The sequence below is a fragment of the Gossypium arboreum genome, chromosome 13 (assembly GCF_025698485.1).
Source record: "Gossypium arboreum isolate Shixiya-1 chromosome 13, ASM2569848v2, whole genome shotgun sequence".
Taxonomy (NCBI): Eukaryota; Viridiplantae; Streptophyta; class Magnoliopsida; order Malvales; family Malvaceae; genus Gossypium; species Gossypium arboreum.
The window spans coordinates 48,395,377-48,539,555 of record NC_069082.1 but is presented as its reverse complement, the minus strand read 5'-3'; positions in this window follow the sequence as shown (position 1 = coordinate 48,539,555).

Sequence of the window (144,179 nt, the reverse complement as noted above, 5' to 3'; positions counted from 1 at the left end):
GGCACTCAAAAATTCATTATTAGGTAAAATGACCATTTTGCCCCTAGACTTTCACAAAATGACCATTTTACCCCTATGTTCAAAAATTGATTTTATCATATTTTCTCATTAATCAAGCATAGCTGAATAATTTTCATACTAGGAGTAGCCCACAATTCTCATTATTTCACACATTTATCACCTATTTTACAACTTATGCAAAATGGTCCTTAGTTAGGGTTTTCATGAAAACTACTTCACAAAAATAGTTTATTTCACAACCATGATTCATTTTCTTCCATAAAATTTTAGTAAAAAACATGAACAATCTCATAGAAAAACCCTAGACTTTCCACCATTTTGCAAAATAGTCTACTCATTTGAAAGCTCATGCTACAAGGGGTCCAAAAATACAAAAATCATCAAGAAAAAATATCAAAATCATTTACTTGTGAAGGTAAAGAGTGGCTGCAATTTTTCAAGCTTCCAAACCCCTATTTTTGCTAGTATTTTCGGTGGAATAAGGAAAGGTAAAAAGAGATGACAACTTTTTTCTTTTATTTTATTTCTAGACAACATTAAGTCATCAATTCACCTAACCCTTTGACTAGATTAATTTCCTTGTCTCATGTCCAGCCAAGCATCACCTAGGGTCTATTTTCCCTTTAAAGACCTCCAATTTTGATTTTCTAGCTATTTGACACCCTTAGCTATCAAAATATGACTTTTGCACTTTATGCGATTTAGTCATTTTTCGCAATTAAGCTCTCAAACGTTAAAACTAATTTACCAATTTTTTCATGCACCTTTATAATCATGCCATCACACATAAACTAATATTAAAATAATTTTTATGTCTCCAAAATAGTTGTTTTGTAACCACTGTTTCACTAGCCCCAAAATCGGGCTGTTACACAACTTCTCTGACCGGTAGTAACCCAAGTAACTCCACTGGAAACACATTAGGATACTCGCAAACCACTAGCACTATTTCAAGCTTCGATTTAGGCATTTTAGAATCCAGAACATAAGCAAGGTGAGTCTTACAACCTTTTCTCACATATTTTTGCGCTGACATAGCTGATATAACAACAGGCAACCCCTCGAACTATCTGATTCAATACGAGTGTCTCACCGTTCTAACATTTCAATATAATAAGCTTATGTCTACAATTTACAATCGCATCATGTAGAGTTAACCAACCCATGCCCAAAATCATATCAAATTCATCAAAAGGTAACAACATCAAATCAGTCGACAAACTGTAACCCTGAGTCATCAAAGGACAATTCTTGCAAACCTTATCAATTAGCACTTACCAACCTAGGGGGTTCAATACCTTAACCATGAATTCAATGGACTCAATAGGAAAATTCTTACTAGACACTAAATTTGTGAACACATATGAATAAGTGGATCTCGAATCAATCAAAGAAATAAAATTAGTATCAAAAATAGAAAAAGTACCAGTAATAACATCTGGCGCAGAAGCATCCTCTCCTACATGAATAGCATAAGCCCTAGCTAGTGCTCATGCCTCAGATCTCACAGAAAAATCTTTTGTAACACCACGACTACCACTCACATTTTCAGGATTACAAGGTGGTCTACCTCTCGCAATTATATTGCCCGGCCTCGTAGTCTAAACTTTCTCTTTCTCAAATTTCTCTAGGCAATCTCTAAGATAGTGGTCTAAGGAACCACACCTAAAACATGCTAAGTTCTTTAATCAACACTCGTCATAGTGTGGTTTATTATAGTGCTTGCACTCAGGCCAAACATATCTGACACTACCCACACTTGCTACTGATGTAGCCTGAGGTTTTGGACTCAAACATCAGGTACTTCTGTCTTTACTACAATAATCGATAGAAGTTGTAGAACAGTTGTGATATTCTTTTGATTTCTTTGATACTGACTGATATGAATTCCCAGTCGATCTCTTTCTCAAGTTTCTAGCTTCAAATTAGCAAGTCTTTTCTCTTTACTCAGCTCATCGACTTTATGTGCTCGATCAACCAATACAACGAATTCTTTCAACTCAAAAATTCCAACTAGTAGCTTTATGTCTTCGTTTAACCCTTTTTTGAATCTTTTACACATAGCAGTCTCAGTCGGAATACACTTCCTGGCAAATTTGCTTAGTCTAACAAATTCTTGCTCATACTCTGACACAGTCATACAACCCTATTTGAGCTTCATACATTCTTTAAGTTTCTAATCCAGAAACCTCTGACTAATATATTTCTTTCGAAACTTAATTTGGAAGAATACCGAAGTAATTCGCTCTCTCGGCACAACAAAAATTAACGTGTTCTACCACTAGTAAGTCGAATCTTTCACTAACAATACCGTAGACTTAACACATTCAGCAGGTGAACAGGATAGCTCATCAAAAACCCTGATTGTATTCTTTAACCAAAATTCAGCTCTCTTGGGATTTCAGTAGTAGCTCGGAATTCTTTAACCTGTACTTTGAATCTTATCGACAGGTGGCTTACTAACTCAGATTGGTTTCATACCTTGAGGAATAACAGGAAACGGTTTAGGAGCAGGAAGGGGTAGAGGTTGTTGAGCAGCTGGGTTAGTTTGTAAAAACTCAGTAAACCATTCATTCATCATATGGAATAAGGCTTCTTTAGCCTTTCCTCCCCGACCTTCAGATACGGGCCTCGTACCGCTCGATGCTACTCCATGAACAGAGACCTGAACGTTACTCTCTACTTCATTGGAATCAGCTCGATTGGATGACATTGCTATATGAAAACATGTTTTAGAATGGTTAGGAGATATCACACTATCACAAGTTATATAATGGCATGTATAGCTAGACTCGTACACACTACGTTCAGTCTGAGAATCAACTAAGTCATAGCTCTGTTACCAATAAATGTAACACCTCTAACCTGTATCCGTCATCGGAACAGGGTTGTAACGCATTACCGAAGTTTACAATCCAAATGGATAGAAAAATTCAAACATTTCATAACATATCAATGCGCATGTGAAAACCAAGTCAAATCATACATATTGTCCCTTATACGAGCCTTTGAGGCCCTAAATACGTGTGAGAAACAAGTTGGGCCTAAATCGAAAACTTGGAGAAATTTTCAGAAAATAGTAAAATTTTTCAACACTACAAGGGTTACACGACCGTGTCGGCATTTAAAATAAGGACATACGGTTGTGTTCTAGACCGTGTCCATGCTCGTGTAACTCACTGACTTAGGCCACACGGCCAAGCCACACACCCATGTGAGAAGCCACGTACCCTCCGAAATAACCTCACATGCTCGTGTCCCAGGCCGTGTGCTAGGCCGTGTAACAACCTAACTTGCAACCCTTTGAAAGCAACAGGGGACACACAATCGTGTCACTTGGTCGAGTGTCACACACGGCCAAAACATGCACCCGTGTCTCTGCCTATGTGGATGAAAATAGGCTATTTTACAAGCCATTTTTCTCACCTAAATTGGCATATTTCTACAATCACAAATGCACATATATACAAGCTATAATAAGGCACCAAAACCTTGCATATTCTAGTCTTATACAAATGGTATAATTACATACAACCAATATGCCCTTAGGAACCTCCAATGACAATATATAAACATGTATAACTATGAACACAATTTGATCATTTGATCAATAAAGGCTTGACCAAAACTATACCATGATATGCCACTTAACTTATCCTTTAAAAACATACCAAAATGTACCATATATGACATACAAAAATTTGCTCCAAATAGTCATATAATTCACATATAACTTGTGTACTAAAACACCATATTCACCTACACCATAATGACATTTAACATTTATATATTTGAACTATCATTCCATCATCCAACATTCAAACAAACCAACCAAGTAACAACCACAAAATAGGTCATTAACATACATACCAAACTATGTCATTATATTATCAAAGTATCAAAATTCAACCAATTCAATTCACCATTTCAACATTCAAGCTCATAGGCTATCATTAGCCAAAATACCTATACATGCCATTATAACCAAAATTAAACAATCGAATATGCCAAAAGAGCCGATGGATAGTGTGATATAGCTCCAACAAGCTTCCGACCCGAACGAGCTTCCGATTCACTATAAAACATGGAAAACAACACAGAGTAAGCATTTAAGCTTAGTAAGTTTGTATAACTTAGAATTTAACATACCATTTGATCAAGTAATAGGTAAGTAACAAAGCATATCCCAACACATTTTGGCCAAATGCCTAAGCACATATACACCAACCATATTAGCCATGTAAATACATATATGAACCAATAATCATGGATGAGCTCAACAATTAATCAATTTCCATACACATGTATCACCCATTTCATATATCTATATATCATGTAACATCATTTCCATTTATTTCATGTGTATACCTGTAATACTTCGTATCAAAATAATATTATTTCGTGTTAGAACATTGTCTGTTGAACCGTTTAGAATACTGTTGGATATCCGGGATAGCTCACACATATTGCGCTAGCTCATATAACTGTAACCTATCAATTCATGTACATGTATGCTCATATGAGCTATGAAATAATATGCTCACTCAAGTTGTAGATTAGTATGCTCTCATGAGTTATGGAGTATCTGCAAAACATGTAGGACCTCAGCCAAATTAGTAACCTTAATGAAATGTCATTTGTATCCTACAGATTCAAATGGTTCAAACAGGGCTCGGTAATCCTTGTTGGATATGCACTCGGTAATTATATATGACAAATCACAACATTTATATATTTCAATTAAAAACATATAAACACAATTTAATTACACGAACTTACCCCTATGAGTATACGTAAATACGGAGGCAATTAATCTAAGACTTTCTCTTTGCCTCGATCTAACTCTATAGGAGGTCTAATTGGATCTATATGGATAAATTTAACTTAATTTAACATATAATTCATTCAATTTAATCCAAAACAATTTTTTTCCCTTATATTTTTAAATTCTTTACAATTTGGTCCCTAGCTCGTAAAAATGAAAATTTACACAATTTCACCACAACCCACTATGGCCAAATACCAATTAGGTCCCTAGCATGCCCTATATTCATATTTCACAATTTCACCACGTAATTTTTCTATTTTTCAATATAGTCCCTAATTGACAATTTCATCAAAAATCTCTTTACAAAAGTTGTTTATCTAACAACAACCATTCATTTTATATCATCAAACTTCAAAAATAATGTATATTCAACAATGGTAAAACCCTAATAGTTTAACAGTTTCACAAATTAGTCCTCGAGCTAGTTAGATTAAGCTACAACAATCCCGGAAACATAGAAATATTAAAGATGGATTAAAAAATACCTAATCAAAGATATAAAGATGGCTGAATGAAGCTTCAAAAATGGCTTCTATTCTCTCTAATTTTTTGTTGAAAAATGATAATGGAAGATGATGACTAATTTGGTTTTATTTTAATATATCATTTATTACTTATTTACTTAATTAACCTTTAAAATTAATCAAAATTTCAAAATTTCCAAGCCATAATATTCCACTATCTTATTTATGGTCTAATTACCATATAAGGACTTCCACTTTAAACTTATATAGCTATTTAATATCTTTAGCTATTAGAACTCAACTTTTGCACTTTACGCGATTTAGTCCTTTTTATGAAATTCAACATGTAAACAGAAAAAATTTTTAACGAAATTTTTATACGGTAATACTATCATGATGTAGGAAATAAAATTAATAATAAAGTAAATTTTTTTACTTCAAATTTATGGCCCCGAAACCACTGTTCTGATTTTACTAAAAACAGGCTATTACAGAAGGGCTTATAAATGACTAGGTTGAAATGGTATGTTTTGAGTTATATGCTTAAAGAACATATATGGTATACAAATTGGTATATTTCAAGAAGTTTTGAGATAGGTAAATGTTTGAAATTTTACAAATGGTTTGATTTGTAGATCATGATATTGGAATTATATGTTTAATGGTTAAAATAGGTGGTATAAGTTTATGTGAGGATGGTTATGGTTATTTGCACATGTTTTGCTATGTACTAGAAGTGTTTTGGTACATGTGAGATTAGCCAATTATGTGAAAATTGTTGAATGGTGTGGAAGTTTTGGAATAGGTACTAAATGGCTCAAATTTTACCAAAATAGTATGTCACATTGTGACATCAAGTGATAGTCATCACGACGAGGAACCCCCTCATGTCACGACATCAACTTGAAGTTTTGTAACTTTTACAAATTTTTCTTTGTTTGATCTCAGCTTAATTTTAGAGCATTTGTAGGCTCGTATAAGACCCGAAAAAGGTTGTATAACATATCTACTAATGGTATTGCTAATGCTTGCATGTATAATGTTTCAAATTCAATGCTAAATGATTGTATTTGCGCTGGTATCGACTATAACATCTGATAGCTTAGACCCGACAATCAGGTCGAGCAAGGGTGTTGGAGTATGCCCAAAGACCAATCATGAGATTATTGTAATCACATACTCGTTTTACCTTTTTTGTTTATATAAGACACTACCATTGTTATTTCAATTTCTTTTTCTGTGTATATAAATAAACTAGTTAATAATAAAGTCCTAAGAGCAATCTGATTATTCTTAACAAAGTCCTTAATCGAGTACTAATGTGGGCTTAGACAATGATAATGCATTGAAACCAATGTGCAGTTGATTGATGACAAAGTGTTTTCATTGATATAGGGATGTCAAAATCAATACATGAGTATGTGTTAGAGAACAACATACTGGACTGACCTGCTATGAGTATGTTTCTTAGATTATTATGTAATAGTCACAAATATTACTTATAGTGGTAACTATGTATATAATCCTCAAACTTAAGATCATCATTGTCCCAACATCGTGAGTCATTATTTTGAAATAGTCAAATGTATACCGCAATAGGTTGTGCTATAAAGATTGATGTTGGATATACCACAATCCATACAGTGGGATATGGTTGATCAAGATAAGATTTATCTCTCCTACATAATAGGAGTAATATCTTAGGCCTCTTAATGAAGTGAGACTAGAAATGCATGTCCATGCTGGAATAAGTTGATATGATATATCACACTTATTTGTTTATTATGGTCTACTTAGAAAATCAAGAAATATGATACTGGACTATACAAGCCTGACTATTCCATGACTTGTTTCCAATCTAGATTAAGGATAAAAGGATATAAAAAATGAAAAGATTATCAAGAAAAGGTTATGTCGAATTATGACTTCCAGTAACTTGGGTGGCAACGATGCATTGCTTGATGCGTTACTAGGTGCCACTCATTGATTGTAATGTTAGAAACATTCTAGTATTACTTGAACATTACAAGAGCCTATAGGGTCACACCCTATAGTTGAAGCAAATAGAATCCAAATACATTTGGTATTGTATTTAGCTGTCACATGAGTTAAATTAATTGTTGAATTAATTTAATTTGATAGTTAAATATTAAACACATTATATGCACAAACTTGTAGTACATAAATAGAGAACATATATAAAATTAATATATGAATTTGATTCATGCAAAATATTAATTATATATATTTTACCAAAATTATTAATATAAGCAGTTATAATAATTTAGGTCAAAATATATAAGGATATGGAAAGTGATATTCTTTTGAAAAGAATATAATCTTTTTCCTAACTTTCCATTTGTTTCTCTAATAATAAATGAATAATCCCATTTTTATCTTCTGATATATGATATCAAACTAAATAAAAGGAAATGAATCCCTTAGTATGTTAAGGTTACCAAGAAAACAAAAATAAAAAAAGGTTTAGCAGCCGTTCTTGAAAATTCTCTCTGAAAAGTTCAAAAGAATTTTGTTATTTGTTTTTTGACTAGGTGGATTACATAAAGGCCAAGACGTTATCATTACAGCTTAGAATCGACATCTCTAAAATGGATCCTATTAACAACATCATTCATCATTTTTCAATTTCGAAAGGTTTATTTTTCGACCCTTGTTTCAACCTGATTCAATCCGCATACATGGATCCTTGGCTAACGATCGTCAGCATAATTTTTTCACTGCACCACAAGGCATACAGTGATCCAACAAGCGGTGTTACAATGAATCAACACAAATTCAATAAAAATCGAGTGATGTACTACAAGTTTAATGTGTTAGTTATAATATTTTTAAGTGTTATAATGGAACATTTTCAGTATTCCAAGGATTGAACCTAAGAGAGTGTTCTACCGTAATTTGATATGTCAAATTAGGCTTCACGAGCAATTTTTATGCTTTTTCACAGTTTTCTTTTAATTTTCGTTCTTTAACTTTAATAATGTAACACCCCTAATCCGTATCCGTCGCCGAACTAGGGTTACGAGACGTTACCAAACACAACACAGTTAAATACAATCATTCAAGTCAAAACATGCATAAAAATTATACCAACTTATTTATAATAATTATAAAACTAGATTAGTAACCATCTGTTCAATTATGTAAATCACAATCACATACAAAAGAATTTATTTATTTATTTATTAGATCACTTATTCGATCCAACTAACAAACATCATGTCATATTACATAAATATTATTACTCCAATAGCTAAATCATATGAACAATAATCACATCATTCAAGTTTCTAGATAATAGTCAAACATATTTTATTTTTCCATTTATAAACGTCTATTACATAAGCACATTACTAATCAAACCACATACATATATAAATACATCTAAGCATATACATATATAAATACATCTAAGCATATTAGTATATATATCAATATAACCAAACCAATAAGTTACTCACAAAACCAATTAAATATGATCATGTCAGTGTGACCAAACCGAACATATAAGTATTGAATAAAACTCATATTACCTTTTGTTTTACCAATACAAAGTTCACTATTCATTTCGTCATTTATTTCAATGCATTACCCAAATATAAACATACCTAAAATCATGTTATGTTCAAGGTTACATTTTCTTTATTTTACCCTACCATTTCATATGCGTATAACCTTCCATGGAAATGAATTAATATACATATATACCAACCATAATTTACACATCAAATCAAATCATTATATACTTATACATATACAAATGCCAAATCATGACTAACTTACTTACATAACATTTATATTTTATCACCTAACCAAATACAAATTTATTTATCCAAACACAAAACCTACATACCATGTAATAAATATATCAAAATAAACTCTTATCAAGTTCAGACATAACTGAATTTCCATTTATGCTAAATCACATGTATCACCTTAACCAAACATCTCAACCGATTTCACATGTATATTTTATCTTAGCAAGAATCATGGTCGAATCAACTAACATATTTAGGACAATATGTACCTTGACCGATTCATCATCCACATCCAAATTCATCAACTACTATCAACACATATAACACATATAAACGTAACTAAAGCGTCACATACTTTCATAGAATAATAGCTATTTTCGCATGGCTTTATACACAACCCAAAATTAACATTTCCAAAACATACTTTAGCTTATACATGCCATAATCTTTAATTTAACTTATAAAAGTACCCAAAATAGAGGATAGTGTGATAAGGTTTGTAGACGATCCCGAACTTGTAGCTTGACTTCTAAAAATCTATAAAACAGAAATAAATATTCACATGATAAGCTACTATAGCTTAGTAAGCTATAAGCAAATAAACAACTAATAATATAACTATCTCATAGTAAATTTCAACCAAACTATACTAATATGAGTATACTTAGTCTCAAACTACCACATTCATTCATGACATTTCATTTTATACAAAATCCTCACCTTGGTCGAATACCTATAAAACCAACATAAATAATTCATATTCCATTTACAAACCAAGACATCATTAAACAATCGAATTCACATATATTCATAACTTCTACTCAAGCATCATAATATATATACCATCATATGTACATTATCCAAATGACCGAATATACTTGGTACCATTAATAAACATAGCACATATCATTCAAAGACAAACATAATACATTTATGTTCATCCTTATCGATTTCGATTATTATAATAAAATTTCACCATCTGTACTTATTCAACAAGACATTATAACAAATACTAATTACTTACTTACTTACCTTGACTTGGTAACAAACTAATTCATACCTGGAATTTAGCTAGTTTTACCTTTTTAAACATAGCTTATTATTGCCCAATGAACCATTCGAAATTGGATAGGACACTCGGATAATCAGATAAATCTACAAAGCTAACGTCCCAGACGTGGTCTTACATGTGACCTCAAATGATGCCATTATCCCAGACAGGGTCTTACTTGTAAACACATATCGGAATCACAAATCGATGCCATGGACTTACTCGCACAGATATATCGGTATCCTATGTCATGACATATGTATCCTAGTTATTCCTAAGGTTCATACGGGGCTTTCGAATGTCATATCTCGGTCGAATCGGACTCGAAAGTGTAGTAGCCACATTTATTCACATTCGCCCACAATATATTTAGTTTCTCATATTCCATAACAGCAAGTAATTATAACATTAAACTACCAATAAACACGTCTATTTGCTTATAAACTTACCTTGGACATCGTAAAACGGGACGGGGCTGCTAGTCGACAACTTTCGTTTTTCCCCGATTCAAATCCGATTTCTTTGGTTCTTGATCTGAACATATTCAAATTAAGCTCATTCAAACATATTTTCATTCACTTTTGTCCAAAAACACACAAATGGGAAAATTACCATTTTGCCCTTAACTTTTGCAATTTTTTTCAATTTAGTCCCTATTACATAAAACACAAAATACACAACATTTGGCTACACTCTAGTTAGGCTAAATGCTCCCTATATACATACAAGTCCTTATTTTCCATCAATTTCATAATTTAGTCCCTTAACTTTTTATTTTTGCAATTAAGTCCTAATCACTCAAAATCATCAAAAATTCCAATACAAAATATGTTAACCCAACACCTATCTTTCATATTTCATCATCAAACAATAAAAATCACAAGCTCTCATCAATGGCATAACTTAAAATATTCATCAATATTCAAAATTTAAGCATGGTTTTTGTAGTACTTGAAGCAACGATCTCAAAAACATAAAAATTATCAAAAACCGAGCTAAACACATACCTTAATCAAGACTGAATATAACCGAACCCTAGCTTTTTGTTTTGTTTTCTTTCTTGCTTAAGTTTCGGCAATGGAAGTGTATGAGCACTTAGGATAATTTTATGATATAAAATATAACATGTATTATATAATTTATAACTTGGTTTCCTAAATTACCCCTTTTAAAATTATAACCAAGCTTTATGTTATAAACCCTTTTTCGTCTCTTAAATAAATTAATGGCCATGAGTTGGCTTTCAATTTCATGCATTATAATATAAATATATATATACACATAATATCTTATTATAAAATAAAGCTTAATTTTATATATATGTATAACTTAAATAAAATAATATAAAAACTATTAAATTTTTACCTACCACCGTACTTCTTATAAAGACATGGGCTATTTACAATTTAAGGGCTTCCATTTAAAAAGCCATTACTAATTCAGTCCTTACAATTAAAACTATTAAATTTTCAATTTATGCGATTAAGCCCTTTGTTTAATGGGACACCCAAATGACAAACATAAATCACGAAAATTTCACAAATATAAATTCACACAAAATAAACACAGAAAATAATTTTTAAATATTTTTTTGACTCAGATTCGTGGTCCTAAAACCACCATTCTGGTTAGGGTCTAAATCGGGCTGTTATAACTCCCCTCCCCTTAGGGATTTTTGTCCCCTAAAATCTTACCGGTTAATAGGTTCGGATAACGTTCTCTCATTGTATCCTCTGGCTCCCATGTTGCTTCCTCAACTCCGTGCTTACGCCATAATACTTTAACTAATGGAATCTTCTTATTCCGCAACTCTTTAACCTCACGAGTCAAGATGTGAATCGGTTCTTCTTTATAGGTCATATCGGGTTGAATTTCAATCTCAGACGGACTAATCACATGTGAAGGATCAGATCGATACCTCCGAAGCATTGAAACGTGGAATACATTGTGGATCTTTCTAACTCAGGTGGCAACAATAGTCTGTAAGCAACTGGCCCGATACGCTCCATAACCTCATACAGCCCAATAAACCTCGGACTCAATTTGCCTTTACGACCGAATCTGAGTATTTCCTTCCACGGTGAGACTTTCAAGAAGATTTTTTCTCTAATCTGAAACTCTATATCTTTACGTTTCAATTTCGCATAAGATTTCTGATGATCTGATGCTGCTTTTAAGCTTTCACGGATCACTTTCACTTTCTGTTCAGTTTCTCTGATCAAATCGACTTCGTGTATCTTATTTTCACTGAGCTCAGTCCAGTATAATGGCGTACGACATTTACGATCATACAAGGCCTCATAAGGTGCCATTTTGATACTCGACTGATAACTGTTATTATATGCAAATTCAATCAGAGGCAGGTATCATTCCCACGTACCTTCGAACTCGAGAATGCAACATCTCAACATATCCTCAAGTATCTGAATAATTGCTCAGACTGTCCATCTGTTTGTGGACAGAAAATAGTACTGAAATATAATTTTGTACCTAGTGCATCTTGCAATTTCTTCTAAAACCGCGATGTAAACCTCGGATCTCTATTCGAAACAATGGATATAGGCACACCATGTAATCTCACAATCTGACAGACATACAATTCAACGAACTTATCTAGTGAGTAATCAGTACGTATAAAAAAAAATGAGCCGATTTAGTCAATCTATCAACAACAATCGAGATTGCATCTTTCTTGCTCGGTGTCACCGGTAAACCAGATACAAAATCTATCGTAACTCTATCCTATTTCCACTCAGGTATCATGATAGGCTGAAGTAATCCTAAAGGCACTTGATGTTTAGCTTTTACTTGTTGACAGACTAAACATCTTGCAACAAAGTTAGAAATGTCTCGTTTCATACCATGCCACCAGTAAAGCTGTTTCAGATCATTATACATCTTTGTACTACTTGGGTGAACAGATAACTGACTACTATGTGCTTCATTCAAAATCATCTGAATCAACTCTGAATTCTTCGGAACACATATCCGGTCTTTGAATCTCAAACAATCATCAGCATAAACTCTAAACTCTGAATCAGCATCCGTCTCACACTGAGCTCGTTTTGCAATCAATTCATTATCAACCTTCTGGGCATCACATATTTGTTGAACAAATAACGGTCTAGCTTTCAATTCAGCTACTATCAAACCATTATCAGACATGGCCAAATGTATATTCATTGCACGCAAAGTAAACAGTGACTTTCGGCTTAAAACATCAGCAATAACGTTGCCTTTCCCGGGTGATAATCAATTACAAGCTCGTAGTCTTTAGTAATTCTAACATCGAAGTTGTCTCAAATTCAGATCTTTTTGAGTCATCAAATATTCTAGGCTTTTATGATCAGAATAAACATGACATTTCTCACTGAACAGATAGTGACGCCAAATTTTCAGTCCGAACACAATGGCTGCCAGTTCCAAGTCATGTGTGAGATAGTTCTTTTCATGTGGCTTTAACTGGCTCGAGGCATAAGCTATCACTCTGCCTTCCTGCATCAAAACACAGCCCAAACCATTTAATGATGCATCACTATAAATAACAAATTCTTTACCCGATTCTGGCTGAACTAGCACTAGAGCTTCAGTCAAAAGGGCTTTCAATTGTTTAAAACTTTTCTAACACTTCTCTGACCACTCAAACTTAACGTCTTTCCGCAGTAGTTTTGTCATCAGAGCTACAATCATAGAGAAACCTTTCATGAATCATTTGTAATAATAAGCAAGTCCCATAAAGCTTCGGAATTCAGAAACATTCTTCAGAGTTTTCCAATCCAGTATAGTTGAAATTTTGCTTGGATCAACCCGAATACCTGATGCTGATACCACATGGCCCAGAAAACCGACTTCATTTAACTAGAACTCACATTTACTAAACTTTGCATATAACTGCTTATCTCGTAAAGTCTGCAACACAAGTCTCAGATGTTCAGCATGTTCAGCTTCATCACGAGAGTAGATCAAAATGTCATCTATAAACACAACCACAAACCGGTCCAAATACGGTCTGAGGATTCGATTCATCAAATCCATGAAAACAGCAAGTGCATTAGTGAGTTAGAAAGGCATAACCAGAAACTCATAATGTCCATACCTCTTTCTGAACGCAGTCTTTGGCACATCTAAATCTTTAACTCGTAACTGATAGTAGCCTGATCTCAAATCTATCTTCGAAAATACTGTAGCCCCTTTCAGTTGGTCAAGCAATCATCAATTCGTGGTAATGGATACTTATTCTTTATAGTCACCTTATTAAGCTGTCTGTAATTGATGCACATTCTCATAGTTCTATTTTTCTTTTTCATAAATAGCACAGGTGTACCCCACGGAGAGAAACTCGATCGTGCGAAACCTCTATCTGTCAATACTTGTAACTGAGCTTTTAATTCTTTTAATTCTGTAAGTGCCATTCTGTGTGGAGCTATGGATATCGGAGTCGTCCCAGGAATTAACTCAATACCAAACTCTACTTCCCAAATAGGTGGCAAACCCGGTAATTCTTCTGGAAATACATCCGGATACTTACATACAATAGGTACTGATTCAATGTTTCTTTCAGCTACTTTACTGTCAAGCACATAGGAAAAATAAGCTTCACACCCTTTTTTCACATATTTCAGAGCTAGCATCGAAGATATCACTACTGGTAAACCATACAAATCACTAGATTCAACCCGAATGACTTCATCATTCTGACTCTGTAGATTAATGGTCTTTCTTTTACAGTTCACAACAGTATCATGTAAAGTCAGCCAATCCATACCCAAAATTATATCAAACTCATCAAATGGAAGCAACATCAAATCAGCCGAAAAGCACAGATCTCGAACCATCAAAGGACAATTCTTGCACACTTTATCAACCATAACACACTGGCCCAAGGGGTTTGACACTCTAATCACAAACTTAGTAGACTCAACAGGTAGAGTCTTGCTAAATACTAATGTCTCACATACATAAGAATGAATAGAACCAGGATCAACCAATGCAATTACATTGGTATCATAAAGAGTAAATGTACCAGTAATAACATCCGGAGATGAAGCCTCCTCTCGTGCACGTATAGCATAGGCTCTAGTAGGTGCACGAGCCTCAGATCTAATTGATGTATCTTTAGTCCCTGTCTGACTACCACTCGTTTTACCAGCATTTCTGGGAGGTCTACCTCGGGCTGTAGTGTTACCTGATCTCGTATTCTGCACCGGATTTTCCTCAGCTAACATTGGGCAGTCTCGAATATAATGATCTGTCGATCCGCATTTAAAATAGGCCCACTCGTACAATCTGCAATTGCCAGGATGTCGTTTACCGCAGTGCTTACACTCAGGTTGATTTGATCTAACATTACCCACACTCGCTATGAGGTAGCTCTCGAACTCACCGGTGATATATTTTGATCCCGTCTAGAGTAACCTAAAGTGGCTTTGGAACGGCTAAAATCATCTCAGAACTTCTTTGGTGGCAACTGAACTGACCTGCTGAATAATCTCTTACGCAAGTCTCTTGCTTCAAAATCAGCTTTCTTTTTCTCTTTCCCAAGCTCCTCAGCCTTATAGGCTCACTCAACAAGTACCACAAATTCTTTTATCTCAAGTATGCCAACTAACAGCTTAATGTCTTCATTCAGGCCATCTTTAAATCTTTTACACATTATGGCTTCAGTAGAAACACACTCTCGGGCATACCGGTTGAGTCTCACGAATTTCTGCTCATACTTTGTCATTGTCATCCTACCCTGTTTCAGCTCTAGAAATTCTTTACGCTTCTGGCCGATAAATCTCTAACTGATATATTTCTTACAGAACTCAGTCTGAAAGAATTCCTAGGTCACCTGCTTTCTCAGAACTACATATACTACGGTATTCCACCAGTGGTATGCTGTGTCTCGGAGCAAGGATATAGCACATTTTAAACATTCATCTAGGGTATAGGACAACTTATCAAACACACAGATGGTATTATCAAGCCAGAACTCAGCCCGCTCAGCATCATCATTATCAGTGGCCTTAAACTCTTCAGCTCCATGTTTTCTGATTTTATCAACAGGTGGTCTACTCAATCGCAACGGATCACTTACTTGAGGTACAGCAGGCACGAAAGATGGATTAGTTGGCGGTGGAGGTTGTTGTGCAGCCAGGTTAGTTCGGATATATTGAGTGAACCAGACATTCATCATTTGGTAAAAGGCTTGTTTAGCCTCACTTTCTAGATTACTCGAAGTCGATCGAGAATCAGCCTGCGTTGTCCCTTGTGTGGGAGCATGCGCTACACTCTCGACATCATCAATTATAGCTCTGTGGGGATCCATTTACTATATGAAAACACATGTAAAATGTCAGAAGTCATCACACTATCACAATATATAATTATGGCATGTATAGCTAAACTCACAAGCGCTAGTTAGTCCTAGAACCAACTAAATCGTAGCTCTGATACAAATAAAATGTAACACCCCTAACCCGTATCCGTCGCCGAACTAGGGTTATGAGACTTTACCGAACACAACACAGTTAAATATAATAATTCAAGTCAAAACATGCATAAAAATTATACCAACTTATTTATAATAATTATAAAAATAGATTAGTAATGATCATTCAATTATGTAAATCAAAATCACATACAAAAGAAAAAAAATTATTTATTAAATCACTTATTCGATCCAACTAACAAACATCATGTCATATTACATAAATATTATTACTCCAATAGCTAAATCATATGAACAATAATCACATCATTCAAATTTCTAGATAATAGTCAAACATATTTTATTTTATCCATTTATAAACGTCTATTTGATAAGTACATTACTAATCAAACCACATACATATATAAATACATCTAAGCATATTCGTATATATATCAATATAACCAAACAAATAAGTTACTCACAAAACCAATTAAATATGATCATGTCAATGTGACCAAACCGAACATATAAGCAAAACTCATATGACCTTTTGTTTTACCAATACAAAGTTCACTATTCATTTTGTCATTTATTTCAATGCATTACCCGAATACAAACATACCTAAAATCATGCTATGTTCAAGGTTACATTTTCTTTATTTTACCCTACCATTTCATATGCGTATAACCTTCCATGGAAATGAATTAATATACATATATATCAACCATAATTTACACATCAAATCAAATCATTGTATACTTATACATATACAAATGCCAAATCATGACTAACTTACTTACATAACATTTATATTTTGTCACCTAACCAAATACAAATATATTTATCCAAACACAAAACCTACATACAATGTAATAAATATATCAAAATAAACTTTTATCAAGTTCAGACATAACTGAATTTCCATTTATGCTAAATCACATGTAGCACCGTAACCAAACATCTCAATCGATTTCACATGTATATTTTATCCTAGCAAGAATCATGGTCGAATCAACTAACATATTTAGGACAATATGTACCTTGACCGATTCATCATCCACATCCAAATTCATCAACCACTATTAATACATATAACACATATAAACGTAACTAAAGCGTCACATACTTTCATAGCATATTAGCTATTTTCGCATGGCTTTATACACAACCCAAAATTAACATTTCCAAAACATACTTTAGCTTATACATGCCATAATCTTTAATTTAACTTATAAAAGTACCCAAAATAGAGGATAGTGTGATGACCTTCGTAGACGATCCCAAACTTGTAGCTTGACTTCCAAAAATCTATAAAACAGAAACAAATATTCACATGATAAGCTACTATAGCTTAATAAGCTATAAGCAAATAAACAACTAATAATATAACTATCTCATAGTATATTTCAACCTAACTATACTAATATGAGTATACTTAGTCTCAAACTACCACATTCATTCATGACATTTCATTTTATACAAAATTGTCACCTTGGCCGAATACCTATAAAACCAACATAAATAATTCATATTCCATTTACAAGCCAAGACATCATTAAACAATCGAATTCACATATATTCATAACTTTTACTCAAGCATCATAATATATATACCATCGTATGTACATTATCCAAATGACCGAATATACTTGGTACCATTAATAAACATACCACATATCATTCAAAGACAAACAAAATACATTTATGTTCATCCCTATCGATTTCGATTATTATAATAAAATTTCACCATCTGTACTTATTTAGTAAGACATTATAATAAATACTAATTACTTACTTACTTACCTTGACTTGGTAACAAACTAATTCATACCTGGAATTTAGCTCATTGTACCTTTTTAAACATAGCTTATCATTGCCTGATGAACCATTCGAAATTGGATAGGACACTCGAATAATCACATAAATCGTACAAAGCCAACGTCCTAGACGTGTCTTACATGTAACCTCAAACGATGCCACTGTCCCAGACAGGGTCTTACTCGTAAACACATATCAAAATTACAAATCGATGCCATGGACTTACTCGCACACATATATCCGTATCCTATGTCATGAAATATGTATCCTAGTTATTCCTAAGGTTCATACGGGGCTTTCGAACGTCGTATCTCGGTCGACTCGGACTCGAAAGTGTAGTAGCCACATTTATTCACATTCGGCCACAATATATTTAGTTTCTAATATTCCATAACAGCAAGTAATTATAACATTAAACTACCAATAAACACATATATTTTCTTACAAACTTACCTCGGACGTCGTAAAACGGGACAGGGCTGCTAGTCGACAACTTTCATTTTTCCCCGATCGAAATCTGATTTCTTTGGTTCTTGATCTAAACATTTTCAAATTAAGCTCATTCAAACATATTTTCATTCACTTTTGTCCAAAAACACACAAATGGGTAAATTACCATTTTGCCCCTAATATTTGCAATTTTTTTCAATTTAGGCCCTATTGCATAAAACACAAAATACACAAAATTTGGCTACACTCTAGTTGGGCCGAATGCTCCCTATATACATACAAGTCCATATTTTCCATCAATTTCATAATTTAGTCCCTCAACTTTTTATTTTTGCAATTAAGTCCTAATCACTCAAAATCATTAAAAATTCCAATACAAAATATGTTAACCCAACACCTATCTTTCATATTTCATCATCAAACAATAAAAATCACAAGCTCTCATCAATGGCATAACTTAAAATATTCATCAATATTCAAAATTTAAGCATGGGTTTTGTAGTACTTGAAGCAACGATCTCAAAAACATAAAAATTATCAAAAACCGAGCTAAACACATACCTTAATCAAGCCTGAATATAACCAAACCCTAGCTCTTTGTTTTGTTTTCTTTCTTGCTTAAGTTTCGGTAATGGAAGTATATGAGCACTTAGGATAATTTTATGATATAACATATAACATGTATTATATAATTTATAACTTGGTTTCCTAAATTACCCCTTTTAAAATTATAACCAAGCTTTATGTTATAAACCCTTTTTCGTCTCTTAAATAAATTAATGGACATGAGTTGGCTTTCAATTTCATGCATTATAATATACATATATATATAAACATAATATCTTATTATAAAATAAAGCTTAAATTTACATATATGTATAACTTAAATAAAATAATATAAAACTATTAAATTTTTACCTACCATGTACTTCTTATAAAGACATGGGCTATTTACAACTTAAGGGTTTCCATTTAAAAAGCCATTTCTAATTCAGTCCTTACAATTAAAACTATTAAATTTTCAATTTATGCGATTAAGCCCTTTTGTTTAATTGGACACCCAAATGACAAATTAAATCACGAAACATTCACAAATATAAATTCACACAAAATAAACATAGAAAATAATTTATAAATATTTTTCTAACTCGGATTCATGGCCCCGAAACCACCGTTCCGATTAGTGTCTAAATTCGGCTGTTACAAATAAGCTCTACATGCATTTTATGTTTATTCTATGCTATTTTGAGAACCAAATTATCCAAGGGTGTCATTTGGTCCCTAACAAGTGATTGATTGTTGTAGAAGCATGTTGGTCGCCCAAAATTGAGTCGAAAGCATGCCATAAGAAGAGGTATCACGACATCAGAGCTTGGATATCACAACACCTCTATTAAACCTAGAACGAAAAAGAAAAGGAACAATCTATAGTGGTATCGCAATACCCACCCTTGGGCATTCTAATATCCACCCCCAAAGACATCGCTTGAGTAGACTGATAGGGATATTGCGATACCCTCCCCTAGGTATCGTGATACCTCTACCATATAGGGAAAAAAAATGTTAGTTGAAATATTTATAGTGTTACAATGGAGCACTAGAGTATTCTAAGGATTGAACCCAAGAGAGTCAGCGATTTAGTGATTTCTATCCAAAATTGACATTGTACACTTGCAGTTAAAACCACTTTTCAAAATAATTTTTTGAAAATCTTTAGTTTTAACCCACACGCACATGGATAGTTAGATAATTCAGGGACATGGTGATCAATGTGGAACAAGCATGCAAATAGATAGTCTAGCTAACTACTTACTAAATATCATATTATTGCAAATCATATTCAAGAGGTAATTATGCTAATTAACTATCTAACACTACAAAGGTCTAAATTGTAAAACAGTTGAAATTGCACAACTAACAATTCAATGAACACAATTGGTTGGTTGACTTCCATGTTGCTGATTAGTCTTTGGATTAGGGATCTAAAAAGCTTAAACTTCTAATTGGTTCAATTTTACCTATCGGTCACCATTTTACCAAATTAGACAATTTAGTCTGGTTTATTTCTTGACCTCACCAAACTAACTCGGGACAACCAAATTTGTTCTCAATAGGCTCTCCCCTCGGTCTCACCTACCTAAAAGTTCACCTAAAGTCGTGAATTCTAAGTTTTGAAGTTTATTCAATTCAGTCTAATTTTTATGATTTAATCCGTATACCAAAAATTAACCAAACAACATTTCTATCAACCAACCACTATAGATTTAGTTACCACTCATCATCATGATGCAAATAACAATCAAACACATGCTCAAATAGTTCATTAAAATAAACACAAAAGCAAGGTTAGAGGAAGCCCAGGGATTTATTAATGAATGCTTTGAAAAGGATGATGATAGTAATAACAGAGGTAGAAACTCAAGTAAAGCTAAGATTTTTATTATAATTTCCCTAAATCGGATCTAGTAGTTTCATGTATATTTTCCGAGTTCTGAGTGTGAAACTAGAAATTTATGGGGTTTCTAGTAATTTTAATTTAATTTAGGAGGTTAATTTCATCTAAAATCGATTAAAAATAATCCAAAAAATAAAAATATTTTTGAGAAATTAATTCTAAAGTAATTAAATAATTATTGGTGAAAAATAATTAATTTGGGTCTAAAAAGAATTTTAAAAGAATTTTTAATTAGGGTTAATTTGAATTAAATTTAAATATTAATTAAATTAGATTTAATGGTAAAATAAGAGAAATTTGGAGTACTTATTTAGCAAATAAACCTTAAAATTCGGAATTTTTGGAGGGAAATGATCAATTGGTAAAGTAAGGGAAATGTAGGGTTGGCCATTAGGCAAATTTCTCAATTTTTAAATTTCTGGTGGGTTGTTTACGTTTTAAATACAATGCATCTAGCCTACCTTTCACACCATTTACATCATATTAGAGAGCTATAAATTTCATTTTCTTTGCATGGTTTTAAAGATATATCATCAGATAATAGATCCAACCAATTTTCTTCTCAAAATATTCTGAAATTTCTCAAGATTCTTAATCAAGATTTTCAATCAAAGGATTTAGAACGGATCAAAGGTAATTATTATTTCTAAATTTATTTTTATGATGATTAGAAGCATATTTACATGATTTGAGTGATAATTACATGATTTTTTTTTCAATGTCATCTCCTTCAAAAGCTTAAGGTGCTTAATAAGGAAATCCACAAATCAATGGATGTCCCAACTCAAAATGGATCTATTAAAAGGTTTTTGGTCTTATTTATCAAGATTAAACATGATTTGTGAGGTAATTTGAAGAAATCCGAATTTCATCATCTTCATGAATCGATTTTTTGAATTCTTGTGAAATTAATTTAAATGTGAAATTGATGCTTAGTATATGTGTATTTGGTCTAGTATTGATGTTTGGAAGTGATTAAGAGGGCTGGAGAGATCGATTTTGTGAGGAATCAAGTTTTCGACTTGATGTTACAAATCTAGTAAGGTATCTTTGTGAGAGAATTTCAATTAGTATAGTTAATTAAAATTTGTGTTTATTATAGCATTGGAAATGAAGTAATGTCTACTTTACCTCTGTTAAAGCTCCGGATCTTGAAGAGGATCGAGATAACATAAATTGAAGCTTGAAATTGCTTAGTTGATCACTTGTTATGATATAATAAAATTTCGTGGTGAGTGTTTCTAAGGGTGATTTGGTAAATTGACCCTCAATTATGTTTAATTAGTAGCTTAATTAATGATTTCAATTAATTAATTATGATTGAATGGCTGATTTTGCAAGATTGGTATTAAATGTGCAAAAAAAATTGAATTTGTATTGAAAATTGGTAAGTAAGCTTTGGGTGGTGTTTGTGCTATTTAATTAAATTAATTTTAGGGATGATTTAAAGCATGCATACTGAAATTTGTTTATCATGATATGTTGGTGTTACAATTGGTAATTGAATATGAGAAATTGGTAATTGAATTGCTTGATATAATTGGATGTTAAATGGCTATGTTACAAGTTACACATAAGCATCTTGGCACATTAAATTGAGCACAATAATGACTGATTTATATGCTATGTTTGATTGAATATACTGGCAACATGCATGGTGGGTCCATCGAATATAGTTGGCATGCCATAAGATTTGTGGGTACTAACCTTTATTTGTGACAATGTAAGCATATAGCTCTAGGTGGACTAATTTGTTTGGAGTAGATAAGGGAGTGTTGAGCATGAGTCTCCACTCAATGGGTTATTTGAGGTGCTATAAGGGAGTGTGTGCTTCGGCCCGCTCAACTCGGTGGACTGTATTTGATATTTGTGGGAGTTCGGAGATTTGTTTATCTGATGTATAATCACCCGATTAAGCCATGAGAAATGAATGCCAATATATTTATGTGTGATTGTTGCTATGGAAATTAAATTGACATGTTTAATTATTTTGGCTGATAATTGGTGAATGATTGGTTGTGAATTAAGCATGAATTCGATGTTAATTTACTAGTAGTTTCTATTAACATTCACTGAGCTTTTTAAAGCTCACACCCTCACAATTCATGCAGATAATCGTCGAGCTTGAGAAGCTGAGGAGCAGAGCAAGAGAGTTCTAAGAGATAGAGGCTTGGTAGAGACTTTAATACACATTTTAGAGATTGTAATCGGGCATTGTGAGACTCCTGGGAATTAGTTTGATTTTGGTTGTAATTGGACTTTGGAAATTTATTTTGGATGGCATTATAATAACTTTGAGGCATGTTTGAGTTTAATTATTGAATAGTTTTGAAACAGCCCTTACCCATACTCGAGCCCGGGATAGAGTACAAGGCATTATCGGACATACATACAATTGTTCAAACAAAACCGGGCTATCAATTTTTCTTTTAATTCAAAAGATATTCAAACATATGTGAGACATCCCTCGTATGGACCTACGAGTTCCGAAACATACATCAGAAATAGTTCAGGACTAAATCGAAAACTTTAGAGAAACTTGAGAAATTTTCTTAAATGCAGAGTCACATGTCGTGTCAAAAAGGGACACGCCTGTGTTCTCTTGACACGCCCATGTCCTTAGGCCGTGTAACTCTCTGACTATGACGTCAGCGCCAAAATAAGGTCACACGGTCGTGTCACATGCCCGTGTGGCCAAATAAAATTAAATGATTTTTCATAAAAATGGTGCAGACTTTACACGGCCAGAGTACACGCCCATGTGGTTAGGCCGTGTCTCTCACACAACTGGGCATTTTGACATAAAATTAGGGTGCAGGGGATACACGGTCGAATCACACGCCGGTGGGGCAGACCGTGTGTCACACACAGCCTAGACACACACCCTTTTGTCTACCTGTGTGGACAATTTCAAGGCTATTTTCTAAGCTTTTTTGCCACCCTTTAAAAACTCACTCATTTATACATGTTTTCAGCATGCAACAAATCATATTTGAACTACTCCAATATCTAAATCCATGATTAATTATATCCCTAATACCTCCATGCACTATCTCGATTTTACATGCATTTCCTAATCTTTCCTAACCAATTCATTACCTCTAGTTTTTTATATCCTTCTTTCCAACTTTACACATTTATGACATAGTTGTGGTCATACTCATTGATCATGGACCATTCACCAAATAAACATGCCATACCTTACATCCATCATTCACAAGCAATCACATCAACATGAACACATTGTATGCATACATGATTAATAAAGGTGACAACCCAATAGTAAAATAAGAGCCATATCTCATGGCCATATACAAAATAATTCATCAACCATCATGAGCCATTACACTTTGCTAATTTAAATGACACATATAACCAAAAGATAAGTTACCCTATACATGCCATTATATCAAAATGAATAGTTCTTTTATACCCAAAATGAGATTGTTGATAGTGCGATCAAACTCCCACCGTCCTCCAACCTTCACAAGTCTAAGAGCTCTATAAGACAGGGAAAAGTAAAAAGGGGGCAAGCATTACATGCTTAGTAAGTTCATGTAATGAAAAGTAAACTTACCGGTCATTTTAACACATAATCACAATAATCCATGTTACCTATAAATTATAAATAATTTCGCTAAACACATGCACTCAATGAACAAGTTAGTCACATAAATTTTCAAGATCCATATATGAGCTCATCACATCATATACATATTCAAATTCGTATTTCTCATGTTATTTACAAATATTTTATCTAATGAATCCTTGAATTTTCGATGGGTATTTCATCACTTAGAACGCTCTATTTGTACTATTTTATTAACCTTCAATTTATATCCAATAGTACCCTATCTGATGCCCTCTCGAGCCACATCTCTTACAGCAGAATTACCAGTCCAGGCTAAATTCTAGCTGTTCCATGTACTCTAAGGGCTTTGTTGGATTACCAGTCCAGGCTAAATCCTTTACATGACAAATAATATCCTACAAAGTCTAATCTAGATTACCAGTCTAGGCTAAATCCAGTCAACTAGGATTACTAGTCCAAGCTAAATCCAATTGAAACGTAAGCTCAATAGGCTCATTTCAGGATTACCTGTCCAGGCTAAATCCTTTCCATAATGAGATCAATGGATTACCCTACGGGCTAAATCCTTTCTGCAACACATGCAAGCTCCCATTTCTCATGAGAAGTGACCTATCCATCGGAATTCCATATTCAAACAGATTCTAACCCATTTTTCAATCGATTTTGTAACTATAGGCATTTTCATACAATTCATTATTTATGCATTTCACATTCAATTCAACACGAAAATTAAATTCAACATGCATAAACATCCAATTAGGTTACACGACTCAACATGCATAAGCATCCAATTAGGTTACACGACCTTACCTAGATGATGTCTCGGGTTTAGATTCTGAATATTTCAAAACCTGTTGTTTTCCACGATCTACTTCCGAAATTGGTCTTCCGAGTCTATATAAACAATTTAAATTATTAATTCATCACATTCTCCAAATTCAGCCCGAAAACTCACTCTATGGTAAAATTACCTATTTACCACTAACTTTACATATTTTTACATTTTAGTCCCTAGGCTCGTATAATGAAATACATGCATTCCCTTGATTTTTCCAAGCCTAGCTGAATTATATTCTAGCTTAAAAGAGCCCACATTTTCCTTTATTTCACTTTTCTACTACCCACTTTTACATCTTTTGCAACTTGGTCCTTTTTAGGTGTTTTCATGGAAAACCACTTGACAAAAGATGTTTATTATACATCAAACCTTCATATTCCTCCATTAAACACAAAAATACAAACATGTCACACATGTGTAAGTTTTTGAACATGAACCTTAGCTCAAAATAAGGGTAGAAATGGCTAAAACATGCTTCAAGGATCTCAAAAATATAAAGAACGTCAAAAACGGGGCTAGGGAACGCTTATAATCAAGCTTGAAATGTTGAAAACCCTAGCTATGGACCCCCTTGAATTTTTGGCACACCATGAAGAAAATGGACAACATTTTTGCTTGATTTCCCTCTTTTTATTCTTTAATTAACCAAATGAACAAAATGCCATTAAGGCCTTTCTTTATAATTTTACGCATGCAAGCTCATTTTTGTCCAAATTTTTAGAACTTGTCAAATTACTATTTGAGGACCTTTAATTTATAATCCAACTCAATTTCATGCTAAAAGCTTCTAGAACTCAAGTATTACATATCTTGTAATTTGGTCCTTAATGTCAAATCGAGCATCTTAGGCATAGAATTTCTCCAAGAAATTTTTGCTCAAGCAAACATTCTCATCCTTGAGCTCATAATAATCAAAAAATAATTATTTCTATTTCAGATATGTGGTCTCGAAACCATTGTTCCAACTAGGCCCTCAATCGAGATGTCACAACTCTCCCCCTTTAGGGATTTTCGTCCCTGAAAATCATTCCAGTAAAAAGGTTCGGGTATTGGTGTCTCATAGTCTCTTCAGGCTCCCATGTAGCCTCTTCAACACCATGCCTTTGCCACAGTACTTTCACGAGAGCAATATTCTTATTTCTCAGCTATTTGATCTCTTGAGCTAGTATCTTAATCGATTCCTCTCGTAAGTCATATCCAAGTAAATCTCAACCTCTATTGGTGAAAATACATGTTAGGTATCAGATCGATAACAGCACAACATAGACACATAGAACACATTATGAATTCTTTCCAACTCTGATGGCAAGGCCAACCCATATGCTACAGGTCCAATCCTTTCAGTAATCTCATATTACCCTATAAATCGAGGTCTTAATTTGCCTTTCTTTCCAAAACTCAAGACACTTTTCCACGGAGACACCTTTAAAAATACCTTATCACCAACTTGATACTCAATTTCCTTTTGTTTCAAATCAGCGTAAGATTTCTTCCTGTCAGAAGCAGGTTTCAAACTATTATGAATAATCTTTATCTTTTCCTTGGTCTCCTTAATTAAGTCGACCCCATGAATCTTATTTTCTTTAAGTTCGGTCCCATATAAGGGTGTTCGACATTTATGCCCATATAAAGCCTCGTAGCGTGCCATTTTCAAACTTGATTGATAACTATTGTTGTAGGTAAATTCTATTAACGGTAAGTAGTTTTCCCAACTACCTTGGAATTCAAGAACACAACACCTGATCATATCCTCCAAAATCTAAAATACTCTTTCGGATTGGCCGTCAGTTTGTAGATGGAAAGTAGTTCTAAAATTTAGCTTCATACTCAAGGCTTCTTGTAACTTCTTCCAAAATCGAGAAGTGAATCTTGGATCTCTATTCGAAATAATCTATAGTGGTCCACAGTGACGTCTCACAATTTCTGTAATGTATAGCTTGGTTAACTTATCAAGCAAAAAAATCAGTTCGTATCGGTATAAAATGAGCCAATTTAGTCAACCTGTCAACTACAACCCAGCTGACATCTTTCTTCTTTGGAGTCAAAGGCAATCCTGTCACAAAGTCCATAATAATACGGTCCCATTTCCATTCAGGAATCATGATAGGTTGAAGTAACCCTGATGGCACTTGATGTTCGACCTTTACTTGTTGGCAAACCAGACATTTCGATACAAACTCAAAGATATCCCTTTTCATGCCATTCCACTAATACAATTTCTTCAAATCATTATACATCTTTGTACTACCGAGTGGACTGATAAACTACTGCCATGTGCCTCATGTAATTCCAAATCAACTCGGCATCGTTCGAAACACAGATCCTATCATGGAATCTCAAGAAATCACCGGAGTCAATCTAAAAATTTAGTTCACTACTAGACTCGCATTGAGCTCTTTTAGCTTGTAGCTCTTTATCGACTTTCTAGCCATCACAAATCTGTTAAAGAAAGATCAATCTAACTCTCAACTCTACTAGGACCGGGCCATCTTCGGACAAATCCAGCCACGTACCCATAGCCCTCAAGGCAAACAATGATTTTCTACTCAAAGCGTCAGTGACTACATTCGCCTTACCTGGATGGTAATCAATCATAAGCTAGCAATCTTTGAGTAATTCGAGCCATCTACGTTGCCTTAAGTTCAAATCCTTTTGAGTCATCAAGTATTTTAAACTTTTATGATCAGTGAACACCCAAAACTTCTCACCATACAGATATTGTCTCCAAATCTTTAACTCAAAAACAATGGCAGCCAATTCCAAGTAATGTGTCGGGTAGTTCTTCTCGTGAGGTTTCAATTACCTTGAAGCGTAGGCTACCACCTTACCCTCTTACATAAGTACACATCCCAAACCATGCAAGGATGCATCACTATAAATTACAAATTCTTTACCCGACTCGGGTTGTACCAAAACTAGGGCTTCAGTCAGTAACACCTTTAGTTTCTCAAAACATTGCTGACACTTTTTCGACCACTCCAACTTAACATCTTTTTGAAGCAACCTGGTCATAGGAGTGGCGATCATAGAAAATCCTTTAACAAATCATCTGTAGTATCCATTCGATGATGGCCGCAATCTTACTCGGGTCAACTCTGATGCCATCACTGTGACAGCCCAATTTTTACCCTAGTCGAACGGTGGTTTCGGGACCACAAATCCGAGTAAAAAAAATTTATTATTTATTTATTATTTATCTATGTTTTGAATGCATGAATTTGGTTGGCGTGAAATTTTATTTTAAAATTTGAATCATTTGAATGCCGATTTATTGAATAGGGTCTAAATGCATAATATTAAAACTTAATGAGTTATTTGGTGATGAACAAATTATGAGGACTATTATTAGTGGAGGGATTTCATAGGAAATTTTGCCATTTCCAAGTGTAGTGGACGACACTTATTATTGTTATTAGTTTTATATAATGAATATATGCATTTTACCTATTAGTATTATTATATTATATGAAATGAAAGTAATAAAAATAAAAGAAAAGGAATAAAATAAAACCACTTGCCTTGTTCTTGTTGAAATAAAAAGAAGAAGAAAATAGAAAAGAAACAAGACATTCGGCCTTCCTTGATTCAAAATTTAGGTATGTGTTTAGCTTTAATTTGAAATTGGTTGCATTTTTGAGATGTTAGTTGTCTTTTGATCATAACCCATGAATTTATTTTCCTAATTGTTGAACATTGAATGTTCAGTCATGAGGTTGATATGAAGAAATGCTTTAGTTCTTTGTTGAATGTGTTAGAAAATAAGAGTTGGTGTTTGATTATTGATGTTTAAATTTAGATGTTAGGTGATTTTGTGTTTATGGTATGAAAATGAAATAAATTGTTAAATGGGAAGTTAATTGTAAATGAAGATATGTAAGGATTCATATAGGCATATGGAGCATTTGGTTATGGTACATAGAAATAAAGAATTGATGTATTTTAATTATTAAATACTTTGGACTATTTAGCAAATGTTGAATACCATGAGGAGCGAATAAGTAAACTTATTAATTATGCATTAAGAATTGATTTGTTTATAAATTAAATTGAATGAGTTGAAATTGAAATTTTAATTAGATCAAGAAACGAGGAGATCAGAAACGGATAAGAGAAAAGCGAAATTAATTGAATAGCTGAGAAACTTAATCCGTCGATAATCGAGGTAAGTTTTAAGCAATTGAGTTGATTGAATTTAATTATAATGTAATTCATGAATTCAATGGAAGTACATAATTATATATGTATAGTTTGGTATAATCAAAAGTGAATATATATGAATGGTTTGATATCACCGAAGGTGAATATATATATATACATTTATTTGATCTAGCCGATTGTGGTATAAGTATGTGTATATATATTCAAAATGGTAGTAAGCTTGAGATGAGCACTAAGTGTGCAAAGTGAAATTGGTAATGAGTACTAAGTGTAAAAAAATTGATCATTTGGCACTAAGTGTGCAAACTGAATTTATACCAAGTGCTAAGTGTACGAGATCGGTTAATGAGCACTAAGTGTGTGAGTTTATCTTTACGTATCAAAGATAGATTAAGGTGAATAAATGTTTATTTGTTTGTTTGAATTAAGCTCAAGAGAAAAAGGAGCTAAATTCGGAAAGGGGGAAAGTAAAAGTAATTGATTAATCAATCCGTAATTGTGCAATGACATTCAAGGTAAGTCCTTAAGTAATTAAATTTGATTTGCTGCGCACTTAAGATTATAAAATATGATAAGAAATTATTTGACCTTTACAAGTTTGATTTGCAATAAGTATATTGAATTTAGGCTATAAAGCCGAATATGAAATGGATGATTTATGTATATAATGTGGCCGAATGACTATTAAGTAATGATGTGAAAGTGTGTAATATGTGTGTACAATTTTACTGTACTTGTTTGTATAAAGTCGAATGTGAATTGAATGGTATATATGTGGTGACCGAATAGCTATTATGAAACAAAGTCAAAGAATGGGATATTTGTATAATTGATGAATTGTGACTATTGTTCCTACTTGATCGAGGTTGTGTGTGAAATAATTTGTGAATATGGCATATAGCCGAATGGTTATTAAAAGTGAAACTGGGATAGTGAAAAGATTATGTGTTCTTTATGTATGATTATTGAACCAAAAGTTAAAGGGTAGGTGTACATTTTGTGCTTATATTCGAATGAAGCAATTGAATTACTAATGTGATATGTTATGTGACAGCCTTAAAACGACCCTAGTCGAAATGTGGTTTCGGGACCACAAAACCGAGGCATAAAAAAATAATTTAATATTTATTTTATTGCCTATAATGTGTGTTAACCCATGTGTGACATTTTTTATGCTTTGATTTAGAGTTATAAATGTGAATTTCACTAGAAAGGACCTAGTAGTAAACTTTGAAAGTATGATGGGGAAATGTGTGATGACTAATTAAAGCATGCATGCAAAACAATGGACTTGCATGTCAAATCCCCCCCCAATAGCTAGTGGCCGGCCATAACAAGGAATTATGGGCAAAAATCATGTCATGAAACATGTTTGGTAAGTGGGTTATGTTGGAATAAATAAAATAAGGAGTATGGAAAAAAAAATGTCTGTGTGTGAAGGCTTCTCCCTCCCCATTGCCGTGTAGGTAGGAAAGAAAACAAAAATTTTGTTCATCCATTTTCACTCTCTTTTGGCCAAAATACTAAGGATAAGGAGGAGTTTTGCTTCATACTTGGTTTGGAAGAGGATTAGGAAGAGGTTGGCTATACTTGCATCAAGATTAAGGTATGTTTGAGGTTGTGCCATGAGATTCATGCATGTTTTTAGTTGCTAGCTTGATGTTCTTGTTAGTCCATGGTTCAAATCTTTGTTATGTCATGGGAATGAAATTCGGCCAAAGTGAATATGGTGTTAATGCCATTGCATGCTAAATATCAAGCTTGATAATGATACATGTGATGGAGGATTGAGGATTCTTAGATTTTCTTTTAGCATTTTTTTTGAATGAGATACTAAGTTCTTTGTTTTACCATGACCAAATTGAAATGGTATGGGGTTGTGGTATTCGGCCATGTTATATCCATAAGTATGATTCATGCATGTTGCATGGTAAGTAAGATTTAAGCTTTGGATATGTGTATATATTTGGATATAAGCCACTTGAGAATTCGGCTCTAGCATATATATATGTATATATGTTCATTACGATGTATTGGTATGACATATATGCTATTTCAAGGTGTATATTTGCTTGTGATGATGTCTCGATTATGAAGTAAATGAGAGATGTGCAATGAGTTACGATATGTAATGCGTTAGTAGTAAAATGTATGCTGTTTTTGTGTGGTATTAAGTGTATAATTGGCCTCAAATTGGACATGTATATTCGCCACATGAGGGAAAATTGGTGTGAATGCATTCGGTTAGAGGCAAGCATATTGATGCCTATTCTTGGCTTAGAAAATTCGCTAAGAGGAATATTAACTAATGTGTTGAGTTCGATTCATGATTTCGTACATATGCGACTTTGATGCCTAATGAGTATATATATTGGCTAAGTATCTTGAATTCCTCTTCGATGCTCACATGATAAAACCAATTTATTTGTTAAATTAAGCTCAAGAGCAAAGGGAGCTAAATCCGATAAGGGAAGGAAAAAGTCGTGGAATAGCCGTCGAAATCGTTCGACCACGTCCGAGGTAAGTTCTTGAGCAATAGAGCTGAAATTCGAATTGATTAGATCATGTTTAAAGCAAATTAAAATCATGCTCTTTGTGTGTGGCTATTGAGCCGAAATTACAAATGTGATAAGTGACTTGTGTCGAATTTTGCTAATGAAAATGAAATGTGAATGTGTTATGGTTTATTAATAAATGTACATGGTTATTTGAATGATATCCTGCTAAGTCCCAAGGCTTTGTGCTAAGTGACTAAATTCGACTAAGATCCGATGGCATACGTGCGAAGTTACTAAATCCGGACTAAGATCCAAGGCTTTCGAGCAAGCTACTAAACCGAGTTGAGTCCCGAAGGCATTCGTATGAAGTTATCAGAATCGGGCTATGTCCCAAGGCATTTGAATGTGTAGCCATATCCGTTAAACTCAAGATACGTGATTCAAGAATGAATGAACTCGCTGTAAAATTTCAACTAATACGCTTGAAAATTCCAGCAACGAGGTATGTTCGTATGTGCTTTGGAATAGTTGATTCCCTTCGAATAATATTCGCTCAATCGAGAAATGAGCTTTCGGCATTTGGCTAAGATGAACCCTTATGTATGAATATAGGGGTTGGAATGTGAAATAAGTATGATATTGAGAAATTGTGCATATGAAATTATTCGTTAGCTATATGAATGTTATGCTTTTGTTGTGCTTTGGAATCCCTTGCTCTAACTTACTAAGCATAAATTGCTTACTCCATTTCTCTGTTTCTCTGTCTATAGATTTTGGCTCGTCACCTATCGGACTCGGGATTTCGGAAGTCAAGTCTCCCACACTATCAAATTCCTTTCGTATATATTTTGGTTGGATTTGAAATGGCATGTATAGGACTACCCTTTTGTTGCGTTTTAAGTACTTTTGTGATGTATGTGTGTACGACCATGCTAAAATGGCTCGTAAAAGTGGAGTATGGCATTAGACCATTTGTGCTTATGTATATATGTATGGTTTTATGATGTGACTACGGACTGAATGGAAGTGTGAGCAAATGATCAGCCATTGAATGGCTAAAATGATTATATGTGGACCTATGTATGACAAAACTTTAGCTGGTCCATAGAAACCACGAAATAGGTAAGGTTTACTCGAAAAGCAGATGTTGATAGCAAAAGTGGTGTGGATTTGAAAAATCACTAAAAATTATAGGAATGGAATTAAATAGTGAATAAATTATGTAAATGAACCTTGATGAATCTACTTTCATATGGAAGAAACGAAACGGTCATATGTGTGACAGCCCAAAATTGACCCTAGTCGGAATGTGGTTTCGGGACCACAAAACCGAGGCATAAAAATAATTTTAAAATTTATTTTGATGCCTATAATATGTGTATTCTCATGTATGACATTTTTGATGATTGATTTAGTGTTATAAAGGTGAATTCCACTAGAAAGGACTTAGTAGTGAACTTTGAAAGTACGATAGGGAAATGTGTGATGACTAATTAAAGCATGCATGCAAAACAATGGACTTGCATGTCAAATTCCCCTTTTTATAGGTGGTGGCCGGCCATGACAAAGAAATATGGGCTAAACATGTCATGAAACATGTTTTGTTGGGCATTAGGGAGAAATAATAAACAAATAAGCATGGGTAAGAAAAGAATGAAAAAAAAAATGTGTGTGTGAGTGTGGTATCTCCCCCATTGCCGTGAGTTGTAAAGGAAGAAAGAAAAAAATTTGTTCATCCTTTCTTTGAGCCAAAACTAAGGGGGAAGAGATTTTTGCTTCATTTTATTTGTTTAGAAGAGATCTAGAAGGAGATTTGGCTAAACTTGCACCAAGATTAAGGTATGTATGAGGTTGTGTCATGAGATTCATGCATGTTTTAGTTGCCAACTTGATGTTCATGTTAGCCATGGTTCAAATCCTTGTTATGCCATGGAAGTGGTATTTGGTCAAAGTTGATATTGTGATAAAACCATTGCATGCTAAGTGTGAAGCTTGATGATGATGCATGCAATGATGGATTGTCTACTCTTGAAATTTCTTTGTAGCCATCTTGAGTAAGACATTGAGTTTTCTTTTTGTTTAACCATGATTGAAGTTGAAAGGGGCATGATTGTGATGTATTCGGCCATGATGCATTCATGAGCATGGTTCATGCTTCTTGCATGTTAGTTAAAATTTGTGTTTTGGATGGCTAGGGACACCTTGAAATTCGGCCATGCACATATATGTGTATATATGTTTGCACATGATGTTTTGATTATGAAGAATGTAACACCCCGTACCCGAGACCATTTCCGGAGTCGAACACGAGGTGTTAACGGACTTAATTCATTAATTAAACAGCTCATACAATTCATTTTAAAATTTCCAGACAAGCTAGCTAACTGCATCACAGTCGCTTTAAAAATCATATCTGGAGTTACGAAACTCGAAATCCAATTCCGTAAATTTTTCCTGAAACTAGACTCATATATATATCTACTAATTTTTTTCTAAATTTTTTGGTTGGGCCAATTAGTACAGTTTATTAGTTAAAGTCTCCCCTGTTTCAGGGTTCAACTACTCTGACCTCTGTGTATTACGAATCAGATATCTCCCTATACAGACCTTCAATGACTATGCCGTTTGTCTCTAATAAAACTAGACTAAATAAGGAATCTGTACATATAAAGTGTGACTTCTAATTATCTTTGTAAAATTTATGGTAAATTTCCAAAGTCAGAACAGGGGATCCAGAAATCGCTCTGGCCCTATTTCACAAAAATTTAAACATTTCATAAAATATAGCTCATATACCTGTTTCGCTTATTCCATATGAAAATAGACTCATCAAGCTTCGATTCCATAACTTATTCATTATTTAATTCCATTTATACTATTTTTAGTGATTTTTCAAACTCACGTCACTGCTGCTGTCTGAATCTATTTTATGGTAAATTTTACCTATTTCATGGTTTCCATGGATTAGCTAGCAATTTGACATACATAATACAAATATGATCATGATTAGCCATTCCAATGGCTAATCATTACCAAGCATTTCTATTTCCATACCACTCAATAACCATATCATAAGACCATACATATAAAATGATTATAATGCTATACATGCCATACTCAAAATATACAAGCCATTATGCCAAGATGGTATACGGATAGTGTGAGCGTGCCTCGCACCGCTTCCGATTTCCGAGCTGGCTTGTCAACACTACAAGGAATGAAAAGGAGGAGTAAGCATAAATGCTTAGTAAGCTCACATGCAAATAGCAAGTAACATAACCATATAAGCAAACATAAAACATCATTTGCATAATCATCACCAAGACATTCATATCACCTTTTCATTTATCATCTTACCATATTGTTGTTATATCGAAGTTTTCAACCCGAGGGTTAAGTACATACCTGTTCAAAGTATCCATTTCACAACACTTACCAATACGTCCCTTTCATCTTAAGTATTCCTCCATTTGAGTAGAACTTTACCCGCTGAACACATCGAATATAATTCGGATACATGGATAACTTGCACATAAGTGCCACATATGTAGCCAAGCTACCATGTAACCCGCCCATAAGTGAACTCGGACTCAACTCAACGAGCTCAGGCGTCAGATCCATAAGTGAACTCGGACTCAACTCAACGAGTTCGGATGCCTAGTTACATCTCACGAACTCTGACTCAACTCAACGAGTTCTGACATTCGCATCCATAAGTGAACTCTGACTCAACTCAACGAGTTCGGATGCCCAAATATCCCAGTGACATGTCACTTGTATCCTAATCCATTCCTAAGGTTCAACGGACCTTTTTCCCAATCATGTGTCTCAACCATCTTCTACGGAATGCCGATACGATACTGTAGTATTTCACATTTTCCAAGTATATCACATAATTTGACATATTATCAAACAATTATCACAAGTATAATATTTCATAATAATTATCATATCATTTAAAAACATTAAAACATTTAAAATAATAACTATGTTACCAACATTTACATATGAACTTACCTCGATGCGAAAATGGCTATTTTTACCATTTCGCCCACAACTTGGTATTTTCCCCATTTTAGCCCGAATTTCAGTTTTCCTTGCTCTATCATTTAAAATATAGTCTAATTAGGACTCACATTATTCAAATTGACCCAAAATCATATTTTGGATAAATTACAATTTTGCCCCTAAACTTTTGCATATTTACACTTTTGCCCCAAAGCTCGTGAAATTAAAATTCAGCCTATTTTCTTATGTTTTATGACATGCTGATCATTTTTCCTTCTATGGCAACATCAAATTCTCACTCTAACATGTACTTATGACTATTAGGTATTTTACCGATTAAGCCTTTTGCTCGCTTTTCACTTAAAACCGAGTAGCATAAGTTGTCTAACATAATTTAAAACCTCATATTCTATCATAAAACACTAAAATACACAAATTTCACCTATGGGTATTTTTCCAAATATAAACCCTAGGTTAAATTATTGCTAGCATAAGCTAAATCGAGCTACCGGGACTCCAAAAACGTAAAAATCATTAAAAACGAGGCTAGAACGAACTTACAATCGAGCTTGGAAGCTTGAAAACCCTAGCCATGGTTTCTCCTTGCTATATTCGGCCATGGGGTTGAAGATGAGCAAAATTGGCTTTTAATTTTGTATTTTAATTCATTTTACCCCTAAATGACCAAAATGCCCTTACTACTAAACTTTCCAAAAATTCCATCCATGTCCAATTTTTGTCCATAGACTTAGAAATTGGTAAAATTACTCTTTAAGGACCTCTAATTAATAATCTAATTCAATTTTATGCAAAATACTTCTAGAACACAAGTTTTGCAATTTATTCAATTTAGTCCCAAATTTCAAATTAAGCACTTTATGCATAAAATTTCTTCACGAAATTTTCACACAATCATGCAATCATATCATAGACCTTAAAATAATCATAAAATAATTATTTCTATATCGGATTTTGTGGTCACGAAACCACTATTCCGACTAGGCCCAAAATCAGATATTACAACTCTCCCCCTTCAGGATTTTCGCCCTCAAAATCTTACCGTAAAAGTGGTCTTCACTTTTAATCTCATATTTGGTGTCAAGAACTTGCACTTAGACTGTACTTCCAATACATCTCTTCAATTTCTCATATGATCTAAAAGCTTACGCCTCAACTCTCAACTGTTCTTAAATTTTCAACCCTTCTCAATTTCCCATGATATCATGACATAAAACCCGGATCTCAACTTGATTTAATGGAGACCGGAATTCCAAGAAATCCGACAATCAAAGAGACCTGAAATTCCATGAATCTGATGAGTAGGAATTCATTCAATACAGATGTGATTTATAGATCTCGCCAAACATTTAACAATAGGATACATCACATTTTCCTCTTTCCGCCATAGAAATAATTCTGATATGGCCTCAAGAATAATCCTTCTCATTTCCATCCCAATATCAACATTGACAAGGATAATTTTGATAGATCCCAATGCTCGCTTTAACCCTTTAACAACTCCGATTTTATGTAACATCGGATGCTCTAAACTATCATATTACCTCACTGTCTTGAAACACATCACAATTCATACAACAATACATTACTGAAAGTCAGGAAGTCTTTGCTCAATGTAGACTAGTCTAGTTCAGACGCTTTGTTACCAATATTCTCATCTATCCGAACTCACAACATGTAATAAACTTTTCAGCTTTCACAAGATGGAAACCTTATCATTCAGAGTGACTTAAACTAATATTCAACTCTTTCTATTAAATATACACCTCTCGCTCAAACTATTTACTCTTTGATCCGCATAAAATGAAATTCTATTATCAAACTTGGGAAAATAATCCCGACATAATTGTCACATGAAATCTTTCAAATAAATAATTTACCATACCGATGAAACTCGCGCTTTTATCACCTATGCCTTTACCGATGTCAAATCCTTACACATAAATTAGAAAAATCCCAATACTAAAATCACCACATTACCAAGATCAAATTAGAAGTATAGTCATATTTGACATGATTATCACGAGTGAAGAACGATTTGAACATGAGTCATAATTGACAAATTATGGAACAAAGATAACAAGAAAACTGAATAAAGAAATCCAAGATAGAGAAACCCGAATAAAGAAATCCGAATAAAGAGATCCGGGATAAAGAAACCCAAGATACGATACTATGCCGAGAATCGAAAACCAAATTCATAGAGAAAATACGAATACCCTCGATAATTCTTCAAAGAAAGAAAGTCCAAAAGAAAACATTATTTAATCCCATCGAAATCAAATATAACAAGATCAATATATCTTCCCATACATATATATCGATGAAGCATCAAGTAGAAGAAACAGAATCATAATATCATATGAATTCTCTCATCAATTCTTATCGATTTAAATGAAATAGAATACCGATGAAATAGAGCAATATAAATTATAAACCAATCAGACTACCAATGCTTTCATCCAACACCAAATTAGAAGACATTCCCATATAACAAGAATTTCTTCAAGATCAATAGCCATAGAAATATTTCGAGAACGGGTGAACACATAGAACATCTCAAAAGAGATCGCTAAATCTGTCCGGTCATAACTGTCACACTCAGATAATTCACATTTGAAATATCATTTCCCCAACTAGTTCTCGCCGTCACAAATTTCATATTAAATCATTCACTAAAGAATGTGGGCCTGAATAAATTTCGATTTACCAAAGAGAATTCCTTCTCTAACGGGACAAAGGCATAATTCCAATAATCTTTATATCAATCGATACTTTCGGCTCGACTTTACTTATCAGCTCATTTTCAATCTCGGATCATACTTATAATTATTCTATCAATGAACTCTTTGGGTTTTCAACAGAAACTTATTCAATACAAATCTCATGAAATTCCATTATAAGTACCACTTTGGTAAGGGGGAAGGGTTGTAGGACCTCTGACTCGACTTTCTTATACATACACATATGACACAACTTCCATCATCATAGTAACATCATCAAAATCATGTCATTCATTCATGTTGGCTTACACCAATTTTCCTATTGTCCCATTTAGACAATATACTTATGCATACATTCTATGTTTTCTAGATAGCTTTACTTATCCATTCATTTAATTAAATTAATTCATGCTCATGACATTATATAAGGCCAAACAAACATAAATATTTGCATCACAATCACAACTTTCATTTCGTGCATCATCATGTACATATCATTACAATCATACAATTCAGTCCAACAATTTAACATAGATAAGTTCATTTCATTATAATCCTTTACCTCATAAAAAAATTGTATATCATTAACATTCATCAACATTCAACGTCCAATCAAGACAAGGACATTTTCATTCAGATTATGATATTATGACCTTTATTCATACCTCTACTACTTTTTATTTATTCCGTTCATCTTATCAAGTAAGCCACATACACTACATCATATGAGCATTAAGCAAATATGAATATTTATCACAACATGAACTTTCATCTCACATATTATCACATATGTATCATAAACCTTTATTCATACTTTTCTGAACCGAGACTTATCATAATCATAATTTTACTCAAATACCTTTACTTAACATTGAACATGGTTGGCGCAGCTCGGTTGGAGAGTACCTGCCTAAATAAGACGGTAGATTTTATACGCTCGGAAGACATCACACTATCACAGATCGCTGGCATGTATAGCTAAACTTTTACACATGCTAGGTTAGTCCGAGAACCGACTAAACCTGCTCGATACCACTAAATGTAACACCCGCACTCGAGACCATTTCCGAGTCGAACACGAGGTGTTAACGGACTTAATTCATTAATTAAACAGCTCATACAATTCATTTTAAAATTTCCAGACAAGCTAGCTAACTGCATCACAGTCGCTTTAAAAATCATATCTGGAGTTACAAAACTCGAAATCCAATTCCGTAAATTTTTCCTGAAACTAGACTAATATATATATCTACTAATTTTTTCTAGAATTTTGGTTGGGCCAATTAGTACAGTTTATTAGTTAAAGTCTCCCTGTTTCAGGGTTCAACTACTCTGACCTCTGTGTATTACGAATCAGATATCTCCCTATACAGGCCTTCAATGACTATGCCGTTTGTCTCTAATAAAACTAGACTAAATAAGGAATCTGTACATATAAAGCGTGACTTCTAATTATCTTTGTAAAATTTATGGTAAATTTCAAAGTCAGAACAGGGATCCAGAAATCGCTCTGGCCCTATTTCACAAAAATTTAAACATTTCATAAAATATAGCTCATATACCTGTTTCGCTTATTCCATATGAAAATAGACTCATCAAGCTTCGATTCCATAACTTATTCATTATTTAATTCCATTTATACTATTTTTAGTGATTTTTCAAACTCACGTCACTGCTGCTGTCTGAATCTATTTTATGGTAAATTTTACCTATTTCATGGTTTCAATGGATTAGCTAGCAATTTGACATACATAATACCAAATATGATCATGATTAGCCATTCCAATGGCTAATCATTACCAAGCATTTCTATTTCCATACCACTCAATAACCATATCATAAGACCATACATATAAAATGATTATAATGCTATACATGCCATACTCAAAATATACAAGCCATTATGCCAAGATGGTATACGGATAGTGTGAGCGTGCCTCGCACCGCTTCCGATTTCGAGCTGGCTTGTCAACACTACAAGGAATGAAAAGGAGGAGTAAGCATAAATGCTTAGTAAGCTCACATGCAAATAGCAAGTAACATAACCATATAAGCAAACATAAAACATCATTTGCATAATCATCACCAAGACATTCATATCACCTTTTCATTTATCATCTTACCATATTGTTGTTATATCGAAGTTTTCAACCCGAGGGTTAAGTACATACCTGTTCAAAGTATCCATTTCACAACACTTACCAATACGTCCCTTTCATCTTAAGTATTCCTCCATTTGAGTAGAACTTTACCCGTTGAACACATCGAATATAATTCGGATACATGGATAACTTGCACATAAGTGCCACATATGTAGCCAAGCTACCATGTAACCCGCCCATAAGTGAACTCGGACTCAACTCAACGAGCTCGGGCGTCAGATCCATAAGTGAACTCGGACTCAACTCAACGAGTTCGGATGCCTAGTTACATCTCACGAACTCGGACTCAACTCAACGAGTTCGACATTCGCATCCATAAGTGAACTCTGACTCAACTCAACGAGTTCGGATGCCCAAATATCCCAAGTGACATGTCACTTGTATCCTAATCCATTCCTAAGGTTCAACGGACCTTTTCCCAATCATGTGTCTCAACCATCTTCTACGGAATGCCGATACCGATACTCGGTAGTATTTCACATTTTCCAAGTATATCACATAATTTGACATATTATCAAACAATTATCACAAGTATAATATTTCATAATAATTATCATATCATTTAAAAACATTAAAACATTTAAAATAATAACTATGTTACCAACATTTACATATGAACTTACCTCGTATGCGAAAATGGCTATTTTTACCATTTCGTCCACAACTTGGTATTTTCCCCATTTTAGCCCGAATTTCAGTTTTCCTTGCTCTATCATTTAAAATATAGTCTAATTAGGACTCACATTATTCAAATTGACCCAAAATCATATTTTGGATAAATTACAATTTTGCCCCTAAACTTTTGCATATTTACACTTTTGCCCCAAAGCTCGTAAATTAAAATTCAGCCTATTTTCTTATGTTTTATGACATGCTGATCATTTTTCCTTCTATGGCAACATCAAATTCTCACTCTAACATGTACTTATGACTATTAGGTATTTTTACCGATTAAGCCCTTTTGCTCGTTTTCACTTAAAACCGAGTAGCATAAGTTGTCTAACATAATTTAAAACCTCATATTCTATCATAAAACACCAAAATACACAAATTTCACCTATGGGTATTTTTCCAAATATAAACCCTAGGTTAAATTATTGCTAGCATAAGCTAAATCGAGCAACCGGACTCCAAAAACGTAAAATCATTAAAACGAGGCTAGAACGAACTTACAATCGAGCTTGGAAGCTTGAAAACCCTAGCCATGGTTTCTCCTTGCTATATTCGGCCATGGGGTTGAAGATGAGCAAAATTGGCTTTTAATTTTGTATTTTAATTCATTTTACCCTAAATGACCAAAATGTCAGTTATTACTAAACTTTCCAAAATTCCATCCATGTCCAATTTTGTCCATAGACTTAGAAATTGGTAAAATTACTCTTTAAGGACCTCTAATTAATAATCTAATTCAATTTTATGCAAAATACTTCTAGAACACAAGTTTTGCAATTTATTCAATTTAGTCCCAAATTTCAAATTAAGCACTTTATGCATAAAATTTCTTCACTAAATTTTCACACAATCATGCAATCATATCATAGACCTTAAAATAATCATAAAATAATTATTTCTATATCGGATTTTGTGGTCACGAAACCACTATTCCGACTAGGCCCAAAATCAGGATATTACAAAGAAAGTGATAAATATGTTGTTTAAAGAAGAAATTTGTTGAAGAATGTTGTGAAATTTGCATGTACAATCGGCCTAGTACACATATGATGTGAAAATCTTGCAATTTATTGTTGATTTTGTGCAAGTATGACTAAGTATAATCGGCCACATGAGGGGAATTATTGTGCATGCATTCGGTTAGAGGCAAGCTTAATGATGCCTATTCTTGACTTAGGTAATCGGCTACCTTGTTGTGAGCTAAGTCCGAATGTGTGCGTAATTAAAGAAAATTGACTAAAGTGCTTAGTTATGTGATGTTGAGTCAATGATATGTGTATTCGCCAAGGCTAGCAAGCGAGACTTTAATGAATTGAATTTGTTTGAATTAGCTCAAGAGCTTAGAGGGCCACAATTGGATAAGGGAAGGAAAAGTGATCAATTAGCCGTCAAGTTGTTCGACAACATCCGAGGTAAGTCCTCAAGAAATGACCCTACTCAATTATGTGAAATGAAATATGGATGTGTAATGATTATTGATTTATGTGTGTATGAGTATTTGAATGATACCTGTGCTAAGTCCCGAAGGCGATTATGCAAGTGATATGTTTGTGTTTGAGCCTTAGTAACGAAAATGAAACATGGATGTGTAATGATTATTGATGTATGTGTGTGCATGAGCAATTGAATGATATCCGGCTAAGTCCCAAGACATTTATGCTAGTAATTATATCCGGTTAAGACCAAGGCCATTGTGCTAGTGACCACATCCGGCTAAGACCAAGGCATTCGTGCAAGTTGTTAAATCCGGGCTAATACCAAGGCATTTGTGCAAGTCGTTCTATCCGGGCTAAGACCAAGGCATTCGTGCATGTGGTTATATCCGGTTGTATTCAAGAAGCTTGGGCTGAAGGTGAGCGTTGGTTGCTGTAATAAATTTAATTAGTACGCTCGAAAAGCCCAAAGGAAAAGGTATGTTTATATGTGCATTGGAAAAGTCGATATGTTGGAGTAACATTCGCTCAATCGACTAACGAATTTTCAGCTATTGAATTGGTTGATATCTTGTGAAAGTATACAATGATGAAGTGTGAAGTAAGTATGATTATGTGAATGTGTATTAATGAAATGATTCATTTGGCTATGTGAATGTAATGCCTTAGTTAAAGCTGATTTTATTGCTTGAGACTTACTAAGCATAAAAATGCTTACCCCGTTGCTTTGGCTCTCTGTTTTATAGATTTTGCTCGTTAGCGATCGGATTCGGGATCATTAAAGTCGAAGTCATCTACACTATCAAAGCCTCCATTTTGGTATAAATTTTTGGTTGAACTTTGAAATGGCATGTATAGGACTACCCCTTGTTGGTTCAAATATGTTGTGATGTATATGTGTACGGCCATGCGAAAATGGCTCGTAAAAGTGAAGTACGAACTTAGACTATTTGCGGTTTGTATATATATATATTGTGTCATGATGTGATTATGGATTGGAAATGGGAGTGTTGGTCACATGATCAGCCATTGGTATGGTTAAAATGATCATATGTGAACCTATGTATGGCAAGACTAGTTGGTTCATGGAGACTACAAAATAGGTAAGACCTACCTTAAAAACAGATGCTGCCAGCTGCAGTGACGTGAATGTGAAAAATCACCAAAATTTTTAGGAATGGTATTAAATAGTGAATAAGTTATGTAAATGAACCTTGATGAGTCTACTTTCATATGGAAGAAACGAAACGGTCATAGGAGTTACTTGTTAAGAGATATTAAAGTTATTGTGAGACAGGGCCAGAACGGTTTTTGGGTCCCCTGTCGCGACTTTAAAAATTTGCTATAAATTATCCAGAGAGAATTAGAAGTCATGCCTTATATTTGCAGATTCCAGTTTGAGTCTAGTTTCATTAGAAACAAACAGCACCAGTATTAAAGCTCTGTACAGAGAGATATTCAAGTTGTAACGCGCGAAGGTCAGAGCAGTCAATCCCTGTAACATGGGTGACTTTAACTAATAAACTGTACCAATTGGCCCGACCAAAAATTCTAGAAATAAATCCATGGATGGATATATGAGTCTAAATTCAGGGAAAATTTACGAAACCAGTTTCCGAGTTTTGATACTCGAGATATGATTTTTAAGACAACGGTGACGCAGTTTTCCAGCCTGACTGGAAATGTCAATTGGTGGGTGCCATAAGTGGTTTTGGCTTGTTAACCCCTCGTGTCCGATAATCGGCGATGGTCTCGGTTCGGGTGTTACAATTTTATTGGTATCGAGCCACGGTTTAGTCGATTCTAGGACTACCGTGATGTGTTTGGGGTCTAGCTATACATGCCATTAAATGATGAATCGATAGTGTGGTGATTTCGACAATTTGACTTTGTGTTTGTTTATAGTAATGGATCCCGATCCCAACCGAAAGCGATAGTGATGATGTGGAGAGTGTGGCGCCTGCTCCCACGCAAGGGACAGCGCCAAGCGGACTCTCAACCTATGGCCAACAATCCGAATGATGAGGCTAGGCAAGCCTTTTATAGTGTGATGAATGATTGGTTTAACCAATACATTCGAACTAACACTACTGTTCCACAACCTCCATTCCCGACAAATGCAACCCCGCACCTACAATACCTCCGGAACCGACCAAATAAGGTCAAGTAAGCCCCAATGATGTGATTCAAAACATGGGGCCACTGAATTTAAAGCTACGGATGATGATGATGCCGAGCGAGCTGAATTTTGGTTGGACAACACTATCCGGTGCTCGATGAGCTATCTTGTACACCGATGAGTGCTTAAAGTGTACCATCTCCTTGCTACGTGATTCCGCCTACTATTGGTTGAGTACTCGACTTGTGGTGCCTAGAGAGCAAGTGACTTGGGAATTCTTTCAAACCGAGTTCTGAAAAAGTATATTAGTCGAGATTCATCGACCAAAAGCGAAGGAATTTCTTGATCTTAAGCAAGGTTCTATGTCGCCATCGACTATGAACGAAAATTTGTGAGGCTTAGCCGACACGCGAGAATGCATTTCGTCCAAGCTATTATGTGTAAACGCTCGAGGATGGGCTGAATGATGATATAAGGATGTTCGTTGGCATTCTCGAAATACGAGAGTTCGTAGTACTTGTCGAGCGAGCTTGTAAAGCCGAGGAGCTTAGAAAAGAAAAACAAAAGTTGATGTGGTAACGGAGAGTTTCAGTAAAAGATCCTCGGAAAGTCTCTTCAACAGCATCGAAGAAATTTCGAGATGATGTGGGCGGTCTAGAGGCACTTCGGCCTTTTTAGACGAGATCGTGATCGACTTCAATGGGTACACGAGGCACTTCGGTTGCCGGTGTTGGGAATGAACGCCGAGATAGAACGGAGTGTCGACATTGTGGCAAATGGCATTCGAAGTTGTAGATTCCGTGACCGCCTCTGTTACAAGTGCGATCGGTTGACCACTTCATTAAAGATTGCCCGAGGTTGTCTCGAGCAGAATGTAGATCGAGAGGGAAACCGGGCGCTACCATCGCCGAGGTAGACCATCTAGAAATATGGGCAATGCTAGTGGTGGTCGAGAGGATCTAGAGATGCTACGACCAGATCCAAGGCTCGCGCTCTGCTAGAGCTTATGCTATACGTTCGCGAGGATGCTTCATCGCCAGATGTTATTACGGTACTTTCACTCTCTTTGATACTAATGTGATTGCTTTGATTGACCCCGGTTCCACTCATTCTTATATATGCGAAACCTTAGCATCCAAGAAGACTTTACCTATTGAGTCTCTCGAGTTCGTAATTCGGTGTCAAATCCTTTGGGTCGTTACGCTGGTCGACAAAGTGTGTAAGAAATGCCCCTAGTAATTCGAGGTTCTGTTTTCCGCGGACTTGATGCCTTTGCGATTCGATGAATTTGATGTTATTCTTGGGTTGGATTGGTTGACCGTGCATGATGCGGTTGTAAATTGCAAAAGCAAGACTATTGATTTGAGATGCTAAATAACGAGATGATCCGAGTTGAGTCTACGGACTTGAAGGGTTGCCACCTGTAATATCATCAATGTTGGCCCGAAATATGTAAGAAAGGGTGCGAAGCATACCTTGCGTATGTACTTGATGATAAGGAGTTAGAAATAAAACCGAATCTGTGCGGTGGTTTGTGAATACCAGATGTTTTTCCGAAGAATTGCGGGTTTGCCACCTGTTCGGGAGATAGAGTTTGGTATTGAGCTTGTACCTAGGACACCACCGATTTCGATAGCTCCGTATCGTATGGCACCAACGGAATTAAAGGAGTTGAAAGCTCAGTTGCAAGAGTTGGTGGATAGAGGTTTTGCTCACCCGAGTTTTTCACCTTGGGGTGCACCAGTGTTGTTTGTGAAAAAGAAGGACGGAACCATGAGGTTGTGCATCGACTATCGTCGCCTTAATAAAGTGACAATAAAGAACAAATATCCGTTATCTGCAGATCGATGATTTGTTCGATCAACTGAAGGAGCCTTAGTGTTCTCAAAATAGATTTGAGATCGGGCTATTATCGATTCATGAATCCGAGATTCGGACATACCCAAACCGCCTTGAGCGAGATATGGTCACTACGAGTTCTTAGTGATGCCGTTTGGGCTCACTAATGCCCTGCGGTATTTATGGATTTGATGAATTGGATCTTCGATCATATTTGGATCGGTTCATAGTTGTGTTCATTGACGACATCTTGGTCTATTCAAGAGATGAGACCGAACATGCGAGCACCGAGATTCGTGTTGCAAATTTTACGGATAAGCGGTTATATGCTAAGTTCAACAAGTGTGAGTTATGGTTAAGAGAGGTTAGCTTCTTGGGTCATGTGGTATCTCAGATCGGTATTCGAGTCGACCGAGCAAAATTTCAGCCATACTTAATCGAAACCTCCAAGAAATATTACGAGGTTCGAGCTTTTTGGGACTTGCGGTTACTACCGACGGTTTGTAAAGGATTCTCGATGATAGCCACACCCATGTAAACCGCTTGAGAAAGATGTCAAGTTTGAATGGACGGAAAAGTGTCGAAAAGTTTCGACCAATTGAAAACTCATTTGACTGAAGCTCCAAAGATACTAGTACTGACCCGAATCGGCAAAGAGTTTGTCATCTATAGTGACGCCTCCCTACTTGGGTTAGGTTGCGTATTGATGCAAGAAGGTCGAGTTGTGGCCTATGCGTCGAGACAATTAAAGCCACATGAGAAAAATTATCCGACCCATGATCTCGAATTGGTCGCCATCGTATTCGCCTTAAAGATATGGCGACATTACTTATTTGGTGAGAAGTGCCATGTGTATTCGGATCACAAAAGTCTCAAATATTTGATGACTCAAAGAGACTTAAATCTGCGACAAAGACGTTGGCTCGAGTTGTTAAAAGATTATGAGCTTGTCATTGATTATCACCCGGGAAAGGCTAATGTGGTTGCGGACGCCTTAAGCCGAAAATCACTGTTTGCTTTACGAGCTATGAATGTATACTTGTCCATTCTGCCCGACAATGTGTTAGTAGTCAATTAAAGGCCAAACCATTGTTGACTCATCAAATTCGTGAAGCTCGAAAGTTGATGAGGAGTTGCTTGCAAAACGGGTGAGTGTGTTCGAACAAGGAATCGGAGTTTCAAATTGATGATGACGATTGTTTGAGGTTCGAAGTCGTTTGTGTGTTCCAAAGAATTGAACTTATTTCGATAATTCGAACGAAGCCCATTGTAACCGAATGGCAATCCACCCGGGAGTACGAAGATGTACAACGATTTGAAACGTCGGTTTTGGTGGCATGGTATGAAACGAGACATCTCCGACTTTGTTTGAGATGTTTAATATGTCAACAAGTGAAAGCGGAACATCAAGTGCCTTGAGGTTACTTCGGTGATCACGATACCCGAGTGGAAATGGGATCGAGTCACAATGGACTTTGTGTCCGGACTACCATTGTCAGCAAGTAAGAAGGATGCGATTTGGGTTGTCGTTGATAGATTGACTAAGTCGGCTCACTTTATCCTGTCGTATGCACGGATTTTTCATTGGATAAACTAGCTGAATTGTACGTTTCTCGATTGTGAGATTACACGGTACCGATTTCTATTGTGTCGATAGAGATCCGAGGTTCACCTCGCGATTTTGGAAGAAATTGCAAGAAGCTTTGGGTACCAAGTTGCATTTCAAGACCGCCTTTCACCCCCAAACCGATGGTCAATCCGGCGGATAATTCAGATACTTGAGGATATGTTGAGATGTTGCATCCTCGAGTTCAAGTGGTTCGTGGGAACGGTACCTACCTTTGATTGAATTCGCCACAACAATAGTTTTCAATCAAGTATTAAGATGGCGCCTTACGAGGCTTTGTACGGCGTAAATGCCGTACACCATTGTTTTGGACCGAGCTCGGTGAAAACAAAATTTTCGAGTGGATTTAATTAAAGATGCTGAACGAAGGTCAAGGTAATCCGTGAAAGTCTAAAGGCGCCACAGATCGTCGTAAATCGTGACGCGGATTTGAAACGAAAGGACATTGAGTATCGTGGGAGATAAAGTGTTTCTTAAAGTTTCGCCGTGGAAAAAGATACTCGATTCTACCATAAGGGCAAGTTGAGCCCGAGATTCATTGGGCCGTCTGAAATCTCCGAACGAGTTGGCCCGGCCGTGATCGCTTGATTTTGCCCTTGAACTCGAAAAGATTCACAATGTCTTCCATGTTTCAATGCGTCGACGCTATAAATCTGATCCGTCGCACGTAATTAGTCCATCAGAGGTTGAAATTCAAGCCGATATGAGTTATGAAGAAGAACCGATTCGTATCCTAACTCGTGAAGTGAAAGAGTTGCGAAACAAAAGGGTTCCGCTAGTGAAAGTGTTATGGCTCAAACACGGGATAGAAGAAGCTACTTGGGAACCCGAGAACTCTATGAAAGAGCGATATCCAAACCTATTTACGGTAAGATTTTCGGGACGAAAATTTCTAAAGTGGGGAGAGTTGTGACACCTTAAAACGACCCTAGTCGAAATGTGGTTTCGGGACCACAAAACCGAGGCATAAAAAAATAATTTAATATTTATTTTATTGCCTATAATGTGTGTTAACCTATGTGTGACATTTTTTATGCTTTGATTTAGAGTTATAAATGTGAATTTCACTAGAAAGGACCTAGTAGTAAACTTTGAAAGTATGATGGGGAAATATGTGATGACTAATTAAAGCATGCATGCAAAACAATGGACTTGCATGTCAAATCCCCCCCCAATAGCTAGTGGCCGGCCATGACAAGGAATTATGGGCAAAAATCATGTCATGAAACATGTTTGGTAAGTGGGTTATGTTGAAATAAATAAAATAAGGAGTATGGAAAAAAAATGTGTGTGTGTGAAGGCTTCTCCCTCCCCATTGCCGTGTAGGTAGGAAAGAAAACAAAAAATTTTGTTCATCCATTTTCACTCTCTTTTTGGCCGAAAATACTAAGGATAAGGAGGGAGTTTTGCTTCATACTTGGTTTGGAAGAGGATTAGGAAGAGGTTGGCTATACTTGCATCAAGATTAAGGTATGTTTGAGGTTGTGCCATGAGATTCATGCATGTTTTTAGTTGCTAGCTTGATGTTCTTGTTAGCCCATGGTTCAAATCTTTGTTATGTCATGGGAATGAAATTCGGCCAAAGTGAATATGGTGTTAATGCCATTGCATGCTAAATATCAAGCTTGATAATGATACATGTGATGGAGGATTGAGGATTCTTAGATTTTCTTTTAGCATTTTTTTGAATGAGATACTAAGTTCTTTGTTTTACCATGACCAAATTGAAATGGTATGGTGTTGTGGTATTCGCCATGTTATATCCATAAGTATGATTCATGCATGTTGCATGGTAAGTAAGATTTAAGCTTTGGATATGTGTATATATTTGGATATAAGCCACTTGAGAATTGGCTCTAGCATATATATATGTATATATGTTCATACGATGTATTGGTATGACATATATGCTATTTCAAGGTGTATATTTGCTTGTGATGATGTCTCGATTATGAAGTAAATGAGAGATGTGCAATGAGTTACGATATGTAATGCGTTAGTAGTAAAATGTATGCTGTTTTGTGTGGTATTAAGTGTATAATTGGCCTCAAATTGGACATGTATATTCGCCACATGAGGGGAAAATTGGTGTGCATGCATTCGGTTAGAGGCAAGCATATTGATGCCTATTCTTGGCTTAGAAAATTTGGCTAAGAGGAATATTAACTAATGTGTTGAGTTCGATTCATGATTTCGTACATATGCGACTTTGATGCCTAATGAGTATATATATTGGCTAAGTATCTTGAATTCCTCTTCGATGCTCACATGATAAAACCAATTTATTTGTTAAATTAAGCTCAAGAGCAAAGGGAGCTAAATCCGATAAGGGAAGGAAAAGTCGTGAAATAGCCGTCAAATCGCTCGACCACGCCCGAGGTAAGTTCTTGAGCAATAGAGCTAAAATTTGAATTGATTAGATCATGTTTAAAGCAAATTAAAATCATGCTCTTTGTGTGTGGCTATTGAGCCGAAATTACAAATGTGATAAGTGACTTGTGTCTCGAATTTTGCTAATGAAAATGAAATGTGAATGTGTTATGGTTTATTGATAAATGTACATGGTTATTCGAATGATATCCGGGCTAAGTCCCGAAGGCTTTGTGCTAAGTGACTAAATCCGGACTAAGATCCGATGGCATACGTGCGAAGTTACTAAATCCGGACTAAGATCCGAAGGCTTTCGAGCAAGCTACTAAATCCGGGTTAAGTCCCGAAGGCATTCGTGCGAAGTTATTGTAACGGGCTATGTCCCAAGGCATTTGAATGTGTAGCCATATCCGGTTAAACTCAAGATACGTGATTCAAGAATGAATGAACTGCTGTAAAATTTCAGCTAATACGCTTGAAAATTCCAGCAACGAGGTATGTTCGTATGTGCTTTGGAATAGTTGATTCCTTGAATAATATTCGCTCAATCGAGAAATGAGCTTTCGGCATTTGGCTAAGATGAACCCTTATGTATGAATATAGGGGTTGGAATGTGAAATAAGTATGATATTGAGAAATTGTGCATATGAAATTATTCGTTAGCTATATGAATGTTATTCTTTTGTTGTCTGGAATCCTTGCTCTAACTTACTAAGCATAAATTGCTTACTCCGCTTTCTCTGTTTCTCTGTCTATAGATTTTGGCTCGTCACCATCGGACTCGGGATTTCGGAAGTCAAGTCTCCCACACTATCAAAGTCCCTTTCAGTATATATTTTGGTTGGATTTGAAATGGCATGTATAGGACTACCCTTTTGTTGCGCTTTTAAGTACTTTTGTGATGTATGTGTGTACGACCATGCGAAAATGGCTCGTAAAAGTGGAGTATGGCATTAGACCATTTGTGCTTATGTATATATGTATGGTTTTATGATGTGACTACGGACTGAATGGAAGTGTGAGCAAATGATCAGCCATTGGAATGGCTAAAATGATTATATGTGGACCTATGTATGACAAAACTTTAGTTGGTCCATAGAAACCACGAAATAGGTAAGGTTTACGAAAACAGATGCTGACAGCAGCAGTGGTGTGGATTTGAAAATCACTAAAATTGTAGGAATGGAATTAAATAGTGAATAAATTATGGAAATGAACCTTGATGAATCTACTTTCATACGGAAGAAACGAAACGGTCATATGAATTATATATTGAGAGATATTAAAGTTCTCGTGAAACAGGGCCAGAACGGTTTCTGGATCCCCTGTTCTGACTTTAGAAATTCATTATAAATTAAAAAGAGATAATTAGGAGTCATGCCATATATGTATAGATTCCTCTCTGAGTCTATTTTCTATAGAAATAAACGGAATCAGCATTGAAGCCCTGTACAGGGAGATATCCAATTTGTAACGCACGAAGGTCAGTGTAGTTGATCCCTGCAATAGGGGAGACTTTAACTAATAAACTGTACTAATTGGCCCGACTAAAAATTCTAGAAAAAATATGTTGATGGACTTATGAGTCTAGTTTCAGGGAAAAATTACGAAACTGATTTTCGAGCTTTAAAACTCAAGATATGATTTTTGAAACGACAGTGATGCAGTAACCAGCTAGTCTGGAAAATTTTTATGGACTGTGAAAACAATTTAGCTGAGTTTGTGTGCACCTTGTGTTCGACTCCGGTAACGGGCTCGGGTACGGGGTGTTACATGTTATGTGAAATGTGTTAACATGTGAAAAAAATATGCAAGATACTGGAAATGTATCTGGGCTAAAGTCCCGTAGGCTTCGTGCTGGAAATGTATCCGGGCTAAAGTCCCGTAGGCTTCGTGCTGGAAATGTATTCGGGCTAAAGTCTCGTAGGCTTCGTGCAGGAAATGTATCCGGGCTAAAGTCCCGCAGGCTTTGTGCTGGTAATATAATTTTGGGTTTTATACCTAGCAGGCCAAGTGCCGATGAATTTGATAAAAGTATACAATTACAAGATCCTACACTAAGATGACAAATTGAAAGTGTATTACATATTAAGTTGGCCAGGTATGTATCATGTACTCGTATGCGATTTTGATTTGAATTAAATTATAAATGTATAAAGTGATGCATCTGTGAATAAGTGTTATGACTATAAATGTGATCGTGATACATTCGGTAAATGTGTGAAGTTATGTGAAGTGATTCTATGTTTATATTCAAATATAAACACTTGGTCCTTGTGGAAAGGTTTGTGGAAGTATATGATTTTCTTTTTAGGTGATTAAGATCATGGAAAATTAAATGTGAATATGATATTGTATTTTATTCATTTCAATTGAACTAAATTTGATAGTGAAGCATTTTAATGCCTATGTTATATGAGTTAGATCTTGAATGACATGATATACATGTTTAAATAATTTGAATGCAAGGAATGTGTGAAAGAGCAAATTTGTAATAAATCTGCTTGGGACAGCAACAGTAGCGTGATTTTGGAAAATCACCAAAAATTGCGAAAATTGAATTAGAAGCTGAATAAATTATTTAATTAAAGCTTAATTAGTCTAGTTTCTTATAAAAGAAACCGTGTAAGAAAAAGAATTGTAGATAATGAGATATTTGAAGTGGCGTGACATAGAGTCAAAATGACTTCGAAATCCCCTGTTCTGTTTTTAGAAAATCATTGTAAATTTTAAAATGATGATTATAAGATAAAATTTATATTCTTATACTCCTTAATGAGTCTAGTTTCAAATGAAATAAACGAGAACATATTTTGAATTCTGTACAATGAGAAATCTGATTTATAGTGAAGAATGGTCAGAATAGTCAAATAGTGAAACAGGGGAAAATTTAAGACAAATCTTGTATTGATTGGTCAAACCAAAAATTCTGAAAATTTTAGAGATATAAGATATATGAGTCTCTTTTCAGGGAAAATTAACAGCACATGATTTGGAGTTTTGTAGCTCCAATTATAAAAAATTTAGTGACTGCTGCTCAGCAAGACAGCTTGTAGTAATTATGTGATTATGTTGTGAACATTGAATAAACTTGGTCAGATGTATGTAGTCCATGTGAAAATGAGACGTGATAAATAACAGATAGATATATGCTATATGTGCTTGACATGTGACCTTGTGGTTCCATGAATCAAACATGGAAAAATATGACATGTTTTGGTTGGTATGTATTGGATATGTGCAAGTTTTGTTCATACGAATGAATTGACAGTTATCACACAATTTAAAATCATAGTCATAAGTTATTTGTAAATATAAATAAGTGAAGCTATTTAATAAGGTTATATGAACTTAAGAGTACTATGAATGTATATACAATTGAGATTATTTTTCAATTCGGATTAGTGATATGGAATTTTCATAATCATTGAAATGATTTATTTGCTTAAGGCTTACTAAGCTTTCAAAGCTTATTCTGTGTGTTTTTCCTATGTCTATAGGGCTTCAGAGAAATTGCTTGGGTTGGAAGTCGAGGAGATTTCATCACACTATCGAGTTATCATGTGAGTAGATAAAGTTTGTATATCATTAAGGTTTAAGGCATTTATAGAATAGACTAATAGTGGAAGGATATTTTGGTTAACGTATTTAAGCCATGCGAATATGGCATCTTTTGGATGTTTAATTTTATAGGTTAGAAATTCGATCACTGGTTGTGTCTAGCAATTATATAAAAAAAAACTTTATTTCAAGAGAATGTTCAAAATTTTACTGTTAAGATCTGTTTTCTGATTTCTGGTAACGCCTTGTCCTATTCCGGCGACGGTTACGGGATAGGGATGTTACAATCACCCGAAACAATATGTCTCAAAAACCCAACTTCTTTAAGCTAAAATTCACATTTGCTAAATTTAGCATATAGTTGTTTATCTCTCAAAGTTTACAAAACTGTCCTCAAGTGTTCAGCATGCTTGGATTCATCATGAGAGTAAATCAATATGTCATCAATAAACACTACAACAAACTTATCCAAGTATGGTCGGAAAATTTGATTCATCAAGGCCATAAATAATGCAGGAGCATTCGTCAGCCCAAACGGCTTAACAAGAAATTCATAGTGACCATATCTTATTTGAAAAGTAGTTTTGGGCATATCTGATTCTTTCACTCTCAGTAGCCGGACCTCAAGTCTATCTTTGAAAATACCGTTACTCCCTTCAGCTGATCAAATAGATCATCAATGCTCGGCAATGGGTATTTCTTCTTGATTGTCACCTTATTGAGTTGACGATAATCGATGCATAGTCTTATAGAACCATCCTTCTTTTTCACAAATAGTATTGGTGCACCCCAAGGGGAGAAACTAGGCCTTACAAAACCCTTATCCATCAATTCTTGTAACTGAGACTTTAACTCTTTTAATTCCATTGGAGCCATGCAGTACAGAGCAATAGAAATAGGTGTTGTTCCTGACACTAGGTCCATGCTAAATTTAGCTTCTCTAACAGGAGGTAATCCTAGTAACTCCTCCGGAAACACATCTGGGTACTCGTATACTACTGGCACAGATTCGACTTTCAATTCAGATTCTTTAGTATTCAACACATAATTCAAGTAGGCTTCACATCCTTTTCTCAAGCATTTTTGAGCCTATATAGAGGAAATTACAATGGATGGTACATATGACTCATCAGGTTCAACCCGAAGAGTTTCGCCATTTTCACACTTCAATTCAATGACCTTCTGTCTACAATTTACTATAGCTTCATGTAGTGTCAACCAATCCATACCCAAAATAACATTGAACTCATCAAATGGAAACAACATTAAATCGGCCGGAAAACAATGGCCTCTAATCATTAAAGGGCATTTATTGTATACCTTGTCAACTAGTACATTTTTCCCTAACGGATTCGCACCTTAATCACATATTCAGTAAATTCTACAAGTAATTCTGTACTAGACACCAATTTCATACAGACATACGAATGGGTTGACCCCAGGTCAATTAAGGCAACAACAAGAATATCATAAAGAGAAAATGTACCCGTTATGACATCAGGAGCTGAGGCTTCCTTTTTAGCACGTATAGCATAAGTTTTTACCGGGGCTCGAGCTTCTGATTTGGAAGTAAAGTCCTTTGCAGCACTACGATCTCCACTAGCTGTTTCAGGGTATTTTGGAGGTCTACCTCGAGGGATACGAGCATTCGATTTCGGGTTTGGATCAACCTCTTTGTTATCTAGTTCTGGGCAATCCTTAAGGAAGTGGTCAAGAGAACCACACCTATAACATGCCCCACTCCTCATCTAGCACTCTCCACAGTGAAACTTGTTACAACTATTAAACCATGGCTTTTGGTTTCCCACACTCCCCACACTAGTTGCCATGGGAGATGAAGATTGCGGATTAGGGTGCTTAGTGGTTCTTGTCTTACCATAATATCACACTGATGAATTGGAATGTTCTTGGTGGCTTTTTGACTTCTTTGTGGGAGATGTATATATCTTGCCCGTGAATCTCTTACTCAAAACTCGAGCTTTCCTCCCTGTTTGTTTCTTTTCATTACTTAACTTTTCAGCTTTATCGGCTCTATCGGCTAACATTGCAAACTCCCTTATCTCAAGAATCTCAATCAATATTTTAATGTCCTTGTTTAATCCTTCTTCGAAGTGCTTGCACATTTTCACTTCAATCTGAACCCACTCTTGAGCATACTGGCTCAGTCGGACAAACTCCCGTTTGTATTTTGCCACAGTTCAATCTCCTTGCTGAAGCTTTAGAAATTCCTTTCTCTTCAGATCCAAGAATCTCTGACTAATATACCTCTTTTTAAATTCAGCTTGAAAGAACTGCCATGTAATATTTTCCCTCGGTGCCACTGAGGATATAGTCTTCCACCAGTGGTATGCAGTGTCTTTCAGGAGAGATACCACGCATTTCAAATATCCCTTAGGGGTACACGATAGTTCGTCAAGAACTCGTATGGTATTCTCAAGCCAGAACTCAGCCCGTTCTGGATCATCGTCAATTGTGGCTCTAAACTCTTCGGCCCCATATTTTCTCAGTTTATCTACTGGAGCTTTACCATTTCTTACTGGTGCCACACCTTGTGGTACTTCTTCTTTAGATCGGGTAGGGGGTGGGGGAGGTCGTGGTATAACAGGGTTGGTTATCAAGTATTCACCAAACCATCCATCCATTATTTCAAAAAAGGCTGCCTTTGCCTCTTCTCGGCCCCTAAACATGGACCTCCTACTACTACCAGACGTGGCTTGCTGTACGAACGCTGGAGCATGGCTCTCGGCTTCCTCGAACTCATCTCGGGCTTCGTTGGAAAACATTTACTATATACAAATACATTTAAATTGGTTAGGAGATGTCACACTATCATAACTTATATAATGGAATGTATAGATAGACTCTATATGTCTTACGTTAGTCCGAGAATTGACTAAACTGTAGCTCTGGTACTGCTAAAGGAAACAACCCTTACCCGTACCCGAGGCCGGGACAGAGTACGAGGCATTACCGGATATACATTCAATTGTTCAAACAAAACCAGGCTATAAATTTTTCTTTTAATTTAAAAGACATTCAAACATATGCGAGACATCCTTTTTATGGACCTACGAGGTCCAAAACATACATCGAAAATAGTTCGGGACTAAACCGAAAACTTTAGAGAAACTTGGGAAATTTTCTTAAATAGAGAATCACACGCCCGTATCCTCAGGCCGTGTAACAGTCTGGCTATGACATTAACACCAAAATAAAGTCACACAGCTGTATCACACACCCGTGTGTCCTGGCTGTGTTGTAACAGCCCGATTTAGACCCTAATCAGAACGGTGGTTTCGGGACCACGAATCTGAGATAGAAAAATATTTTAAAATTATTTTTTTTTGTGTTTATTTTGTGTGAATTTATATTTGTGAAACTTTCGTGATTTAACTTTGTCGTTTAGATATTCTATTTAATAAAGGGACTTTATCGCGTAAAAGGGAAATTTGGTGGTCATTTCTAAAAGGAACCTAATTGTTAATGGCTTTCTAAATTGTAGTGTTTATGATGTTAATATTCCATTAGTATATTGTTTGGACGGTAATAGGCGTAAGTTAAAATGGTTTTATATTAATTTTAAAAACTTAAATTTGCAAAATAGCTAATAACTTATATATGTTATAATAAAAAATATAATTAACTATTAATGTTCATATTCTTGTTTCATCCACTAAAATAAAAAATAAAGAAAGAAAAGAAAAAGAGGCTAGGGTATTCGGCACTTTGGAAGCTCAATCAAGGTTCGGTTTTGCTCAGTTTTTGATAATTTTTACTTTTTGAGATTGTTGCTTCGAGTACTACAAAACCCATGCTTTAATTTTTGATTTTGGTGAATATTTTGAGTTATGCCATTGTTGAGAGCTTGTGATTTTTTTGTTTGATGATGAAATATGAAAGATAAGTTTTAGATTAACATATTTTGTATTGGAGTTTTTGATAATTTTGAGTAATTAGGACTAAATTGTAAAAATAATAATTTGAGGGACTAAAATGTGAAATAAATGAATTATATGGGCTTGTATAGACATATTTAATATTCGGCCTAGCTTGGGTATGGAGAAATTTGGTGTATTTTGTGTTTTGTGCAATAGGGACTAAATTGTAAAAATTATAAATGTTAGGGGTAATATGGTAATTTCTCCATACATGTGTTTTTGGAGTAAATTGAATGAAAATAAGTTTGAATGAACTTAATTTGAATATGTTTAGATCGAGAACCAAAGAAATTGGATTTGGATTGAGGGAAAACGAAAGTCGTCGACTAGCTGCCCTATTCTGTTTTATAACGTCCGAGATAAGTTTATGAGTAAATAGACGTGTTTAATTGTAGTTAAATGCTATATATATATGTTGTTATGAAAGGTATAAATTTATATTTATTATGGCCGAATATGAAAAGGCTTGACTACTACATTTCCGAATTTGTTTCGACCGAGTTACAATGCTCGAAAGCCCGGTATGAACCTCAGGAATAGTTAGGATACATAAGTCATGACATAGGATTCTGATATATGTGTGCGAGTAAGACCATGGCATCGATATGTGATTCCGATATATGTGTAAGAGTAAGACCCTGTCTGGGACTATGGCATTGATTTGTGATTACATGTAAGACCACGTCTGGGATGTTGGCATTGTACAATATATATATATGATTATCCAAGTGTCCTATCCAATTCCGAGTGGTTCATTGGGCATAGATGAGTTGAGATCGTATGTGTGAAATGAGCTAAATAGCCAACTATGAATTAGCTTGTTGTTACCTAAAATAAGGTAAGTGTATTAGGTCTTGAAACTATTATTGAAATGAGCCTTTAAATTTTGCATGAGTGGTTATGTGTATTCGGTTACATGGTTTATATATGTATATGGAAATATATTGTGACTCACGAGTTTGTGTGTTTGTGTGTATGTGAATTAGGTTGATAATAATTTATTTGGCTTTGGAAATTAATTGGTAATATGATAATTTGGTGATATGAGCATTCGGTTAAGGTGACTTTTATAAATGAATATTTATATATATATATATATTATGAACTGTATACGTTTGGATTTAAATGTGTTATAATATTATATGTTGTCTTGGTTTAATTCGGTTGATAATTTTATAGAGTTGTTTATTTGCTTATGAATTACTAAGCTTTAAAAGCTTACCCTTTGTTTTTATGTGTGTTCCTATCTTATAGATTTCTTGGATTCAAGTTACAAGCTCGGGGATCGTCATCAGAGTCTATCACACTATCCACCACTTCGGTATTTAAATAGTTGAACTTGAACTATGGCATGTATAGGCTGGATCATAGTTTTATAATGTGGAATTTGGTTATGTATATAAAGCCATGCGAAAATGGCTTGCTAATTATGCTTAGACTTGGTTTTATGTGTGCTTAATTATAATGTTTAGTGAGCTTGGTTTTGATAATTCGATTATGCTTCATTGTGGGTTAAATTCGTTTTAGTTAAAGTATTAAGTATTATGAATAGATGATGTTCTTGGTAGGTGTTTTTACGCATTGAAATGGCTTAATTATTATGCTTGAGTTTAGTTTTGGTTAAATTATGGGTTAAGCTTATTTTGATTATCATGTTGTGTGCTATGGATGAGAGGCATTTATGATATGTGTTTTGAGTATTAAAATTGATTAATGACGTTGGAAGTAGTATGAATGTATTGGTCTTAATAAGTATATATATATATATATATATATAGAATATTTGGATAATTTGAATGTGGTTCAATCTAAGATTAGATACTTATGTGAAGTTGATTTTTAATAATTAAGTTTAATTGTTAGATATGTTCGGTTATATGCTGAAATTAAAATAAGGTAGTTACTTGACTGGTCATTTGGTTCTTGATTATATTAGTATGCTTTGGTTTATAATGTGGAAAAGCTATATGCGATTCATAATCTATTGATTATTTATATATATATGTATAATGATGTTGATCATATATTTGGTTTTAAAATAATAATGGATGTGTGTTACGTTTTATTACATAATGCTTTAGCAAATTAAAATATATGTCATTTATATGAGATGTATTTGGTTTATGATTATTGAGTGAAGTAAAAGAATATGTTTGACTATGTGGCTTCTTGGTTAACCGAAATCAATAAATATGAATAAGAAAGTTTAGGTTCTCGATGGTATATTATTTGTAAGTTTTAGTTAGTTATTTGAGTAGTGTAATTAATTGAGTTGATGATATATATATAATTATTTATTATGGAATGTATCTTTTGTAGGTAAGTAAATGATATGTGGTTGCTTGTATAAGTATGTGCATGATTTGTATAAAAATAAATTTAATATTTAGTAATGAAGTTATTAATGTATTATATGTTACGTATATGTATAAATTGTTTTGATACATTTTGGATTATATTTTATTTGAGTTGTGTTGTGAATGACATAATTAATTTAGACTTAATATTTTATTAAATTGTAAGCTTTGAGGCGATTAAAATTTTGATTTGTAATATATATATATATAGTGCACGTTTATATGAACTGTAAAATGTTCAATAATGCCTCTTAACCCTAATCTGAAGACGGACACGGGCTAGGGGTGTTATATTTTATTGGTATCAGAGCTACGGTTTAGTCAGTTCTAGGACTAACGTAGCATGTATGAGTCTAGCTAACATGCAATAATTATATACTACAATAGTGTGATGACTTCTAACATTTGAAAATGTGTTTTCATATAGTAAATGGATCCTGGTACAGCTATAGCTGATGATGTTGAGAGTGTAGTGCCTGCTCCCGCGCAAGGGACAGCGTCAGTTGATTCTCAACCGATTTCGAGTAACCAGGAGGGAGAGGCTAGACAAGCCTTGTACCAAATGATGAATGACTGGTTTACTCAGTATATCCGAACTAACCTAGTTGTACAACCACCTCCACCCCCGACTAATCCATCTTCGATGCTTGCTATACCTCAACTGAGTGATCCATTGAGATTATATAAGCCACCTGTTGCTAAAATTAGAAAACACGGGGTTGAAGAGTTTAAAGCTATTGATGATGATGATGCTGAGCAGGCTGAGTTCTAGCTTGATAATACTATTCGTGTGTTTGATGAGATGTCCTGCACCCCAGACGAATGTTTGAAGTGTGCCATATCTTTGCTTTGAGACACATCATATCACTGGTGGAATACCTAGTATCAGTGGTTCCGAGAGAGCGGGTGACTTGGGAATTCTTTCAAAATGAGTTCCGTAAGAAATATATCAGCCAGAGATTTTTTGATCAGAAGTGTAAAGAATTCTTGGAGCTGAAACAGAGTCAGATGACTGTGACAGAATATGAGCGAAAATTTGTGAGACTCAGTCGATATGCCCTAGAGTGTGTTTCTACTGAAGCTATAATGTGTAAAAGATTTGAAGATGGGCTGAACGAAGACATTAAACTGTCAGTTGGCATACTTGAGATAAAGGAGTTTATGGTACTTGTTGAGCTAGCCCACAAAGTTGAAGAGCTTGGAAAAGAGAAAAAAAAATTGATTTTAAAGCTAGAGACTCGCGTAAGCGACCATTCAGTAAGTCAATTCAGTCAACACCCAAGAAGTTCTGAGATGATTTCAGACGTTCAAAAGTCACTTTGGGCTATTCTCGACAAGATTAGAATAGACCATCAGTGAGCTCGAGAGCTACCTCAGTAGCCAGTGTGGATAATGTTAGATCAAATCAACCTGAGTGTAAACATTGTGGTAAACGACATCCCGGTAGTTTCAGATTACATGATTGGGCCTATTTTAAATGTGGATCAACAGATCATCATATTCAAGATTGTCCAAGGTTAGCTGAAGAGAATCCAGTACAGAATATGAGATCGGGTAATACTGCAGCTCGAGAGAGACCACCCAGAAATGCGGGTAATGTAAGTGGAAGTCAGAGAGGAATTAAAGATACAACAATCAGATCTGAGGCTCGTGCACCTGCCAGAGCCTATGCTATACGCACACGCGAGGAGGCTTCATCCCCAGATGTAATTACTGGTACATTCACTCTTTATGATACTAATGTAATTGCATTTATTGATCCTAGTTTGACTCATTCTTATGTCTATAAGACTTTAGTATTCAGCAAGACTCTACCTATTGAGTCTACTAAGTTTGTGATTAAAGTGTCAAACTCCTTGGGCCGGTGTGTTATGGTTGATAAGGTGTGTAAGAATTGCCCATTGATGATTCGAGATTTGTGGTTTTTGGCTGATTTAATGTTGCTGCCATTTGATGAGTTCGACATAATTCTGGGTATGGACTGGTTGACTTTACATGATGCTGTTGTGAACGGCAAGAGAAAGACCATTGATCTATAGAGTCAGAATAATGAGGTCATTCGGATTGAATCTAGTTATTTGAATGGTTTACCAGCAATGATTTCTTCGATGCTAGCTTAGAAATATGTGAAAAAAGGTTGTGAAGCTTATTTTTCCTATGCCCTTGACAGTAAAGTGGCCGAAAGAAACATTGAATCAGTGCAGTTGTATGTGAATATCTAGATGTGTTTCCTGAAAAATTACTGGGTTTGCCACCTATTCGTTATGTAGAGTTTGGTATTGAGTTAATGCCCAGGACGACTCCGATATCCATAGCTCCGTACAGAATGGTACCTACAGAATTAAAAGAATTGAAAGCCCAGTTGCAAGAGTTGATAGATAGAGGTTTCGCGCAACCAAGTTTCTCTCCGTGGGGTGCACCTGTGTTGTTTGTGAAAAAGAAAGACAGAACTATGAGAATGTGCATCGACTATAGACAGCTTAATAAGGTGACTATAAAGAATAAATATCCATTGCCACGGATTGATGATCTGTTTGATCAACTGAAAGGGGCTACAGTGATTTCGAAGATAGATTTGAAATCAGGCTACTATCAGTTGTGCGTTAAAGACTCCGATATACCAAAGACTGCTTTTCGAACAAGGTACGGACACTATGAGTTTCTGGTTATGCCATTCGGACTTACTAATGCACCTACTATTTCCATGGATTTGATGAATCAGATCTTTATATCGTATCTGGATCGGTTGGTGGTCATATTTATAGATGACATTTTGATCTACTCTCGTGATGAAACTGAACATGCTGAACATTTGAGACTTGTATTATAGTCTTTGCGAGATAAGCAATTGTATGTGAAGTTTAGTAAATGTGAGTTCTGGTTAAGTGAAGTCAGTTTTCTATTCCATGTTGTATCAGCATCGAGTATTCGGGTTGATCCAAGCAAAATTTCAACCATACTTGATTGGAAACCTCCGAGGAATGTTTCTGAAGTCCGAAGTGTTCTAGGACCTACTAGTTACTATAGACGGTTTGTAAAAGGTTTCTGTATGATTACAGCTCTGATGACGAAGCTATTACAGAAAGATGTTAAGTTCGAGTTGTCAGAGAAGTGCCAAAAAAGTTTTGATTAGTTGAAAGCCCTTTTGACCGAAGCTCCAGTGCTAGTGCAACCAGAATCGGGTAAAGAATTTGTTATCTATAGTGGTGTATCTTTAAATGGTTTGGGCTGTGTTTTGATGCCGAAAGGTAAAGTTATAGCTTACGCCTCGAGATAGTTAAAGCCACATGAAAAGAACTATCCGACGCACGACCAAGAATAGACAGCTATTGTGTTTGTGTTGAAAATTTGGCGTCACTATTTGTTCGGTGAGAAATGTCATGTTTATTCTAATCACAAAAGCCTTAAATACTTGATGACTCAAAAAGATCTGAATTTGAGACAAAGCTGATGGTTAGAATTGATAAAAAGACTACGAGCTTGTGATTGACTATCACCTGGGAAAGGCTAATGTTGTTACTGATGCTTTAAGACAAAAATCACTATTTGCTTTGCGTGCAATGAATGCGCATATGGCCATGTTCGCTGATGATTCGAAAGTAGCTGAATTGAAAGTTAGACCACTATTTTTTCAACAAATATGTGATGCCCAGAATGTGGATAATGAATTATTAACAAAACAAGTTCAATGTGAGATAGATGCTAATTCAGAATTCAGAGTTGATGCTGATGACTGTTTGAAATTTAGAAACCGAATATGCATTCTGAGGAATTCGGAATTGATTCAAATGATTTTGAATGAAGCTTATAGTAGTTGGTTGTCTATTCACCCAAGTAGTACAAAGATGTATAATGATCTGAAACAGCTTTACTAGCGGCATGGTATGAAACGAGACATTTCTGACTTTGTTGCAAGATGTTTAATCTATCAACAAGTAAAAGCTGAACATCGGTACCTTCTGAAATGCTTCAGCTGATCATGCTACCTAAGTAGAAGTGGGACAGAGTTACTATGGATTTTGTATCTGGTTTACTATTGACACCGAGCAAGAAAGATGCAATCTGGGTTGTTATGGATAGATTGACTAAATCGGCTCACTTTGTTTCGATATGTACAGACTACTCGCTTGATAAGCGGGCTGAATTATATGTTTCTCAGATTGTGAGATTGCATGGTGTGCCTATATCTATCGTTTCGGATAGAGATCTGAGATTTACATCTCGATTTTGGAAGAAACTGCAAGATGCACTAGGTACGAAATTACATTTCAGCACTGCTTTCCATCCGCAAACAGATGGTCAGTCTAAGCAAATCATTTAGATACTTGAGGATATGTTGAGATATTCCATGCTCGAGTTTGAAGGTACGTGGGAACGATACCTACCTCCGATTGAATTTGAGTATTATAATAGTTATCAGTCGAGTATCAAAATGGGACCTTATGAGGCTTTGTACGGTCCTAAATGTCGTACACCATTGTATTGGACTTAGCTCAGTGAAAATAAGATACACGGGGTTGACTTGATTAGAGAAACTGAACAGAAAGTGAAAGTAATAAGTAAAAATCTAAAAGCAACATCAGACCGTCAGAAATCATATGCGGACTTAAAACGTAAAGATATAGAGTTTCAGATCGGAGATAGTCTTTTTGAAAGTCTCGCCGTGGAAGAAGATACTCAGGTTTGGTCGTAAAGGCAAATTGAGTCCGAGATTTATTGGGCCGTATGAGGTTATAGAATGTATAGGGTCGGTTGCTTATAGGCTGTTGTTGCCATTTGAGCTCGAAAAGATCCACAATGTATTCCATGTTTCGATGCTTCGTAGCTATCGATCCGATCCTTCACATGTGATTAGTCCGGCTAAGGTTGAGATTAAGCCCGATATTACGTAAGAGGAAGAACCAATTCGTATTCTGGCTCTCGAGATTAAAGAGTTGCGAAATAAGAAAATTTTGTTAGTTAAAGTACTATGGCATAAACACGGAGTTGAGGAAGCAACGTGGGAGCCAGAGGGTGCAATGAGAGAACGTTATCTGAGCCTATTCATCGGTAAGATTTTCAGGTATGAAAATCCCTAAGGGGGAGAGTTGTACAGCTCGATTTAGACCCTAATCGAAATAGTGGTTTCGGGACCACGAATCTGAGTTAGAAAAATATTTTAAAATTTTTTTTGTTTATTTTGTGTGAATTTATATCTGTGAAATTTTCGTGATTTAATTTTGTTGTTTAGGTATCCGATTAAATAAAAGGACTTAATCGCGTAAAAGGGAAATTTGGTGGTCATTTCTAAAAGGAACCTAATTGTTAATGGCTTTCTAAATTGGAGTGTTTATGTTGTAAATATTCCATTAGTATATTGTTTGGACGGTAATAGGCATATGTTATAATGGTTTTATATTAATTTTAAAAACTTAAATTTGCAAAATAGCTAATAACTTATATATGTTATAATAAAACATATAATTAAATATTAATATTCATATTCTTGTTTCATCCACTGAAATAACAAATAAAGAAAGAAAAGAAAAAAGAAGATAGGGTATTCGGCACTTTGGAAGCTCAATCAAGGTTCGTTTTTGCTCAGTTTTTGATAATTTTTACGTTTTTGAGATCGTTGCTTCAAGTACTACAAAACCCATGCTTGAATTTTTTATTTTGGTGAATATTTTGAGTTATGCCATTGTTGAGAGCTTGTGATTTTTCTTGTTTGATGATGAAATATGAAAGATAAGTTTTAGATTAACATATTTTGTATTGGAGTTTTTGATGATTTTGAGTAATTAGGACTAAATTGTAAAATTAATAATTTGAGGGACTAAAATGTGAAATAAATGAATTATATGGGCTTGTATAGACATATTTAATATTCGGCCTAGCTTGGGTATGGAGAAATTTGGTGTATTTTGTGTTTTGTGAATAGAGACTAAATTGTAAAAATTGTAAATGTCAGGAGTACATTGGTAATTTGTCCATATATGTGTTTTTGGACTAAATTGAATGAAAATATGTTTGAATGAACTTAATTTGAATATGTTTAGATCAAGAACCAAAGAAATTGGATTTGGATCGGGGGAAAATAAAAGTCGTCGACTAGCTACACTGTTCCGTTTTATAACGTCCGAGGTAAGTTTATCAGTAAATAGACGTATTTAATTGTAGTTAAACGCTATATATATATATGCTATTATGAAAGGTATGAATTTATATTATTGTGGCAAAATATGAAAAGGCTTGACTACTACATTTCTGAATTCGTTTCGACTGAGTTAAGACGTCCGAAAACCCCGTATGAACCTTAGGAATAGTTAAGATACATATGTCATGACATAGGATTCTGATATATGTGTGAGAGTAAGACCATGGAATCGATATGTGATTCCGATATATATGTACGAGTAAGACCCTGTTTGGGACAGTGGCATCGATTTGTGATTACATGTAAGACCACGTTTGGGACGTTGGCATTGTACGATATATATGTGATTATCTGAGTGTCCTATCCAATTCTGAGTGGTTCATCGGGCATAGATGAGTTGAGTTCGAATGTGTAAAACGAGCTAAATAGCCAACTATGAATTAGCTTGTTGTTACCTAAAATAAGGTAAGTGTATTTGGTCTTGAAACTCTTATTGAAATGAGCCTTAAAATTTTGCATGAGTGATTATGTCTATTCGGTTACATAGTTTATATATGTATATGGAAATATATTGTGACTCATGAGTTTGTGTGTTTGTGTGTACGTGAATTAGGTTGATAATAATTTATTTGGCTTTGGAAATTAAATGGTAATATGATAATTTGGTGATATGAGCATTTAGTCAAGGTGGCTTTTATGAATGAATATTTATATATATATTATGAACTTTATATGTTTGGATTTAAATGTGTTATAATATTATAAGTTGTCTTGGTTTAATTTGGTTGATAATGTTATGGAGTTGTTTATTTGCTTATGACTTACTAAGCTTTAAAAGCTTGCCCTGTGTTTTTATGTGTGTTCCTATCTTATAGATTTCTTGGATTCAAGTTACAAGCTCGGGGATCGTAAGCAAAGTCTATCACACTATCCATAACTTCGGTATTTAAATAGTTGAACTTGAACTATGGCATGTATAGGCTAGAACATAGTTTTGAAATGTGGAATTTGGTTTTGTATATAAAGTCATGCGAAAATGGCTTGCTAATTATGCTTAGACTTGGTTTTATGTGTGCTTAATTATAATGTTCAGTGAGCTTGATTTTGATAATTCGATTATGCTTGATTGTGGGTTAAATTTGTTTTATTTAAAGTATTAAGTACTATGAATAGATGATGTTCTTGGTAGGTGTTTTACGAATTGAAATGGCTTAATTGTTATGCTTGAGTTTGGTTTTGGTTAAATTATGGGTTGAGCTTATTTTGATTATCAAGTTGTGTGCTATGGATGAGAGGCATTTATGATATGTGTTTTGAGTATTAAAATTGATTAATGACGTTGGAAGTGGTATAAATGTATTGGCCTTAATAAGTATATATATATGGAATATTTGGATAATTTGAATGTGGTTCAATCTAAGATTAGATACTTATGTGAAGTTGATTTTAATAATTAAGTTTAGTTATTAGATATGTTCGATTATATGCTGAAATTAAAATAAGGTAGTTACTTAACGGTAATTTGGTTCTTGATTATATTAGTATGCTTTGGTTTATAATGTGGAAAAGCTATATGCGATTCCTAATCTATTGAATATATATATATACATGTACAATGGTGTTGATCATGTATTTCGGTTTTAAAATGATAATAGATGTGTGTTATGTTTTATTACATAATGCTTTAGCAAATTAAAATATATGTCATTTATATGAGATGTATTTGGTTTATGATTATTGAGTGAAGTAAAAGAATATGTTTGACTATGTGGCTTCTTGGTTAACCAAAATCAATAAATATGAATAAGAAAGTTTCGGTTCCTAATGGTACACTATTTGTAAGTTTTAGTTAGTTATTTGAGTAGTGTAATTAATTGAGTTGATGATATATATATAATTATTTATTGTGGAATGTATCTTTTGTAGGTAAGTAAATGATATGCGGTTCCTTGTATAAGTATGTGCATGATTTGTATAAAAATAAATTTAATATTTAGTAATGAAGTTATTAATGTATTATATGTTCGTAAATGTATAAATTGTTTTGATACATTTTGGATTATATTTTATTTGAGCTGTGTTGTGAATGACATAATTAGTTTAGACTTAATATTTGATTAAATTGTAAGCTTTGAAGCGATTAAAATTTTGATTTGTAATATATATTGTACATGTTTATATGAACTGTAAAATGTTCAGTAATGCCTCTTAACCCTAATCCGGCGACGGAAACGGGCTAGGGGTGTTACACGTGTAGCTAAATAAGATTAAATGATTTTTTAAAAATGGTGCAGGCTTTACATGGCCAGAGTACACACCCATATGGTTAGGCCGTGTCTCTCACACGGCTAAGAGACACACTCGTGTCTTAGCCCGTGTGTTTACTACCGGGCATTCTGACTTATAAAATTAGGGTGCAAGGGAAACACGAACAGATCACACACCTGTGGGGCAGACTGTGTGTCACATACGACCTAGACACACACTCGTGTGTCTACCCGTGTTGACAATTTCAAGGCTATTTTCCAAGCCTTTTTTCCACCCTTTAAAAACTCACTCATTTATACATGTTTTCAGCATGCAACAAATCACATTTGAACAACTCCAATATCTAAATCCATGTTTAAATTATATCCCTAATACCTCCAGGCACTATCTCGATTTTACATGCATTTCCTAATCTTTTCATACCAATTCATAACCTCTAGGTTTTTATATCCTTCTTTCCAACTTTACACATTTATAACATTGTTGTGGTCATACTCATTGATCATGGACCATTCACCAAATAAACATGTCATACCTTACATCTAGCATTCACAAGCAACCACATCAACATGAACACATTGCACTCATACATGATTAATAAGGGTTACAACCCAATAGTAAAATATGAGCCATATCTCATGGCCATATACAAAATAATTCATCAACCATCATGAGCCATTACACTTGGCTAATTTAAATGACACATATAACCAAAAGATAAGTTACCCTATACATGCTATTATATCAAAATGAGTAGTTCTTTTATATCCAAAACGAGATTGTTAATAGTGTCATCAAACTCTGTCCTCCAACCTTCATGAGTCTAAGAGCTCTATAAGACAGGGAAAAGTAAAAAGGGGGTAAGCATTACATGCTTAGTACGTTCATGTAACGGAAAGTAAGCTTACCGGTCATTTTAAAACATAATCAAAATAAGCCATGTTACCCATCAATTATAAATAACTTTCCTAAACACATGCACTCAATGAACAATCCATAGATCAGCTCATCATATCATATATATATTCAAATTCGTATTTCTCATGTTATTTACAAATATTTTATCTAGTGAATCCTTGAATTTTCGATGGATATTTCATCCCTTAGTACGCTCTATGTGTACTATTTTATTAACCTTCAATTCATATCCAGTAGTACCCTATCCGATACACTCTCGAGCCATATCTCTTACAGCAGAATTACCAGTCTAGGCTAAATCCTTTACGTGACAAAGAATACCCTACAGAGTCTAATCTGGATTACCAGCCCAGGCTAAATCCTAATTGAAACGTAAGCTCAATAGGCTCATTTCAGGATTACCCGTCTGGGCTAAATCCTTTCCATAATGAGATCAATGGATTACCCATCCTAGCTAAATCCTTTCTGCAACACATGCAGGATCTCATTTCTCGTGAGAAGTGACCTATCCATCGGAATTCCATATTCAAACAGATTCTAACCCATTTTTCAATCGATTTCGTAATTATCGGCATTTTCATACAATTCATTATTTATGATTTCACATTCAATTCAACATGACAATTAAAGCCAACATGCATAAACCTCCAATTAGGTTACACGAACTTACCTGGATGATGTCTCGGGTTTATATTCCGACTATTCCAAGACCTTTTATTTTCCATGATCTACTTCTGGAATTGGTCTTCTGAGTCTATATAAACAATTTAAATTATTAATTCATCACATTCTTCAATTTTAGCCTGGAAACTTACTCTACGGCAAAATTACCTATTTACCCCTAACTTTACACATTTTTACATTTTAGTCCCTAGGCTCGTATAATGAAATACATGCATTCCCTTGATTTTTCAAGCCTAGTCAAATTATATTCTAGCTTATAAGAGCCCACATTTCCCTTTATTTCACTTTTTTACTACCCACTTTTACATCTTTTGCAACTTGGTCCTTTTTAGGTGTTTTCATGGAAAACCACTTGACAAAAGATGTTTATCATACATCAAACCTTCATAATCCTCTATTAAACACCAAAATATATACATGTCACACAACATGGGTAAGTTTTTGAACACAAACCCTAACTTAAAATAAGGGTAGAAATGGCTAAAACATGCTTCAAGCATCTCAAAAATATAAAGAACATAAAAAACGGGGAGCACTTACAATCAAGCTTGAAATGTTGAAAACCCTAGCTATGGAGCCCCTTGCATTTTTGGCACACCATGAAGAAGTTGGAAAACATTTTTGCTTGACTTTTCCCTTTTGATTCTTTGATTAACCAAATGAACAAAATGCCCTTAAGGCCTTTCTTTAAAATTTTACGCATGCATGCCCATTTTTGCCCAGATTTTTAAAACTTCATCAAATTACTATTTGAGGACCTGTAATTTATAATCCAACTCAATTTCATGCTAAAAGCTTCTAGAGCTCAATTTTTACATATCTTGTAATTTGGTCCCTAATGTCAAATTAAGCATCTTAGGCATAGAATTTCTCCATGAAATTTTTGCTCAAGCATACATTCTCATACTAGACCTCATAATAATCAAAAAATAATTGTTTCTATTTCAAATATGTGGTCTTGAAATCACTGTTTCACTAGGCCCTAAATCGGGATGTTACAAGTTTACTGTGTATTGTTGCTTGATAACACGGTGTGTGAAGCATGAAATTTATACTAACGATTGTTTAAATGAAGCTTTCATGGAGTGGATTACTAGTGACTAAGGTATGCCACTTGTTTGTTTTATTTGGTGTTTGATGTGCATGAAATTAATTGTCTAATTCTATTTAATTGAGGCTTAATTGATGAAAATAAATGCAATTGAAGGTGTATGTATATGTATGTTAATTAATTGTAGTTAAATCGGGTTTAATTGGCCATTAAAATATGAAAAATTGGGTTTTAAAATGAATTTTTTACAAAAATAGGTGCAGAGGTCTTCACACGGGTGTGAGCCTGTCCACACGAGTGTGTGAGGGCTTGCACACAGGAGTATGGGTAAGTGATAAGGGCGTGTGGAAACTGGAGCTACCACACACGAGCGTGCAGGATTTCCACAAAGGTATGTGCGATCTACCTAAATTTTTTTGCGAAACGAACACTGTCATTTAATGACACACGATCTAGGGGACATGGCCGTATGGGATTTTGGGGGTTTGAATTTTTGTCTTTTTAATTTGGTATTCTAATTTGTTTAACTTACAATTTAGTCATAAAAATTGATTAGTCTTATCAGAGCCCTAGATGATAATGAAACTTGGTAAAATTTTAGGATTAGTCTCGTAATCGGTAAAATCCGATAGAAGCACACTTAATTTGTAATTTAGAATAGGTCCTGATAGTTTGTATTTGTTACAATTTAGTCTATAATAGTAAAACTTGAATTAGACATAGCAAACGAACTCAATTTAAACTGAAATTTTTAGGCTTGCATAATTTTGACTAAATGAAGGTCAGTAAATATTTAGATCTAAAATCGGGTTAGTTTTACCATAGGTGGTAAAATGAAGAAAATGCCCTTAGGTTAAATTACCTAAAAAAAAGTTTAAAATTGGCTCATAATTTGCTTCCGCTTTAATAAATAATTAATGTCCAGATAATATTGAGATGTTATAAGGTCAGAGTTTGTCTTGGATGGTCGTTAGCCAGAGAGTCACTTAGATGGCTAATGTAACGCTTTGAATTCAGGCTGGTCCAGCCTGGTCGGGTTTGGGGTGTCACATTTATGCTTTTTAAAAGTAAATAAAATTGAAATATATTGAAGGATTTGGATAAGAGTCAAAGTACAAAGAAACTTGAATATTAAATTGCAAAATAACTGACAAGCTACTGTAAAAACTAATTAAACTATCAACCACACCAACTAAGCTAAAAAAAAATAAATGACTTAAACCTAAAAATGAAGAAGAAACTAACAACTAAGCTAAAAAAATGAAAGAAGGTAGCCATCTTTAGGTTGATAGCCAAAAGGGTCTTTTAACAACTGAAAAATTCAACCCTGATATTGAAAAAATTAGCCTTAAAATGTGTGTTTTGACTTGGGTTGGTGTTGGATAAAAGACTACCTTTACAACAATTTTCTCCTCATCAGATAGTGGTGTTACAACATCTAGGCTACAATGAGGCTTCGGTGTTATGACACCCCTGAACCTGGCACAATTAAGGATATGGGGTTCTCGATGTTGTGACATCTCTGGTGATGACCTCAATTTCTTTTCACAACCTTCAATGATATAGCAACCTTAGAAGCTCGGTGTCACGACTTTAGGCTAAATGTCGCAACACCACACTTTAATCTCATGACTCTGTCAATAGTTTTCTCTAGGATGGTTTCTCGTTGTAGTCTTGCACCCTCAAGGCAAAGGGACCTGGTGTCGCAACATCCATAGTTCATTATCGTGACACCCACATTGAATGTTGTTTTCCTCTCCCTACACCAACTCAAACACACTGTACCATATTTCCAATTTGGGTCTCAAAAGGAGAGAAACTAAAAAAAAATGGATTACTAATGATAAAAATTAAAAATAAAAAATATATATTTAAAAGACTTGTAAATTGCTTGAGAATAAATTCCTTGAGTGTTAAAGAGAACCTAATTTGATGTATCAAATTATGACAAATCAAACTCCTTCACACATAAGTCTTTGCTTGTCTTCAAACAAACACCTACAACACTAACACATTCAAAATAGACGACTCTTGAACAATAGAGAGATTTGAAAATCAATTGACGGGTATGTACAGTGTATCCAATTATTCTATCATACAACCTAAGAATGATGCATTATAAATTCACAACTTTGGAAGCAAATCAATATAGTTCACATAGTTACAGAGTGAATAGACATATAGGCAATCCCAAAAAAGAAACATTCTTAACATTATTACATCAAAATAAGTCAGACAAATATGATGTATCTATACATAAAGGAATTTAAATTATTCATTTCTCACTAAATTCTACAACTTTTGGTTTTATAAACAAGGATGTTAAGGTCACATAGGGCCTTTTAGCTTGTAATGTTCTGAGGCTTAGGTTGGTATGAATTCAAAGAAAAGTTCCGCTCAAAATGGTTCAAACACTAAGACTGGTATAACACATGGTATTGTTCTCATTTCCCCTATATGTGATAATTAAGCTCACCACCTTATTTCTCATTCTCTCACCTTTCTTTTCTCTCCAATAATGTGGAAGGTATGGTTTGATATTAGCGAGTAAAAACAACTTAGCGAGCCCTTGTGCATTATGAAAATGGAAAGTTAAGCTCCTAAATTGATTTCTCATTTTGTGCACATTCTAAATTTTTTTCTCTTCACTCATAATGCTTTTATCTCTATCCGTACTTTTATTCACTCCTTTTACTTTTGACCCTCACAATACTTTTGTTCACTCATTTAATTTTAAGCACATTTTTGTGAGAGTTTATACACACTATATTGTACCTTCTCTTTATTGTTAGCTCAAATTCATTTTTACAACCATCAAGTTGTTTATACCTAACCTTCAATGTCTGTGACCTGACATATATTCTATAGTGCATTTTAAGAGCAAAGACTAAAAAGGGTTGAGTTTTTAACTCAATTTAGGCTCAAGGTTTCAAAAATGTAGGTTCATCAAAAAAGGGTCAATCAAGGCTCAAAATTATGGTATTAGGGATATGTATAGCCTATATGTTAGTCATTTAGGTCTTGGCTAAATAAGCAATGCCTTAGGTCCTCCCTTAACATCTCAATGAATATAAACCAAAATATACTTCTACTTGTTTCCATGAATAGTGTTAAATTCCAACACATGCATTCACACATCTATCTACATGCTTATTCATCTATCTATGAAAGAACAGAAGTACAAAAGAAGAAAATATGATCGTTGTGTGTTTTTTTTAAGATGGTTCTCTCATATTTCTTCTTCTTTATGTTGATGATATGTTGATAGCTTTCAAAAATCAAATAGAGATTAAGAAGATAAAGATACAATTGAAAATTGAGTTTGAGACAAAGGATATGGGAGAAGCAAATAATATTATTAGTATGGAGATAACTCGAGATAGAAGTTTGAAGAGGCTTTTTTACCTCAAAAATAATATTTAAGAAAATTGTTAAAGCATTTTAGCATGAATGAAAAGTCAAAACTTGTTAGTACTCCCCTTACTCGCCATTTCAAGCTTAATACCTTTATACCGCCAAATAATGATACAAAACGAGAATACATATAACAGCCTAATTTTTGATGGTGTTGGAAACTGTGGTTTCGAGACCACGACTCTAATGTGCTAGTCCAAAAATATTAAATAATTAATATTTACAAGGTTAGTAGTGTTGTATTAAATTTTTGTTGACATATTTTATCATTTAGATAGTTAATTAGTGAAAAGGACTTAATTATAAAAGATACAAAAGTTAGATTTCTTTTAGTTAAATGAGTAAATAGATAAAGAATATTGAAAATGAGGATTATTATTGTAATTAGCCCATATTATTTATAACGGGTGATGATGGCTCGGTTATTTTGAAACTCTTATTATTTTTAAAGGTTATTTTAGTAGTTCATTAATAAAATGAAATAAAGAAAAAATAAAAAGGTATCATCTTTTCGTTTTTTCTTCTCTTGGCCTAATACCATTGATTGGGGGAGAGCTTTAAGCTTTTTTGGTGTTGAGTATTTGCATGTAAGCCATTTCTTGCCCTTTTTTTATTTTTTTATGTTTTTGTGATCGTTGCCTTGATATCTAGCTAGTTTAGGGATTAATTTGAGAAATTGTTGAATGTTAGAAAGTCTACCATTAATCTTTTTGAAATCTTTTTACTTGAAAGAGTATTTGTTGGGTGCTTGATGTGGATTTCAAGTTATTTTATTAAGTAAATTTTTATATATTTTGAAAGTGGGGATTGAATTGGGTAAAATTGTAAATGAGAGGGATTTCATAAGAAATTTCAGAATTTATGAGTTGTATATGTAGTGTTAAATATTCGACAGTGAGAAAAATAAAATAAAATAAAGTAAAGAACAAACAAATTTTACGTGGAAACCTTTTCGGGAAAAAATCACGGGCAGAGGAGAAGAAAATTCACTATGTCGAAAAATTTGAATCAAATACAAGAGGAATAGATTATGTCTATTTATAGGCTTGCAAAGCTATATTCTAGTAGGATTGAAACACCTTATCCTAATCAATATAAAATAGATGGAGTTTAATAAGGTTTAAAAACCTTATTCTAAAATAAAATAAAAGAAGTCTAGTTCTATATGGATTTTACTTTTATTTTATTTTCCATCGTATTTTATTTAAATAAGAATTTGGGTCACTTAATTCTAACAATCTCCATCTTGACACAAATTCTCAATGAACAAGTTCTTCATCGCGAATTTTCAATAAACAAGTTCTCCACCTCTTCCATAAAACCCCTTAAGGGTTTAACTTCAACAATGAACACCAACCAAGTCTAAGCAATGCTCAAACTTGGTTATAGGAAGTGACTTAGTCATCATATCTGCAGGATTTTCATGAGTACTAAATTTGCTCACAACAATATCACCACGATCAATAATATCAACATAATGATACCGAATATCAATGTGTTTTGTTCTCTCATGAAACATTTGATCTTTTGTAAGAAAGATGGCACTTTGATCGTCACAAAAATCGTGCTGATTTGAAGGTCTTCATTGAGTTCACTAAATAGTCCTTCAACCAAATAGCTTCTTTACAAGCCTCAGAATCGCCATGTACTCAACTTCATTGGTAGACAAAGCGATCGTAGTTTGCAAAGTGGCTTTCCAACTAATTGCACAACCTCCGATTGTAAAGACGTAACCTGTGAGAGATCTTCTTCTATCAAGGTCTCCAGCAAAATCAGCATCAACATACCCTATAACTCCATCTTTAGTTCTTTCAAACTGTAAGCAAATATCAGTAGTGCCTCGTAAGTATCTTAAAATCCACTGAACTGCTTTCCAATGATCTTTACCGGGATTTGCCATATATCTGCTAATTGCACTGACTGCATATGATAAATCTGGACGTGAACAAACCATAGCATACATGAGAGATCCCACTGCACTAGAGTATGGAACATGTGACATGTACTCAATCTCATCATTTGATTGAGGAGAAAAGGCCGATGAAAGTCTGAAATGGGCTGCTAAAGGAGTACTAACAGGCTTAGCACTCTGCATATTGAACCTGCAAAGAACTTCCTCAATGTACCCCTTCTGACTTAGGTACAATTTACTTGTTTTTCTATCTCTGAGAATCTCCATACCAAGTATCTTCTTTGCTGGTCATAAATCTTTCATCTCAAATTCTTCACTTAGTTAGGCTTTAACCTTTCTTATCTCTCCTTTATCTTTTGCTGCTATCAACATGTCATCAACATAAACAAGTAGATACACAAAAGAACCATCACTGTTTTTCTTAAAGTAAACACAACTGTCTAAACTACTTCTTTTGAAATCATGAGAAGTCATAAAGGAATCAAACCTCTTGTACCACTGTCTTGGTGACTGTTTCAAACCGTAAAGGGACTTTCTTAGCAAACAAACATAGTCCTCTTTTTCTGAGACTATAAAACCCTCTGGTTGTTGCATGTAAATATCTTCCTCAAGTTCTCCATGTAGAAATGCAATTTTTACATCTAACTGCTCAAGCTCCAAATCATGCATGGCCACAATACAAAACAAAGCTCGAATCGAACTATGCTTAACAACTGGAAAGAACATATCTGTGAAGTCCACTCCTGGAATTTGACTGTAACCCTTTGCAACAAGCCTTGCTTTATATATGGGTTCTTCAACTCCTAGAGTCCCTTCTTTCTTTTTAAACACCTATTTACAACGAACAGCCTTTTTACCTTTAGGAAGTTTCACAAGGTCACATGTTCTGTTTTTGTGGAGTGATTCCATCTCTTTTTGCATAGCAAACATCCACTTTTCTGAGTCTTCACAGCTAACCGCCTCAGAATAATTAGATGACTCTTGATTCGCATTATATCTTCAGGCACATTTAAAGCATAAGCAACTAGATCAACCTCAGCATACTTCTTTGGAGGTTTAATTTCTCTTCTAATTCTGTTTTTGGCGATAGAGTATTGTGGTGCAGAACCAACTCTATTCTCAATTTTTCCTCTGGCTTGAGGAGTTGACTCTGTATTAATCTGATGCTCTACCTGCTTTTGATTTTCTTTATTGGAAGAGTCTTTAAGAGATAAGTTAGGTAGCATAGCAGTTTCATCAAAAACAACGTCTCTGCTAATCACAACTTTTCTCTTTTCAGGACACCATAACTTATACCCTTTTACACCAGCTTTATAACCAAGAAAAATGCATTTAATACATCTCGGTTCCAATTTTTCATTATCAACATGAGCATACGCAGGCCACCCAAAAATCTTTAAATCAGAATAATTAGCAAGATTACCAGACCATACCTCTTGTGGAGTCTTTTTCTCAATGGCAACGGATGGAGATCGATTGATCAAAAAACATGCAGTAGAGGCCGCTTCTGCCCAAAATGCCTTCGGTAAGTTGGCATTTGACAACATAAATCGAACCTTCTCCATGATCGTTCTGTTCATTCGTTCTACAACGCCATTTTACTATGGAGTATGACGAACTGTCAAGTGTCTCATGATCCCTTCTGACTTGCACAATCTATTAAGCTCATCAGAACAAAACTCTAAGCCATTGTCTGTGCAGAGGTATTTTATTTGTTTTCCCTTCTATTTTTCAATCATAATTTTCCAAGACTTAAATGCAAAAAACACGTCGCTTTTCTGCTTCAGGAAAAACGCCCAAACTTTTCTGGAAAAATCATCGATAAAGGTTAGCATATAATTTGCTCCACCTCTCGAAGGCACTCTGGATGGCCCCCATAGATCAGAATGAATATACTCCAACGTTCCCTTCGTGTTATGGATTCCTCTAGTGAATCGAACTCTCTTTTGCTTCCCTAAAACACAGTCCCCACAGAAATTCAGTTTGCAAATTCCTTGCCTATTAAGAAGTCCTCTTTTGCTTAATTCTGCCATGCCATTCTCACTCATATGCCTTAGGCGCATATGCCAAAGTTTAGTAATATCATCATCTAACAAGGAAGAGGAAGTGACAATGCATTACGAGAATAATGAGAACCACTAAAACATATAACTTGACAATCTTTCTCTGCCCTTTCATCACAACAAGGGACCCTTTGGAAATCTTTAAAACCCCACTTTCAGCTGTGTATCTGTATCCTTTTTGAATCAAGAGTACTCAACGAAATTAAATTTCTTTCCAATTTTGGAACATGCCGCACGTCACTAAGTGTTCTGACAACTCCATCAAACATCTTAACTTTAATTGTTCCAACACCTGCGATTTTACACGAAGCATTATTTCCCATCAAAACAACACCTTCAGATACTGTTTCGTAACTCGTAAACCAATCCCGATTGGGACTCATGTGGAAGGTGCAGCCTGAATCAAGTATCCACTCCTTGCTTACTTTAGAATCATTGACAGAAGCGACTAGAAGTTCACCATCGCTATAGTCTTCTACAACATCAGCTTCACCGAAATTTTCTGGTTGTTTTCCCTTTTGATTCGCAGCCTCCCTTTTAATCTTATTTTGTAGCTTATAGCACTCAGATTTAATGTGCCCTTTTTTCTTGCAGAAGTTACAAGTTTTACCTCTGTTTGAAGACTTTGATCTACCCTTAGATTTACCACGAGGATTCCGTTCCTGTGTCCTACCACGATCATCATCAGCATTCCGATCTTGTCTCCTACGAATAATGAGACCCTCTCCCTGAGAGTCGAGTTTAACCACAAGATGCTTCATCTTATCATACGAGGTTAAAGAATCATAAACCTCATCAACTGTGAGAGACTCGTGGCTATATAAAATCGTATCTCTAAAGGTTGAATAAGACGGGGGCAACGAACAAAGTAGAATCAACCCTAGATCTTCCTTATCATACTGAACCTCCATGACCTCCAAGTTTGAGAGAATTTCTTTAAACACAGTTAAGTGTTCGTGTACAGACGCACCTTCCTCCAAACGATGAGCATAAAGATGCTGCTTCATATGCAACTTGCTTGTTAGAGTTTTCGACATACATATTTGTTCTAGCCTCTTCCATAATACAGCGGCACTTTTCTCTTTCATCACATCCTGCAAAATTTTGTTGGACAAATGTAGATGTAATTGTGTTAATGCCTTTCGATCCTTACGTTTCTTCTCTTCATCTATTAATGTCGAAGGCATCTTATCTATCCCTAGCAGTGCATCCTCTAGATCCATCTGTGCAAGAACTGCTTGCATCTTAATTTGCCACAACGCAAATTTGGTGTTGCAACCCAACAGCAGAATTTCATACTTCAAAGACGCCATTACCGTGATCGAGATGAATAACCCGGAAGCTCTAATACCAATTTGAGAAAAATAAAATAAAATAAAATAAAGAATACACAAATTTTACGTGGAAACCCTTTCGGGAAAAAACCACAGGTAGAAGAGAAGAAAATTCACTATGTCGAAAAATTTGAATCAAATACAAGAGGAATAGACTATGTCTATTTATAGGCTTGCAAAGCCATATTCTAGTAGGATTGAAACACCTTATCCTAATCAATATAAAATAGATGGAGTTTAATAAGGTTTAAAACCTTATTCTAAAATAAAATAAAAGAAGTCTAGTTCTATATGGATTTTACTTTTATTTTATTTTTCATCGTATTTTATTTAAATAAGAATTTGGGTCACTTAATTCTAACAGACAGTATTGGGTTATGTATTAACTGTGGGAATTGGCTTGTTTAGTATTATAGACTAAATTGTATAAAAAGTAAATGTTTGAGGCAAATGTGTAAAAGTGTAAATAAGTAATTATATGTATTGAATTGAATAGTTTATGAATTAGAGGTTAATAATTGAAATAAATCGTATTATAGATCAAGGGCAAGTTGATAATTGTGGAAAAGGGAAGGTTTTTGATTAGTCCTTGAACTTTTGTTGTTTCTACATTTTGGCCCTGATAAGTTTATGCAGTTTAAATTTTTGTATTGCTTAAACATTTCATTATTTATGAATTAATATTATTAATGACTTGAAGGTGTTGAATTGTATTAAATGGACTAATTTGTGAAAGTGATTAATTATATGTTGTTATTCGAGAATTAGTTGAGCCGTGAACTAGGATAGGAAACGGTTGGCATGCCAATAGGTTATATCTCGTACTATACGAGATTGACTAAATTTAATATGATGACCTTTAATTTATTCTTGTTTACTGAATATACCAAAGTTCAACATTTGTTGTGAACTTCTGTGTTATATTATAGTGATTTTGGAGTGTTCCAAAGGCGAATGAAAAGCCTTCAGGCTTGGCACTCAGTGTCGAGGTATGTTTCAGAGGGATGTTAGCCTATGAGCTACGCACTTAATGATCAGGTGTGTTTTCAGTTGGGTAGCTTATTTGAGCGCACTGGTGTGTTTTAAATGATTAACCGTGTATCCGAATTCGTTATATTGTTCATCAGGCGAACTTCTATTTGTTTTATGGTTTGTAATTGGTATTATAAGTGATTACATGAATTACTGATTGATTATTATGAGATGTTATTGAATGACTTAATTCAATTGAGTTGATTAACTATTATAAGTATTGATATAAAGACTCACCCGTTAAATGGTTGTTATGGACATGAATATGGTTTATTTATGTATTCTGTATTAGAAATGTTTATTTTGTAAGTTTATTGTTCAAACTATTTAACTTACTAAGCTCAATTAGCTTACTTGTGTCCTTTCTGTTATTTTCTTGTAGATATGTTTTTTAGGAAGCAGGCGATCGAATCGACTCAAAGAATAACACTATTCAGAAATCTTTTGGTAGTTTTTGAATATTTAACTTGGGTTATATGGCATGTAATAAGTGAAGTGAAATTATGTTGATTATATGTAACATTGTAAAACTTGAATGATACTTGTGAATATGTGTTTGGTTTGGTATGTATGTGTCTATGGAACTTGTTTGGTATATTTGGTATAAGCCTTATAAAGTGTGTGAATATAGTAAAATGAATTATAAATTGGTGGGAGTGGTGTTTTGGTATGAAAAGTTAATGATGTTTGAGTGCTTTGAGTGCACATACTTTGGTTTGAAATGTGATATTGAGTTAGCTATTGAATTCTGGTGTTAATGAGGGCACATTGGTTAGACACTTAGGATGAATGTTTTGACATGTTTTGAGATCGTTTAATCGTATTTTGAATGAGTCTAATTTATGGTTATAGGGTTGCTTGATGTCCAAGTAATCATGTTTTTATAAACTTGATTTTTAAAGTACATTTTGGTGCACACGGCCTGGGACACGGCTTGTCACACGGCCATGTGCCACACACAGCCTACTCAAACAAATGTGTGCCTTAATTGTTTCAATGTAGGTTGGTCCATACCGGCATAGAGAGTTACACGGTCTGACCACACGGTCGTGTGACCTTATATTACACTGGCATAATTAGTTACATGGTTAGTGTACACAGGTATGTGAAGAAATCACATGAGCGTGTGTAGTAGCCACAAGGCCATATTTCTGAGCCACACAGTCTAAGGTGTGGCCCCTATTTCCAAAATTTTCATGATTTTCCAAAATTATTTATTTGTTTCAAATTGATCCCGGATTGCTCCCAAACTGTCTTTAGGTCCTCGTGAACTCGATTTTAAGGACCATAAGTATATTTGTGCTATAATTGTAACATGTATTTGAATGTTAACATTTAAATTAAGTAATAGTTTCTAATTCAAGTTAAATGTCCTAAATTATAATATAATGCTCAGTAACCTTAATCCGACGACAGAAACAAGTTAGGGTGTTACAATACATGTCAAAGATACCATATGCAAATGCTTTTAGTAGCTTAATGTATATTATGGTATGTATGGTATGTATGAGACCTAACGTTTGACAAGAAATTAGGGTCATGAGCAAGTATATGCATGATCAAGGAAAGGAGCATTGGCAAGATGTGAAATGAATTTTGCGATATATCCAAAATACAATAGATATTGGATTGATTTTTAACAGGAAGATAATTAGGTGTGGTTGGATATTGTGATTCAAACTATGTTGGTGATCTGGACAAACAATGATCAATTACTAATTATGTGTTTACTCTTGTAAAGGAATCAATTAGTTGGAAGTCTACTTTATAGTCAACAGTTGTTTTATCTACTATAGAAGCAGAGTATATGACAATCACAAAGGCTATAAAAGAGAAAATTTGGCTTTAAGGGTTGCTTGGTGAACTAAAAATTAAGCTGAAATATGTCAAAGAACATTACGATAGTCAGAGTGCTATTCAATTTGCAAAGAATCAAGTTTATCATGCAAGGACGAAGCAAATTGATGTCTGGTATCATTTTGTACGAAAAAAAAATTTGGAAGAAGGTGAAGTAAAGATCCAGGAAATTTCAACCACTAATAATTATGCCGGTATGATGACTAAAGTTGTGACTGCAATCAAGTTCCAATTATGTTTGGACCTGATCAATGTTAAAACTTGAAGGTTGAAATGTAAAGATACTGTCAAAGTGGTCAATTGTGATTTTATAGTACAATATTATTTTCCTAAATTGAGGGTAGAGTGGACCCAATGATGTTCACTTCAATTACACAAAGTGTACAGTTGGCTGTCTCGTGCCCCACCCTAGGAAAATTCCTAGAAGAAGGCTTTAGAGCAGTTTGATGAATACCAAGTCCCGACTTCTCAACAATTTAAATTGGAATTCAAAGGCATTGAAAGAATCAAATTTAATAAAAGTAAAACAGGTCCCCATAATGAGAATAACATATCATACCTGCATCACTTTCAGGCATGCATATTGCATGTCCAGAGTTAAAAAGGGAAGAACATGAGTGACACTTTCATTTGTCTTGCACAAATATATACAGATCTCCGGAGAAGGGAACATTTCGCACTGATCCATCAACATTGTTCTAATTTTCTTAATCATGCACAAAGACAAGCTACTACAAAAACTTCATGTACGTAAAAAGAGATTAACATTGTAACACCCCGAACCCGTGACCGTCGCCAGTGTCGGACACGAGGGGTTAACGGGCCAAATCCTCCCAAGGTACCAACCAATTTGGCATTTCCAGACAGGCTGGAAAACTGCGTCACTGTCGCCTTAAAAATCATATCTCGAGTTCCAAAACTCGGAAACTGATTCCGTAAATTTTCCCTGAATGTAGACTCATATATCCATCCATGGATTTATTTCTAGAATTTTTGGTCGGGCCAATTGGTACAGTTTATTAGTTAAAGTCACCCATATTACAGGGGTCGACTACACTGACCTTTGCGCGTTACAACTTGAATATCATCTCGTACAGAGCTCTAATGCTCATGCCGTTTGTTTCTAATGAAACTAGACTCAAAGGGGAATCTATTCATATAAGGCATGACTTCTAATTGTTTCTGGATAATTTATGGTAAATTTTCAAAGTCGCGACAGGGGACCCAGAAACCGTTCTGGCCCTGTCTCACGAGAACTTTAATATTTCTCAGTATACTACTCATATGGTCGTTTCGTTTCGTCCATATAAAAATAGATTCATCAAGGTTCAATTTCATAATTTACTCACTATTTAATTCTACTTCTACTATTTTTAGTGATTTTTCAATCTCATCCCACTGCTGCTGTCCGCAACAGTTACTGCAGTAGACTATGCCAATTCCATGAATCTTTCCTTGGCCTTAATCATCCATCATACATGACACAAATTATGGCCACCTTATCAAAATTAAAGTTTCTAAGACTCGTGGCTATAGGTTCTAGCATCCCACTCGGCGACCACATAGGCCATTTTCACATGGCTTAAAGTTTACAACCCACAGTTCAACAAAATATAATAGCCTATACATGCCAAATGTTCTTCAACAACGAAGACAATACCAAAATATTTCAGCGGTGTGATGACTTCAACGACGGTTCCGATCACGCAAACAATACGAGTCCGAGAGACCTAAAATGGGTGACAAGAAAACACCGAGTGAGTTTATAACTCAGTAAGTCATAAGCATTCATCAATCCACGATAAAGTTACTACAACATGAACAATAAACGAGGCTAGGTACTCATCCATATCGAATCTATACCATAATTCCTCGGACCTTTTGGTCCAATCTCATACCAAGTCATACATCCACATTTCATATTCTACGCAACAAGATATTTGAAGCATTTTCACACACTAACTCATTTCCACCACAATCATACAATTTCAATCATCACATAGATTTAAGGCTTACCAAATTCAACCCCGAGCATGAACGTATTTTCTATTCGTCATGAGCTCGAGGTACTTACCCGATCCGCTGTCCGGGATTAACTCGATAATGTCGCACACTCAGTGCCAATTGTAATACAAGAGCGTATAGTGAATCCGCACACTTAGTGCTATATATTTTCAGCTCGCACACTTAGTGCTATAGAATCAAACTCGCACACTTAGTGCTGTACAATTTAAACCCGCACACTTAGTGCCAATCTTGTCACCGTGTCCATTTATACCCGCACACTTAGTGCCGAGACCAATACCTTATGCATTTTGCTGCCTTTATACATTCAACAATGGCATCCTTCCATACACATACATTTTCATTTACACATCAACTCATTTAAACACAATTGTGTATATATTATGGTCATTTACATCAACACCAAATATATGCTTAATGACTTACCTCGGATGTTGTCGCATCGCCTTCAACGGCTATTCAATTACTTTTTCTTTCCCCTTGTCCAACTTCGATCCTTTGAGCTCTTGAGCTAAATCAAACAAATTTACTTCCCAATCAAACACACACATACGGCAACCACATATTGTTTTTAACACATTCGGTCACTTGGCGACCCATTTAACTTTTAAGCATTCATTTCTAATTTTTTTAGTTAAACAATGCCGAATGCCATTAGCTACTAATGCCACACACACACACATGCATAAAAATTTATTCATACATGACCCATAGCTCATTTGGTCATTCATCTCTCAAACCTATCGAAGCTTCATATCATGCTTCCTTGGCGAATACACATATAAGCACATTTAGCATTTGATACATTCGCCTTAGCATAATTTCATTTAAAAGTCCCTATTAGCCACTTCCCCATCAATTATCTCATCTACTTAATATTTCATACCTATCATGCTAGCCGAATATTACTTATTCAAGTTCAACATCCTCCTATCGACACTAGCATCAAAGATGATATCTAATTCTTCTCTTTTCTTTTCATCAAACAACCTATATGAACATTTAACCAATCCAAACTTCACCCATTCACACTTATTCATTTAACATAAAGAAGATAAATCACCCTCTTCACTATCAACCATGGCGAATGCACCAAGCATTACCTAACTAAGATTTCACAAATTTTAACCTTATATCGACCTCTACTTGTTCAATACAACATGAAACAACCTCTTCTCCTAACCTCTTGACACACGGCTTGATGTTCAAACCACCATGAAAGTTTGATTTTTCATGACATTGCCGAAATGCATTTTGACAATTAGCTCACAATGCAAAGAAGTTAAAGCCAACATCTCAAGACTTACCTCCAACTAGAAGAAGGGTTGCCAAATTTGCTTAATGAAAAGCTCTCTAATTCCTTCCTTTGGTTTTCGGCTTTGGCAAGATGGAGAAGAAGATGAACACTCCTCTTCTAATTCCTCTTTATAAATCTTTATTTCTCCTTTATTATTATTATTTTTTTGTTTTCTTTGCTCATTCACGGCAAAATGAAGAAGCTGGTAGGTAAGTCTTCCTTCACCTTTGTTTTCTTTACTTCATGTAACTAATATTATTTTATCTAAATTAATGCCAATTCTTAATTTAATATCTGTTAAACATATATATTTGCCCATCAACATCCATCTTGGCCGGCCACTAGAGAATAAATTGGGCAATTTGACATGCAAGGACAACATTTTCTAGCATGCATCAATAGGCCACTTCAACATTTGCCTATCACATTTCTAAGTTTTCTCACACAAGTCCTAATTGATAAAATTCACTTACAATTAACAAAATCCAAACATGAAATTTTCACACATGCATATATGCATATAATGAGCATCAATTATGATGGTTAATTATTATTATGACTCGGTTTAGTGGTCCCGAAATCACTTTCCGACTAGGGTCAATTTAGGGATGTCACAAACATGGTGCCTTCAACAAAAAAATAACATTCCACTTCAAAAGAAAAGCAAGCTTAAAAACAAAATCCGTTGATTTAACTTCCAAAAAGTAGCATAAATAACAGGTATGGGATTTGATTTTTATTATCGATGACTTTTTTTGTGTGGATAAATCTTATCAAACCAGAAGCATTAAAGGACGAGGCTGCTATTATCTCAATCAATAACTCGTTTATATCTATAATCTTTTTCTATTTATTCTCAAACTATATTATTATGAATTAAATTTATACATAAAAGATTCAACGAATTAAACATTTGAATTCCATTAAATGCAACCCTTTCTTCTTCTTCTTTTTATTCTAGGACTTTTTATGCAGAGGGGTTGTCTTTTGTTTGTAAGGACAACCACCGGTTAGGAGTGCGTTTGTGGGGGAGACATGTTGGGCTCAACAAAATATTTTGAAGAGATACTACGAGAGGCCATTGTCCACTTTTTGTAGGGTTATCTATTTTTTTTTAGAGAAATGGAATTATTTAGAATCCAAATCAAAATTTCATATCTTTTATCAATAGACTAAAACATTGTCAAGAGGATTACCTATTCACTCTCGTATTTCGCTTTCACTATTTTCATCATCCTCTCATCTTCTCCACGCATTTTTCCAATTATACATAAACTAAAAAAGAAAATCTAAGCGTGCATGTTGCCAAATTAAATAAAATAACGTTTATTCCTTTGTTACGTAACTTTCTTTGTCTCTACGTTCATATTTGTCTTCCATTTTGGGGTTTGTAGTAAATACGACGACATTATGTCAGTAATCATATATAATTTATTAATAGAGTATTAGAAATCTTAATTCCAAAGATTAAAGTTACATGATTTGGTTTAAAAATACAAAAATTTATACTTATAACTCTAACTAGGAAATGACTCTAACTAGGAAGATAGAAGGAAGTTGAGCCAAACTATACTTGATGTAAGTGAGAGAGAAATTCATTTATTAGCAATTGATATGTATAGAACGGCAAAATTTTAAAATAAATAAAGGGGTGGTAATGGGATCTCTCTGCTTAAATATGCTACTGCTGATAACATGGTTGGGTCTCCATCTCTATAATTGTCTATACACAGCTTTAATTAGGAATTGGATTTAAATTCTTTTAAAAGAAAAATTAGTGTTAATTGAATTAAATTATTTGAGTGATTTGATTTTTGAATTAATTTAAGTAATTCAACTTATTGAGTCAAATTAAGTTAAATATTTGCAATTTAAAATTTTTAAAAAAATTGGTGCAAATATCTTTTGGATTCCTATCAATTTCAAAAATAAACAAATTGATCATTTTAAAAAAATTAAAATAATTTTAAAATTTTATAAAAATTTCCAAAGTTTTACAAAAATAAAATTATATATAATTTGAAAAAAATCTATAAAAATGTTAAATTATAAATTGATGCCTTAAATAAGTAAATTACCAAATCAAGTTACTAAACTATATTTTTTACCCTTCTCATATCAATGTGCGCTAGCTTGGAATTTATCATTGCCAACAATGTTTTATTTCGACATGTTTAACTTTTTCTCTAATCTAATTTGAACAAATTTATTCAACTCGATTAGATTTTTGTTTCACTTAATTCGATTTGAAAATTTTGAATTGAGTTAGAATGACAAAACTCGACAATTCAAAATTTTTTCACTCAATTCAACCGAACGCTCACCTCTACCTCTAGTATTTCCTTAAATTCAAAGCAATCTAATCAACTTACATGCTTGAAATTTGCAGCAAATTATTTAAAACTATAAATAATAATGGTTAAGGTTAACAATCCCTAAACGTTTTTCAAAAACTAAAATCACTTAAATTCATCCGTAATAAATACATCGGTCTGCATTTTTAAATTCAAAAATTGCATTGATTAAGACCTTTGACTAATGAAAACCATCTCTAACGGTTATTATTCTGATCTAATTTTTAGCTTTGACTTACGTAGGCTATTACAGTAAAAGTTGACATGGCACTATCAAGTCAATAAAATTATAAAAATTTAAAGAAAGTTAAAAATTTAAACATGACTAAAATATTATTAGAATATTAAAATTTAAAATATATATTTAAAAATATATAAAAATAATTAAACTCTAAAAATAACAAAACTAAAAATGTATTAAAAATTTAAAACTCTTATCACATAACGGTTTAATTTAGGTTAAAATTATGTTACCCTCATCCCTACTTTTATTATTGTAGGAAATAAAAATAAGAATTTTGTAAAAATAAAAAACAAAAGGTGTGGTTGCAATCTGCCTTATGCTAGATTTTTACAGAAATTAATAAAATAAAATAAAAACACCCGCCTAGGCTCAAACCCTCAAACCATATATTTAAAAAACCCTAGGCTCTACCATCTTACCTAAATAAGCTTATTACTATAAATATCGTTTGTCATGTATATGGTTAAAGCACAAAGCTCTTTTAAGTCGAATTAAATGATCCAACTCTTTTATCTATTAAGAAAATGAGAAAGAAGAAGAAGAAAAGCAAAAAAATTAAAAAATAATCTAATTAAAAACTTACTATAATCATATAGTTAATAAAACGAGATTCATAACAATAATCAAAATTAATTCTTATAAAATACAATCTTAATCTATGTTAAAATATATCTATACAAGATCCATATAAACTGTTGGGGTGAATTTTGAGTAATGCAGCATGAATCTCCTCTTCTGTGACATCACTCACAAAAGCTTCATTCATTGTGCGTGTAATAACCCGAGATATACCACCCTACACTTTTATTAAAATTTGACATCTTCAAGTTCTTACACTTTAATATTGTCATTAAATTAAGTTCTCATTATATTTTTAAAAATTATTATCAATAATAGTTATATTTCATTTTGTCTTCTCTTTCACTTTATCTTTGTTTTTAACGACTTTTTATGAAAATATATGTTAAATATTCAATTTTAATTTTAACATTGAGATGGACATAATGATAAATTTAGCTCTGTCATTATCCCTTTTCTCACTTTGGTTTTAATTATTTTCTTTTTATCACTTTAGCCATCAACTTTTAAATTTTAGTCAAATTACTTTCTTTTCAATGGAAAAGTTAACTAGACTGTTAAAATTTTAACAATACTAACGTGGTAACTCATATCAACAGTAAAGTACACGTAAATTTTAACAATTCATATATATTTCATAAAAATTCAACAAAGTTCAAACAATTTTAAAAATATATTCATGTTAATAGTGAAGTACACGTAAATTGCCACGTGAATTACCATGTCATTGACATTCAAATTTTAACAATTCAGTCAATTTTTTTACAAAATTAAAAGTTGAGGGTGATAGTGATAGTGATCCAAAAAAGAAAAACAAAAGGACTAAGGCCAAAATGAAAAAATAGGTTAATGTCATTATTGGCTAAATTTATCTTTATCTTTATCTTTTCTTTCCTTTTTTTACGTTTATATTTTAATTTATTTATTTTCCATTAAAACTTTCTAAAGAAGGGTAACTAATTAATTTTACATAGAAGGAATTTAATAATGCTAATAAAAAATTAAATTAAATATAAATTTAAGATAGGGAGGATCCGCTAAAACTAAAATTAGTGTTTAAGTAGCCTGCTGCGATGACACATTTACCTAGTCTGTTGCGATAGCACATCTTGTCTTTCTTTCAATTTGTTTTTTTCTTTTGATCTTGACCATTGTCGGCAACAATCTCAATTGGTGATCAACCATTGTCGGCGATAATCTCAATTGGTGATCTCGTGATTTTAAAGGTAAATTTATATGCAAGAAAATTTTGGAAGCCTCAACATCGATGACAACGAAGAGGTTCCAGTCTATTTTGCAGAAGAAGACGAATATGTAATTGAAGATTACAGTTGGTGTTTGGTGGGATGAGTTTTTACTGAAAGCGTGGTGCACTTCCCATCTTTGAGAAATACTATGTCAAATTTGTGGCACTCATTAAGAGGGATATCATTTACAAACATTGGAGAAAAGAGGATTTTATTTAGGCTTTACAATTAAATTGATTTTAAAAGGGTGGTGGAAGGAATGTCTTGGTTTTTCAATAAGCGTCTAATTATTTTTAATAAGAGGGAGAGGGGGTTGATCCATTACAAATTCCATTGAACTATGCTATCTTTTGGGTGCCAGTTCATAACCTACCATTAGGGTTCTTGACTGAAGGAATGGCAAATCAATTCGGGAACTTCATTGGTCAATTTTTAGAATATGATACGAATTTGATTACCAGAAGGGGGAGAAAATTCATGCGTATTAGAGTGAAACTTGATGTTTGTGTTCCCCTAAAATGAAAGAAAGAAGTTGTTTTTTATAAGAATAATTCAATTTACGCACAATTTCAATATGAGAAAATTAAATGTTTTGTTTCCTTTGCAAAAGATTAGGGCACAGGGAAGGCTTCTGCCCTGTTCGATTAACAATGGACGAACAGGATGTGGAGTTCGGGTGGGATAGTTCGCTAAGGGTGCAATCAAAGAGAGTGATACAGATGACAAGCCGATGGCTACGAAAGGAACCAAGAGAATGGTCAAAGTAGAGGAAAGAACAAATTTCAAACAACACAAGGGAGATCAATCAAATGAATCCCCAGCGGAAAAATAGGGGTAGCAAGCTGGGAAATCATGGAATAACTGGAAAGGGGAATGTTCAATCTAGGGAAAAATTCTTTAATACATTAATTAATGAAAGAGTATCTATCGATGGCAAAGAAATAGTGCAAGAAGAAGAGGACAAACCGCTTGCGATAAGGGAATGTAAAAAAGAGAATTACATTGTGAAGATAAAAAAGAAGTCAACTCATGTAAATTGGTGAGTTCTAGATAATGAATTAGTGTCGGTTGCTAGTAAGCAGACCAGCCAGTCACAATGAAAATCTTAAGTTGGAATGTTCGTGGGTTGGGGCAACTGCGAGCAGCCCATCATCTCAGACATAGTCTGAGATAAAGTAAGCCCCCAATTTTTTTATTGAAAAAAAAGTAAACACAAGAAATATGGAGAGAACAAGGAAAAGTTTTGGTTTTGGAAATGGAATTGATATAGGAGCAGATGGTTCAAAATGAGGCTGATCATTAGGTTGGAAGGAGGAGGTGGACATAACTTTAAAGAGCTTTTCTAATCCACACATTGATGTGGTGATAAAGGAAGAATTGGAAGAGAAAATATGGAGATTTACTGGTTTTTATGGAGCACCTGTGGAAGGATTAAGAAAAGATTCATGGAATTTAATAAGACATCTTAAAAAGGAATGTGATTTGCCATGGGTCATGATGAGAGATTTCAACAAGATAATGTTTTCATTTGAAAAGAAAGGGGGATGTGTACAAGATAGAGACAAATGAGCACTTTTCGAGAGGTTTTACAAGAATGTGATTTAAGCGATTTAGGTTTTTCAGGACAATGGTTTACGTGGGAGAAAGGAAGGCTGCCAAGTAATAACATTAGAGAGAAACACGATAGGGGCATGGCAAATAGTAAATGGTGAGACCTTTTTACAGGATACTCAATCGAGCATAGGCCACATAGTTTTTTCTAATCATTGTCCAATTATGCTTAATACAACAGGAAAAGTTGAAGGATGAAATATTTCCAAATTGTTTTATTTCAGATTCAATATTGATTAGGTATTGGATGAAAATTTTGAAGAAAAAGTGGTTGAGGGTTGGAGGGCCTGTATGGGAGACGTTCCTGAGAAATTACCTATGCTTGGGACTAATTTAAGTAGATGGGCTAGCAAGAACAAGGCATCGAGAGAAGGAAGAAAACAAGGGGTATTCTCTAAATTGAATGAGCAGTACGAAGATGATCCCACCGATGAAGTCTTAGCACAAATCACGAATTTAAAAATTGGGCTAAATTTAGAAGCTGATAAAGAAGAAATTTTTTGGGAACAAAGGGCAAGAGTCAATTGGCTTAAATTGGGCAATCAGAATACTTTTTTTTTTCATTAGGCTGTAAACGGGCAAAAGAAGAAAAACACAATTAAAGGCCTCAATAACATTAATAGGAGATGAGTGGATGAAGAATCTAAACTTATTAACATTGCTTAATTGCTTTTCATTTTTTTCAAGATCATTTCACATCTAAGGCAGTAGGCGAAGTGATAGGATCTTTGAAAGTAGTCAACCTTGCAAATTCGATTTTTTGAATGAAGATTTAATGGTAGATTTTCAGAAGGAAGAAGTTGTTGAAGTTGTGAAATCGATGTCATTGTTAAAAGCATCAGGTAAAGATGGCTTTGCTACTTTTTTTATCAAAAATTTTGGCATATTATAGGGGACGATATTTGCAACTATTGTTTAGATATGCTAAAAAGAAGGTGTAACAGCCTGATTTTAGCTAAATCGAAATAGTGGTTTCGAAACCACAAATCTAAGGTCAGAAAATTATTTGAATGAATTGAAATAATCACTTACGAACTTACTAAGCTATAAAGCTTACTATGTGTTATTTGTCTATGTTTTATAGATAATCAAAGCTAACTCGGACTCGGGGATCATCAGGAACTATCATCACACTATCAATCATTTTGTTGGTACTTTTGAAGCCTTGTATATATGGTATATGGCATGTATAGGCTAATGTCATTATGGTACATTTTGTGTTATGGAATTATAGCCATGTGATTTGGCTTGTTTTTGGTAAAGTTGTGGGATGTGAATTTTGCTTATAGAATGTGTTTATATATGCTATGTGATATGAATGGTATGCCTTGTGAATTTGGCATAGTATGGTATGAGATTAAGGTATTGAATTGGTGTTATTTTGAGAATTGAGTTAGTTATTTTGAAGGATGAATAAATGCATATTGAAATTAGGTGGAATGAATAAATTTGGCATATGAAATCAATATGATTGGAGTAGTAAGTGTGTATTGAATTGGTTAGTGTTATTATGGCATGAATTGTGCATGAGTTGATGATGTTTTGGATGTCTATAAATGTATTGAAATGGTATAAAATGTCTTGTTATAGGAAGGCATGAAGAGGGTGAGAAATGTGGCTTTAACCAAGCCTATTTTCACTCCACACGACCAAGCACACGGGTATGTGGCTTGACCATGTGTGACACATGGCCTTGGTACACGGCTGTGTGTCCCCTAGGGTACCTTTTTGAATTAAGTTAGTATACCATACATGTTTGGCACAGCCTAGACACACGGGCGTGTCTACTGGCCGTGTATGGCACACGAGCTGGCAAATGGGCGTGTGGCTGGCCATGTGACCCGAGTTAGTAACCCCTCCAGTTTTTCCATGACCATGGCACACGAGTGTATCTCCAGCCGTGTGGTGCAAGTCAGTATGTATGCTTTTGTTTTCACACGGCCTATGACACTAGCGTGTCTGGTAGCCGTGTGAGGCACACAACCTGTTCACATGGACGTGTGACTCTTAAATGCATGAAAATTTTCTAAGTTTCCCAAAGTTTTCAAATGTTATCGGTTTAGTCACGAACCTCTTCTAAGCATGTTTTATGGTCTCGTAGATCCTTATAAGGGAAAATGTGAATGTGTTGAATGGATTTTTAATTATGAATGTATAAATGTATGTGTTACGTTTATGAATGATGTGTATTGATCAGTAATGCCTCATAATCCTACTCTGGCAACGGATACGGGTTAGGGGTGTTACATTTATTGGTATCAAAGTTACGATTTAGTCGATTCTAAGACTAACGTAGCGAGTGAGAGTTTAGCTATACATGCCATATATATAAACTGTGATAGTGCGATTATTTCTGACAGCTTAAAGTGTGTTTTCATATAGTAAATGGATCCCGATCGAGCTTTAGCTGACGATGTGGAAAGTAATGTGCCCGTTCCCGCTCAAAGGGCAACGCCGACTAATTCTTGGTCGATTTCAAGTAGTCAAGGGAGAGAGGCTAAGCAAGCCTTCTTCTAGATGATAAGTGAGTGGTTCACAAGGTTCATTTGAACGAATCCAGCTGCTCAACAACCTCCACCCCCATCTGTTCCTCAACAAACCCCTGTAGTTGCTCAAAGTATTGATCTTCTACGATTAAATAAACCACCTGTTGATAAGATTTAGAAACATAGGGCTGAAGAGTTCCAGGCTACCATTGATGATGATGTTGAGAGTGTTGAGTTCTAGCTCGAGAACACAATCCAAGTATTGGATGAATTGTCTTGTACTCCTAATGAATGTATCAAATATGTGGTATCCTTACTTAGACATAATGTGAAAAGTTGATATCTATAATTTCGAGGTAACGAGTCACCTGAGAGTTCTTCCAATCTAAATTCTAAAAGAAGTATATAAGTCAGCGATTTCTTGATCAGAAACATAAAGAGTTTATAGAATTGAAACAAGGCGGGATGACTGTGACCGAGTACGAAAGAGAATTTGTACGATTGAGAAAATATGCTCAGGAATATGTTTCTACCAAAGATATTATGTGTAAGCAGTTCGTTGACGGGTTGAATAAAGATATAAAACTTCTAGTCGGGATTCTAAAAATCAAAGAATTCGTTGTTTTAGTCGAAAGAGCTTGTAAAGCCAAAGATCTCAGCAAAGAAAAAAGAAAAGCAAATTCAGAGGCTAGAGACACCGAAAAAAGATCGATGAATAAGTCATATCAGTCTTCATGAAAGAAATCTAAGAATTTGTATACTCACCCGAATGCTTCGATTGGATATCTGAACAAGGATCATGCTAAACAATACTCCGGTTCCAAAGCTCAAGCTACATCACTAGCTAATGTTGGTAGTGTAAAAGACAATAAACCCTAATATTAGCACTGTGGATGATGACATTTTGGAGAATGTTGGAATAAAAGTAATAAAGCTTGTTACAAATGTGGTTCATTAGAACACTTCAGCAGAGATTGCCCGAAGTTGGATGAGAAAGACAAAGTTCAAAATGTGAGATCAAGTAATACTGCTATTAGAGGGAGACCACCCCGAAACACTGGAAATACGATTGGTAACCGAAGTGTTGCAAGAGATTCTGTTGTGAGATATGAGGCACGAGCACCTGCTTAAGCTTATGCTATTCGTGCACGGGAGGAAGCATCCTCGCCAGACGTTATAATCGGTACTTTCACTTTGTAATATCCCGAAATAGGGCCTAGTCAGAATAGTGGTTTTGAGACCACAAATCTGACGTAAAAATAATTTTTTTATGATTATTTTGAGGTCTAGGATATGAAAACATGCTTGTGTTAAAATTTCGTAAAGAAATTCTAAGTATAAGGCGCTCAAATGGTAATTAGGGACCAAATTGAATAAGTTGCAAAACTTGGGTTCTAGATGTAATTTGTATGAAATTGCTTTGAATTATTAATTAGAATTTCTTAAAAAGTAATTTTCCAAATTTCCAAGTTTTTGGACAAAAATAGGCATGCGTGAAAAATTTTGAAAGGTTAGTAAGGAAGGGCATTTTGGGTCATTTGGTAATAAACTAAATAAAAAGGGAAAATGAAAGCAAAAATCAGCCATTTTTCTTCTCCATCTGCATAAAGTTGACGGGTCTCCATAGCTAGGGTTTTCAACATTTTCAAGTTCAATAGTAAGTGCTCTCTAGCCCCGTTTTCAATGTTCTTTGTATTTTTGAGATCCTCGTATCAAGCTCTCTCTTTTTCTACCCATATTTCAAGCTAGGGTTCATGTTTAGAAATTTACCCATGCATAAGATGCTTTGTTTTGATGATTTATAGAGGAATATGAGAGTTTAGAGGATAGTAAACAACTTTTACTAAATAGTTTTTCATGAAAATGGCTTAAGAGACTATTTTGTAAAAGCTGTAAAAATGGGTAGAAAAATGTGAAATGAAGGAAAATGTGGGCTGCTATAAGCATGAAAAATATTCAGCTAGGCTTGGGTAACCCAGAAATTACATGCATTATATGAGCCTAGGGACTAAATTGTAAAAGTGTGAAAGGTTAGGGGCAAATTGGTCATTTTGCCTGGGGTGAGTTTAAGCCAAAAATAATCAATGTGAGGTATTAATAATTTATTTTTACTGATATAGACCCCGAGGAACCAATCCCGGAGGTCAACCGTAGAAAATGAAAGGTTTTGGAATAATCGAAATACGAACCCGAAACAATTACCAGGTAAGTGCGTGTAACTCAAAGTAAACTCTTAATAGACTTAAATGTATATTCTTGAATGTATGATAATTTAGATATTCATTTCAAAATAATACATGAAATGTGGTAGTATAATTTAACAAGAGAATTGATATCTGATGCATTTCTCGAAATGAATTGACAGTAAAAGGATCTAGTCAGGACGGGTGTTCCTTTAGTGATTGAGCCTCCTGAAGAATATGTGTGGTAGTGGATTTAGCCCGAACGGGTAATCCGATTTAGGATCTGAATTTAGCCTGGATTGGTAATTCAGATCCGAGCTCATTAGAGTATATCTCGTTGCAGGGGATTTAGCCTGGACTGGTAATCTCGACATTACTCTATGAGTTTATACTACGGGGGATTTAGCCTGGACTAGTAAACCCGCCGTAAGGACCGAGGTTTGCGGGAGTGCATACTTGACATGATCACTTACATGAAATGACGGTAAACTGGATATCCATTGAGATTCCACAAAACTCAACAGGATTATTATTATGAGAAATGAAATGGAAATGCTTGAATTGATGAGCTCATCTAAGATTAATGCTTAAATGTATTGACATGAGACTAACATGATGATTGAGTGTATGTGATAGGGAAATTATACATGCATGTTGGCATTAATATCTAATATGGTTGTATGCTAAACAACCGGTAAGTTTACCTTCTTGTTATCCAAACTTACTAAGCATGTAAACGCTTACCCCCTCTCTTTTCCCTTGTTTTACAAAGCTCGCGAACTCTTGAAGATTGGTAGACAGTTGGAGTATCGATCACACTATCAACTTGTCTTGTCTTAGTATATAGAAACTTTTATTTTGTTATAATGACATGTATAGGATTTCTGGTCATTTTTTTATATGTGTCATTTGTCTAGCCAATGTAAGGGCTTAAATGATATGCTTATTCATTTTGTATATGGCCATGAGATGTGGCTCATGTTGATGTAGGTTGTAAATTTAGTAATTGTGCAGGTTTATGCTTAAATGTCTCATGAGATGGTTAATGTGATATACCATGAATGAATATGTATAATGTGGCTAAATCACTTGAAGATGGTTTAGGTCATAATTGGCATGATGTATAAAATGAGCTAAGTATATAATATGATTTGTAAAATGGTAACCTTAAAACAAAGAGGGTAATATCAATATAGATTAAGAAGAGTCATGAAGCAACATGCATGACCTCGGCTAAAAAGGCTTTATGGGTACATTTATATCATGATAGACATTTAAGGAAGATATTAGTGTGTATGGATGTTTGAAGGTGACCAATGGCTTGGAATATAGCCTACAAAAAGGTTCACACGGGTAGACACACGGGCATATGCCTAGGCCGTGTGTGGCACACGGTCAGTCCCCATGGGCGTGTTGTACTGTCGTGTGTCCCCTGCACCTAAAATTTTAGGTCAGTATGCATGGTAGTTAACACATGGGCAGAGACACGGCCATGTGTCTCAACCATGTAGAGGACACGGCCTAGCACACGGGCGTGTGCCTTGGCCGTGTGCCCCTAAATGAATGACGACGTCATAAATAGAATGTCCAGGTTTTTGCACACGGGCTGTAACACAGGTATGTCATGGCTGTGTTGGGGATACGGGCCAGGGACACGGTCGTGTGCTTGGCTGTGTGAAAACCCCTGTAGGTCCGAAATAAAAAATAATTCTACACGGGTAAGGGACACGAGCGTGTCCTAAGCACATGGGCATGTGCATTGCCTCTACACGGGCGTGTGAGGCTTAAACCTAAAATTTTTTCTAAATTTTTTTAAGTTTTCAGTTTAGTCCCAGTCTACTTTTCATGCATGTTTTGGACCTCATAGGTCCATAATAGGGACAATATGATTTTGTTTGATTAATTTTCAATTGGAATGAAACTTTATAACCAATTTTTCCCGGAATATCCATGCTTGTGTACAGTAATGCCTCTTGCCTTGTCCCGGTCTCGAGTACGGGTAAGGGGTGTTACATTTAGTGGTACCAGAGCTACAGTTTAGTCGACTCTTGGACTAACGTAACATGTATCGAGTCTAGCTATACATGCCATTATACAAGTTATGGTAGTGTGACATCTTCTAACCCTTTTTAGTTGTATTTGAATATAGTAAATGTCTTCCGACAAGCCCAAGATGAGTCCGAGGGAGCGGAGAGCCATGCTCCAGCTTCCGTACAGCGAGCTACTTCTAGTAGTAGTAGAAGGCCTATGTCTGAGGGTTGGGAAGAGACGAAGGCTACCTTTTTCGAAATGAAGGATGAATGGTTTGGGGATTACCTGAGAAACTGCCCTAATATACCACGACCTCCTTGCCCTCAGCTCGACCTAAAGAAGAAGTGCCACAAGGTATGGCACCCATGAGAATTGGTAAGACCCCAGCGGATAAATTTAGGAAATATAGAGCCAAAGAGTTTAGGGCCACGATGGATGACGATCCGGAACGTGCTAAATTTTGTCTTGAGAATACCATGCGTGTTCTCAATAAACTATCGTGTACTCCTAGGGAAAGCTTGAAATGCCCAGTGTCGTTGTTGAAAGGCACTGCATATCACTGGTGGAAGACTATATCCTCGGTGGTACCAAGAGAGAGTATCATATGGGAATTTTTCCAAGCGGAATTTAGGAAGAAGTATATTAGTCAAAGGTTTCTAGATCAAAAATGGAAAGATTTCCTGAAACTCAAACAAGGAAATAGAACCGTGTCAAAATACGAAAGGAGTTTGTAAGGTTAAGTCAGTACGCGAAGGAATGGGTCCACACAGAGGTAGAAATGCGTAAGCGCTTTGAGGAAGGTCTGAATCAGGAAATTAATTTGTTAATCGTGATCGTCGAGATATGAGAACTTGTTGCACTAGCCGATGGGCCAAGAAGGCCAAAAAGCTCAATAATGAAAGGAAACAAGCAAATAGAAAAGCCCGAGTTTCAAGTAAGAGATCTAGCGGTAGAACACACTCCTTCCCCATGAAGAAATCGAAAGGTCAACAAGAATGGTCCACTGCATCGGTGGGATATTTAGGTAGAACAAGGAGTTCTAAGCGTCACAACTCGAAGTCTTCTTCCCCTATGGTAACTAGTGTGGGAAGTGTAGATGATCAAAAGCCGAGATGTTAAAGTTGTAACAAATTTCATTTCGGAGAGTGTCGAATGAAGAGCAGAGCATGCTACAGATGTGGTTCTCTTGACCACTTCCTTAGAGATTGCCTGGAGTGAACCGATAAAGAGGTAGAATTAGCCACGAAGCCTATTGCTCCTCTTTCTCAAGTTAGACCTTTAAGACATCCCGGAAGTGCAAGTGGCAGTCAGAATGTTGCCAATGATACTACTGCAAAATCAGAGGCTCGAGCCCCGGTGAGAACTTACGCAATACGCACTAGAGAGGAAGCTTCAGCTCCCGGTGCCATTATGGGTACATTTTCTCTCCATAATACTCATGTTATTTCCTTGATTGACCCGGGATCAACCCATTCATACATTTGCATGAAATTGGTGTCTAGCATGAATATGTCTGTGGAACCAACAGATTTTATGATTAAGGTGTCAAACCCTCTAGGCAAGTTTGTTTTAGTAGATAAAGTTTGTAAGAATTGTCCTTTGACGATTCAAGGTCATTGTTTTCCGGCTAACCTTATGCTTTTGCCTTTCGATGAGTTTGATGTAATACTTGGCATGGATTGGTTGGTCATTCATGATGTGACAATAAATTATGGTAGCAAGTATATTGTATTGCAAGGTTCAGATGGTGAAGTTCTCTGAGTTGACTTAAGTGAGTTGAATACACCACCGGTTATGATTACCTCAATGATGGCTCAAAGGTATATGAGAAAAGGGTATGAAGCCTACCTTACTTTTGTATTGAATACTAAAGAGTTGAAGTTGAAGATTGATTCGGTACCAATAGTGCGTGAATATCTAGATGTGTTTCCAGAAGATTTGCTTGGTTTGCCTCCTATCAGAGAAGTAGAGTTTGGTATCGAGCTAGTGCCAGGAACAACACCTATTTCTATTTCCCCGTATAGGATGGCACCAACCGAGTTGAAAGAGTTAAAAGCACAGTTGCAAGAACTGAAGGATAAGGGTTTCGCTAGACCAAGCTTTTCGTCTTGGGGTGATCCCCATATTATTTGTAAAGAAGAAAGATGGTTCGATGAGATTATGTATAGATTACCGCCAACTCAACAAGGTAACCATCAAGAACAAGTATCCTTTGCCAAGAATCGATGATTTTTTTTATCAACTGAGAGGAGCCACCATGTTTTCAAAGATAGATTTGAGATCCGACTACTACCAGTTGCGAGTCAAAGAGTCGGACGTGCCTAAGACTACTTTCAGAACGAGGTATGACCATTACAAATTTCTTATGATGCCTTTTGGGTTGACGAATGCTCCGACTATGTTTATGGACTTGATGAATAGGATATTTTGGCCATACTTAGACAAGTTTGTTGTTGTATTTATTGATGTTATCATGATATATTCCAAGGATGAGGTTGAACATGCAGAACATCTGAGAACTGTTGTACAGACTTTACGGGACAAACAGTTGTATCCTAAATTTAGCAAGAGCAAGTTTTGGCTCCGAGAGGTAGGATTTTTGGGTCACATTATTTCGGGTGAAGGCATCTGAGTTAATCCAAATAAGATATCTACTATTGTCGATTGGAAGCCGTCGATGAACGTAACCGAGGTTAGAAGCTTTTTGGGTTTAACTGGTTACTATCGACACTTCATGAAAGGATTTTTGATGATTGCAACTCATTTAACGAGGTTGCTGTAAAAAGATGTTAAGTTTGAATGGTCAGAGAAGTGTCAATAGAGTTTTGAGAAATTGAAGACGTGACTGATAGAAGCTCCAGTTTTAGTACAACCCAAACTGGAAAAAGAATTCGTAGTCTACAGTGATGCGTCTTTGAATGGACTAGGTTGCGTACTTATGTAAGATGGCAAAGTGATAGCCTATGCTTCGAGACAACTGAAGCCACATGAGAAAAATTATCCAACACATGACTTGGAGCTGGCTGCCATTGTATTTTCCTTGAAGATTTGGAGACACAATTTGTATGGTGAAACTTGTTACGTATTCACTGATAACAAGAGCTTTAAGTACATGATGACTTAAAAAGAATTGAATCTAAGACAATAGAGATGATTAGAGCTGATTAAAATTATGAGCTAATAATTGATTATCACCCGGGAAAGGCGAACATGGTCGCCGATGCCTTGAGTAAGAAGTCCTTGTTTGCATTGAGGGCTATGAACACACAATTAGCATTGTCTAATGATGGTTCGGTTTTGATAGAGTTAAGACCCAGACTGACATTTCTAAAAGATAGTGACTTGTAAGTCAAGAGGAATCAATGTGAGTCAGGCATTAAATCAGATTTTTGAATTAGTTCTGATGGTTGCTTGATATTTAAATATAGAGTCTGTGTACTAAGAGACGATGAGCTTATTCAAAAAATTTTACAAGAGGCAGATGATAGTTGTTTGTCTATTCATCCGGGAAGTACCAAAATGTACAATGATTTAAAGAAAATGTACTGGTGGAATGGCATGAAAAGAGACATCTTCGAATTTGTATCAAGATGTTTGATATGCCAACAAGTTAAGGCTGAACACTAAGTACCTTCAGGTTTGTTACAGCCTGTGATGGTCCCCGAATGGAAGTGGGAAAGGATTACCATTGATTTTGCGACTAGATTACCGTTAACCCCGAAAAAAAAAGATGCTATTTGGGTTGTGGTTGATAGACTAATAAAGTTGGCTCACTTTTTTCTATTACGAATAGATTACTCTCTTGATAGAATGGCCGACTTGTACATATCCGAGATTGTGAGATTACACGGGGTACCATTGTCGATCATTTCAGATAGGGACCCAAGATTCACTTCGAGATTTTGGAAGAAACTATAAGAAGCCTTAGGTACAAAGTTGAGTTTTAGTACGACATTTCACCTACAGACTGATGGTCAGTCTGAAAAGATGATTCAGACTCTAGAGGACATGTTACAGTGTTGTGTCCTTGAATTTCAGAGCAGTTGGGAAAAATACTTGCCATTGGTGGAATTCGCTTATAATAATAGTTTCTAGATGAGTTTGAAAATGGCACCTTATGAGGCATTGTATAGCTGAAAGTGCCAAACTCTACTGTATTGGACAGAGCTCAAGGAAAGTTGGATTCATGGGGTTGATTTAGTCAAGGAAACTGAAGAAAAGGTTAAAGTGATACGGGACTGTTTGAAAGTGGCATCGGATAGGCAAAAGTCATATACTGATTTGAAAAGAAAAAAGATTGAATTTCAAGTTGAAGATAAACTATTCTTGAAAGTATCTCCATGGAAAAAGGTCTTGAGATTTAGTCAAAAAGGTAAACTAAGTCCAAGGTTTATTATCGGACCATAATGAGATTACTGAGAAAGTTGGACCGTTAGCCTACCGCTTAGCACTACCATCAAAATTGGAAAAGATTCATGATGTATTTCATGTGTCTATGTTGCGTAGATATAGATCAGATCCCTCTCATGTGATTTCACCAACGGAAGTTGAGATTAGACCGGACATGACCTATGGTGAAGAACCTGTCAAGATTCTAGCTTGAGAAGTCAAACAGTGGAGGAATAAGAACATAGCCTTGGTGAAAGTTTTATGGCATAGAAACAGAGTGGAATAAGCCACATAAAAACCTAAAAAAATCATGAGAAGTCAATATTCGAACCTATTTACTGGTAAGACTTTCGAGGATGAAAGTCCCTAAGGGGGAGAAATGTAATATCTCGAAATAGGGCCTAGTCAGAATAGTGGTTTCGAGACCATAAATTTGACATAAAAATAATTTTTTTTATGATTATTTTGAGGTCTAGGATATGAAAGCATGCTTGTGTTAAAATTTCGTGAAGAAATTCTAAGTATAAGGCACTCAATTGGTAATTAGGGACCAAATTGAATAAGTTACAAAACTTAGGTTTTAGAAGCAATTTGTATGAAATTGCTTTGAATTCTTAATTAGAAGATCTTAAAGAGTAATTTTCCAAATTTCTAAGTTTTTGGACAAAAATAAGCATGCATGGAAAATTTTGAAAGGTTAGTAAGGAAAGGCATTTTGGTCATTTGGTAATAAACTAAATAAAAAGGGAAAATGAAAGTAAAAATCAGTCATTTTCTTCTCCATGCTGCCGAAAATTAAAAGGTCTCCATAGCTAGGGTTTTCAACATTTTCAAGCTCAATAGTAAGTTTACTTTCCTATTATCTGGACTTACTAAGCATGTAAATGCTTACCCCCTCTTTTTTCCCTTGCCTTACAGAGCTTGCGGACTCGTGAAGATTGGAAGACAGTTGGAGTATCGGTTACACTATCAACTTGTCTTCTCTTGGTATATAGAAACTTTTATTTTGTTATAATGACATGTATAGGATTTTTGGTCATTTTTTTATATGTGTCATTTGGCTAGCCAATGTAAGGGCTTAAATGATATGCTTATTCATTTTGTATAAGGCCATGAGATGTCGCTCATGTTGATGTAAGTTGTAAACCTACTGATTGTGCAGGTTTATACTTGAATGTTTCATGAGATGGTTAATGTGATATACCATGAATGAATATGTATAATGTGGCCAAATCACTTGAAGATGGTTTAGGTCATAATTGGCATGATGTATAAAATGAGCTAAGTATATAATATGATTTGTAAAATGTTAACCTTAAAACAAAGAGGGTAATATCAATATAGATTAAGAAGAGTCATGAAGTAACATGCATGACCTCGGCTAAAAAGGTTTTAAGGGTACATTTATATCATGATAAACATTTAAGGAAGATATTAGTGTGTATGGATGTTTGAGGGTGACCAAAGGCTTGGAATATAGCCTACAAAAAAGTTCACACGGGTAGACACACGGGCATGTGCCTAGGCCTTGTGTGACACATGGTCAGTCCCCATGGGCGTGTTGTACTGTCGTGTGTCCCCTGCACCTAAAATTTTAGGTCAGTATGCATGGTAGTTAACACACGGGCAGAGACACGGCCATGTGTCTCAACCGTGTGGAGGACACGGCCTAGCACACGGGTGTGTGCCTTGGTCGTGTGCCCCTAAATGAATGACGACATCATAAATAGAATGTCCAGGTTTTTGCACACGAGCAGTGACACGAGGGTGTTATGGCCGTGTTGGGGACACGGGCATGTGCTCGGCCATGTGAAAACCCCTGTAGGTTCGAAATGAAAAATAATTCCATACGGGTAAGGGACACGGGCGTGTCCCAGCACACGGGTGTGTGCATTGCCTCCACACAGGCATGTGAGGCTTAAACCTATAAATTTTTTTAAAATTTTCTTAAGTTCTTAGTTTAGTCCCGGACTGCTTTTAATGCGTGTTTTGGACCTCATAGGTCCATAATAGGGACAATATGATTTTGTTTGATTAGTTTTCAATTGGAATGAAATTTTATAACCCGTTTTTCCGGAATGTCCATGTTTGTGTACAGTAATGCCTCGTGCTTTGTCCTAGTCTTGGATACGGGTAAGGGGTGTTACACGCTTTCTATGATACTAATGTGATTGCATTGATAGATCCAAGATCTACTCACTCATATATAAGTAAAAATTTAGTATCCAGTAAGACGTTACCTATAGAATCTACTGAATTGTAATTAGAGTATCGAACCCTCGAGGCAAGTGTATGTTGGTTGACAAAGTGTGCAAGAACTGTCCGTTGATGATTCGAGATTCCTGATTTTGGACCGATCTAATGTTGTTACCATTTGATGAATTTGATATAATTCTGGGTATGGATTGGCTAACACTGCATTATGTTATTGTGAATTGCAAAGGAAAGACGATTGATCTGAGATGTCAGACTAACGGGATTATCAGGATTGAGTCAAATGATATGATTGGCTTTCCAGAAGTGATTTCATTGATATCAGCTCGGAAATATGTAAGAAAGGGTTGCGAAGCTTATTTTCCTTATGTGCTTAATACAAAAGTGACTGAAAAGAAGATAGAATCAGTGCCAGTTGTGTGTGAATATCTGGACGTGTTTTCTGAAGAGTAACCGAGTTTACCATCAATCTGAGAGGTTGAGTTTGGCATTGATTTAGTGTCAGGAACTACACCGATATCGATAGCGCCGTATCGAATGGTCCCGACAGAGTTAAAAGAATTAAAAGCTCAGTTACAAGAATTAACAGACAGAGGGTTTGCAAGACCAAGTTTTTTTCCATGGGGTGCTCCCGTGTTGTTTGTGAAAATGAAAGACGGCACGATGAGAATGTGTATAGAATATAGATAGCTGAATAAAATGACAATCAAAAACAAATACCCTCTACAGTGGATTGATGATTTGTTTGATCAATTGAAATGGGCTACAGTGTTCTTTAAGATAGATTTGAGATTGGGTTATTACCAATTGTGAGTTAAAGACTCTAATGTGTCGAAAACCGCATTTAGAATGAGGTATGTTCATTATGAATTTTTAGTTATGCCTTTCAAACTAATGAATGCACTGCTATCTTTATGGATTTAATGAACCGAATTTTCAGACCATACCTAGATCGATTTGTTGTTTTGTTTATAGATGATATTTTGATTTATTCACGAAATGGATCTTAACATGCTGAGCATCTGAGAATTGTACTACAGACTTTGTGAGATAAGTAGTTGTTTGCAAAGTTTAGCAAATGTGAGTTTTGGCTACGAGAGGTTGGATTTCTGGGGCATATTATTTCAGCTGATGGTATCCGGATTGACTCGAGTAAAATATCTGTAGTTATAGATTGGAAGCCTCCGAGAAATGTTTTTGAGGTCTGCAGTTTTCTGGGAATTGTCGGCTATTATAGATGACTAGTGAAAGGCTTTTCGATGATTGCGACTCCGCTGACGAGATTGCTTCAGAAAGATGTAAAGTTTGAATGGTCTGAGAAATGTCAGAAAAGTTTTGATTAGCTGGAAGTTCTTTTGACTAAAGCTTCAATGTTAGAACAGCCAGAATCGGGTAAAGAATTTGTGATCTATAGTGATGCATCATTGAATCGTCTGGGTTGCGTTTTGATGCAGGAAGGCGAAGTTATAGCTTATGCCTCGAGACAGTTGAAGCCTTATGAAAAGAATTACCCGACGTACAATTTAGAGTTAGCAGCCATTATGTTTGCGTTTTAGATTTGGCGCCATTATTTGTTCGGTGAAAAATGTCATGTTTATTACGATCACAAGAGTTTGAAATATTTGATGACTCAGAAAGATATGAATTTACGACAATGGAGGTGGCTTGAATTATTAAAAGATTACGAGTTAGTGATCGATTATCATCCGGGAAAGGCTCATGTCGTTGCTGATGCTTTGAGCCGAAAATCCCTATTCGCTCTACGTGCAATGAACACTCAAATAACTCTGTGTAATGATGGTTCAATTGTGGCTGAGATGAAAGTGAGACCATTATTTTTACAGCAGATTTGTGAAGCTCAGAAAGTTGATAATGAAATGTTAGCAAAACAAACTCAATGTGATTTGAACCCTCATTCAGAATTTCAAGTTGTCATTGATGATTGTTTATGATTCAGAAGCCGAATATGTGTTCCAAAAAATTCAGAGTTGATTCGGATGATTTTAAACGAAACACATATTAGTCATTTATCTGTTCATCCGGGAAGCACAAAAATGTATAATGACTTGAAACAGCTCTAGTGGTGGCCTAGTATGAAACGTGACATCTTAGAGTTCGTTTCTAAATGTTTGATTTATCAGCAAATTAAAGCTGAGCATTAGGTACCGTCTGGTTTATTGCAGCCGATTATGATTTTTGAGTGGAAATGAGATAAAGTGACTATGGATTTTGCATCGGGATTGCCCCTATCTCCAAGAAAGAAAGATGTGATCTGGGTTATAGTTGACAAATTGACAAAATCGGCTCATTTCATTCCTGTACAAATGGACTATTCGCTTGAAAAGTTAGCTGAGTTGTATATCTCCAAGGTTGAAAGATTACACGGAGTACCTATTTCTATTATTTCGGATAGAGATCCGAGGTTCACATCGAGGTTTTGGAAGAAACTACAAGATGCACTGGGTACAAAACTACATTTTAGTACCGTATTTCACCCGCAGACGGATGGTCAATCCGAGTGAGTTATACAATACTTGAGGATATGTTGAGATGTTGCATTCTTGAGTTTGAAGGTACGTGGGAAAAGTATTTACCGTTGATTGAATTCACTATAACAATTGTAACACCCCTAACCCGTATCTGTCGCTAGAATAGGGTTATGAGGCATTACCGGATAATACACATCATTTATATACATTTATGCAATCATAATCAAAATCCATTCATCATCATATTGTCCCTTCTAAGGTCCTAAGAAACGTTAAAACATGCTTAGAAGAGGTTCGGGATAAACTGATAACATTTACAAACTTTGGAAAACATAGAAAATTTTTAAACATTTAAAGGTTACACGCCCGTGTGAACAGGCCGTGTGCCTCACACGGCCACCAGACACGCCCGTGCCACAGGCCATGTGAAAACAGGGCATACATACTGACTTGCACCACACGACCGATGACACGCCCGTGTGTCAGGCCATGTGAAATCTAAGGGGGGTTACTACTTGGCCACATGGTCGACCACACGCCCAAGTGTCAAACCCGTGTACCTTTCGAAATGGCCACACATGCCCATGTGCCAAGGCTATGTGCCTCACACGGTCAATAGATACGCTTATGTGTCTAGGCCATGTCAAAACTATAGGGTATATTTCCTTAATTCGAAAGAGTACCCTAGGGGACACACGGCCGTGTAACATGATCGTGTGTCGGACACAGCTGAGACACATGCATGTGTCTCTACCCATGTGGACAAAAATAGGCTATTTGCAAAACCAATTTGCCACATTTATCTCATACACACCTAGCCATCAAATGGTATCAATTCAACACATATATAGGCAGCCAAAATATGCCAATTCAATCACATATAATGCTATCTATCATCAACCAATTCAACTACTAAATTCCATATTTAAAACATACCAAATTAACATGCCACAATCATCAAACTCACATAACTCCTAAATGAATTTTCTCACCTTTCTATCAACCAATTCATGTTTCTCAAATATACCAATTCTTTATTCACAAATCATGCCAAAATATATCATTCCTTAAGCATTAATACATCAACCAATAACTAATCAAATGAACAACCAACTAGCCATATCAACAACCATGAAAAACATGCCAAAGCACATGATAACTTATATACATCACATCAATCACTTGTCAAACACATAATTCAAGCCAACATAAATGGTCATATTCCAACATTTACAAGCCAAATCTCATGGCTATAATCACAACTCAAAACATACCAGAATAACACTAGCCTATACATGCCATATACCATATACAAAGCTTTAAAAGTACCAACAAGATGATCGATAGTGTGATGACATTTCCCGACGATCCCCGAGTTTGAGCTAGTTTTGATAATCTATAAAATATGGAAAGAACACACAAAGTAAACTTTAAAAGCTTAGTAAGCCATATAAAAATAAAATCATCACATGAACATTTGCATATCAATTCAAATATGCTTAACATGGCTAATTTCATTCAAATTCACAAACCTTTCTCATTGAACATATATTCAATGTCTTAATCGAATTCATCAAATATTTCCCATTTTAATACTCATATGAATTTTTTACATACCTGAGTCACTTAGCTCATTCACATATTCTTTCTCAAATTGACTTTTCCCGTTGAACCATTCAGAATCATTAAGGATACTCGAAAATCACATAAGCTCGTACAATGCCATATCCCAGATATGGTCTTACATGTTATCACATATCGATGCCACTATCCCGAACAGGGTCTTACACAAAATCGATTAACGATGCCAATGTACCATAAATGGTCTTACACGAAATCTTAATAGAATGCCAATGTCCCAGACATGGTCTTACATGTAATCACATCTCGATAACCTAATGTCATGACATTCGTATCCTATACTATTCCAAAGGTTCGTACAGGACATCGTAACTTTGTCGATTCATGCTCGTATTTGATCATTCGACATTCATAGCAATTCAATGATAATACAGTATATATAATTCAATTCAAAGACATTTATTCGCATATGAACTTACCTCGTTTTCTGGACGAAATCGACTATTCATCAACTTTTGATTTCCCCCGATCTAAATCCAATTTCTTTCGTTCTTAATCTATATACATTCAAAATTAACTCTTTTTATTCATCAACATATTTAATTTAGTCCACAAACACATATTTGGGAATTTTTTCACTTTAGCCCCTAATGTTACACATTTATTCAATTTAGTCCCTATTTCATAAATACACAAAATTCACAAAATTCAATATGACCTATGCTTAGTCTAATTCTTTGTAGGTCCCTAGCAGCCCATATTTTTCATTTATTTCACAATTTAACCCCTCAATTTACTCTTTTCTCAATTTAATCCCTAATTGACATTTTTGTCAAAAATCACTTAACAAAACTTGTATATCTATCATTAAACCTTCATAATCTATCATTAAACATCACCAAGCTCATAATTTCAACAATGACAATTCACAAAACTATCAACAATTTCAAAAATTGAGGCATGGGCTAGCTAGTACTCAAAGTAACGATCACAAAAATATAGAAATCATCAAAAACCGAACAAATTTCATACCTCAATCAAGATGAACAATAGTCGAATGGATGAAAGCTAAAAACCCTATTTTTCTTTTCTAATTTCGGTTGGGAATTAAAGAAGATGACCACTATTTAAATTTTTATTTTCTTTTATTAAACATTATTCATAATTTACTAAATTACCCTTGGTTCATAAACATTAATAAACACCAAATACTTGCCCATTTATATCCATTCACACTATAAATGGTCTATTTACAACATAAGGACTTCATATTTAATAAGCCATATCAAATAGACACTTTTAACAAATAGAATACAACTTTTGCATTTTAAGCGATTAAGTCCTTTTCTCAAATTAACCACTTAAACGATAAAATTATCACACGAAACTTTCACACATATATAATCACTTACTGTAAAACCAAAAATAATATAAAAATAATTTTACGACCTCAGATTTGTGGTTCCAAAATCACTATTTTGATTTAGCTAAAATCGGGCTGTTACAATAATAGTTTTCAATTGATTATTAAAATGACACTGTATGAAGCTCTATATCATCGTAAATGTAGAACACCATTATACTGGACTAAGCTAAGCAATAATAAGACTCACGGGGTTGATCTGGTCAAAGATACAAAAGAGAAAGTGAAAGTAATTTTCAATAGTTTGAAAGCTGCTTCGGATCGACAGAAATCTTACACAGATTTGAAATGGAAATATATTGAGTTTCAGGTCAAGGATAAAGTGTTTTTGAAAGTATATCCGTGGAAGAAAATACTTCGATTCGTTTGTAAAGGCAAATTAAGTTCGAGATTCATCGAACCGTATGAGATCATAGAGCGAGTCGGACCTGTCGCTTATCGGCTTGCATTGCCATTTGAGTTAGAAAAGATACATAATGTATTTCATGTGTTGATTCTTCAACAATACTAAATTGACCCTTCACATGTCATTTCCCCGACCGAAGTTGAGATTCAGTCAGATTTATCGTACAGTGAATAACCAATCCGAATTTTAGCTCATGAGATTAGAGAGTTGAGAAATAAAAGAATAGCATTAGTGAAAGTATTATGGCATCATCATGGGGTTGAAGAAGCTACGTGGGAACCCGAGGATGCTATGAGAAAGCAATATCCAAACCTATTGACTGCTAAGATTTTCATGGATGAAAATCTCTAAGGGATAGAGAGTTATAACATCTCGATTTTAGCTAAATCAAAACAGTGGTTTTCAAACCACAAATCAGAGGTCAAAATTTTATTTTAATATTATTTTTGGTGCTTATGGAACGCGATTATATGAGTGAAAAGTTCGTGAGCTAATTTTATCGTTTATTAACTCAATTGAGAAAAAGGACTAAATCACGTAAAATGCAAAAGTGGCATTCTATATGTTAAATGTGTTTAATTGCTATGAAACATAAATGTGTAAGTCCTTATGTGGTTATTTGACCTTTGGTTAATGGGATGGACAAATATAGTCATCCATTAAGTGATTTTTAATGATATAAAATAAGGTTAAAATGGTAATTGGTTAATTAATGTTATATTAAATAAAATCAAGTGAAATTATCATCATCTTTAGTTTATCCTAGCTGAAATTAAAAAAGAAAGAAGAGGAAAATGTGGTCTTAGGGTTCGGCCATTGTTGTTCTTGATCAAGGTACGTTTTGAGCTCGATTTTTTATGCTTTCTATATTTTTGTGATCGTTGCTTTGTGTTCTAGCTAGCCTATATCTTAATTTTTGAATTTATTGATGATTTTGTGAAGTGTCATTGCTGAATGCTTGAGCTTTGTGATAGATGATGATGAAAAATGAATAATTGTTGATAGATTTTAATGTTTTGTAAAGTGATTTTTAACAAAAATGTCAAATAAGGATGAAATTGTGAAATTTACAAATTGAAGGGTTGAAATGTGAAATAGGAATTTTTTCATGAAAACTCATTAAAACATTAGAAATCCTTAACAAAACTTTAAAGTTTAGAAAGCTTCGAATCATGTTAAAATAAGTTGAAAAACACTTTGAAACTACATTTTTACCCAAAATCCCAAATCCATCATTACTAACCCAATTTTTTACTTTTATTTAAAACATGTGATTTAATGGGTAAGAATTCAATTTAAAAGACCATATATCATTTAAAACTAATTACGAATTAAATCATTACCTTAGTTGATGAAAAACTAAGCATTTGATTGAAAACCTAAAAGCTTGATAATGGAGAAAACTACGGTGATTTCGGGTGTTTTTCTTAACTTCTATGGAGGTTTATGACTAGAAGGATGATAGAAATCAGTGAAATTAAGTTTGGGAATCAAAAATTGATGAATAGGAGTTTGGGATGCAAAGTACGGCATAAGAATGAGGGAGAAGAAAACTAACATGAAAATAAAACTAGGTGGGGAAAGATATAGTGTGTTTTAAAGTTTTTGGTTCTTTTTAAAACTCACAATTTAGACCCTTTTGCATGTCAGTGCTTGTTGTGAAATTAAAGGTATTTAAAACTCATTTTCAAAAATTGATTTAATTTTCTAAAAAACATAATCGAAAATATTATCGGTATACTATGTCACAAAATTTTGAACACTTTAAGGCTAAAATTCTAAAAATACCCTTAAAACTCTTAGACCCTATTTTGGGGTGTTACATGTTGAACATGAGGTAGACACACCTGATGTTATTGATGATACCATGTTGATGCCTTCCACTAGGGTAAGGGAATTAATTAGTAAGGTTGGGGAGCCAAATTATAATAAGAAAGTTAATAGTAGGGTTGAGGAACCATTTACAAAGTTAAGTGGGGAATCTAACATGGGACCAGAGTTGTGTGGGACTAGTGATGCATGTGCTGAGAGTGGGGGAAAAAGTTCTAAAAGTAGTGGGCCTAGTGATACAGACAACTCATTGGGTAGTGAAGGGGTTTTAGGGGCAGAATCTGAGGATGAAAATGTGAGAAATATCAAGTCTTGGTATAGAAATTATAAGGGGAAAGAAAAATATCCAAACAAAAATAGTAAATAGGGTTAATAAGGAGTGTGTAAGGTAGGTGAAAGTAATCAAAGGAGAGAGAAAAATGAGGAGGTATCATATGAATTAGGTGAGGTAAAAAATTATGTTAATTCATTAGATTTGGGGTCTTATAAAAGTGATTTAGATGGTGAGGTAGTCTATTAGAGAAGCCAACATTTATGTTTTGCTCCTATTAACATAATCCCAAGTTTAGAGTTTAGTATGGTGTGTAATTGACCAGAGGAATTCAAGACTGCTTTAGCAAAGTATGCAGTAAATAAGAGGTTTGATATTGTCTATCTTAGGAATGAAAAGGGGAGGAATAGGGCTAGATGTAGGAAAATGGGTGCCCTTTTAGAATATATGCTGCTGTAGATAATAGTGATGGGTTTTACAAGATAAAAACCTTTACAGAAATCCACGAGTGTTCAAAAACTTTTAAAAACAAAAGGGTATCTTACAAGTTTGTTGGGGAACATTTCTTAAGTAAAGTTAAAAGTGATTCCAAAGTTGAAGTTAATGCGAATAGGGGTACATGCAGCAAGGCTAAGATATAGGCATTGAAGGAGATCAATGGAAGGGTAAGCTATGAGTTTAATAGACTATGGGACTATGCAAATGTACTTAGAAAGGCATATTTGGATGGCATTATAGGGGTGATGATAGAAAGACCAACCCCTACTAAGGTTCCCAAGTTTAGGAGATTTCATGTAGGGTTTAATGCATTAGGAAAGAGTTTATGGATTGTTGTAGACCTTTTATTTATCTGGATGGATACTTTTGAAGGGAGGATTCAAGGGGGAACCTCTGTCTGCTGTTGGCAGAGATGGCAATGACCAAATCTACCCTATTTCATTGGCTATTGTGGATAATGAAAGTAGAGGAATATGGCATTGGTTTCTTAAGAATTTGATTTTAGATTTACAAATTGGTGATGGTTCTAGAGTCATGTTCATGACTGATAAACAAAAAGTAAGTTTAGGACATTACTTAAATAATGTTGTTCTACTATACTTAGTTTATTAAAGTGATCCATCTAATACCATTATTTTTGTTTGTATTTAGTGATTGATGGATGAGATACCTAAGTTGTTGCTAAGGGTTGAGAACAGAGTCTGTGCAAGGCATTTATATGCCATCTGGAGGAAAGAAAATATAAGAGGAGACAATTTAGGGAGTATACAAATCATACATAACTGTTGAATTTGAAGATAACATCAATAAGATTGATCATATCAAACATAGTGCCATGGTAAGTCTACTTAGGTCTAATCTTGAGGTCAAAGGCTTTTTTTCTATTAGGTCTATATGTGATGCAACTGACAACAATTTTGCTAAGTCTTTTGATGCTAAAATTTTAGGAGCTAGCTCAATGTCTATCATTTCCATGTTAGAAAAAATTAGGTAGTATGTAATGGGGAGGATTGTAAACAATTTGGCTAGATGCAAAAATTGGAATGAACAATTCTATCCTAAGATATGTGATAAGTTACATGAGAATATCCAAATGAGTTCATACTATCATTTTAAATGGAATAGAGCTAAAGGGTTTGTCATAGAAAACTTTTGTGATATTGTAGTTGTCAACTTAAATGAGTGGTCATGTAGTTGTAGGAGATAGGACCTTACTGGCATCCCATGTCCACATGCAGTTGTAGCCATTTTGTGGAAAAAAAGTAGATATTTTTTATTTTGTCTATACGAGGTTTAAAAAATATATGTTTGGACAGTTGTATGGGTTTATATTGCCTACTGTCCCAAGTGAAAAAAAATTGGTATAAAATTGATATGGGACCAACTGACCCCCCATCCTAAGGAAAATGCTTGGGAGAAAAAAAAGAATAGAGTAAGAGAAGAGGGAGAGAGGAGTGGGAGTAAACTGTCTAGAAGAGTGAGAAAGATAAAGTGTCACAAGTGGTTCATGATTGGACACAACTCTAGAAGCTGTCAAACTTCATCAATTGTAAGTATTTTCATGACTAAAAATTTTAATGCAATTGTTGGATAATTTGAGAACTCCTAACATGAAGATTTTACAAAGTACAACTCCAGTAGCTCCTGCTCCACCAGTTCATTCTCAAGTAGTTGCATCCGAAGCACTTCTCATCATGACCAGCTCCTTCAACACAACCAAATCCTTCCACCATGCCAACCTCTTCAACATAAAAAATACTAACAAGACTTGATAGTAGGGGAAAAAAGTTGTGTAAGAGATTGGGTTATACACTGATTAGAGGATAAGGATGAAAATTTTGAATGTAGGTTACCAATTGTTGAATTGTTATGCTTATTGTATTTTTGGGACAAGTATTTTTAATTATGTTTTATTGCATTGAAACCTAGTATGAGAAGGGAAACCCTGCCCCAACCAAGTGCACCAATAAAAGGAAGGGAAACAACAACATTGAAATTCCTAGTAGGACTCAGGAAAGGAGAAATACAAAAAAAAGTTAAGTCAAGTAACACCCTGCCTAGCGAAGCCTTAGTGTCTAGATACTATTTAGGGAAATAAGACATATGGGATAAGTTTCAAATATTTATAGTGTTAGAACTAAACTAAGTATAAGAACCCTTTGAGCATGCCTGTGACATCTTGATTCTAGCAAACACTAGGTTGGCACATAATGATCAAGAGTTGTGTTTGATAAGGAAGGCTTCGCCCAAGAGCTTTGATGGCACATAAAGTGGGAAAACTCCATTATAGATAAGGGAAATGATCTTTATGATACACGTTTACGTCATGAGTGTTGAGTATCCTATAAGTTTGGCTTTGAGCTAGTCAAGATGGAAGGAACAATACTCAGGAACCAACCAAATGAGAACCAAGATAGTTAAGGATCAAAGGTAGGTACTAGATTATTTTTCTTGGAAATTGAAGATTGGGGTAAGACCACTCAATAACTGATCTGACGTTTAATAAGTTTCAATAAAAACTTGGGTTGAGTTAAGTGTTTAAAATAGGTTAAGAAGAAAATATCTTTTCTCTTCCTTTTCTTTAGATAAAAAGACTAGAAGAAACGTGAGATACTACTCTAAGCTAAGTTTGAGATCACAATATTTGAACATGATTTCCTTAAAAGTAGGGTAAAGCCCAGTATTTGGGTGAGCTCTGAACTTAATAAGTAAACTAAGTGTTACTTTAAATCATTAAGGGTTGTTTGCCCTACTGAGGCTCTTGGCATGTTAAGTGAACACATAACCAATATTGGACTATGATAAGAAATTTCATTACAAAAGAATAAATCATTAGGAAAAAGAAGTCTAGTAAGGTATTAATGAAACTTTGGTAATAGGGTCGTCGCCAAGAAGGCATGATGCGCCAAGTGTGATTAGTTAAGATACCAACTACGCTCTAGCGTAATGACTAAGGAAAAATGATGGATTAAAGCCTAATGGTATGTTATGTAAATATATGTATTCTCGTAGATGTCTCTTTACAACTGTAGCTATCAAGCATTTATTTGGTGGATTGTAAGAACTAAGATGCATGTCAAATATCCATAGGTACAAAGGTAAAATATCAAGGTAACTCTGGTAAGAAATAAGGGACCTTTCTCTTGCTTCTTCAAAAAGTAATCTCTATTACCCGAGTAGAACATACGTATCTAGGCTCTAAGATGCCTGTTGTTAAGGTAAGATCCGTAACCTTACATACTAAGTTCTTAAGGAGCAACTCATTTTAGTTGGCTAAAGTAAGTATTGTAAAGTCTTACTTAGATATTTATAATGTTCACAGTGAAAGAAAATGATTTAAGTGTACAGATCTTGATAAGTTCCCATGTTCTGTCAATTAGGAGTTGTCGATCTACTCGATGAAGCTCGAATTTGGTGTTTAGAGCTATTAAAGACACAAGTTAGGTGAGTCCCTAAGCTGACTCTTGTAAATGTATCATGCATGCTACAACATTCTATGAAAATAAGCTAGAATTGCATGATGTGATGATTCTATGATAAATGTATGTCTGATGAACTTGCAAGAATGACTTGTATGGATATGATCTCTTAGGTCAATGGTTAATGTGTTTGAATCAGTAAAGTGTGTCATATGTGTTTTGATGTCATGAACAAGTCTGTTGTGAAAGATTCTGTCATGAATAAGTCAATTGTGAATGAGTCTATCAAGTATGAGTCGGCATAAAGTGTCTGTGTCTATCTCCATGGCACTCTGAAGACCATATAGTGTAAGACCTTGGCTGGGCTATGGCATCATATGAAAAATATTTAAAGAATGGTTGGGTGAGTACCAAACGATGAGGAGCAAACTTCACGATGGTGAGTTTAGGCAAATCCCTATCGTCAAAAACACCAATTTACATCAAAGGACACCTTTGTGGCTATCTTTAAAAGGAAGCCTTTGTGGCGATCTCTGTTAAATGGATGCCTTTGTGGTGAGACTCTGAAAGGAAGGCCTCTGTGGCTATCTTTGGAAAAGAATGCCTTCGTGGCATAATCTGAAGATTGACTCTCGTGATGACCATCTAAAGAGAATGCCTTTGGATGAACCTCGTGTAGTTATAAGGGACTAGGCTAGTGTGCACCAGAGTATGTGGCAAGGCAATGTCATGTGTTGAAAGTATGTATAGATAGTGCACTGAAGTAAGGAAGATCTAGGCAAATTCTTAGTTAAGTATTGGGCGTAGTCTACCCCACCCGAAGAAAATGGTAAGACTAGTAGGTAAGGAAAAATATATTAAATCTGATAATAAGTTAATACGTAAGAAAAGATCTAGAAAGTATAAAGGTATTAAGTATAGTATGCTCAAAAGAGGGGAAAATGGTTCTGAAGAAAGAAATATGGCAGCCTTAGTATTGTCCTGCCAAAGAAGGAAGAAAGGCCAATAAATATACCAAGGATGTACAAAATAACCTATGCAACATAGAATGAATGAAAAAAGGTATTCTAAGGTTTAGCTCACTAAGACAAAAGTTATATATTTTAGGTCTATAAAGGAATATAAACTGAGAGACGAGGCGAGCGCTATGCGAAGGGAGCAACATGTTGGGCTGTTATGCATATTGAGGAAGTCAAATGGCATGTCCAAGTCTAAAGCTGAAGTTAATTAGGTAGTATCCTGAAGTATATCTAGTAGACTAAGAGATAAAGTAGGAAAGTCTAAAATTTTATTGAGTCGAAATAGTAATCATACATTGTATGTTTACAAGAAACTCTATAGTAGCCATAGATAGTAGTTTGTACATAAGCAGAATGTATATGTGACCATACAATGTATGCCAATAAGAGATTTTGTTACACTCATTGAAAAATTTTAAGTAACATATGTAAGAAGGACGTAACACCCGAGATTTGAATCTGACAGATCGGGTCGAGTCCAGGGCATTACAAGGTTTGGTATTAGAGCATGATTTAGTCGATTCTTAGATGAAGGAACCCTATATGCATAGCACGCGGCGCTTGGATTAGTCTCTCAGGTGTGTGTAGCCAATTCCACCTCCGTGCAGAGATGGCTAAAATGTAATGAAATGACCAGCAGGGTCGTTAGGAAGGGGTTACAAAGGAACATGGTGATCGTGTTGGAAAAAGGTGAGGTCCTAATTCCAAAGATAACCAGGGACCCTTAAAAACTAAAAAGGGGGTCTTCATGGAGGTTGCCCTCAAGAACCGATGACAAGGCCATGCTCAGGAAGCATGACGTCTTTTTTGCACCATAACCTGTTGAGGTCCACCTTGAGGATCCCATGTGAGGTTTTGAAGAGTCTCTTTTGATCACGAGGCACTGATGGAAATCCCTCATAAGAATGAATAGTGGGGAAATTGAATAACCTATTCCAAAATCTAAATCTACAATTTAGACAAATTTCACCAAGGAACACTGGGGATAAGGCTTTAGGTAGTGTCACTTTGATGGCTTCTAGGTGGTTATCTTGTTTCATGACGAGAACCTTATTCTTGAGGAAAGTAACCTCAAGCTGTAAGGGATTCATATAGGAATGAAAGGTTAGAACTGATATTTTCTTTGACGAAATGGTAGGCATCTATTAAGGGAAAGATTGAACCATTCTGCAAGAATTATGGTATAGATAAAAGTATTTGAAGAAGGAAAAAGGAGTTCGGAACAAGGAATGAAAAGAGGGCAAAAGGATTTAACAAAAGAAAGAAAGAATTTTGGCAAAATAAGTAAAGATATTAGTAGAAGTGTATGGCATGCCTAATTTATAGGAAAAATTAGCCTTGCACGAAAAGCTGGATCGTGGAAACCTTTCGACTACTTCAAATAAGGTAACAAAATAAATGCTGAAACAACAACAATAAATACAAAAGAAAGTGCATGGTAAGTTGGGAAAATTATGTACATTTATCAGAACGAGCTTGATAGTTGTCTAAAGGAAATTGCGTAAAATTAGCACTTAAGTGTTTGACCACCAAAATTAATTTTCATCCTCAAAGGTAGATAAGTGACAATTTTCGAAGAGATTTTCAAAGGATCTACCAGTAAAGGAAAGGCCTTGGAAACATTATAAGGAAGTTGAATTATTTTTTATGAGTGGTTATTGTAAACAACCATCTTGCTCAGGCAATAAAACTTTGAAAAGGACGAGAATTTCAAGGACAAAATTTCCTAAGTGGGGGAGAGTTGTAACACCTTGCTTGGTGAATCCTTAATGTCTTGATACTATTTAGGAAAAATAAGATGAATAAGATAAGTTTCAAATATGTATAATGTTAGAACTAGAATAAGTATAAGAACACTTCGAGAACACCTATGACACCTTGATTTTGGTGAACACTAGGATAACACATAGTGATCAAGAAGTGTGTCTAGTAAGGAAGGATTCACCCAAGAGCTTTGATGGCACATAGAGTGGGCAGACTCCATTTTGGATAAGAAAAATATCTTTTTGATGTGAGTTTATGTCAGGAGTGTAGAGTATCCTATAAGGTTGGCTTTAAGCCAGTCAAGATGGAAGGAACAATAGTCAAGAACCAGCCAAACGAGAATCGAGATAGTTAAGGATCAAAGGTAGGTACTCGATTAGTTTTATTGGAAATTGTAGATTTTGATAAGACCACCTAATGACTGATCTGACATTTAACAAGTTTCAATAAAAACTAGGTTGAGTTAAGTGTTTAAGATAGGTTAAGAAGAAAATATCTTCTCTCTTCCTTTTCTTTAGATAGTAAAACTAGAAGAATGGTGAGGTACTGCTCTAAGCTAAGTCTGAGACCACAATGTTTGAACACAATTTCCTTAAAAGTAGGGTAACGCTTGATATTTGGGCGTGCTTTGAACTTAATAAGTAAACTAAGTGTTACTTCAAATGGTAAAGTGTTGTCTACCCTATTAATGCTCTTGGCATGTTAAGTGGGCATGTAACCAATATTCGACTAGGATAAGAAACTGCGTTAGAAATGAAAAAACCATTTAGAAAAAGAAGTCTAGTAATGTATTAAGGAAACTTGGACAATAGGGTCATCGCCAAGAACCCATGACGTGCAAAGTGTGATTAGTTAAGATACCAGCTACGCTCTAACGTAATGACTAAGGATAAAGGATGGACTAAGGCCTAAGGGTATGTTATGTAAATATATGTATTCCCGTACACGTCTCTTTACAACTGCCAAGAATTTATCTGATGGATTGTAAGGATTGGAACGTGTGTCAAATATCCATAAGGACAAAGGTAAAATATCAATGTAACTCGGGTAAGAAATGGGAGACCTTTCTCTTACCTTTTCAGGAAGAAATATCTATTTATAAAAAAAGGGAGAAATAGAGAGAATTCCTATCATCCTTCAAGCTGAGTTAAAGATATGGATCTAGGCTCTGAGATGCCCCTTTTTAAGTTAAGATCTACAACCTTACATATTAAGCTGTTAAGGAACAGCTCAGTTTAATGGGGTAAAATAAGTATTGTAATGTATTATTTAGAGATTTTTTATGTTCAAAGTGAAAGAAAATGAGTTAAGTGTACATATCTTGATAAGTTCCCATCTCCTGTCAATTAGGGGTTGCCAATCTACTCGATAAAAGCTTAGATCTGGTGTTTAGAGCTATTAAAGACATAAGTCAGGTAAGTCCCAAAGTCGACTCTTGCGAATGTATTATGCATTCTACAACCTTCTGTGAAAATAAGCTAGAAATGCATGATGTGATGATTCTATGGGAAATGTATTTCTAATCAACTTGTATGAATGATTTGTATGGATATGATCTCTGAGCTCAATAGTTTATGTGACTGAATGAGTAAAGTGTGTTTTGATAACATGAACAAGTCTGTTGTGAAAGAGTCTGTAATGAGTAAGTCAGATGTGAATGAGTCTATCAAGTATGAGTTAGCATGAAGTGTCTATGTCTATCCTTAAAGTCGTTTAAAGGGGTCTATCGAGACTAAAAAAACGAATCTTTAATACCATGGCTAGGCTATGGCATCATATAGAAAAGATTTAAAGGATGGTTGGGTGAGGGGAAAACCTCACGATGGTGAATTTAGGCGAATCCCTATCATTAAAAACACCAATATCTATAAAAGGATGCCTTTGTGGCTATCTCTAAAAGGAAGCCTTTGTTGCTTTATCTGTTAAAAGTAAGCCTTTGTGGCAATCTCTCTTAAAAGGAAGCCTTTTTGGCAATCTATGTTAAATATATGTCTTTATAGCGAGACTCTGAAAGGAAAGCCTCTGTAGCAATATTTGGAAAGGAAGGCATTCATGGCATAATCTGAAGAACGACTCTCGTGATGACCATTTAAAGACAACACCTTTCGGCAAACCTCATACAGTTTGAAAGGACTAGGCTAGTGTACGCCAGAGTATATAGAAAGGCAAGGTTATGTGTTGAAAGTATGTCTAGAGAGAGCATTAAAGTAAGGAAGAGCTGGGCGAATTCTAAGTTATGTACTGGGCATAGTCTACCTCACCTGAAGAAAATAATAAGACTAGTAAGTATGGAAAAATATATTAAGTCTAATAATAAGGTAAGATTTAAGAAAGGATATAGAAAATAAAGAGATGTTAAGTATAGTACGCTAAAAAGAGGATAAATTGTTCTGAAGAAAGAAAGATGGTAGCCTTAGTATTGTACTCCCTAAAGAAGAAAGAAAGGTCAAGAGATACCCCAAGGATGTGAAAAATAACATATGCAACGTAGAATGAACGAAAAAGGTATCCTAAGGTTTAGCTCACTAAGGTCTTATGAACTTAAAAAAGTTGTTTCTGTTTTCAGGTCTGCAAAGGAATATGTGCCGAGAGACGAAACAAGGCTACGCCAAGGGAATGAAACATTGGGTTGTTATGCATACAGAGGAGTTCAAATGGCATGTCTAAGTTTACACTGAAGTTCATTAAGTAGTATCCCAAAGTATATCTAGTACACTAAGAGATAAAGTAGGGAAGTTTTAAATTTTATTGAGTCGAAATAATAACCATACATTGTATTTTTATAAGAAACTTTGTACTAGCCATTGATAGTAGTTTTCACATAGGTGAAATGTAAATGCAACCATACAATGAACATCAATAAGAGATACTATAACACTCATAGAGAGACATACACATTAATGAATAGGAAAAAAATTTAAGTTACATCTGTATGTAGGATGTAACACATAAGATTCAGATCCGATTGATTGGGTCAGGTTGAGGGCATTACCAGTCCAAAGAGTCGCCCAAGCACAATGATAAGCCATGAAGATAGTTGATGTTAATGTCAATATGATTTTGTGGATGAGTTATGGACTCTATTTTGTTGTTTATAACTCCTAGTTGGGTTCAATTAGTTAACATACAATGGATAATTTGGTGGCACTTTATTTTGTTGGGTAATTTTATCTTTCTATTTTGTTAATGTTAATATGATTTTGTCTTTCCATAGATCATTTATATGATGGTTTTATTTGATGGTTCTATATTGTTGATGTCAATTTTGGTATCTGCATATACTTTACAACAACATAAAAAGATTTCTCATTAAATTCGCATCTTGGTATTTGATGATTCTTTTGCAACAACATTTTAGAACAACATAAAAAGATTTTCCATTCAATTCATTAATTCTTAGCAACTAATACAACAAATACATCGACAACATTTCACCATCCACAAGCAAGATAACCCAAAAACACCATCCATGATACAATTAACAAATTATAGGAAACTATTACTTTGTTTCTCCTTAATATTTTAGCCTTGTACAGTGTGGTCTTCTCTTCTGAACGGGTTACATTCAATCACATTCTTCACATTTCTTCAATATTGAACTCATCGTTTTCAAGTCTTAATCTCGTATTCTCTAGCAACATGTAACACCCCTTACCCGTATTCGACACTGGAATAAGGTACGAGGCATTACCAGACTTAAACACAAGCATTCATACAAAATCAAAACATGAATTTCTGTCCAAATTTAAAACTTTGCATTATATTCATATCATCCCTATTATGGGCCTACGAGACCCAAATCATACATCGGAAGTGATTTGGGACTAAATCAAGAACCTTCGGAACTTTTACAACACTTAGAAAATTTTCATGTTTTGGAGAGCCACACGCCCTTGTGGGTAGGCCATGTGATCACACATGCCCGTGTGGCTTGGGACACGCCCGTGTCCTCATCCTGTGTAACTCTTTGTTTATGACATCATTAGTAAAATGAGGTCACACGGCCATAGCACATGCCCATGTGCTTAGGCTATGTGGTGAATTAAATTCTTGAAATAAAGTGTAGACTTCACACGGCCAGGGCACGCGCCCATGTCCCAAGATTGTGTCCTCCACATGGTTGAGACACATGACAGTGTCTCTGCCTGTGTGTTTACTAATAGGCATTCTATTTTGCATTAATTAGGTTGCAGGGGACACATGGCTGGACCACACGCCTATGGGGTAGACCGTGTGTCACACATGGCCTAGGCACATGCCCGTGTGTCTACCCATGTGGACAATTATTGAGGCTATTTTCCAAGCCAATTGCCACCTTTAATTGTACATACACAAACATGACTTCAATGGCACCTCCAGATGACATAAATTTCATGTACTTAAACCTTTATGAACATAGCTCATACATGACAACTGCTCATCATATTGTACTTGATTAAGACTCCATATCATGGAAAACCAATTTTACCAACACACACATATACAAATAAATAGTATTCCCTAAATTGCATGCATGCATTAACATATTAACTTATTCACACACCAAAATACCATCATCATTCAACTATCAATAACCATGGGCCATATCATAATGGCATTGGCACATACATGCATAATTGAATTGGCTTACAACCCAATATTCATAATTAGCCTCATGTCATGGCCTTTTACAAAATAAATCAAATATCATCATAAGCAACACATTTGGCTAAATCAACATGACATATAACAAAAAGACCAAGTCCCTATACATGCCATACTAAAAATACTTAGTTTGATAGTGTGAATCAAACTCCGACGTCCTTCGATCCCCAAGCTAGCTTGGCAATACTATAAGAAAAATGGAAAAGAAAGGGAGTAAGCTTAAAGCTTAGTAAGTTTGCATGTAAATATTAACAACATTAACCATGCATCATTATACATATAACTTAATATAATTGACCACAATGTCATCAAATATCAAAGGTATACTTTATCTCATGTCATTTACGTAGAGAACAATAAACTCATGATCATAGTTCATTCATTCACTTTTTACCGAAGTTTTATCATTTCATAATCTTAATAACTACGAGCTTGCGTACATACCTGTATCCTTTCAACATGATCATACCTTGTCATATCTTTAACCAATCCTTAGACTACTCGTTGAACCACTTCGAATACTATGGATACTAGGGATTTTCATACACCCAATAAGATACAATTGCCATGTCCCAGGCGTGGTCTTACATGGGATCTCACATCAATGCCATATCCTAGATATGGTCTTATACAAAATATCATTTCGATGCCATGTCCTAGACGTGGTCTTACACAAAATCTCATATCAACGCCATATCCCATATATGGTCTTACAAGATAACACATACTGATGCCGATGCCATATCCCAAATATGGTCTTATACGGGATTTCATCAACCCAAATGTCAAGATATTTGTACCATAAGTATTCCTAAGATTCAACCGGCTTTCGTCACCTCAAATCCTTGTCAGACAACATCAATAATATTCACTAATACACAATTCATGCAACCTTAAATGTTAAATACATAATAAAATGTTGTATCAATTACACACAAACTTACCTCGGTACAAAATATGGACAATTAATTCGATTTAGTCCAAGATCTTGCTCTTTCCCCGGTCTAGGCTCGGACTCTATTATTCTTGATCTATAATAGAAAATTTCACTTATTTAATTATCACATTATTCAAAACAGCCCATAAATCATATTTTGGCAAAATTACTATTTTTCCCTTCAACTTTCACATATTTATAAATTAGTCCCTAAGCTCATAAAATGAAATGTACTCCTTTTCTTTGTTACCCAAGCCTAGTCAAACCTAACACATACTCATAACAACCTAGATTTTCCTTAAATTTAGATTTTTACTGCTTATTTTTACAACTTTCACAAAAAGGTCCTTTTAGGGGTTTTCATGAAAAATCACTTAGTAAAATATGTTTATCATGCATCAAACTTTCATATTCCTCCATTAAACACAAAAATACATGCATGACACACATGGGTAAGTTTTTGAACATGAACCCTAGCTTAAAATAATGGTAGAAATAGCTAGATCATGCTTCAAGGATCTAAAAAACATAAAGAACATAAAAAACGGGGCTAGGATGTACTTGCTTCCAAGCTTGAAAAGTTGAAGAAAAAAAACCTAGCTATGGTCTTTAGAAATTTCGGCACACCTTTGAAGAAGATTGACAAGATTTTCACTTCATTTTCCCTTTTAATTCTTTTATTAACCAAATGACAAATATCCCTTTAAGGCTTTTCTTTAAAATTTTACCCATGCATGCCCATTTTTGTCCATAAAAATAGAAATTGGGAAAGTTGCTATTTAAGAACTAATAATCTAAAGCCATTTCATACTTAAAGCTTTTAGAATCTTTAATTTTGTAATTTTTTCAATTTAGTTGTAAAATTCAAATTGGACACTTATTCACAAAATTTCTTCATGAAACTTTCACACAATCATGAAATCATGCCATAGACCTCAAAATAATTATAAAAAAAATAGTTCTACTTCAGATTTGTGGTCTCGAAACCACTATTCTGACTAGGCCCAAAATCGGGATGTTACACAACATCTTATTTTGAAGCATTATTTCATCAATTGTGTATCCTTGTTCTTCTGTAGTTGAATCCATACCGTCATTGTTACCTTCAACCCACCAAAAAAAATCACAACCCCCGATCTTCATTTCTCACATACAACAACAAAAACAGAATATTAAAAATCTCAGAATATATTTTCAACACAAATTGCTACAAAATGTTAGTACACGAACTTGCACAAAAATCTTCAACTAACATTACAAAACCCTTTGTTTCTCACAAACCCAACTATGGAAGACCAAAAACAAGCCCTAATTTACCTCTTTGTAGTTTTTAACCCCAAAGAATTTTCTCCCTTTTTTTTTGAAGTATTCGTGTTACAAATGGAAGCCCTTAACTTGCAGTGGCAGTACAAAACCCTTTTTTGAGCACTTGATATTCTATTTGTAAAAGAAGACATTTTCACCTAGTTTCTTCCTTAAAAAGTGCTATGAACAAATCGTGAAAGGAAAAAAGAAAAAAACAAAGAGGTAGAAGACGAAACAGATGGTGAAAGGAAAAATATGGAAGATAGGAAGAAGACGAACAAGTCAGGCACAAAACAAATTGCTTTAAAAAAAATAGAGGAACAATGAAACATGAAAGAATCGTTGAAGAAAAAGGGTTAAAGGAACAATAAAAGGAAAACATAATTAAAGGAACAATGAAAGGAAAAATAAATAAAGGGGATGGGTCAAAGAAGGTGACGGATGGTAGTGTGCGATTGACCGAAGCTGCCACGTCATTAAAAAATTAACGTCATTAAGCTCAAGTACAAATATAGTGGACAAAAACAAAAGTTCATGTATTAATCTGAGATAAAAAAACCATAAGTACCAATCTGGGAGAAGTGGACAATTTTATATTTAACCCAATAATTAATAATTAGAAAACCATATATTAATTTTTCAGGTCATTTCCATTTAGTTAGAAAACCACATTTATTTTCAAATGTTTCTAATTTCTTTCTTTACCATTTTTGTTCATTTGATTCAACATGCAACTCATTTCTGGTTTCAACGAGCTAGCGGAGGGATCGATATATGTAATTAGGGCTCAAATGATTTATAATTAAGTTTTAACGTTTCCCCTAATAATTATAAACTCATTTAGTCACATTTTCATTCCACTATAGTATTGTGACTGAGCTTTCCCTAATGACATACCATTACGAAAGTAACTCGATTAGTTCTTGTTCAGTGACCTTGTCATAAGTGTGTTACCCTCACAGGATATCATTAATCTCTTTGAGATAAATCTGCTCTCCCAATATGATCCTATTTTCTCATGGTAACCACTACATATTCCTTCATGAAAAGTCAATTACTATAAAATAGTAATTAAGCCATTAATCATAAAGAAAAATGACTTGGTGTGATCCTGATCACATCATGTGATTATGCTACCATATGGGCTTCTGATTGGGCCAAAATCCAATCACATATCTCAAATGGATCTAGAATTGGGCATGGGATAACTTGGGTTACGAGCCCAAATCCAATGTTAACGAGGTTGATTTGCAGAGGGCCTATTCCAAAAGGGCCATTCTTAAGTTCAAAGGAGCCTTTAACGTATCTGTCGGACCACTGATATGTATTCAGGATAATGGGCCTAAAGAGGCATTCACGGGCTGATCTAAAATATTGGGACAAAATCTGTGAAGCCCAAATTCTACATGAACTGTAACATTCAAAATTTAATTCTTTATTTTATCCGCACCTTACTATTTTCATGGCATATTTTATCTGTTAATATTTATGTTTAGGCAAATATTTTGCATCTTATTTCATGCCCAAGTATTTTAGATATGTTTTGTTGATAATGTTGTGTCTAAATATGTTGTGTTTTAAATTCATGTTTTTAATGTTATTGTGTCTTCATGTGTTTTTAAGCATAGTTGTTTTGTATGTCCTATTTTATGTCTTATGTTTAATCGTTTCCATATTTGTGATATTTTAAGGTGTTTAGTGTCACACTCATATTTCTTTAAGGACTTGAATTTAAAGGAGCTTTGGGAGTTAATTAAGCAAAATAGAGAGTTGGAGGACTCTACTAGGAATTTTAGAAAATTTGGTGACTGGCGAGTAAATAGCTAAGTCTCAAGCCTGGTTTAGGTAGGATAGAACCGATTGGTTCTCTAGTGGGAGACATAATGATTGTCGGTGATTGGCCAAAAGAGGTTGGGAGGCTGTGTATAAGAGTTATATATATAGCTGAAAGTGGATATTCTTGAAAAAGGAAAAGTTCTCCTCAATTTTATCTACAAAATCTCTTCTTACTTGTATTGCTTTCTTCAGTTGTACCGAAGAAGAAAAGAATTAAGAAGAGCTCTGTATAGAGTAACAGCTGTGAGAATCAAAGCCTGAAAGTAGAGAAATTTCTAACCAGTTAGCTTTTCTTATCTTTCTTTACTTGTGGATTTGAGGAAAATTGAGAGTTAGGATTTCCTACTAAGTTCTTGAAAATGGAATCTGGGTTCTAAGGTTTAACTAACTTCGAATTAACCTATAAATGGTTGTCATGCATAGCTGCCAGGATGAAGGAGGCCCTAGCATTGAGACAAGCTAAGCTGAAAAGGAGGAAGGATTTTAGGTGAGATTTTGTATTCCACTTTTGGGTGATCAATCATGTTGTGTCTTTGATTGAATTACATTTGTGTCTGCTCTGATTTATGTCTAATACCATGATTGTGTATGAAAGTAGTGAATGGGTATGCTTTGGATGCATAACCTTGAAAAAGCATGTGAATATTTGTAAGAATGATTGCAGAATGTTTGGCGGTTACCACAAAGTGTTTGAATAATTGGCGCACTCTGTGTTTGTAAACGGCAGGATCACGCGCCCATGGGGTAGACCGTGTGTCACACAGCCTAGACACATGCCTGTGTATCTACCCATGTGGGCAAATTCTAGGCTAATTTCCAAGCCATTTGCCACCCTTAAATGCTCACTCACTTATACATTTTTGATGGCATGCAACATAGCACTTTTAGTCACTCAAATGCTCACAATCATGATTAATCTATGACTTTGTAATGTCAACATATCACATGCTCAAACCATCATGCTTTCATATGGCATTCCATACCAATTTCATATTTATTCATCCTTATAAACCTACCTTCAACCTACTCAATTTTACCATGAACATAGTTATACCTATTAGACCCAATTCAGTCATTAACCATATGTGCCATTTATCATATCCATTTCCAACAAGCAACCACCAACCACATCACAAAGCATAAACACATTGCATGCATGCATAAATAATTAGGGTTACAACCCGAAAAGCAAATATAAGCCACATCTCATGGCTTTATACAAAATGAATCATAATACCATCATAAGCCAACTCATTTGGCTAATCAATATGACACATAACAAAATGAACAAGTCCCTTATACATTCCATACTCAAAATGTTGAGACTAACTATACCCAAATGTCCAATTGATAGTGTGATCGAGTCTCTGACGTCCTTCGATCCCTGAGCTGGCTTGGCGACACTATAAAAGATGGAAAGGAAGGGGGTAAGCATTAAAGCTTAGTAAGTCCATATGCAAATAACATGCTATCTAAACAAGTAATTAACATAGATTTAACATAATGAACATAATTATAATTCATCAAACCATTTAAACTTACTCATCACATAAACAACTTTGCCATAAGATCATCACATACCAAGGCATTACTCATGAGTTCGGTATACATACTTGTATCAACTCATAATATAACCTCTTACTCATTCTTCTCTTTGACTTACCTATTGGGCCTTCTGTCAAGTTACTCGATAATTTACCCGTTGAACACTCGGAATACTATTGGATACACGGAAAGCTCGTACATACGTAGCTAAAGCTACCTTATATCTCATAACACATAAAAGCTCATTCTCGAGCTACTCAAGGGTCTGCTCAAACAAGCTGTCGGTGAGGACGTAACTACACGGGCTGCTCGTACAAGTTGTCAAGTATCTGCAACACATGCCGGACTACCCAGCCACCAGTAGGACGTACAAGACTAGCACTCGAAACCACATAAACATACATCACATATCTCATGAGCTCATAAATCACATGATTCCTAGTGACATGTCACTTTTATCCTAAACTATTCTTAAGGTTCAAACGGGATTTTTTGATATCACATCTCTGTCAAGTTTGCTCGTAATGTCGATCTCAATGTCCAAAATACCAATCATTTACCCATGGAGCAATCAAAGCATAACTCATAATAGCATTAAAGAATTTGAATTCGCATAATATTCAAGCATCAAAAATATAACATAACATCACATTATTTGTATATGAACTTACCTCGGTACAAAATGATGAAAACAATCCTATTCTTCGTAAACCTTGTTTTTCCCCCGATCAAGACCTGAATCACGTTTTTCTTGATCTATAATGCCAAATTTAACTTATTGAATACAAACATTGTTTGAATCGACCCTCAACACATACTTTGGTAAAATTACCTTTTTACCCCTAACTTTTTACTTATTTATATATTGGTCTTTAGGCTCGTAAAATGAAATGCATGTATTTTCTTTAATACCCAAGCCTAGCCAATTCATATTCCTACTCCTAGCAGCCCATATTTTTCTTTATTTCACATATTTACTACCCATTTTACCACTTTTACAAATAGGTCCTTTTCATGCATTTCCATCAAAAATCACTTAGTAAAAGATGTTACACACACATCAAACTTTCATATTCCTCCATTAAACATCAAAATACATGCATGTCATACACGGGTAAGTTTTTGAACATGAACCCTAGCTCAAAATAATGGTAGAAATAGCTAGATAGGTTGATGACAACTTCAAAAATGTAAAGAACATTAATAACGGGGCTAGGATGCACTTACTATTGAGCTTGAAAGTTGAAGAAACCCTAGCTATAGTGAGCATGGAAATTTTGGCTATGGCATGGAGAAGATGAGCAAATTTTGCTTGATTTTTCCCTTTTTATTCTTTTATTAACAAAATGGCCAAAATGCCCTTAAGGCTTTTGTAACGCCCCGATTTTTGGGCCTGGAAGTATTGGGCCTTGAGTCTGGGTTCGAGTGGAAAATGGCCTGAATAATTTGGATGTTATTATTATTATTTCGTATGTTTATTTTAGTAATTAAATAAATTACAAAGGGTTTATGGAGTGGGAGAAAAGGCCCAAGAGTAAATTTAATTCGAGGCAATTCCTGAATTTTAATTTTGGGAGAGAGGGTTCTGGCGATATAGGCTTTTAAAGTTGAGGTGGTAAAATAGGACACAAATAAGGCCTTGGTAAAGTGGCAAGGTGGTACCACTAAGTTCCTAAAAAAATGGCATCTGGGAAGGAATTAAAGGTCCAGGGTTCAAGTTGCAAGGTAAGCATATTGTTACTTTTTAATTTTAGGCATGTGCCGGGTATGTGATCACTTAAGTGAATTTCGGCAAGGGCCTTAGGGAGGTTGGACCGATTGTTTTAGTTGATATTAGGGTTAGGTTCTTTTCTTTTTCTGTCTTGGGGAATTAGGGTTAGCCACCTGAAAGCTTTCACTGCCATTCATCTTTTCTGAGTTCTCACAAAAGCCGAAAACGCAAATTCCTTCTCCTTGGTGCAAATTTATTCTTCCTCTCTTTTTCCTCCATTTTTTTCTTCCTTTTTGCTTTTTCTTCTAGCCAAAACCTTTCGATCACCTTACTCACCTCCTCTATCAATCCCATCCTCCACAAAACCTCCATAGCCGATTGCCATAAAAGCCGAAATCCCAAAAACTCACTTCTTGTGCTGATTTCTCCAAGCCAAAATCCTTCAGTTATTTTTGTTCTTTTTTTATCAATTTTCATCTTCTCTAAAACTTTAGTATCTGTCGGCAACATTACTTCAAAGTTATAGCCTCAAATCGTCATCTTCTTCATCACTTAAAAAGCCAAAATACCATAGATTTAGGGACTTATAGTCAAAACTTCAGATCTCTTGGATTCGAGTTCTACTATCGTTTGGAGGATAGATCTGCATCAGATCTGCATAGAAATCAAAAAGGAATAAGTGGTAACTGCTCATCACCTCAGATCTAGTCTTATTTTACAATTTAGAAAAGCCGAAGTCCCTAAAATCTAGGGAGGCTGTCGATTTGGGCATAGGGCTTTAATGGTCTTTAACCGACAATTTCTTTTGGTGATTAGTGTCTTCTAGAGGTTTGATCGAAGGCTTGGATCTTTGGAACAACTAGACTTAGATCTAGTCGTCGGTTTTCGGCAAAAAGGTAAGATTCTAAAGGCTTTAGGGGCATGGTTCAAATATGGGTTGCTGAATATTGGGATTGGTTGTTGTGGGTTGCAACCTAAGAATTGTGGTAATCAATTGTAGGACATTGTAAGGAATCTCAGTAGCAGTCGTCGCGAAACAAGTGTGTATCGAACACCCTCTCATAGTTCAATTCAACAAAAGCTGAAATGCCGAAATTCCGGCATTTCGTGGGCTTGTGAGTGTGCGAGTGCTCACAAGATGTTTAGAAATCATTAGATCTGAAATCGAAAGTGGTAAGTTAGTCGTGTGTGAAGTTTCGTGCACTTCGGTAATTAGGCCTCGATAGGCTAAAACTGGGCCCAATGGGCTTACGGGCCCATACGGGTAATAATAATAATTAATAATATTTATACTATAAAAAAATAGGCAATAAGTATGTTCTGTTAGATTGTAGAATCGAAACTGCTTAAACCGGTAAACTGGTCATAAAACTTGAATTAAATGGGCTTAAATTGCTAATGGACATTGTAGGGCCCATTATGGATTTTAGGGCCCAATGGCTAAAATTGTGAAATTAAGATAAATAAATTACTGCGATGACAAATGGGCTAGTAAGGACCGTAACATTCATGGGAACCCTAAAAACTGATAAAATTACTAAAATACCTTTATAGGTGGAAAGTTTACAGTTTTACCCCAAGGAGCAAAATTACTGATATACCCCTAGGGTTAAGGATGACCTGAATGCATGTTTGACTGTTACTATTTACTGCATGCCATGTTATTATTATCTGATGCATGGGACTGGGTTCTTGATGGAGGAAGTACCAAAAGTGGCTTGACTACGTACTGGAGGCTTTGCCTTAACTTACTGATATTTGAGCAGCTATGCTGCAACTGTGGAGTGTAGGGCTAGGTGGGTTGAGCTATTCCCCACATGGAGTGGAGGGCTGGTACGGGTGGAGTGTAGCGGTTGGTTATAGGCTGGGTTGGGCTTGCATACATGAATATGTCTGTTCTATTCTGGAATGGGCCTACGGGACATACTGTTATCTGAAAAGGGGATAAGGCCCAATTTATCGTGATACGAAAGGGCTTGACCCGAGACCATGATTATCTGAATAGGGCTTAGGCCCAATGGGCTTGAGCTGATGATGCGAGCTCGCCCATGAAGACCATGGAATTGCCATCGGGGCCAATCACTCGAGCCGGTGCCAAGAGGTTCCAAAAGCTGTAGCAAGTTACATTGCTCGAGTATGGATGGAAGGCATGGCTGAACATCAAGAGTCTAGCTCGAGTAGCTCGTTGTGCAATGTGTTACAAGCTGACTTAGCTCGTGTTAGCTCAAGGGAGCTCAATTCGACACTTAGCTAGCTCATTGAGCTAAATTTCTATTTATTATTTGATGCATTTATTTGGCTAGAATAAATTAATTATTTGTGTTAGTTAATTAGTTAAATTTATGCTTTAATTAATTAATTAATTAATTAATGTGTCTTAAATCTAGACATTTTTAATTTAACTTATTAAATATGTCTTATATTAGTACATAGCTTAAATGTGTCTAGTTTAGGACATCAATTTAATGTGTCTAGTTTAGAGACAAATTTAATTAGTTACAGCCGAATTTAATAGTATTAATGCTACAGCCGAATTTAAGATTAAGTTGACTAATGGTTTAAATAAATGTGCAGCAAATAAGCGTTAAAGGAGTAGCATGCATGGAACCGCATTTAAGGAGTTGTTGGTGCAATGTTGGGGACGACATAAATGAGCTGATGGTTCAGCTTTCCAAGGCAACACTTCATGGACTTCAAAAGATAAAGCAAAGGTGCTGATTTTTGCTTTCCCAAGCTGGCCGAATAGCTTCCCAAAACCAAGCTTAAAAGCTTTCACACTTGCTGCATCTTCCATTCACATTCTTTGACTCTTCGGTTATGTATGTTCACACATAAGGAGCTATTCAACTTCGGTTTTCACACTAGTCTAACCATTGACATGCCCCAATTTGTCCATTAAAGCTAAGGCTATTTAGTTTTACGAAGTAGCTCATTTAAGGAGCATTTAGCACCTTTGGCCGAATGTAGACAAGGCATTCACCCACCTTGACCATTAATATTCAGCTGAATGGACCCCTTCTAGATGCTGTCCAATGGTGTTTCTCATTCTTGAAAACTTCAAGGAAGCTTCCAAGGACGTTCGGGAATCTTCAAGGATGGTTCAGCCCCAATTAGTTTTAAAATTCTTTGTCCTCCACTTCCAATTTGACCATTAGGCTAACTACTTGTTTAACTATAAATAGGGGTTGTTTTCTTCTTGTAATGGCTAATGAACATTTTATGAATTTTAAAAACTTTGTAAGTTTGTTTTCAACTCTCAATTTTCTCCAAAGACTAGTTTGACTTATCAAGAAACCTTGTGGCGTCATTCTATCTTTATTTCCGAACTTATCACTTTGATTCCCAAAGTGTGGCGTTCTAAGTTATACCGAGGTTCTTATCATTCTTGATAGTGGGTCAAGGTCTCCATAAACTACCCCATATCCGTCTTTTCATTTTTCAACTCAAGTGTCACATAAGTAATGAGTTAGCACACCGACGTTGTGTTAGTTCTTATTTTGGCTCTTAACCGAATTCTATCCCAACATCTACACAAACTATCCATTATCCTACCGAACCACTTTGTACCTAGTTCTTTCCCTCTAAACAAACATTTCTCGAACGACCCTTAGCTTACTTGATTTTACGATCGGGCAAACATTACTACACAAATCTCATCCGAGGTGAGTGCAAAAAAAAAAAAGTCACAGATTTTAAAAACAACTTCCAATCATTTTTTTTTGAAATTTTTTTTGAAATTTTTTTCGATTTTTTTTTCAACTTTGAATTTTTTTTTTGTTTTTGACTACAAAATGATACTTTCAATGCAATACTTGAATTTCATGAAATGACTTTTTTTTTGTTTTTTTACTCACATCGGATGAGATTTCTGTCGTAATGTTTGCCCGATCGTAAAATCGAGTAAGCTAAGGGTCGTTCGAGAAATGTTTGTTTAGAAGGAAAGAACTAGGTACAAAAGAGGATAATAGATACTTTGGGTTGATGTTGGATAGAATTCGTTAAGAGCCAAAGTAAGAACTAACACAACGTCGTGTGTTAACCTGCTACTTATGTGACATCCGAGAAATAAAAATGAAAAGACTGATATGGGGTAGTTTATGGAGACCTTGACCCACTATCAAGAATGATAAGAACCCTCAGTATAACTTAGAACGCCACACTTTGGGAATCAAAGTGATAAGTTCGGAAACAAAGATAGAATGACGCCACAAGGTTTCTTAATAAGTCAAACTAGTCTTTGGAGAAAATTGAGAGTTGAAAACAAACTCACAAAGTTTTGAAAATTCGTAAAATGTTCATTAGCCATTACAAGAAGAAAACAACCCCTATTTATAGCTAAACAAGTAGTTAGCCGAATGGTCAAATTGGAAGTGGAGTGGACAGCAATTTTAAAACTAATTGGGGCTAGAACCATCCTTGAAGATTCTTGAACCTCCTTGGAAGCTTCCTTGAAGTTTTCAAGAATGAGAAACACCATTGGACAGCATCTAGAAGGGGTCCATTCAGCTGAATATTAATGGTCAAGGTGGTGGGCTGAACAGTCTTGTCTACATTCGGCCAAAGGTGCTAAATGCTCCTTAAATGAGCTACTTCGTAAATTAAATAGCCTTAGCTTTAATGGACAGCTTGGGGCATGTCAATGGTTAGACTAGTGTGAAAACCGAAGTTGAATAGCTCCTTATGTGTGAACACACATGACCGAAAAGTCAAAGAATGTGAATGGAAGATGCAGCAAGTGTGAAAGCTTTTAAGCTTGGTTTTGGGAACCTATTCGGCCAGCTTGGGAAAGCAAAAATCAGCACCTTTGCTTTGTCTTTTGAAGTCCACGAAGAGTTACCTTGAAAAGCTGAACCATCAGCTCATTTATGTCGTCCCTAACATTGCACCAACAACTCCTTAAATGCGGTTCCATGCATGCTACTCCTTTAATGCTTCTTTGCTGCACATTTATTTAAACCATTAGTCAACTTAATCTTAAATTCGCTGCAAAGATTAATACTATTAAATTCTAACAGAATTAATTAAATTTGTCTCTAAACTAGACACATTAAATTGATGTCCTAAACTAGACACATTTAAGCTATGTACTAATATAAGACATATTTAATAATTTAAATTAAAATTGTCCAGATTTAAGACACATTAATTAATTAATTAAGTTAAGCATAAATTTAACTAATTAACTAACACAAATAAATAATTTATTCTAGCCAAATAAATGCATCAAATAAATAAATAGAAATTTAGCTCAATGAGCTAGCTAAGTGTCAAATTGAGCTCCCTTGAGCTAACACGAGCTAAGTCAGCTTGTAACACATTGCACAACGAGCTACTATAGCTAGACTCTTGATGTTCGGCCACGCCTTCCATCCATACTCGAGCAATATAACTTGCTACAGCTCTTGGAACCTTTTGGTACAGGCTCGAGTGATTGGCCTCGATGGCAATTCCATGGTCTTCATGGGCGACCTCGCATCAGCTGACTTGGGCTTTGGATGGGTTTTCTATATACACTAAGTTTTCCAAACTCACCCCCTTTCTCTTCCATCCTTTCATGTGAGCCCTAGTTGGTGGACTTGGAGCTGGGCGGGATTCAGAGTGGCCATGAAGATTAAATTTCTGGTTTTAAATAAGTTTCAAGTAGCTTCCTTTTTAATTTTCGCATTCATTTTTGATTATTTCTATTTTGGTTAAAGTTGTAAGAAGGCCGCTCTATTATTTTTATTTTGGGTTTTTAAATTACTTAAATCATTTTTGACTTGAGATTCACATCACTTAAATTGATTCCTTGAAATTGGTTAACTCTGGGTTTATCAAAAATTACTCGTTTCAAACCGACACGACAACCAAACATCTTCGAAACGAAACTTTTCAAAGTACAACAAAAGTCACGTTTTTCTAAACCCTTAACAATCGATAATGGATAGGACTCACACTAGTGAATCGGAACATTTCTCTTAAAACTTCATTAATGGTTTTTTGCAAAGCTCGCCCAAACTTTAGTAAACTAGGTAACTTGGTTAGTGGTAGGTAATGTGACACACCAGATTCGGCCGTAACGTCTAGGCCGGGTTTGTGGTGTTACAGCTTTTCTTTCAAATTTTTCCTATTCATGCCCATTTTTGTCCAAAATTTTAGAACTTCATCAAATTACTATTTAAGGACCTCTAATTAATAATCCATAGCAATTTCATGCTTAAAGCTTCTAGAACTCAAGTTTTGCAACTTATTCAATTTAGTTCCTAACTTCAAATTGGACACTTTAGGCATAAACTTTCTTCATGAAAATTTCACACAAGCATGCATTCATGTCATGGATTATCAAATAATCATAAAATAATTATTTCTACTTTGAATTTGTGGTCTCGAAATCACTATTCTAACTAGACCCTAATTCAGGATGTTACATTAGTCTTCTACTTTACTTTCTTATGTATCTATTCGACTAATAAAATTTCTTTTACTTGTATTCTTAATTATCTTGTATATTCTTATTAGGTATAACTCCTTGTACAATGTAAAATCACGTTCAAAATCTGAATTATACAACTATTGTGTTCGCCTTATTTCTATCAATATACAAACAGTGTTTTACAACTTATGCACAAAATTCAACTACGCCCAATGGATTTCTGTTTAACTTAGTCAATATCTTATAGTCCAAAAGCTTTTCATATAGATTTCTTTTCATACTTTCCTCTTTCTTTCATTCTTCCTTTGTATGCATACTAGCACGGACCGCCGCTCCTATGGCATAGCCTTGGCATATCTCTCGGTGCACTCTTCTGTATAAATCCTACATTTAGAAGAAACCATAATAAGTTCAGAAGAACTTAGTAAGACACTTTCACACAATCATCATCAATTCATATTATGCTTAAAACATTGCACTTCACTTTTCTACTTAGACCAGTACTTACTAGAATTATCATTACTCGTATTAAACCTTCATTTACCGTATAGTATTTCGTACTCTATAAGCGTTCTGACTACATGTGGGCTTGTACTTGTGACACACTTTCTAATTCACCTTTCATTCTGGTGGACAAGGTAGACTTCGTTTGTTTTTAAGCATGAAATATTCCTTGCCAAGCTTTCATTATCATAAACTTGTTAGCTGCAGTTCCATTCAAAGTTCACCTGCTTGGCTTTTCCTTTGAATTGTTATCCCAAGGTCATTTCATAGACTGCACCACAAAGGCATACTCTTCACTTTAGATGTCCTCCTTTGACTTAGTAGCTATAAAAACATTCAGGAGCACTAGATAGCCACGAAGGTGTCCATAAAAAAATAAAAAGCCGCAAGGGTGTCCTTACTTCATAAGATAGCCACAATGGTGTCCATACATCACTAGATAGCCACAAAGGCATCCAAACAAAAAAATTCACCACGAAGGTACATTTAACATATTCAGCCACACGGGCTCTTCTCATAACAAAATCAGCCTCAAAGGCTCACATATAACATATTCCCCCACAAAGGATCACATATAACAAAGAATACCCACAAAGGCTTCCACATATAATAGTTTCTGCAACTAGGGCATCATGCCTTCTTGGTGATGACTCTATTACTTGAGTCCACTATGTGCTTTACTAAGAATCCTTTCCTAACGGCATCTTGCATCAGATTTCATTATAGACTACGCACCTACATATATGTCTAATGTCTTAGTGGGGTGGATAACATTTTGCTTTCTTATAGACTATAGGGCTCGCCATTTGTCAGGCCTTATACTTAACCTAGAGGAGCTTTTCTATCTTCCATTGGTTCCGCTCTCCCGAGGAGAGATATAATATATCTTTCTTGCCTTAAACATTTTGACTTGACCTTTGACTTTATTGGGACTCAAAAATGTCGCATCAGCCAATTGGTGGTCTTATCCAAATCTTATAAAATTAAAGAATACTAATCAAGTGCTTTTCTTTTGGTTCTTAACTACTTAGTTCTTATTTAGCTGAATTTTAACCATCGTTTCCTTAAATCTTAACTGGCTCAAGGCTATTGTTAGGGGGTTTTTTATTACTGACTTATGCCTCTCATCACAATGTTCATTTACCTATAACAGATTTCTCCCATTCTATGCACACAAAGAAAGGCTTCTAAGGGTGAACCTTTCCTCATTAGACTTACTTCTCATTTACTATGTGCTAACTCAGTGTTCGCCAAATCCAAAGGCATCACAGGCGCACCCGAATGATTCTAATTTTCCTTATTATTTTGAACGGTATTTGGGTACTAAGATTCCCTCGAGTGGGATGTTACAACTCTCCCCTCATTTAAAAATTTTTGACCCTAAAATTTCCTTTCTTGGGTGAGATCACCAGGACTACACACCAGTAACGATTCAGTTTGTTCCTTATTACTTGCATATCTCCTAAGATTACCTTTCAACCTTTCAAATCCACCATTTGGCGGTTCCCTTTCTTAGCATAGATAATCAACAATTTCTTGAGAAAACTATCAATCTATGATTTGGGAATTTAAATAGTCACCTAACTTAACTGCTAACTCATTATTACTCTTTTGTAATCTTATTTATTTCCCTATGCTAGTTGTTATTTTCTAGTTCGGTAATGGCAACGGTTACCACCGATTGAACTTCCTGTTCATGTTTAGCATTTCCTATAAATTGGCATATTCGATGCTCATATTCCTTTAACCTACATGGAAACACAAAAATATAAAGACTTTTAAGGCACCTTTTGAGCTCTAATTCATGCAGTTTCGTAGTAAATTTAATTGAAATTCACACTTTAATTATAAAAAAAATAATTTGCACTTAAATTATTAACATACCAAATTTTAATTATTTTTATAATAAAATTTCACAAATTTGGTTTATTTTTTATAGTTTTGCACAAAAGGTGAAAATTGGCTCAGCAGACACCTCGAAAGGCTTGAATAGTTGGGGAATTTTTGCATCAGCTAAACCAAGGGCATGATTAAATATTTTTCCTGTAATAGCCCGTTTTTAGTCAAATCAAAATAGTAATTTCGGGACCACAAATTTGAAGTCAAAATATTTATTTTATTATTTTAATAAGGTCTACAGCATGATAGATTAATTACGTGAAAGTTCCATAAAGAAATTTTACTATTTGAATAGTTAATTCGGTAAAAAGGAAAAAATCACGTAAATCGTAAAACTTGTGTTCTATTAGCTAAAAGTGTCAAATAGCTATGGAACATTAAAGTAAAGGTCCTTAAGTAGTAAATAGGCCATTTATGAGATAGTGGATGATGATAACATGAAAATTGGTGTAATTATTAAATGTTTTAAAGGTTAAATAAGTAAATTGATTATTAATGGTTAATTAAATTAAAACAAAACCAATTTCTATCATCTTTTAGCATCTTCAACTGATTCTTCTTTTGAAAATACAGTTAGAGATTTGGCAACTACAATCTTGGCATTTAGGTATGTATTTTGTCCAATTTTTAATGATTTTTACGTTTTTGAAATCGTTGCTACGTATTCTACCTAGCCCGTACCTTCGCTTTCAAAGCTGTTAAAGATCTAACATGTTGCCATTGTTGAATGCTTGAGTAATTTGATGAATTATGATAGATTTTGAAGGTTTAATGTTAGATAAATAGTTTTTGTAAAGTGATTTTTAACAAAAATGTCAAAAAAGGATTAAATTGAGAAAATGTGAAATGTGGTAGTTAAAAGTGTGAATAAATTGAAAATATGGGCTAATATGAGAATGGGTAATATTCGGCTAGCATGAAATTGTACTAAATAACATGAATTTTCAATTGTATGTGATAAGAACTAAATTGTAAAAATGTGAAAGTTTATGGGCAAATGTGTAAAATAGCCCTAATGTGTGTTTTGGACTAAATAGAATAAATAGTTGATTAAATAAGATGATTTTTATAATATATAGATCAAGATAAGTGGAGATTGGGATTAGATCGAGGAAAAGGAAAAGTGGACGAATAGTTGGTAATTTCCATCCGAGCAACTCGAGGTAAGTTCGTATAATTAGAATCAAACTTTTAAATACTTGTAATTATTTAAAATGAATGTTTGTGACTGAGTAAATGATATATTCAAAATTCAAATGCCTTATTGATATAGTTTGATGGTTACCGAGCACCGTTTGAACCGTAGGAATTCGTAGGATACGAGTGACATGTCACTAGGGTTACCGTTTAGGTTGAGATCCTGCATGTGTTGCAGACTCACCGCAGCTCGTATGAGCTTACCGATATATCAGCTCGTAAGAGCTTACTGTCCATCAACTCAAGAGGAGCTTACTGATCATAGCTCGAAAAAGCATAAATGTTAATGAATTGACGGATTACAAAGTATATATGTAATGTATATCACCCGAGTATCCCTCGATATTCTAATAGGTTCAACGAGCATAAATTCTATTATTTGTTATGTGAAAATGCTATGTGTTACACGGATGAATTACTGTTATATGGATGAAGTACTGTAACACCTCGGGACAGGGTTCGAGGCATTACCAAGCTAAAACATTAAAATTCATACAAAACCGACCATAAAATTTCATTCCAACTTTAAAACATTTCAATTTCATGCAAATTTTCCCTTATAATAGCCTACGAGGCCCAAAACATACATCAAAGGTGGTTCGGGACTAAATTGAGGACTTTAGAACATTTTAGTATAACCTAGAAAAATTTCCTACTTTGGGGAGCCACACGCCCGTGTGGGTAGGCCGTGTGGTTACACACGCCCGTGTAGCTTGGGACACGCCCCTTTCCTCTACTCGTGTAACTATCTGACTATGATGTCATCATACAATTAGGGTCACATGGCCAAGTCACACGCCCATGTGCATAGGCCGTGTGGCGAATTAAATTCTCAAAATTAAGTGCAGACTTCACAGGGCCTGGGCACACACCCATGTTCTAAGGTCATGCCTGCCACACGGCTGAGACACACGGCCGTGTCTCTGCCCGTGTGTTTACGATTGGGCATTCTGTTTGCATTAATTAGG